At 33.0% G+C, this 109,507-nt stretch overlaps 5 protein-coding genes and 1 long non-coding RNA gene across 9 annotated transcripts; 1 reads left to right on the forward strand and 5 right to left on the reverse strand.

Annotated features, from left to right (window-relative positions):
• Positions 1–1,537: 1,537 nt before the first annotated feature.
• On the reverse strand, positions 1,538–24,226 carry LOC114191681. Of its 2 annotated transcripts, XM_028081024.1 has the most exons (18): positions 24,047–24,226; positions 23,875–23,973; positions 20,873–20,973; positions 20,050–20,373; positions 18,446–18,578; positions 18,257–18,306; positions 17,995–18,085; positions 15,487–17,246; positions 13,729–13,854; positions 9,041–9,113; positions 8,713–8,758; positions 8,519–8,591; positions 5,876–5,941; positions 4,108–4,185; positions 3,849–4,021; positions 3,550–3,596; positions 2,246–2,498; positions 1,538–2,153 (listed from the first exon to the last, which is right to left on the reverse strand). In XM_028081024.1, the coding sequence occupies exons 2-18, from the start codon at positions 23,875–23,877 to the stop codon at positions 1,783–1,785; spliced, it is 3,768 nt and encodes a 1,255-aa protein (XP_027936825.1). In that variant the 5' UTR covers positions 23,878–23,973; positions 24,047–24,226; the 3' UTR covers positions 1,538–1,782. The 2 variants fall into 2 exon arrangements, with proteins under 2 accessions (XP_027936825.1, XP_027936826.1); XM_028081025.1 differs by lacking the exons at positions 18,257–18,306; positions 18,446–18,578; positions 20,050–20,373; ... (1 more) ...; positions 23,875–23,973; positions 24,047–24,226 and having other exon boundaries at positions 18,000–18,082.
• Positions 24,227–42,789: 18,563 nt separating this feature from the next.
• LOC114190501 (cytochrome P450 94C1-like) lies at positions 42,790–45,411 on the reverse strand. Its single transcript, XM_028079413.1, has 2 exons — positions 43,396–45,411; positions 42,790–43,141 (listed from the first exon to the last, which is right to left on the reverse strand). The coding sequence occupies exon 1, from the start codon at positions 45,251–45,253 to the stop codon at positions 43,730–43,732; it is 1,524 nt and encodes a 507-aa protein (XP_027935214.1). The 5' UTR covers positions 45,254–45,411; the 3' UTR covers positions 42,790–43,141; positions 43,396–43,729.
• Positions 45,412–58,904: 13,493 nt separating this feature from the next.
• Positions 58,905–62,809, reverse strand: LOC114190412 (protein ABSCISIC ACID-INSENSITIVE 5-like). Of its 3 annotated transcripts, XR_003605802.1 has the most exons (6): positions 62,636–62,809; positions 60,120–61,338; positions 59,778–59,838; positions 59,364–59,435; positions 59,224–59,253; positions 59,057–59,100 (listed from the first exon to the last, which is right to left on the reverse strand). XR_003605802.1 is itself a non-coding variant. In XM_028079284.1 (5 exons), exons 2-5 carry the CDS (start codon positions 61,248–61,250, stop codon positions 59,008–59,010), a joined length of 1,326 nt encoding a protein of 441 aa, XP_027935085.1. In that variant the 5' UTR covers positions 61,251–61,290; positions 62,636–62,803; the 3' UTR covers positions 58,905–59,007. The 3 variants fall into 3 exon arrangements, 2 of the variants coding, with proteins under 2 accessions (XP_027935085.1, XP_027935084.1); XM_028079284.1 differs by lacking the exon at positions 59,778–59,838 and having other exon boundaries at positions 58,905–59,100; positions 60,120–61,290; positions 62,636–62,803; XM_028079283.1 differs by lacking the exon at positions 59,778–59,838 and having other exon boundaries at positions 58,905–59,100; positions 62,636–62,803.
• A 10,757-nt stretch (positions 62,810–73,566) lies between these two features.
• LOC114190402 lies at positions 73,567–77,294 on the reverse strand. The gene is made up of 4 exons (XR_003605797.1): positions 76,944–77,294; positions 75,750–75,863; positions 74,420–74,487; positions 73,567–74,222 (listed from the first exon to the last, which is right to left on the reverse strand). It is a non-coding gene; the product is annotated as an uncharacterized LOC114190402 (long non-coding RNA).
• A 1,892-nt stretch (positions 77,295–79,186) lies between these two features.
• LOC114192311 (germin-like protein subfamily 3 member 2) lies at positions 79,187–80,175 on the forward strand. The gene has a single exon (XM_028082000.1). The coding sequence runs from the start codon at positions 79,294–79,296 to the stop codon at positions 79,969–79,971; it is 678 nt and encodes a 225-aa protein (XP_027937801.1). The 5' UTR covers positions 79,187–79,293; the 3' UTR covers positions 79,972–80,175.
• A 3,933-nt stretch (positions 80,176–84,108) lies between these two features.
• On the reverse strand, positions 84,109–88,306 carry LOC114192315. Its single transcript, XM_028082003.1, has 5 exons — positions 88,058–88,306; positions 86,954–87,216; positions 86,650–86,861; positions 86,187–86,457; positions 84,109–84,621 (listed from the first exon to the last, which is right to left on the reverse strand). Exons 1-5 carry the CDS (start codon positions 88,149–88,151, stop codon positions 84,328–84,330), a joined length of 1,134 nt encoding a protein of 377 aa, XP_027937804.1. The 5' UTR covers positions 88,152–88,306; the 3' UTR covers positions 84,109–84,327.
• Between the last annotated feature and the right edge of the window lie 21,201 nt (positions 88,307–109,507).

The following is a 109,507-nucleotide window of genomic DNA, read 5'->3' on the forward strand; positions in this document are numbered from 1 at the left end:
AGGACTTGTCAAACACATTCTAGTGAATATACATGTATGCTCTAGTAACATCTTAACTTTTGTATTTTAATTCATAATCTTTATGATATCTTATATGCCTACCTATCATTTTATAGTGGTTATATTGTCATTAATGTTTCTTTTCAAATTAAGTAAAATGTTTACTAGTTTCACTAAACTCTAAGTCATGTCAACCATCACAGAATGTTAATTAAGTTTTAATTTCTCACCATACGGATGCCATATTAATATATTAGTAAGCTCATGATTATGTTTGCCACATATTACCTCAGAGTTCACCCTTTTCCATTGCATACTCGTTTACCTCATAATTTAAATGGATAGTCACATGTTCTTACTCCAACTATAATGACATTTAACTCCTTTTTGTATCTCTTATATTTACCACCATTTTCACATCCTCACAATACATATCTTTCTTTTATATTGTTCATTTGCTATATTAGACCTCAATTTCACAATTATACATTCATGTTTAAAAGTTATTTCTATAATCTCGTTCAAGTAAGTTATCATCACACATTTTAAATATCGTCTCTCGTTATAATTTTTACACATATAATAACATATTTTACTTGCTCCATTGTTGTCAAAACTTACACCAATTCATCTTATATAGACTTAAATTTTAGAATATCAGATATTTTATCTTTATGAAACAATATATAAACTTTATCTAACATTTTACTCCAAAATTTGGATTTCATCCAATAAAAAAATTAACATTAACATATTTGACTTCTGAATAAATCCAATAGTTCAAAAATATATTTTAGATTATACAATTCATTTAAAGGTCGTATTGTGATTCTAAATTTTATAATCCATAATACCATTTTGAAGTTTCATATTCCACTATATGAAACAAATCACTTTTCTCTTACATTTTGCCCAATCTAAAGAACTTATGGATTGCATAATCCGAGAAGCGTCTGAATTGCTCAATCCACGGGTATCCAAAACTAAAAACTCGAACAATTGTCCACATTCATACTTCATACCATAAAGGATATCGCTTGAGTTGTATGGTGTGCCAAATCTACCTCTGAACACCTCCATGAAAAGCGTCAACCACATACCACAAATATTGCAATAACTTTGTTTGGAACAAGCTTCATTGTCATTTAACAGGACAAATAAGAAAATTATGCGGAAAAAGCAAACTTTTTCCCTTCCGTACAGAAGCCGAATTAGTTTCTAAAAAATTGATGGCTAATAAATTTACTTTTGTAATACAGATTTTTAAAAGTATAAAAAATATAATTTATAAAACCCTTATGAAAATATAACGATATAACTTACACAACCTTCAAAGTCTGAAAATGATGTCTACAAGTTTTTTGATTCTTTTGCCTACAGAAATCAATCTAAAAATTTCAACACTACAGAGATTAAATTACGTTTAACTTACTTCTCAGATTCATACTTAGACCTATATTTGAAGATAGAAAACATTTAAAAATAAAAAAATACTATTAAATAAATAATGATAAAAACCTCAAATTAAAAATTAAAATAACAAAATCAAAATCTTAAATTAAATAGTAAATATTATATAGTTCAAATTATATCTAGTGCTTTACACAAACGGGTGGAGCTGCTACAAAAGCTGAGACCTTTTTCCCTGCCTTGTTATAACGAATAGATGTTACACGTTGACTCGTCACTTTTACTAAGAATTTTTCTGGGTTAATCTAAATCTTAAGATTATATTCACATTGAGGTAATTTACGACACAAAATTTAGGTAGATTAGATGGTTTCATTTCTTCAAGGCCCATTTCTTATCAATATCAGAGTAAACAATCTCCTGACAACGTACGACTCCACAAGCTCCTCCAAAGCACAACCATCTTTCACTACCTTTGTTCATGTTCCATCTCACTTTGTGCAATGCTGCCATTTTGGGAGGGAAGATTTCAGGTATATTCCCAAAATCCGACTTTTCATTATCAGCCTCGGGAATGATAGTGATTGGTGGCACATCATCATCTCTGCAATCCACAGATATGCTTTCTTCTGGTTTTTTCTTGCTGCCACTGTTCACTTTTGGCCTTTTGGGCTTCTTCATAGAATATAAAGCTTCCTCCGACCCGGATTCCAACAAATCCACATTCTCGTCAGCGTCAGCACCTGCAAAAATTAATTGTTAATAAGAATTCTCAGCTAAACTACGGCAGTTAATCATATTCGTATCATATTATGGTTAGCATAGCAAGACTGACCTAAAGTCTGAGAATCAAAATTTGAAGTTTCTGCCACTTGATTAAGTGAATTTTTGTATTGATTTGTCTTTGATAACAGGTCTCGGAAAGATTCAGCACACCGACCCTTCTCAGGTAGCTTCTTCCACAGGAAAGGAGCATTTGATATAGGAGTGTTGATAACTAGATTTGAATTCTCCTCGGTTACTGACCCACAAAGGAAGCGTCGGGATCGAGTGCGTGCATGATCGGTCTCCACTGATTTGGCAGTAAGCTGAGTATTATATCAAAACAAACTCAGGATTACTTTAATTTGGGGAGCAGGTTCGAGAAAATTCATTTGTACAAAGCATTAATCAAGGATTGAAGTCATAGTTTTGAAAAGTTCATTAATAAATTTGAGATGTACTGTCAACATTATACTTTTTCCACAAACGAAGTCCTCCCTAAAGTCCTTGTTCCTTAAGGAGAACATCAAGGTCTTAATTTAAGATTAGTCATCAATAATAGTCACAAGACAAGCAGGCCATTCCATTAGAAAGCTCCTAGTGCTCTGACATTGCCTCACGGGTCCACGTGTTTTGTATTCAAGTCATTTTAAACACTATCCGTTGCAATTTCACACTTCCCCATACTGTTCAATATGCCAAATGCCAACCCCTTTATTTTTGTATCACTAAACCCTCTCGAGCCATACCCACAGCCCTTTCTACTAAGTAACAGTTTAACACATAATTTAGTAGACCTCTACCCTAGAGTTTATTTAGGCTATTCAGCAGTAGCACTTCTCACCAATATCATACATTTTAGAAAAAAATCACCATGGTTTCATGTCATCCAAACTGTACAATAGGTCTTGTACTCCTAATCTTATACAACAATACGAAAGCCTCTAGCCCAATATATACGACAATGAAATTGAGTCATTAGTTACATAAATAAGGGCTCAGGATGCAAACCTTTGGAGTGATTAGTCATATAGGAAATATTATTCGCTAATAAATTTTACATGAATTATGGGCTGTGTCTGAAAAATCAACTCTATTATATCCTGCAGTTATGTGGAGGTACATACACTAAAGCCCTTTTTGCTTGTACTAAAAAATTAACAATGCATAAGCCAAAACTTCCTCGTGTTGAAAGTTGAAGTTCAACTTCAGCATAAAGAGTGGGGTCTGAAAACTCTTGACTATTGGTTATCAAAGCTATTGATTAAAAAAAGGCAATGCAGGTGATTGCAATCTCCAACAAATTATAAGAATCTATCAAGTAAAAAAAAAAGGCACTGCAGGTGATTTCAATCTCCAGCAAATTATAAGAATTACCTGAAAACGAAAGGCAGTACCGTCTGCACCACAATAAGCAAGCATGCCTAACATAATAAAAGCAAATCCATCAATTTACAAAATTGTAGTAATGATAATGAATTAACTTAGTGCCCCATTATAATAATGAGTAAACAATGACAAATTTGTCATTACAAGAAAGTCTGTTCGCCCAGAAATACAAACAGCTACTTCATATAGTAAGATCAATAGTACAAAAATATTTTAATGGCAGAAGTAAAATGTTTCTAGCAATAAGATTATATAATCAAATTGTCAATGCATACGGAAAAACACACCTGTTATGCGTGACACTTGAACACTCCAAATGGCAAAAGATGCATACGAAGAACCGTGCAACCCAGGTTGTTTTTTTCCACTGTATATTTCTCCAGTGACAGGAAGGTCATTTGCAGCCTTCGCCAAGCTAATGGTTCTCATTGTTCCATCTTCAAAGGACATAATGATGCAACTAGAAAAAGGTACCAACAGAATCATTCTGCGTTCATTACATTGACAATTTAGACAGCATTTGATTCGGTTAAAACGATGTATTACCTTGGCTTTGACAGCCAATCCAAACTATATATGATTCTTGGCGCAGGATGGAGGCTCCTCAAAGGACGAAATGGATTACTACAAACAAATTTCCATCATAAAGCAAAACATTGTAAACAAGTTTACCAGACACAAAGGCCAAATGTAATTCCTCAGTAAACAAGAAATCATACACTTTGACTTGGAAAGATACAAAAATATGACATTTATAGTATTGAAAACAGCAAAAATTGTTAAATTATGATTGTTATTATATTGCTTTTGGGTGTATGTACCTAATCTAAGGATAGCCATCATTTGTCTAGCCAGCGTCTTTTGGGCACATTTATGCCCTTATCCTCTTTGAAGAGCATAAGCATTTGTACCTAATATAGGTATTGATAAGTGAATATCTAAACTAAGGTTGTTCTAACAGCTAAATAAGATCACAATTTGTAGGTGAACCAGTATAAAAATTGTTGTATGAATCTTTTTCAATCTTTATCGCTTCTTATATATTTTAAATATTAGTATTTCTTGAAATTCTGAATATTCTTTAAACATTTGTGTTTTATATAAGTTCTATATTTGAGCCGTGTATAAGAGCATTCTATTATAGGTAAGGATTAAAAAGCCATATGTAAGAGCATTCTATCACATCATTTGAAAACATCAATTGAAGAATGATCATTTGAATGAAATATCTAAGTTTATACAATTTTACATTTAAAGATCCAATTCATCCTCGCATCTCGTATAAATTGTATAAACTTAGACACTATGTAAAATGACTCCTTCATAAAAATAAACTCATTATGATTGTCTCCATAAGATTGAAGCCAGAACCATGTGAGATTAAGCATAGAGAACATCAATATTACATAACCACACAATAAATTGATTATGAGCTTGAGCATAAGGGGATTTCAATGTTGGCTGTAGTTTACCAAAACATTGTCAGTGAGAAGCAGTAACGATCAGGAGTTTTTAGTTCAGATTGAGACACTATTAGATTTCAGTAACTGGGCTAGTTCTGATAAACCAACATAAGTTAACTCAAAACTAGCCAACTTACAATTCATACTGGTTTGGTAACAGAACCAATCTACATGCCACTAAAATCAGTCAAGAGATCAGTTCACCATTTTACAGGTCTGAGCCAAGTTTTATTTGCATTAAAAAATTGCAACATAATTCAAACAAAATTCATTAAGTTCTATCATAAAAATTTACTAGGAGTCCCACATTAAGTAGGATAAGCTATTTGATGTGGCTCTTAAACCTAGAAGTTCTACCGCCTAATGGACTAGTCTTTTGGGTTAGGCTCTCTCCTCTTTTACTCAAGTCCTAACAATTGGTGTGGTCATTGGGAGTTTGGCTACCAAAGGTACTACCTGTAGGCTAGATTAAGGTGCAAACCAAGAACTGATAGATGAGTGAAGTCATCTTAAGGAGAAATGGGATCAGGTCAGTATCAAGAAGTGAAACTGCTGTCATGCATGAAGGCACTTAAAGGGAATGACAATGTTAGGAGTCTCACATTGATTAAAGTTACTTTATGCTGTACTTAAGTCAAGAGGCTCTTTTAGCTAATGGTCTAGGCTTTTAGGTTGGGCTCTCCTCTTGAAATTAACAAAGCTTTATTGTAATTAAGATAGAAACTAGCATTTTAGTTTAAGGGAAAATGAAATATAACCATTACATATTGACGTTTAAAACGAACATAAAAAAAGAAAGAAATAAGATAACAAAGTAAACAAAAATATTGAGGGCGACATAGCAGACTCACCGTAGGTCCCAAAACTTAAGACCTTCATGTCCAGCAGTTACTACTATATTAGAACTCTCGGGATCCCTGGAATATTATAACAAAATCTCACATTGCATTCAACATGAGGGTAGAAAGATGCGCAACTAATTTATACATAGATGAATTCTGGTGTATGATGTTTGCATGTGTAATAAACTAATGCCTTTTTTACTGAAGCAAGCTTCTTGGGAAAAACAAGGGTGCGTGTGTACACCTCAAACAAAAAACAATTGACTTACAAACCATATCTAGACAAAATTGGTGGTATAATTTTACTTTTCAATAGGAAAGAGTTTGATTAAAGAAAGAAACCAGCTAAATCAGAATTAGTATCCTCTGGGAAAAATTAAATAAGAAAACAGGAATAAATCAGTGATGGGTATGCACCAGTCATGAAGGTGGAGCTAGTCAAGAAAGAGGGTAAAGAAGAATGTATAAGGGGGGTCAAAAGAAAACTTTTGCATAGGGCTTCAATAACACTAGCCAACTTCCTACTCCTTGTGTCAAGGGAGATCGTGATATGGTGCAAATTAATGAGGAGGACTACTAGGCTAAGCTTGAGATTGTAAGAACCACTTACATGGTCGCATAACTCTGCAAAAAGGGGAAAAACCCATGACACATCTTGAATTTTGCTCCAAAATCAGCAAACCCTGGTCTTCTTTAGGTAGGTGGAAGGTCGTCCCTCCGGAGAAAGGGTACTATGAATTTGGGTTTCACTCTTTGGAATATATGAGATGTGTCTAGGCAGCAAGATCTTGCAGTTTACATGGCATCAAAACTTATCCTAGGGAAGTTTGTTGGGTCTCATGTTACCCGCTATTGGACCTTACATGTCATTTTCTAAGGTTGAGTTAGACTTAAATTTTACTTTTTTAAAAAGGTACCAAAGCCATATTAAAAGTCTATCTTATTGAGATTCATTGGGGCTATTGTGCCACTGCTATCAAACTCTTATTAGACCCCTCATTCTTTGGCTTGAGAGGATGTTGGAGATCCAACATCGACTAGTGATATGCAAAATCATAATATATAAGTCGGGTGCAAACCTTATCTTACAAGCTGATTTTGTAATATTAAGTAGGCATGAAACCACTCATCAACAGTTTTGATTATTACAAATAGAGATGATGAGAATGTAGTGGGTATGACTGTTATCAATAAAACAATTCTTTATTTTCTTACATAATTTAAGTATTCACAATTGCTCGAGGAATTGGAACACCTCTTTCTTTGGATGATTGTATGCTGGCCAGATCAAAAGGTTTTCTTGCAAGAATTCTAGTTGATGTGGATCTTCAGTATAACCTACCGTTACAATTTATGATGGAGAGAAAAGGCTTTGTCTTGGTGGTTGACCTGGAATATGAAAGAGTTCCAGACTTTCGTCACTGTTGAGTTGATTGGACATTCTTCAAAATATTGTAGGAGTAAGAGTAAGGTATATAGTCAAAAGAAAAAACAGGTTTTTGTTCGGAAGACATTACTGCTTCTCAATAAATGGAAATGGGAGATGACTGGATGCTTCATAGTATTCAACCAGAGAAGGAAGTGCAGGATGCACAGCTTTCTGATGCTCAAGAAATAGATAACGCAACTGATTGCATGCATGATCACAATACTATCAATCCTGTGCAGGATTTTGGGACTAGTGAGGAACATCAGAGAAAGGAATATGACACTGAAGAAAGTCTATCTGATTTTGAGTCTGAGAGAGGACAGCAAACTAAGACTTTAGAATCTAAGGAGGAACAACTAAATATTCAGTCCACGGAGATAGCAAGGGATATCAGAATTATGTCAAAATTTTGGGGTGACAGTTGAGAAGGGGAAGGAACTTCATTTAGCTGGAAAAGGAATTTCATCTCAAACTATGGTAAAAAAAAGTAGGAAGGTCCCCAAAGAAAAATAAGAAAGGTGTCGTTTTACACTATGCTAGAAGATACAAAAACAAATTATCATGCAGTAATGTCTCCACTGGAATTTTAGCGGAATAGCCAGTGTGGAATGCTTATAAAGGTATAGTTTTTATTGTTTAGTATCAACTATTTCCCATTGCATTAGGGAAGGGTTTTTTTATTTTTTTATTTCGTACAGGTACCAGAATTTAGGTTTGCTTGATTTCATGGGTTGTGTGGTGCTCCCATGGTTTGTGTTTTTATTTCTTTTCCTTTTCTTTTTTCTTAATGGTGTTTTCTTATGAAAACTCAATGCCTTCATAAGAGAAATTCACATAAAAAACATACAAAATAGATATAATGATGAAATTAGTTCATGAGTTAGTTAATTAGATATGGTTGTTTATGGAGTATTGTTACCTAACAAAGGGATTATAGAGAATACTCAACATTTACAAATATTTCTTTATAATCAGCTTTGAATTTTTCGCTTCTTATAGGTAGTGGCTGATGATTTGCATCATTCTCGTTCTGAAGTGTCTGACTTAATTAAATATGATTGTAGCTGGAGTGTCATTTTTTAACAATGAGCAAATGCAGAGAAGCGAAAATCCTAAACATTTACAGAGTATTTCTTAATAATGTGCTGTTTCGTAAAGATAAATAGTAACAGAACCATATCCAATGCAACATGCTATTGTTGAGAAGGTTCAATGTTACTAACCCTTCAAACGGAGCCCAGGCAACTGTTCTAATAGGAACTGTATCCCCACCAAAACAAAGAACAGGCATTGTATCTGCATATTGCAAATTTTGTCAATAAACAAATAAAGTATCAATTTATTTTTCAATACAGCTACTTTCCCTAACAATCAAATAGGCAACAATGAGACAAACACCAAGTAACAAAAATATTACCGTCACATTTGGATGAAGAATTTATACAAAATTTCCACAAAGCAACCTAAACAAATATAAAGCAAATTACATTAGAAGTGATATACATTGTGAATAAACAGGTTTTCTGATGACAATAAGCTGATATTTAAACAAAACAGTGCTACTTAGAACATCATAAATTGTAAGTACAGGATTATTGGTGGAAAAACATTACGGAAAAAAATTGAATGCTTCCCTTTTCCATAATGAAACTTCATAGAAAAACCTATTTCCAAATTATTAGAGCAACGCAAACCTCAATTTAGAGAATGAAAAGTACATAAATTGAGTATTTAAGGATTTATACCGTTCCATCATGGCAGCCAGCAAGTAAATAGTCATGCGGGGATGTAACTGACCACTCCACTGTCAGTGGAATGCTGTGAGAGATCAAATGATGGACTAAATTAAACAACATATTCAGGATACCAAAAAACATAAATTAAACATGATTATGTACATTCAATAATATTCTGCAGCTGAGTTCCAGCTTTTAGCATTCTCCACAATGGATAATGAGCAAACTATAAACAGAAGGTTCTAATTCAGTAAATTTAAAATGAATATTTTTAAGTTTCTATTTAAAATAAATCCCAATAAAAGTTAACATTTCCTTTCTTCAATAGCACCTCATAACTTTTGCAATGAACAAAGTGTCCATTGGAAAACTAATGCTTTTAACCCTAAATTAACATAACAAATAAAGATGTTAATTTAATGCAAACTCGCTCCCAACGATTTAATCAGTGGCCCTTTGTATGAAACTTATTCTGGTTTCACTATGCTGAAACAGAATCTGAATAGGGATTCAGTACAGCCAAAACAAACACAGTAAATCCTTACTAGTGTGGTTCACTTTTCAAAAAGGATAATGTCCAGTAGCATTTCATTATTCATGAAATTATCACTCTAGTTACAAACAAGCTCTAAATAGGGATGTATCATGTAAATGGGTCAATTACAGTAGTGTTTACCAAACCATTACAAAATAACATCACACCAATCATTACATGAATAACATTATCGATGCAAACCTCCAAAAGCTATCACAAAAAGAAAAAGTCATGCATACCCAATCAAAAACAGAAATAAGGTCCCATTATTTACATTATCTATAAATTTGATATTACATACATAATTATGTTATGAAAACAGGAGTTTTCTCCCTAAAATAAATTTATGATTGTCACGAGCTCATGTTAGAATTTTTGTCAAGTTAGATAAAATAATGATACTCAAATTTGCTTTAATAGTAAACTGACAACAATGAAAACATTAAGAACAGGTGCAAACATGGGGACGTAGCTCATATGGTAAAGCGCTCGCTTAGCATGCGAGAGGTATGGGTATCGATACCCTGCATCTCAAAAAGTTTATTAATTTAGGAATGATAAGGTGACTTAGTGGTTAGATGGAAGAGAAGATAGGAAAATGTCGTAACAATTTGGAGAAATAAGGTAGGTTTGGTGAGTTTAGAAGGGAGGGTGGGAGAGGTTGTGGGTTCAACTCTCCCGCTGACAAATATATATATATAGGACTTCATTTCTTAGAAAATGACTTTAGACTCAACTTATCCTTACAATGATTTTGAGTTTGGATCTAACTCCCCACTTATATACTCATTTTAAGCACTATCTCTTGCCAACATGGGACTTGAGTTTTCTCCAATACATCCCCTTGTATCCAACACTCTTACGCTTGATGCATGGATAATATGTTAGGTACGCTTTTAAATGAATCTAGAATGAGCTCTAAAATCATCTTAGAATTTGTGTAAAACCTAACTCAACTCCACAAAACATTGACAAGGCAAGCGCTGCCCCAAATTTTATGATTTTTTTCGTGCTCTATCTCTAACCTATGTGGGATCTTGTAGTCACACCAGAGGATTCGAGGAATATGTTCAAGAATCCAAGCCCTTGGTTGTGCAAGCCAAACCGAATGGTGAAGACAATTGTTGGGGTATTTCTTGTTAAGATTGCACCATGATATCCAAAGTTTGGTATGCCCACACAACCCGAGATATAGCCAGTGATATTGAAGAAGCCATGATACAAGTCCATAATTTTGGGAATGTGCAGAAGTGCAAGTTTAGGTTTTAAATATAAGGGAAGTGGATAATCATACACCTCAGGCAGTGAGAGTAAGGGTGCAAACAGTTTCAGGGTGTAGAATGATGGGTGTCAAAATTTCAGGGGGCGAAATTATCAGAAGAAGGGTCACAAAGTAGGGGAACACACTATTCCCTATGATGAGTTTGTCAGAAGAAGAGTAGGAAGGGGCTTTTGTTGTGGATTGGCCTTTAGGCTAGGACACTGCTGTCCTGAAAAAAGTATGAGGGTGATGATCTTAGCTGAGGGTGAACAGATTACTGAAAAGGGGGAGATAGCAGGAATGTTTTCAGGGCTATAGAATTCCCCAGCAAATATTGTGCTACAAATGCCGCGCTTAAACCTTTTCTTTGTAGGTATGTGTTAGTCTTCTTCAAATGGCATTTTATTCTATAGCAAAATCATGGGAAGAACAATTGGGGCATTTGTGACAAGTTTTATCTAGGTTAGAACATTCCTTTTTTTTCCAATCAAAACGAAATGCAGTATAACATCTAGGACATATTATATCTAAACATGAAATTTTCAAAGCTTTGAGAGGGTTCTTGGGACTCATGGGCATTATAGGAAATTTATTTTTAGTTATAGTCATACGGCTCGTCCTTAACTGATTTGTTGAAAAAAAAGGAATTTTAAGTGGACAAAAATCAGTACATAGGCTTTCAAACAGCGACGGTAAGCTATAACCACTGCCCCTGATTTGGAATGTCTAATTTTTCAAACCCGTTTTCCGTAAAATATGATGTTTCAGGAAAAGGAGTAGTGGCTATTCTCACTAAAGAAAAAAGGCCAGTTGCTTTTTTCAGCAAGGCTTCGGCAGATTGAACACTATTTAAATCTATTTATGAAAAAATATTGATGGCCCGTGTGTTAGCCATTCAACATGGCAGACCTTAACTGCTGGTATGGAGGTTCACTGGGTTTACTGATAAAACAAGTCTAGGATACCTTTCGGAGCAAAGAATTACAATGTAAAGTCAACAAAATATTGGCTAGCAAAGTTATTGGGTTGTGTTTGATATAGTTCACAAAGTGGGGGCCTCAAATAGAGTGGCATTTCTGTCAAAAAGGGATTAAGACAAAAGAGTTACAAGGAGTTTCAAGACCTTTTGGCCAGATATCACAGAAATTGATGAAGAAGGACGAATGCATTCTTGCTAAACTTTTTAAAGGACCTACAAGCTGATCCAGATTCACGTTCCCAATATACCTTGGAACAAGGCTGCTTCTACCATAAAGGGAGGCTAGTCCTATTAGCCAAATCAGTTTGGATTCCAAAATTATTATACGACTTTCACTTTCACCTAAGAGGGACACTTAGACATTTAATGAACTTATAAGAAAATGGCTCAGTCATTTTTATGGTTAGGTATGAAAGGAAACAAAACCCAATTTGTGGCATCCTGTCATGAGTCAAAGGAGCAAATATTAGGCTTCTTCTCCAGTTGGGCTATTAGAGCCATTGCCCATTCCTAATGCCATTTGGGAGGGATATAAGCATGGAACTTTTTGTGGGACTTCCAAGATCAAAAGAATTTGATGAAGTTCTAGTTGTAGTGGATAGGATAAGCAAATATGGCATTTATCTTCGATTAAACAACCATATTCCCCTTGGTCTATTGCTGATGAAATCATACAACTACATGGGCTGCGGTTTCCATTGTTAGTGATAGAGACCCCACTTTCATGAGTCATTTTCGGAAGGAACTTTCAAGAGGGCAAGGTGCTACTTTAATTATGAGTATGGCCTGTTAGAGTGAATCTCATGGACAAGTAGAGGTTTTAAATAGAATCTTGGATATCTACCTTAGGTGCTTCAGTTCAAAACAGCCGAAGTATTGGGTAGATTTTATTCCATGGGGGAAAAAATTGGTATAATACCATATTTCACAGCGCTGCACAATGCAACCCCCTTGAGGTAGTGCATGAGAGACCTCCACTTGGGGAAACTTTGGTGGAAGCCATGTCTCAGGATTTAATTGATAAAGATGAAGTATTGAAGCAAAAGAAATTTAACCCGCAAAATCAGATGGTTCACTATGCAAATGAGTATAGGGAAACTTCTCTGATTCAGCCAGGAGATAGGTTTACTTAAAGATCGGACCTCTTAGCCAACTCCATGCCTACTAAATTTCATCCTAAACTATCAGCCAGGTATTATGGACCTTATTTGGTTTTGGAGCAGTTTGGAGCAATGGCTTTCCAATTACAAGTTTTAGAACGAGCACGATTACATCCAGTGTTCTCTCAATCTAAAACGCAGCATGGGATTATGCAATTGAAATGGATATTCCAGCCGAGTTTCAAGCAACACTAAAGAATCATCAACCTTCACGCAATTAGTACCAAAACAGTAAATCAAATTGGTTCTGAGGCTCCTCAGGTGTTGGTGCTGTGGCAAGCCAAACTTCCATAAGAGGCTACTTGGGAGGACAGATCCTCCATTAGCAATCAGTTCCTGATTTCAACTTTGAGGACATAGTCATTTCAGAGGGAGGGAGTACTTTTAGGAATAATTTCAGGGAGTATAATAAACCTGTATCAACAGATTTATTACAGGAGGAAAAGGAAAAAGGGTCCAACTGTAATTTTGGTGCAGAAAACTTAGTTAACTAAATTAGTTTGTTTTTAGTTGTTATATAGGAGGCTATAAATAACTCTTCTTTTGTTTTGGGAGGCAGTATTCTTGATAATTATTTTAATTGGATTTTTCCATTGTGAAGAGAGTGCTCCTTTTGGGGGTACACTTGTAAATCTTTGGTTTTGTGTGACTTTGATTCTTAAATCAGTAAAGAGGAAATTCAGATAGATATCATTGCTGTGAGTGTAACTTGGTTCTTGGATAGGATTTTGAGTTTTTATTGAATAGAGTCCAAAAAGATACCTTTGTAAACCTCGGCGCCTTAACATTGAGCATTTAAATACAGGCTCCAATTTTATAAATCGTGGATCAGTCCCCTCTCTGTGCATATAGATTGCTCTCAATACATGAGGAAGAGGAACCTCCCACCTGCAATGACAAGTGAAAACAAAAACATAAGTCACCCAAGTCAGTGTTCCTCAAAACAATTTACACTTGATAAAAGAAACTTGATTTTTCTGTGAACAAACAATGTAGTCATTATGAAGGAACAGGATTTATTAATTTATTAGCAGCATCTCTACTAAATATAATTTCAAAGAAACATTGAAGGACAATTTCATGTATTGCATTCAAACCTTGTAAAGCCACTGCTGAAATTTACAATAAAATTAGAAAAAACAGTGTGGTCACAAACACCAGAAATTATGAAGTTAGGTAGTGAGAAACAAAAATTATGTTGAAATGTAATGTTTAAGTTGCTTTATTATTCATGTATGGGAACCTAACTTTAGGGTTAGGGTTTAAGTTTGTCCCTTGACCTTCTGTATTCTGCTCTTTGTATTCTATAAATACAGCAGTAAAGCTGTAACAGTGTAAGAATATACACTGTTTTTCTTCATTACATTTATTCAAGTTCTATTGAATAAATTATGAAGCAACATAGATCTCTCCTCATTTTCCTCCCAACACATAAAAAAAAAAAGATTATGACATCCTTCTTTCAAACAGAATTTAGCACTACAGCCATCATGACTGACAACCAGAAATGTTTTCCTCTGGAGATTTATTGTTAAATGCTTGCATATGCATAAATATAAAAATAAAGAATAACTGAATGACACAAAGAATGAGCATTTTGACTTTTTATTGACACTATTTTAATTTAGCTTTTACACCATGCAAATAACCAGCTCCACTAATATGTAAATACAAATAAGAAATCAAATATAGTTGGTTAGTCCATCAGCTGTGAATCATAGTTGTATGCTACCTGCTAATAAATAAGGTAAGACTGTTGTATTTTCAACTAAATGATAATAGCAGGTGTGCAGTACACACTTTCTTTCAATGTCTCTGTTGCTCTCCCCTTTCCCTATATCCTCACTATTTTGTTTCCTTTTCTCTTCCCCACCTAAATTCTACATCATACATTAACAGCAATACAAACTTTTAGGCAGACTGTATGATAAATTTCTGCTTGATAAACACTTTGTTCTTGTGCACAATAGTTTTCAATACACTTCATTCAAACTATAGCTACTTTCAATCCTTATTCTCTGTTTCTGTAATCACCATTTGTGTTGTCCAATTATGTCTCCTTCAAGTTTTCATAAAGTCATTATTTTTCAGTATACCAATTTTGCAGAATTTGAGAAAATATTTTCCATTTTTTATAGATTGAGAATAAACAGTCAACTAGCTTCTGTTTGCATTCATGTATTTATAAATAAAACAGAAACTTGAAACAATGACTGATGCTAATTGTGAAGCATCTTACTACAGATAAAGTAACTGAGATACAGTAAGCAAACAGCCAGCACAATACACAAAAGAAAAAAATAAATTAAACAACTGGACTAACGGATAAATGGTATTATCTCACAAAGTATTACACTAACAGACATAATTGTATTTGTTTAAAATATACAAATTTCAAATACTTCACATCTAATGAAGGAGTAGCACTGACAACATTTAGACACAATGGACAAAAACAAGAAATCATAAACCTTCAAGAACAACACTTGCAAATGGAGAATAAGGCTCAAGATATCTTACACTTCCAAAGATCCATTGCCCAACACGACAGCAAGATAGCCCATTCGATGTTTGCAAGAATCAGAAATGTTAGTAGGCCGCCATTTCACATCCCACGCCACTTTTCCATTATGGGCTAGGCATGAAACTACTCTAGGCAATGTTACATCTTCTTGAATAGAAGAAGTAGTTGGTGCAGCTTCCAACTCAGAGGTGGAACATAATTGATAATTTGCCTCATTATCATACTGCAGTGGCTGACTTATATCTTGGTCACATCTCCCTTCTCTATGATTAATTTTCAATCCACTGTTTTTAACAACAGTTGTTGAAAAAGTATTGCTTGCAGAAACAGCCTCCTTTGTATGTCTTTGCTTTGTAACAGAACATTGTTGCAAAGCATGTTTGTTGCAATTGTCATGAGCCACATCTCGAGAAAGAAACTCAGCTGAATCTTCTGGGACTTTAACATCAAGAGTACGTTCATTCTCACAATTTGGATCATTTGTCATTTCTCCTATTAGAGAAAGAAACTCAGCTGAATCTTCTGGGACTTGAACATCATGAGACGTAGGTTCATTCTCACAATTTGGACCATTTGGCATTGCTCCTATTGAATTTGATTCATGTCCTTTTGGCCTCTGTGCTAATTTTTCATTGCAATTGTCAAGAGTCATATCTGGAGAAAGATATTCAGCCGAATCTTCTGCGTTTTGAATATGAAGAGGCATAGATTTATTGCCACAATTTGGATCATCTACTGTTGCTCCTTTTGAATTTGAATTTGGTCTTCTTCTAAGCCTCTTTGTTAGTACTGACTTTTCACCAGACTCTTCATTTTCTTTAGCTCCGTTTTTTCTTTTGTATGTAATAAGTTTTTCATTGTTTTCAAGATTCCCATCTGAAGCACGAAACTGTGTAGAATTTTGTGCAACTTGAACATCACAAGCTGCCTTGTTCTGGATCTCACAGTTCATATCCTCCACTGCAATTACTATGGAATTTTTTCTAGGTCTTCCTCTAGGCCTCTTTATTTTTGTCAATTTGTCATTTGTGCCTCCATCATTTTTAGGAAGTATTTCTTCATTTTTTTCATGATTCCAATCTAGAGTAAGAAACTCGGTAGAGTTTTCTGGAGATTGAACAGCAAGAGCTGGTATATCCTGGATCTCACAATTTGCATCACCCACTGCTGTCACTGTTGAATTCTTTCTAGGTCTTCCTCTAGGCCTCTTCATTAGCATTGATTTATCATTTGCACCTCCATCTTCTTCATCACAATTCATATCATCCACTGCTACCACCATTGGATTTTTTCTAGGTCTTCCTCTAGGCCTCTTCATTAGCATTGATTTATCATTTGCACCTCCATCTTCTTCATCACAATTCATATCATCCACTGCTACCACCATTGGATTTTTTCTAGGTCTTCCTTTAGGCTTCTTTATTTGGGTTGATTTATCATTTGCACCTCCATCTTCTTTATCACAATTCATATCATCCACTGCTACCACCATTGGATTTTTTCTAGGTCTTCCTTTAGGCTTCTTTACTTGGGTTGATTTGTCAGTTGTGTCTCCATCTGTTTTATCACAACTCATATCATCCACCACTGTTGGATTTTTTCTAGGTTTTCCTTTAGGCGTCTTTTTATTTGTTGACTTGTCATTGTGTTCCGAGATATTTAGAAGACACCATATTTGTACGACACCTCTGCCAGTAAGTGGGGCACCCATTTTGTGATAAGAAGAGCCCGGTGGATGAGCAGCAACAGCAATAAACTAAAAAAATTATCATGTAGAAGTTCATTTCATGAGCAAGGTTCGCTGAAGAAAATGTTTATTATAGTTTATATTTTCATGTCTATAGTAAATATCAAAGCTTAGTTTATCAGTTCACTACATACAAAAGGTCCAAGTGCAGATAAACAAATGACCAAACAGACACAACATTACTAAAAATATTACAATGTGCATTTTCCCTTTCATTTAATGCCTCTCACTTTATTGCAGGTAAATGAATTTACAAAAGAAAAACCAAAAGAGCTCATGTTTAGAAGAATAGTTCAATTAGATTGAACTGAAAATTAGTTATGAACAACTAGGGGTGTCACGAAGAAGATTTGGGAATATACAAGAGAATTTTTCCTTTAAAGATTTGGTAATTTCTCTCCAACCTCCACAGACAACAACCATATCATGCTGCACCCAAAACATAGTTATCTAATTAAAAGAGTCATAAAGCCATATAAAACAAACTTAAGACATCAACCATCTTATGAATGTGATAAAAATTGAACCAAATAAAAATATTCAACCATCATTATCCACTACCAATAAATAGCCCTATAACATTGGTAACAACACTACATTAAATTGGCAAAGTTATACTTATCATCCGAGTCATCAGAGTCACTCCAACAAATTAATCAATTGGATTGCATTCAAGTGTTAAAGACTTCTCACTATGGCAGCCAAAAAACTACAATCAGGCTTGATATGTGTTAAAGGAAGACAGCTAACCAAGTACCTCACATTTTATTGAAGCATCAGGTTTTTCATGCATTTGAGGACACCAATCTAATGCCCATACAGAGCCTCCAACATTCATCACAAAATCTCTGCTCCAGCGAAACTTGAGGTGTTAGCCAAATTAAATAATATAGGGCTAAAACGCTTTAATTTATCAGCAAGTTCAAACATAATTGTTATTGATTAATAGAAACATGCACTATAACGACATAGTCAAGACAATGAATAAGACAACAAAAATAGCTATGTCTTATTCATACCTGCATTCTTCAGATATGACCTCCTCAGGTTGCTCCGTTTGCATATCTTGCTACAAAAAAAGATATACAATGAGAATGAGTTGGAAGTCTAGTGAGTAGTGATGAATAAAAGGTAAATTCCATAAGAAGATATGTGTGGCCAAAATTGGCCAGGAAACAAACAAGGTATACAATATAAAGTAAATGTACCTCAGGAACAGAGGCAGAAGAAAACGGGGGCAAATTTATAGCACTGACATCTTTTCCCTCAAAACAATCAGAACTCTCGAGTCCATATGCAAATTTAATGCTTTTTGATGGATATTTAAAATCTCTCCATTCTCTGCACATTTAACATCAGCAAAAAAAAAAAAAAAAAATTGAGCGATTATTTTGGAAACTTCTAAAAGCTAGGACATCGGGCAGTTTTCAAATACAAGGCGTTTTGTAACTACTAATATTATTCTTTACAATGGTTCTCAAACTAGCAGTGCAAAAGGTTTTTTCTTTGCGTTACTATCCAACCACAAACTGTCATATATGATAAATTTGTTAAACTTCATAATAACTATCTTAAAGGTCATACTAACACTGGTTTGAGATTGGATGACCATGCATAAACTTTTACCCATTAAACTCTTCTGATACAGTTCTCAGAACAAACATTTCAAAGATGGTTTTATTATGCAGAAGATAGTGGATACAAGATAAATAAATTGCAACTACACATTCAAATAATGTAAAAATAATTTTAATGCATAATTAACAAGTAAATAATCAAATGGAACATAACTGAGGCAGAGGAGAATTAAAAAAATGAATGGTGAAAATTATCACCAGTGGTCAAGAGGCATGAGGATGACTTTAAGTTGAAAAAACAAAAGAAAAACTCATTGATGGCCATTTGCCTAAGCTTCCTCTGGAGAAACTAACCACCAGATTTGGAACACATGCAATAAACTTTTGTTGTCATGGATTTTACATTCCTTCGAACCTTCCACTGAAACTTCCAGTGAAGTATAGAAAGATATTAAAAATAGATATCACCAAGGTGACATGTTGTATTTCTGAGTTGCGGGAGAATTGCAAAATCAGGAGATACTTCCATAACCACTTATGCTAATAATTTGAAAGCAATTTGACAAGAATTAGAAAATTTCCTGTACTAGTCAAATTAATTGATCTTGCAATCTGATTCCCGCTATTAGACCCTATAGGAAGAATGCCTATGTAACAAGGATCCTTAAAGGCTGTAAATGAGCAGTATTCACTTGTCAGTATCCTCCAAATATTCAGAGGACTTCTAATGCAAAATTACACCGTTGGAAATGAAATAGAAGAGGATTTGAAGTCAGCCAAGTCATTCAGGCAGAAAGAAAACATGAAAAGTTCTTCAAAGCTGACTTTTACACGTGAAAACATAAAATCATTTTGGAAGTGTTGTAGCAATATGCTATGAATCATAACCTCAACCACATTGTGACTCAGCTAACAGATAAATCATATACAATTTGTACTATTGCAAATGCAAAATAAGATTATTTCAATAATTGGATACTCCTTTGAAGGATTTACAGCTCATGTTGTCATTCCATGTCAGAAGATGAAAAAGTATCTGTTCTTGTATCTGTTCCACTTTTCTTCACAAGAGGGAAAAATTACAATATTAATTCACATAGCAAGAAATAGAATAACACTGTGACTCCTCTTATACATACACAATCACTAGGAGGATGACTTTATATTGTACCTAATTTATAAACATAAGATTGAATGCAACAAAAGTTCTCCCAACAAATTTGTTTTGTTTGTACCTTAAGAAAATGACCGAGGAAGACATTCTTTGAATCTCCATCTGGTCAGTACCAGCAACGTCGTCTTCTTGCCCACAGAGTCTGACAATGGTGTCCATGTCTCGGAAGAAATTTTCAACCGAAAAATCGAACAGAGCAATCCTAACACCACTGACAGCAGTAACATCAGCACCATTGTTTGCAGTTGCAGAATTTGCTGCTGATGTTTTCACGGCGACTCCCTCTGTGGCTCGCTTCGCCTTCTTCTTCTTCTTGTTCTTTTCCTTCTTGTTGCAATCCATTAGCTGGGCAATGCAAGCATTCTTCTCTCTGTCTTCCATTCCTCTGTGAAGAATAATTGTGTAATTTTTTTTTAAGAAACCTGGGTTCGAACCCTAAACCACAATAAGGACCCAAGTTGTTATATATAAAATGTATTTCCTATATAAAGTTATTTGATGATAATTTATTTACACTTTTATCTTCTATAATATCTGCAGTATAAAAGATATCCACTCTTTTTACAATTTTTTTAGTGTTACTTTTCAATTAAATTGATTTATCTTTTACTAAATAAAAAAGATTTCATCTCAAATAAAAACATAAATTAATAAATGCTAAATATTTTAACAACAGATAACCATTATTATCTCCACATCATTTTTCAAAACTATTTTTACAAAATTAAAGTTTTTAAAAAATATACAAAATTTATATTATTTAGTACAATTTAAATTTATTTTATAATTTATATCTTAATCTTATATATTTATATAAATTTTACAAAATTACTATAAGTATCAAGCTGTGGCTTCAGTCGCAGGTTGAATAGGGAGAAGATAACCGGAGGAGAGACCCGGTGAAACGACGCCGATCACCCTGGCAAAGTGGCGCCCCACTGTCTAGCGCGCAAAGAGAAGTTGTAGAAGGAGAGGTGTGGGATTTCTGCCATTAACCAAGGCTACATTAATATGTCTGCCAATCATCAAATCTTTTATATATATATATATATATATATATATATATATATATATATATATATATATATATATATATATATATATATATATATATATATATATATATATATATATATATATATATATATATATATATATATATATCACGCGAACATTTAACTTTTCACTAACAATTGAAACTGCCTTGAGTAATATAATGAAAATATACTATTATTTTATTCTAATAAAATATGAATTAAATAGTTTTTTTTTCTTAACATAATTATATGAAGTGAATATGGATTAAATATGATATTTGTTTATATATGAAGTGAATATACTTTTTTAAAAAAAAAATCATATATTACAAATTCATGATTGTGCATTAATTAATGTTTCATCAAGAGATTTTTATGTTCAAAATATGATTAAACTTCCATTATAAATTTTTTTATACATAGGTATAAATATTTATATAAGAATTTTAATTTTAGATTTTGCATACCCAAGAACAGATTATAGAATTCTATTTTGTGAAAGGAGTAGAAATGAGTTTGCGAAACTTAAATGAAAAAAGTTTAAAACTTTAAAATAGGTTCCGTACATATTTTTAAAATTTAAATATAAAAGTAAAACTAAAGAGGTAACTGTTAAGAATAAATTTGAAAATAAAAATGTGTACTCTATTGTATCATCTTTATATAGAAAATTAAATATAAAAATTTGTATAATTTTATTGTAAATATTTCTTATTTATTTTTTACGTAATTTAAAAAATGATCAAATAGAAAAAAATAGTTAAATTTAAAAAAAAATCATTTAAAGGATAAATTAATAAAATAATTATTTTAGTTTAAAAAAAATAAAAGATAAACTAAAAAATAAATATGAACAAAAAGATAATCCTTATATATATATATATATATATATATATAATTTTATATACCCAAACTATTATCTTTAATAAATAACTAAACATGAAAAATAAAAGATAGAAAGATACATGTGTATCACACTATACTTTATAAAATCTATATAAAGAAAGAAAGAAAAAATCAAAATAAAATACTTTTAAATATTAAAATAATTATTACAAGTTTTGCTTTGTAAAACAGATTGGAATCAAAACTTAAAAATAAGATTGTTTAAATAAATTAAAATAAATAAGTAAATAATATTATTGTCTCCAATAGGCTTCATGACCACTTCCTTTTGTCAGCCTTGTTTATTTTATAAGGACTTTGAAGTCAAATTAAAAAAAAAAAAAAAACAAAAGAGTGAGGAAATCAATCAACACGTGTTATAGTACAGACATATCACATAACACATAAAAAATGTTGAACAGCCATAAACAGATAAAAAATATATATATAGAATATGAATGCATTCTTAACTACTCAAACTCATTCAATTTACTCGATTATACAATAATAGAGGATTTAATTGTATATTTAAAACTTTTAAAAAATTTAGCTAAACAATTGTCATTAGGTGTAACTTAATAAATGTATTATTAAAATTATTTTTCAAAATTTGTTTAAGTAAGATTTTCTTTACTTTTTTTACTTGTAGATTAATAATATGCAATTCAAATAAATAAAGGTAGCCAGATTTTTTATACTCATTCTTGAGAAAAATCATATTATGTTAAGCTATTATCAATATGATCAAGTTTTATTGTAAGAATTATTCTCGATAAGAAGGACACTTAAAATCTCTACCCTTTCATCCATTGGATAGATGGAGAGAATGGACAGAATTTTAGATTTTTTCATGTTGTCAAAGAGTTGAACAATAAAAATGAATTACTAGTGTCTGATGGGATCATGTAGGAACAAAGTTCAAGTCTAACGATCATTAATTAAAAACGGCTCATCTCGCTGTGAGGAAATTTATTGTTATCTCGGTACAAAATATCGAATATTGAATATCAAAGATTTTAACCCAGATTTTCATATGGATAGGATACGGTATTTGTATATCTGACTTATGGTTTAAATATATCATTTGGTCTTTGAAAAAGAGAAATATCGAATGAATTAATTGCAAATTTTTATAAGATTTTATGATTTCTTCCCCTTAAAGAAGAGCTAAATAATTGTAGAGAAAATAAGATCTTCACAATGATATCAAAACCTTCTAATATTATTTGGAAAAAATTTTGATAATTATAGTCCACAAAAATATCATTAATAGACTAATGTTGTAAAATAGGAGGTGATTATTCTATAAATTTCAATCACTTATAGCTAAATTATTTAGGTTGAATTTACTCTTGACTAAATTCATTTTGGCTAAAGATTGGGTTTTTTTTTTTATATATAAAGTCACTTTTAGTAAAACAACTTTGATTACACAATATAAACGATCATATGATTTCACCATCAAAAGAGAGATTACATCCAAAGACGAATAAAAATGAAAATAACTTTTCTATATTGTTTTTGAACACAAACGGTATTCTTGATCATAAACTAAGCTCGAGGATATTTTACGATTACAAGAGCATTGTTATCATTTTGGTGTGCTCGTTAACCTTTAATGCCATGCTTTACCCAATAGAGGAGACCTACCTAATAGGGACAAGCTTATTGGTGAATTTTTTACCCACTAAATCCTCAACTCACCAATTAGAAAAGTTATAACCTCGACTGCAAGTTTCTCTAAAACTTTCTTAAGTGCTCCTATTTAAACGTTTAATGTGAAATTGGAAGAAAATTTCAGTAATAGCACTAGAAACAAAGTCACAGTTTCATTCAAAGTATTAGATTGAATCTCTAAAATTATAACATTACGCACAATTGGTACGAACAAATCAACAAACAATTGGTGGGTATCTTTCAGTATAACGCTTGCATCATGTGAAGGAAAAGGAAAAGGGACTAACCATAGATTCGTTAGAACAGCGACATTGGGGGGAGGGGGAGTTGCAGGGGCGATGGGTGCAGGAGCAAGAAAGGTGGATCACGGAGAACAACAAGCTCAACTGAAAACAACAAAAAACAACGTCAACATCAATCCAAACTCTGAGTTCAAAACAAAAGCCACAAATTTCTCACCGGAATTTACTCCCCAATGTCAACGGAGATCCGATTCAACACCGATCGCAGGTTAGGGCATTCTGAGAGACAACCGTGTGCAGTGACAATGAGAAAGAACAAAAAGGAAAATGGACAAACGGTGGAGAGTAAGGGAGGGAGTTGCAGAGGTGGATCAGTGAGTAATGAGAAGAGGAACGTTGGAACACGACGATGGAAATATGTTTTAAAATATTTAATTTTTCAATAATTCATTTATTTAAAAATCTGTATGTAAATTTTTTTATATTTTAAATTCTGTATGTGAAATTGGTATGAAATATATATTTTCTTTTATATACGAATTTCACATATGAAAATATGGGTAGAAATTGATTTACTTTTCTCAAGATTTCTTAGATCATCCTAATATTCTATGTAATTTGATGCATAAAATTAAACCTTACACGTAGCACTTTTAATGTGTCTTTTCCAAGTTATTCATGGTTAAATTCATTGTTTTAATTAGAATTCACCTGCTTGGACTAATTTGAGCTATAATTTTATGTTGTTTTATTTCGAATATTAAGTCTTTTGACCAACTTGTCTATTAAATATATTTTTTGTCTCTCAATTTTCAGTCAAAATTGGAATTAGTTCTTCCTTGAAATTTGGATCCAATTCAGTCCTCTAACTTTAAAAATGTGTAAATTTAATTCTTTTAACCAAATTTTGACATTACAAACGCATTTCTTAGCTAACATTCAACTAATGTTAAGGTGAAATTTTGTCAAATGGTGTAAACAACTCAAATGATATCATGAAATTCGAACGTCAAATAAATTTAACAAAATTGGGTTAAAATAACTAAATTCATATACTTCTAAAGTTAAGGGACTAAATTTGATTAAAGTTTTGAAGAATGACTAATTTCAATTTTTACTAAAAATTAAAGGACTAAAAACATATTTAACTCTTTTATTTTTATCAGGAGTTGTACTGTAAGTCGATAATTTTGATGATTTTACTAAGAGTACTTTCCTTTTGTCTTTCATTTTCTTCTTCTTCTCTTTTCCTTTACAATATTGAATTTTATGCTTCATCTCTCGTGGAAGGTTGAAGGTTAATAAGTAATATTTAATGTAATTCATAATGACTTTTGAAGTTTGGATGCGTTAGTAATTTTTTTTTTCATATTCTATTTTTTCTAGTTTCTTGAAACCTAAGATTTAATTCAAGAGTTAATTGCTTACTTAATCCAATTTGTATTTTGTTCTTAACAAATGATTCAGAATTCGATTTGTTTAATTATAAATTAGATTTACAGATTAATTAATTCCAATAATAAGATATTAGAATCCATACAAGTTACTCCTTAACTGTAAGGCCCATTTAAAATCTGTTAATTTTTCTGCCCTAAAGTTAGTGGGCCTAAGGCCGGCCCAACGTATAAGTCCCTAAGTCTGCCCTAATTCCACACTCACTCTCAATATTGCAGAAACTCCACAGCCGTCACCTTCTCCTTCCGCTCTAGAGCTCTGCTAGGGTTCCTCCCTAGGTCTCTCGAGCTAGCCCCGAATCAGCTTCTACTCCACGTAAGTAACCCCTCTAGACCATCAGAGTCCTATTTTACTTTCCCCCTTGTATTTTCCGCAGTTAGGGTTAGGTACTAATCTGCCTTGGTTTCGTGTACCTTCTATTTTCAGCTCCTGTGCGTTCTAGAGCTGCTGTGCTCCTTGGTCCCGCGTTGAACGCCCTGTACGAACCCATTTTCCAGGTACGGGAAGTTAGGGTTTCAGTCTTTTAGGTGTTGTCTTGGCTGTTCTTGAGTGAGTACTGATTTCATGGATGAATCCTTCGTGTTGGTGTGATTAAATGCTTGTTATGCTTGGTTGATTTGATATACATGGCTGTTACAGTGAAGAACAGTGGCGAGACCTGTAAATCTCGCCCAAGCGAGTCAATCTCGCCTAGGCGAGATGAAACAGGGAGCTCGCCCAGGGCTATTGCACGAAAGGTCGCCTAGGCGACCTGCTTGAACTCTTGAGCGAGGGAACACCTCGCCCAGGCGAGAGGGATCTCGCTTAAGCGAGATCCCGTGATGTTTCCTGAGTGCTCCATCGAACCCTCGCCCAGGCGAAGGGGGGGCTCGCCTGAGCGAGCACGTCTCGCCTGAGCGAGACCCCTCAGCCTGAGCGAGGGATTGAGCGAGACAGTGCGTTGTTTGGGGTGTTTGTTTATTCTTGGATGATTGATATTGGGTTAGGTGTGAATTGTATGATGAGAAACATGTATATAATGGAGTATTATGCGTGCTTGGCATGAATCGCGAATTGTGTATGTCGGGTTGGGTATGTTATTGGCATGTGAAATGTGTGAGAGGTTTGGAACTAAAGGAACACGTTAATGATACGAGATGAGGCCCTAGATTCATGGGGTGGTGATGATCAGATGCATAGATCCAAAATGCGAGGTGTATGAGGAACAAATCCCAGGGAAGGGTATGAAATTGTAAACATGATATTTGATGTTCTCCTACTGTTGTTTATAAGTGTTGGTCCGTGTCAGCGTGTAATTCCTTGGGGTCTCTAGGTGAGACCTTCGGGGCTACGCTTCAGTGGTCGGGACGTAATCCCATGGCCCCTGTTAGTGGGTGTCCATGGTGGTGCCCCATCTGTATAACTAAGTAAGGATTCAAGGTAAGGACTGTATCCTGACACTCTAAGGGGCCAGTTAGTCTCACTTAGAGCGGACTGACTCCTGTGGTGAGAGTAGCAGGAGGCCTGAAATTCATTAAGGGCTAACCTTGTGGTGGGAGAGATTTTGATTCATCGTAACACTTGTATTACATAGCTCAGGGATCGAGCAGCTCAGGGTCGAGCAGAGGTATCCACCACAAGTGCAAGCATCCGCTGAATCCGACTAGGTTATACGTATCCGGATGAGTCGAGTCGAGTCGTAGTGTATTGAATGAAGAGTCATAATATGTTTGGTTGCTGTGAGGATGAGATGATGAAAATATATTTGATTGCATGACGTATATGTTGTTGGCTCTAGCTTACCCGTTTTGTTGCATGGTTGTGATGTATGTGGCTGTTCTTTCTTGCGATGATCATCAACTTGGTTGATGGAAGCAGATGGGCGAGGTTCTCGTGGTCAACAAGGGAATGGCGACTCCGCTACTTAGCCATCTGGGCTGGATCTCACGCTTCTTTCTTTATGTTTTCTTTAGGACTATGGCCCCTGTATTCGTGGTGGTAGGATTGTAAACTTTTAGTTAAATAACTATCCTACCTTTATCGGCATCGTGGAGTGCCTAGTTTTATAGGGGTGATGTTAAGAACCCCAGGACTGCGTTATTATGCTATCTTATGTGTGGCGTTTCCTTTAATTGCGTTTATAAATTAAATGGGACGTTACATTAACCTTTTGCATGTGATTTTTAAGAATTAATTAATATTTAATTTGTTAATTAGATTTTGTTATTTTATTAACTAATGAATCAATTTAGAAAGAGTCAGAGATCCATTTATTTCTCTGAAAGTATTTGTTTTAATTTAAATTTAAAATTCTTGTTTTTAATTCTGAAAATAACAATTAATCTCTCTTTTTGATCTTCAAATTCATAATTTGCAATTAAATTATTTAATAGACGCCTTTGAATTAATTCAAGTTTTACCACATCTTAGAGTGTATTATTTATTATTTAATTGAGTACATTCTCCATCAAATTTGAAGCTATTCGCAAATAATTTCAATTCAAACTTACTTACCATTATCAAGAAAAATATGTTAAGTTTTTATTTTAGTTTTACTTATATTATTTTATTTTGTATTGTTTTTTATTTTATGTTTTGCTAATGTGTTAGGCAGAATACTTTTCTTGTTTTTTAATTTTAAATTTCGAAGTTTTATTTCTATTTTTTTAATTTAAAATTTCTGCTTTTGTTTTTTTTTCGGTTTTCCACTTCTTTTCCTGTTTTCCATTTTATTTAATTTTGAATTTTTGTTTCATTTATTTATTCATTAATTTTGAAATTCTATTTTCATTTTTAAAATTTTGAATTTCAAAATTTTTTATTCTTTTATTCTTTTTGGTATTTTTTAATTTTTGAATTTCTGTTTCTTATTTTCTAATTTTAATTTTCAAACTTTGTTTATAGAATTAAAATTAGAAAAACTCTTCTTCAAACTCTTTCTTTTAATGTTCATACTACTTCTTGTGTAAGGCCCATTAAAATTGTTTTATTCTTTTTTGCTCTAAAGTAAAGGGCTTCCCTTGTAATTGGATCTAGGGCTGGCCCAAGTGATAAAACTAAACCCTAATCTGCCCTAACACACTCACTCTCACTCATTCACAGATTACAGTCCTCTCTCTCAACTACGTCAATAGAGCTCTGCTAGGGTTTGCTTCCTCGCCTTGAACAAGTCTGCTCAAAGATCAGTTTTGTTTTCTGCTCCATGTAAGTGATCCCCAATCTCATACCTTTACTCCATAAAAGCTCTTTTCCGTATTCCTCCATTTAGGGTTCCATAATAACTTTGTTCTGCTATTGTCCCGCTGTTCTGCCAGTTTCCAAGTCCATCTCTCGAGCTGTTATGCTCCGTGGTCCAGTGTCGAAGCCTCGTGCAACCCCTTTCTAAGTACAGGAAGTTAGGGTTTCTGCGAAATCATTGGTAACATGATTGTTTGTGTATGATTCGTGTGATTTAAGGTTATGTATATTGCTCTAAGTTTGTGAAGTGTATTGTTGCATGTGCTTAGCCTGGTTTTGTCTGTTATGCGAGTGAACAGTGGGCGGTGACTGATAATCTCACCCAAGCGAGCTGGCCTCGCCTAGGTGAAATGAGCATAGGCTCGCCCAGGTCTTCTCGCGCGAGAGGTCGCTGAGGGGTCTCGCCTAAGCGAGACAGCGCAGAAGCTACTGTTTCAGTATTTCGAGCCTTCGCCTAGGCGAGGAGGGCTCTCTTGAGCGAGAGACCCTCTCGCTTGAGCGAGACTCCTCTGCCTGAGCGAGAGGCTAGGCGAGAGCGTGCGATTCAGTTTGGCTTTTCTTTCCGTTCGTGGATGTTTGGCATATAATTAATGGGATTACTTTATGATGGCATGATGGGGATGAGTATACATGATTAGGGGGCTTACATGTAATGAATGGTGAGTTTGGCATGATCTTATGTGAATTATACATGAGGGGTTGAATACGTATGTGGTCACAAATCTGGCATGAACAACGGTGAACATTGATGATTGGTAATTTAGTGGCATGACATTGATATGAAGGGAGACACTTTTCTCATGATTGGTAACACGAGTTGGTACTGGTTCGACATATGATATATGAGGGTTGATTATGGATGTTGGTATGAAGTTTCTATGCATGATGTATGTGTTTATTTCTTGGTCGTTTATACATGTTGGTAAGTTGTCAGTACGTAATTCCTTGGAGTCTCTAGGTGAGGCTTCAAGGTCGTGCTTCAGTGGTCGAGACGTAATTCCATGGCCTTTGTTAGTAGGTGTCTATGGTGGTGCCCCATTTGTATGGTCTGGTAAGAATTCAAGGTAAGTTTGCATCCTAACACTCTAAGGGGTCAGTTAGTCTCATTTAGAGCGGACTGACTCTTGTGGTGAGAGTAGTAGGAGGTCTGTAATTCATTAAGGGCTAACCTTGTGGTGAGGGAAATTGATTCATTGTAACACTTGTAACACATAGCTCGGGGGTGAGCAGAGGTATCCACCACAAGTGCAAGCATCCGCTGAATCCGACCAGATTGTATGTATCCGGATGAGTCGAGTTGAGTCCTTAGTGTTTGAGTTTGAGAGTCATAGTATGTTGAGTGTTTTATGTATGGTTGATTGTGAAAGTGTATTAGATTACTTGATGAAATTATTTTGTGCTTTACCTTACCCTACTTTTATTATTGTGTGTTCTGTTGTGTGGTACTCTATTTTGCGATGATCATCAACTTATTGGTGTGAGCAGATGCGAGGAACACCCGTGGACAACAAGGAGGTGGTGGTTCCACTGCATAGTCCGCGTACACTGGTCTTTAATTTCTTTATAGGTTTCTTTAGGGCTATGGCCCATGTATTTGTTCGTCTTTGGATTCATATACTTTTGTTAAACCCTTATCCAGTTTTCTTTTGGACATCGTGGTGTGCCTTGGGTTGTAAGGAGTTGAGTTTCAAACTCTAGGACTACGCTAGTAGGTTATCTTTATGTGACACTTCCTTTAATTTTGCTTATTAAATTAAATGGGGTGTTACATTTATGGTATCAGAGCGGTCATTCCTTAGGTCTGTGGACTTGGATGTCTGCTTAGCTTTCTTTGTGTCTTTCAAAGTGTTCTAGTTAAATTCTTGTCTCATCAAGCTTAACCAAGTGATTTTCTATGTTCCAGTGAGCTATGGCAGCTCATCGTAGGAACACTCAATTCTCCCAAGGCGATGCCCCGGACATCGCAAGAGCTATAGAAGCCATGGTAGCTGCTATGACGCAACATAGTACAGCTATGATGCAGCAGCACGAGGCATCAATGCAGCGACAAGCAGCGTTGCTTGAGCAGCAGCAGGTGGTGATGCAGCAGATGGAGGCTTCTAGGGTAGCTGTAGAGGAAGCCCATAGGCAACACATGGAGGCTCTCCAGCAGCTAAAGAAGACCAGGACAACTGCACCTGCCTTCGGTCTTGAACCACGACCTGCAGTTAGGGAGTGGAGCTTAAAAGATTTCCTAAAGCATCACCCGGTGAAGTTTGACGGCAAGACTAGTTCTGACGCCGCAGACCAATGGCTGAAGGACCTGGAGTGCATCTATGATGCAAAGATGTGCCCCGTTGAGAACAGGTTGGCGTTCTTTGTGTATATGCTCACGGGGGAGGCAAAGCATTGGTGGATCAACACCAAATCCATCCTAGAGGAGAGAGATGAGTCGGTAACATGAGAGGTTTTCAAAGAGACATTCCTCTCTGAATATTTCCCAGACAGCATCCGGTAGGCCAAGGAGGTGGAATTCCTCCAGTTGACCCAGGGAGGGAAGATCGTGGCAGAGTATGCTGAGAATGGTCAGCCGCTTCTACACTTTATCGCTCACGAGGAATGGAGGTGCCACAAGTTTGAGAATGGTCTCCGCGGTGACATCCGATTGATGGTGGCTCCTTTATCCATCAAGGACTTTGCCGCTCTGGTGGAGAAGGCCAGAGTGATGGAGAAGATGAAACGTGAGGTGGAAGGCCAACGCCCACAACAGTCACACAGCCTCAGAGGATTGGTGGACCATTTGGGTCCAAACCTAGGCATGAGGAACGTAAGAGGCCGTATGATAGACCCCACCATCAGTCCTAGGGGTCTAGGAGTTTCTCTCCCCAACAGGGCTGAGTACAATGCTATATATGCGGAGGCCCTCACTTGAGGAATGCCTGCCCGCGCATGGAGGGTTATTGCCGGTGCAACAACTGGGAAGGCCACTTTGGGAAGGATTGCCCCAACCTTGCTAGGGCAGCGACACGTCCTCCAGTTCAGACTCCTCACCAACACCAGTAGAGAGACAAAGGCAACATGCCTCAGGCGATGGGCAGAGTCTATGCCATGACGGGAGCGGAAGCTGCTGGTTCAGGTAACCTGGTTATGGGTAGTTGCACGATAACTGATATGTTATGTTGTGTATTGTATGATTCTGGAGCGATACACTCCTTTGTGTCAGATGATTGTGTGAAACGTCTGGGTCTACCAGTGTGCGAGCTGCAATGCGAGCTTACGGTGTCTACTCTGGCATCGAATTTGGTCAGGACGTCGTCCTTATGTGCTAGATGCTCGGTGGAGGTGGAAGGACGTAGGTACAAGGTGAACCTAATCTGTCTGCCACTACAAGACTTGGAAGTGATGTTAGGGATGGATTGACTCTCTGCCAATCACATTCTTATAGACTGCCGAGAGAAGAGACTGTTGTTTCCCGACTCAGAGGAGCCTAAGTTGGTATCTTCTTAGGGTGTTATGAAGGAAATCCTTGATGGCGCGCAGTGTTACGGATCTTCACACATCTGGAGGTAGAGAGAGGAGAGGCGACGTCAGTAATACCAGTAGTGCAGGATTTTGGAGATGTATTTCCGGAGGAAGTGCCAAGGTTGCCTCCAAATAGAGAGGTGGAGTTCTCTATTGATCTAGTACCAGGGACAAGTCCGGTATCGATGGCCCCTTATCGCATGGCTCCAGCCGAGTTGGTGGAACTCAAGAAATAGATAGAGGAACTGATGGAGAAGCAATTTATCCGACCCTGCACTTCACCTTGGGGAGCACCAGTGCTGTTAGTGAAGAAAAAGGATGGGAGTTCGCGCCTGTGTGTGGACTACAGGCAGTTAAACAAGATGACAATCAAGAACAAATACTCGCTTCCAAGAATTGATGACTTGATGGATCAACTGCATGGGTCGTCGGTGTTCTCAAAGATAGATCTACGGTCGGGATACCATCAAATCTTGGTGAAGGCAGAGGATGTACAGAAGACTACCTTCTGATCGCGATATGGACATTATGAGTACGTGGTTATGTCGTTTGGTGTGACTAACACTCCAGCAGTGTTCATGGATTACATGAACAAGATTTTAAGACCGTTCTTAGATAAGTTTGTCGTGATCTTCATAGACGACATACTTATCTACTCCAGGACTCGGGAGGAACACACAGAACACTTGAGGTTGGTGCTCGACGTCTTGAGAGAGAAGCAACTTTATGCCAAGTTATCCAAGTGTGAGTTATGGATGGATGAAGTTCAGTTTTTGGGGCACGTGATATCAGCGCAGGGTATTTCAATGGATCCAGCGAAGGTTGAGGCAGTGGTTAAGTGGGAAAGTCCTAAGTCGGCCACAGAGATCAGGAGCTTTGTGGGGTTAGCGGGCTTATAGGAGATTTATAGAGGGATTCTCCAAGATAGTGGCGGCTCTGACACTACTTACTCGGAAGGACCAACCCTTCACATGGACGGACAAGTGTGAGGAGAGTTTCAGGAGCTTAAACGGAGGTTGACTAGTGCTCCCATATTGGTAATTCTGGATGTTGGGAAACCGTTTGAGGTCTATTGTGACGCATCTCATCTTGGGCTCGGCTGCGTTTTGATGCAAGAAAAGAAGGCGGTGGCCTATGCTTCGAGGCAACTTAAAGTACATGAGAGAAATTACCCCACTCACAACTTGGAGTTGGCGGCTATTGTGTTTGCCTTGAAGATTTGGAGGCACTATCTATACGGTGCCCAGTTCGGTGTGTTTAGCGACCACAAAAGTCTCAAGTACCTGTTTGATCAGAAGGAGCTGAGCATGAGGCAGAGGAGGTGAATGGAATTCCTTAAAGACTATGATTTTGAACTGTTGTATCATCCGGGGAAGGCAAATGTGGTAGCAGATGCCCTGAGTAGGAAGAGTGTACATACGTCACATCTCATGATAAAGGAGGTGGAACTGCTAGAAAAGTTCAGAGACATGAAGCTACAGGTGGAGTTGGGGTCTGAATTCATTAGGTGTAGTACCCTGACTATATCTAGTGACTTCTTGACCTCGATTAGAGAGAGGCAGTTGTTGGATGCCAGTCTAAACAGAGTCAAAGAACAACTTGGGTCAGATGAGACTAGAGATTTTGCTTTGGGTAATGATGATATCTTGAGATTCCAGGGTAGGATTTGTGTACCTAATGATGCTGAGGTAAAGAAGTTAATTCTTGAGGAAGGACATAAGAGTCGCCTTAGTCTGCACCCTGGCATGACTAAGATGTACTAGGATCTCAAGGAAACCTTCTGGTGGCAAGGGATGAAGAAAAATGTGGCTTAGTTCGTATCATCATGTTTAACGTGTCAGAAGGCGAAGGTGGAGCATCAAAGACCCGGTGGGAATCTACAGCCCTTGGAGATACCAGTATGGAAATGGGACAGCATCTCCATGGACTTTGTGACCCATCTGCCTCAGACTTTTAAGGGACATGATACAATTTGGGTTATAGTGGATCGACTGACCAAGAGTGCCCACTTCTTGGCGATGAACTTGAGAATGCCTATGGCCAAGTTGGCCCAGTTGTACATTAAGGAGATAGTAAGACTTCATGGGGTGTCTTCGAGCATAGTTTCTGATAGAGACCCGCGGTTAACGTCTCAGATTTGGCAGACGCTACAGAGTGCTATGGGTAGCAAGCTCACCATGAGTTCGGCTTATCATCCTCAGACCGATGGTCAGTCTGAGAGGACCATCCAGTCACTTGAGGACTTATTACGGACCTGTATATTGGATCACCTAGGAGCTTGGGATGAGGTGTTACCCTTGATTGAGTTTACCTACAACAACAGCTTTCATGCGAGCATTGGCATGACACCATATGAGGCTCTTTATGGTAGGAAGTGTAGGACTCCCCTATGTTGGTATCAGGATGGGGAAGCAGTGCTTGTCGGACCGGAATTGTTAGAACAAACTACTGAGAAAGTCAGGATGGTGAGAGATAGGATGCAAGCCTCTCAGAGTAGGCAGAAGACTTATGCAGACCGCAGAAGGAGACCCTTGGAGTTTGCGGCGGGCGATCATGTGTTCTTGAGGGTGACCCGAACCACTGGTGTGGGAAGGGCTCTCCGCTCAAGAAAGCTCTCTCCTAAGTTCCTTGGTCCCTATCAGATCATGAGGAGGATTGGACTAGTGGCTTGCGAGATAGCTTTGCCCCCTCAGTTGGAGAATCTTCATCCGGTGTTCCACGTCTCGCAGCTGAGGAAATATGTGTTCGATCTAGCTCACGTGTTGGAAGTTGAGGATATACAGATCAGAGAGGATCTTACTGTGGAAGTGCCACCCATCGCCTTAGAGGATAGCATAGTGGAGGAACGCCGAGGAAAAACGGTCAACCTTGTCAAAGTCATCTGGGATTAGAGGACATGCGACTCTACTTAATGAGTCTTCATTTGGTGAGTCTTCATTTTCGAGGTCGAAAATTTTCTTGTTGGGGAGAATGTAAGGCCCATTAAAATTATTTTATTCTTTTTTGCCCAAAAGTAAAGGGTTGCCCCTTGTAATTGGGCCTAGGGTTGGCCCAAGTGATAAAACCAAACCCTAATCTGCCCTAACACATTCACTCTCACTCATTCACATATTACAAATTTCTCTCAACTACGCCAATAGAGCTCTGCTAGAGTTTGCTTCCTCGCCTCGAACAAGTCTGCTCAAAGCTCAGTTTTGTTTTCTGCTCCATGTAAGTGATCCCCAATCTCATACCTTTACTCCCTAAAAGCTCTTTTCTGTATTCGTCCATTTAAGGTTCCATAATAACTCTGTTTTGCTACTGTCCCGCTGTTCCGCCAGTTTCCAAGTCCATCTATCGAGCTGCTGTGCTCCGTGGTCCAGTGTCGAAGCCTCGTGCAATCCCTTTCCAGGTACAGAAAGTTAGGGTTTCTGCGAAATCGTTGGTAACATGATTGTTTGTGTATGATTCGTGTGATTTGAGGTTCTGTATATTGCTATGAGTTTGTGAAGTGTATTGTTGCAAGTGCTTGGCCTGGTTTTGTCTATTATGCGAGTGAACAGTGGGCGGGGACTGATAATCTCGCGCAAGCGAGCTAGCCTCGCCTAGGCGAGATGAGCAGAGGCTCGCTTAGGTCTTCTTGCGCGAGAGGTCGCTTAGGCAACCAACTCATTTTGAGCGAACGAGCATCTCGCTCAGGCGAGGAGGGTCTCGCCTAAGCGAGACAGCGCAGAAGCTACTGTTCCAGTATTTCGAGCCTTCCTAGGCGAGGAGGGCTCGCCTGAGTGAGAGACCCTCTCGCTTGAGCGAGACTCCTCTGCCTGAGCTAGAGGCTAGGCGAGAGTGTGCGATTCAATTTGGCTTTTCTTTCCGTTCGTGGATGTTTGGCGTATAATTATTGTGATTACTTTATGATGGCATGATGAGGATGAGTATACTTGATTAGGGGGGCTTACATGTAATGAATGGTGAGTTTGGCATGATCTTATTTTAAAATATTTATAGAAATATTTAATAAAAACATTAATTTTAGTAAGAATATCACCATAAAATTTATAAAAAAGTAAATTTAGTGTCAATTTAAGGAAGGACAATATTGCTTCATTTTTACAAAAATTAAGACTAAATTGAAACTAAAAAGAAATATAGGGACCAAATTGAGTCACTTTGACACGTGGCACAACTGTGAAGTGACACGTGTAAAAAAAATTAAAATTAAAAAAATAAAAAAAAACAAAAATTGACACGTGGCGTTGACTTTAACACCGTTTGGTAAAAGTTAACAGTGAGGACCAAATTGAGTCATTTTTAAGAAAATGAGGACCAAATTGAGACAACGAAAAATTTAAAGACCAAACTGAAATTTCATGACAAATAGAGGGACTAAAAGACTAATTTAACCTAACATTTAATATAATACAAAAAGTGTCTCTACTTTGATAAGCAGAGACTTTGAGCCCAAAGACTTTGAGGCCCAAAACCCAGCCAACAGAAACCCTACCTTACAAATTTCATCTTTTATTACTCCCTAAATTACCAGCATGCAGTAACAATAACTTATGAGCACAATAACAATTGAGCAACAATCTTACAAGCACAACAAGAAGGCAATATAGGAAGGTTGCAGACCACGAACACCATCGCATACGTGAGCACCCATGAATGCGAGCTCCCACATGCGACGAAGACCGAATGACAACAAGCGACTTTAACAACAAGCACCATGACAAGAAAGGATTCAACAAATGCACGATGGAGAGTGCTTTAGAAAAAAGGAATGAAGAAGGGGCTGAATCAGAAAACTCTCAGACCATAATCCCAAAGAGTTTTGTCCACAAATGCGCACCAAAGGACTTTGTTTAAAAGTTTTTTCTCATTGAACTTGCCAAATCATGCCAAATTTGTGAGTTTGACCGAGTGAACTGAGTCTACATCTGATTCTACCAAGTTCACTTGAAAAACGAGTTTGTTTTCCATGACTAGGAACGTAAACTCGTCCGACTTAACGAGTTAACTTGCAAGTTTGATAAACATGGGCCATAACATCCCCACCCTTATTAGTGTATATGACCCCTCTCAATATCTCTTATTCTGTTTTCATGCCTCTTATCTTACTTAATGTTCTCATTATTATCTACTTCATTCTATACTTGTTCAATTTTTTCAAAAGATTGTTCAATGTCTTCTCTCATCATTATTTACTTTGTATACTAATAACATCAATTAATAACCTTTGAGCTCCATTAAGTTTATTATCACCATCATCACCTATTCATGCCATAATCAAAATTCAAGTTTTAAGAAAAATAATGGACATCCCCATTCTTCTCACATGTTTACATTCTATGGATAATTGCGCTTGTGTTTTTACTCAAATTGGCTTTTCTATAGTGAAGTACTATTACCATTTCATGTTAGTTCTCACCTTAATGTTTTTTATAAGAATCAAATAATCTATAATCAATAGATACTTTTAAAAGTGGCAATGACATAATTTAAAACCAAAATCACAACACCAAAACATGTAGAGTAAGGAAATTTCACTTTAAAGAAGAATCGAGATAAACATGAATTGTATAGAAGAAGAAAAAAACACAATTAGAAGACATTTTACAACAAAAGGCTCATGATAACTAGGAAAACAAACATAGAATTTATTAACTAAAAAAAAATCAAAAATCAAAACTAGAACAAGGAAACTTAGTTAAGTGGAATTGATTTTGCCAAGTTTCCAAAATATATATAAAAAAACTTGAACAACTTGATTACGACAAGCAATAAATCTTCTAAAGCAATTTCAAACATTCTTGTCACATGCTCTTCCATTTAAAAAAAAAAAGAAAAAGCTTAGCCAAACTTGATTTAATGTAGGTTTTAAATAAGTAGTTAAAGTAGGAATTTTTGTGAAATCTACTTAACAACCCATGTAATGTTTTCTTGCAAAATTCAAGCAATCAAATTTCTAAGGGTTTTAAAGAAGATTAATGATTGTTAGATGTAGTTCTTCGTTGATAGGCCTTCTATAAAAAATGTTCTCATAAATTTTGTAAAAAGAATCGTCTTCTTTAACACATTAAACAATATGTATATAATACATAACTTAAAAAGTTTAAAGGATGAGAAATATTGACTCCTTTAATTTTTATATCGGGTTGTTTGTGAAACTAGATCTTAATCAAGTTTCACTATGCAAGATATTGCTATGAGATACAAGTTATGAATCCTTTAGACGTCAAAAACTCTCGACTAACAATTGAGTATTGTTTAGAACAACAATCACTTCTAGCTAAAACATGTTTACAAAGAAAGTGATCAAAAGATCACTAAGATGTTACTTGAAAGAGATTTTTTGTCCTTAAGACATATACAATTAGCTTCACTATTTTAGTTTTCTAGAGAACACTAAAGTGTTTTATCAAATGAAATGTATAGATTAGAGTGTAAGATTGTTTTCACTTAGAGACTCTTATGTGACGTCATCATAAACTTTTCTTCTAGCAAGATGTCTTCAATACATAAAGGCCTTAAGAAAAGTAATTAGTTGTAAATCTTTCTATTGTTTCATAGTCTTGAAGGATTCTTTATTCTTTAAGTTGTTTCCATAATCATCGAGGAAGGATTTGCAATAAATGTTCTTCATACAACATTTGATGCACAATTTCTCTTGAAGAAAAATTTGATATTTAGCGTAATTTATCAAGTCTAGGTTGTTGGTGTAATGTGGCTTTAAAAGAAGTGGATGGGGAGGGGGTGAAAAGATCCTGTAAAGAAATTCTACGCACACAAATAATCAAGCGAAAAACTAATCAAGCTATTAAAAGTTAAGAGTATGGATAGAGAAAAAACACACAAAAGAGTTATATTGGTTTACCTCCACGTGAGGCTACGACTAGTCTCTTATGCAACCTTCTTAAGAAATTTCACTAATAAACACCTTTTACTAGCAACTAGTATCATCCTCTCTAGGTTACACGAGTTTCAACTTCTGCAGGTGCACGAGTACAAACCTCTCTATCGAGTATCAACCTCTCTATCGAGTATCAACTTCTTCAAGTATCCTTTATAGTCTCTTCATGAGATCAAGAACTCTTAATTACAACGAATAGTCAGAAAATATTCTCACCGTAGGACTGTACAATTAAGCTCACATGTTATAATTTCACTTAGTGAAGAATTTACAATATATAAGTTCTCAACCTAATTCACTAATCACTAACGCTGTGACAATTTTTCATCACTTTAATCTTTTTGTAATAACTTCATTCTTTTCGTTGTTTTTCTCGTATGACTTTGCATCTTTTGAATTGTTGTTGCATTCTACAACTGCTGAGACTTCAAATTGCAACACTTCATAATAATATTCTTGAAAAGGAATGACTTATGGTGTGTTTGGATTAGGCAATTCAAGAGGGTAATTCATTTATTTGGAGTATTTGAAATTCTTTGCAATAAAATGCTTTGTTTGGATAGAGAAATTAAAAAGCATTTAAAATGCATGCATTTTTTTGAAGTATTTCAATTAGCTAAATTAGAAGAAATTCAAATACTCTAACCTTGTGTTTGGATGGAACATTTCAACAATGCTCAGAAATTGAAATGCTTTGCATTTGAATTGCTTGCATTTAAATTTCCTTCATTTTCTAAATAACTTGTTTGGATAAAAAAAAATACCTTACATTTCAATTTCTTGTTTGGAAAAAAACAATTGAATTCCTTGTGAGATAAAATTTAATTTTTACAATATTTATTTTATGCTTAATTATGTTTTGAGTTCATGATAAATTTGGAAATGGGCTCGATGACCCAGATGGAACGAGCTGACCCACCCGACTACCCAACCGAATTGGTTTTACCCAACCGAATTGGTTTGACCCGACGACCCAGACAGGTCAGACCGGTCAAAAAACCCAGACAGGCTGGGTCGACCTGATGATCCAGACAAGCCTGACGACCCATACTTGCCGGTCATGCTTGTCAAGTTCATCAACCTGACCCGACACGACCCGGCCTAACTTGACCTGTTTGGGTCATTGGCCCAACTTGACCCCACTAGGTCGTCAAATCGACTCAACCCATATGGGTTGTCAAGCTCGTTTGTGTCATCGGACACACCCGACAAGTTTGTGTCGATGGGCCGACCCGACATGGCAAGGTCGTCGGACTTGTCTAGGTCGTCGAGTCGATTGGGCCTGACTAGGTCATCGAGTCGATTAGGCTTGTTGGGTCAACAGGTCGATTAAGTCGTTGGTCCTGCCCAACACGTCTAGGTCGTATGGCCCGCCAAACTCGTGTGGGTTATTGGACCCACTGACTCGTCTTGGTTGTTAGGTAAGTTTGGCTCGTCTCTGTCTTCGAGCCCACCCGACTCATCTAGGTCGTTAGTCCCATTCGGGTCATCGGACCTGCCGACCCGTTTATGTCGTCGGGCCAACCTGGTTCCTCTAGGTTGTTGGGTCAGCTCAACACATCTTAGTCATAAGGCCCACCCAGACGGTGTGGGTTGTCAAGCTTGACCAACCTGTTTGAGTTGTCAAGCCCGCCCGACCCGTATGTGTCATCAGGTCACCTGGTCCGTTTAGGTCATTGGGCCCGCTCGACCCATTTAGGTTGTTGGGCCTGCTCGACCCGTTTGTATCGTCAAGTCGATCCGATCCGTCTGAATCGTATGGCCAGCCCAGCCTATCATGGTTGTGAGGTTGAGTTAGAAGAATTTCAAATTCCACCTTTTTCTAGGGTATTTGAATTTCTTCTAATTTAGCTAATTGAAATACTTCAAAAAAATGCATGCCTTTTAAATGCTTTTTTATTTCTCTATCCAAACAAAACATTTCATTACAAAGAATTTCAAATTCTTCAAATAAATAAATCACCCTCTTGAATTGCCTCATCCAAACACACCCTGAAAAAATGTGGAATTTGAAATACTTCTCACTCAACCTCACACTCTAGACTCAATCCCAAACGGACCCGACAAATTCGACAACCATGATAGGTTGGGCTGGCCACGCGATCAGAGGGATCAGACCGACCTGACGACACAAACGAGTCGAGTGGACTCGATGACCCAAACGGTTTGGGTGGGCGGGCCCGACGACCCAGACGGACGGGGTGACTTGATGACACATATGGGTCGAGCGGGCTTAACAACTCAAACAGGTCGGTCAAGCTCGACAACCATACCACCTAGGTAGGCCTGACGACTCAGACATGTCGGGTAGGCCCAACGACCCAGACATACCTATTGACCCGACAAGTCTGACCGACCCATTTCCAAATTTATCATGAACTTAAAACATAATTATGCCTAAAATAAATATTGATAAAATGAAATTTTATCTCACAAGATATTCAATTATTTTATCCAAACAAGAAATTGAAATGTAAGATATTTAAATTTCTTTATCCAAACAAGTTATTTAGAAAATAAAGGGAATTTAATTGCAAGCAATTCAAATACAATACATTTCAATTTTTCAGCATTGTTGAAATGCTTCATCCAAACACAAGGTTAACCAATTCTTTAATTTAATTATTTAGCTTGAATTCCAACACTAATTTTCAAGACTTCAATTATTAATATGTTGATGTCTTCAAGATATCATGTTTCCTTTTATAAATGAGTTCAAACTTGATTTTGAATTTTTCTCTTTGCTTCAATGTTCACAATTGTCTTGTTAAGGAAAATTTGTTCCATGTGCTTGTGCATTTGAATTGTTAGAGCAATAATATTTTGTACTTAATTAAACAGTTCGTTCGTCAAACATTTCCTAATTTTCATTTTATTTGAATGTTTGATTCAAAAGCTTTCTTCTTCCAAAATATAATTATCACAAAATAATTTTCTTGAATGTTATAGTTCGCATAATTAATTCTCCATTTTGAAAAATTAGATCAATATACAAGTTCTTGTGATCAATAAGAGATTAAAATCAATTAGCCATATTAAGTGTGTTCTAATCATTTAGTGTTAAATTGAGTTCTACTGTTTAGGTCGTCTAATACTTTGTATTACTTAAAGATTGGGGGGTCATGTAATGATTTAGGTATAATGCTCAAATCTAGTGATTACCATTTGTGTACTTGTCTAACACCTCGATTGTCTACTACGTAAACTTGTCTAATGCTAAGACTTGACATTTACATTAAATAGACTTCCTACTTATACTAACATACATATTTAAATATTAACCATTAAACATATGAAAGTATAAGTACATAACATATATTTTGATCTTCAAACCATATTCATCAACCACTAAAACTCATTATGTTATTAGAAGTTCTCTCTTAGTTAACATTACTACTTCACAAAAAAAATTATTAAATTTTTTCCTCATTTGATAATTTTTAATAGATTTTAACAAGAAGAAGAACGTGTTAGAAAAAGTAAAAGAAAAAGATATACATGTTTTCACAACTCATTTAAAAATTCAAACAATTAAGAAACAGAAAAATTATTATTAATTAAAATTTATATTTAATTTAATTGATGAATAGTTGAATATATAGCTAAGTTATTTTTTACTTAATACTTATTTTTATTCAAATAATTAGATTTAATATTAATAATTCTAACATTTATATCACAGGTAAAATTTTAATAAAATAAAAATACCAAAAAACTACTAACAATTAAATATCCTCAATATTGCTTTCTTAAATAACTTGAACTTCTGCAAATGAATAATTTTAATACTTAACTTTTTAAAATATAACTTTTCAGCTTTAAATATTTATTATATTATTATTTAACACTGCAAAATTTAAAATGAATACTATTTTAATTATAACGTGAAGAACTTACATAACCAGCCTTCAAAACTCTAAGAAATAAACAAGAGTAAATTTTTATTCCTAAACAGCAGATCATACATAAAGGTGTTATTAATTAATGAACATTGCAGGTACTACTATAAGTTTTATCTACATAACATCAATAAAAAAAAATAGAATAAAGAAAAGAAGAAGCACACACACATACTCACAAATAGGTCACAGCTTTCGTGGCGCACTATATAAATGTCGGATCCACTGAGCAAAATCCACATGCAGTCAAAAACCACCAGCTTCAGGAATCAATTTCAACATTAACTTGTACCTCAACAAGATTCCACCGACATCAACACATTCATTCTGGTTTAGTGGTGCAAACAACACCCTTCTGCACATTAATCACATCCCAGTCATTTTCCAACTAATCACTTCCATAGCTTGTGGTGCACAAAACAATGCTGTCTCTTCATTTTCCACCAATATCATCATCACCATCGAATCAATCACCAATAATCTCTCATACATAACATTTAATCACATGCTATATGTATGGTCCATAAATAACGAATACCTAACTCCCAAAAAACATGTAAACATAAATGTTCCAGTGTAAGAAGGTTGCCAAATATCAGTTATAAATACCTTTATCGTGAGTTGCTTTTCTGCTCTCTGTGCTTTTCCTTTTTCAAGTGCTTGTTCCAACTGTCGAGTATCATGAACAAGTATACATCTTCGTCAATCCAAATCCTATGATCCTTTACAAGATTCGCTTAGTTATGGAACCATATGGAACTTAACTTGTGACAGAGGTTAATTACAAGAGTTAAGTATCCAACTTAGAGTAAAAAATCAGTTCATACAAACCAGAGTCTGTGTCCCAGATAGAATCTAAACTCAGTCCTTGATAAACCTGAAGTTGGCCTAAGAGTGCTTCATATAACTCATATAACTTAATCTTACACTCTTGCTTCAAATCTCATGCTATATGTTGTTGTTCTAATCCTCTCTCATGAACCTTCACGGGGAGGCCAAACCTAAAGGTGGCAGTGAGTCCAGGGGAGAAACGAGGGTTTCCACAAGATGCTTCCACCAACTCGATGTGGAACTTCCGAAGCAGTGAAAGTGCCACAGTTTTGAGCTCCATCAGAGCCATTTCCTTCCCCACACAAACCCTCAACCCTGCTTGAAAAACCGGGTACTTGAACGGACTTTCAGGGTGGAACACCCCATCCTTCAACCACCTTTCTGGTCTAAACTCTAAACAATCACAACCCCATATTTCCTCCAACCTTCCCATCGCGTAGGGATGGTAAGTAACCCTAGTTCCACTCTCTACTTTCGTCCCATCGGGTAACACATCCTCCTCCAAACAAAACTTTGAATCAAACTGAATCGGTGGAAACAGCCTCAGACTTTCATGCATCGCCGCTTGCAAATAGTGCAATTGCTTAAGCTCTTCGAAGCTCGTGAGATCCTCATGAGGCCCAATCACTCGATCTGCCTCCGCACGAATCTCCGATTCAACTTCTCGATGTTTCCCCAACAGATAAAAGAAGCTGGTGAGAGCCGAAGCCACTGTGTCACGACCCGCCAATAAGAAGCTCACAACAATGTCTCGTAAATACGTGTCGTCATCGTGGACCGTGCTCATGAACCGCGACAACAAGTCCTTGTTTTCAGAGAAACCCATTTCGCGCCTTTGCTTTATGACCTCTCTGGCCAACTGGTTAATCACTTCAACCGCTTCCCGAAGCCGTTTCTCGCTCCCCACATTGAAAAACCTCTTCACCTTCCACAGATAAGGCGACAACGCCATGGCTCTTTCCGCAGAGAGCTTCGACGCCAAGTCAAAGCAAACCGCGAACTCCGACATCGGCAGAGACTTCTCCAGACACTTGGGGTCCAACCCGAAGGAGAAACGGCAAATGCTGTCGAAGGAGAATCTCCGGAACACGTCCTGCAGGTCCAACACGACGCCGTTTGAGGCCGACGCGTGAAGGAGCGGGAGGAGTCTGTCGTGGATTTCGCTCTTGACGATTTCGAAGGCGAAGAAGGTTATGCCGTTGTTGTTGAGTTCGAGGGTGGCCATCTTCTTCTGGAAGCGCCAGGTGTCGCCATCGACGTTGAAGATTCCTTTGCCGAGGAAGTCGCCGAGGATGGTAGAGAAGGGTTTCCCCTTGGGAAAGTTGTGGAACCTGGTCTTGAGAATGTACTCGACGTTTTCCACGTTGGCCGTGATGGTGTTGCGGAGCACGTGGATGTGGATGGTTTTGGTCGGGGAGGTTCGGAGGAGGTGGGTGTACCAGTCGCAGAGGTTGTGGAAGTATTGGGACCAGCTTGAAGTGAGGTAGGCCTGGCACGTTTCGCAGCTGCATAGGATGTTCTTTCGGCGAGAAAAACGTGCGATTGCGATGAGAAGAAGGAGGATGGTGAGGGAGAGGAGAAGAGAAGAGAAATAGATGTTGTTGGTGAAAAACTGCAACGAGGGTTGGAGTTCCATTGATGGAAGATTGACGATGAAGGAGAGAAAGTATGAAGAGATATGCAACCGAGAGGGGACAAGTGGGATTGGCGTTTGCTACAATCCTTATTTATTCTTTGGATCACTTTTCATCACATCATCTTCATTTCTTCTTTTTCCAACCTAAACTTTATCAAGAAAAATACAATATATATGGAATTGAAATACTTCTAATTTTTGCAAATTAACTTCAGTTTAGTATTTATCCAAAATTATCCATCAAAATAATGGAAACACTTGTCAAGTTTAAGTTTGTGAATAGAGACTCTTTTACCAATTAAAAAAAAAAAACCTCTTCCACCTCCATAAATAGTGCTAATTATTTGCCACGTGTGAAATTTTCAGTTTACAGGACTTTTGACCCTCGGGAATAAGTATAATAAATAGTCAAATTGATAAAGTATTCATATATTTTGTTTAGAGATGTAATTAAATATGTGTTTTGATCTTTACTAATTAACATATATTTTTATTAAGAGAATATTTGAAACTAATATATTAACATGTGGGACTCAAGAAGGGATGTTAAACAAACTTTTGCACATAGGTATTTTATGGACCTATATTTCAATTTTGATAAAAAAATTTCATATTAATTAGATATGAATATGAGTATACTCAATATTTTATATTAGATATAATGACGAGAATAAGTTTATAAATATCCACTCCATTCTTGTCGGTTCCATGTTTATACTCTTTTTTATTTTAAATTATTAAAACATCCTTAAATTATTAGGTAGTTGAAAAGACTTATTTTATTGTTTTGTTTGGTCTTTTATTTTGTTTGGTTCTTTGATATTTTCAATTCTATCTCTATAGTTTAATTCATTTAATATCTCCCATGTTAACTCAAGTACCTAAGGTACTTTTCCTCCCTTATAAACTTAAATGCTATTTTTTTTTTCTTTTATTGGTTTCCTTCAAACCACGCATTACACTTTAGAACATGGAAACCCAATTTATTAAACTAAATTATTTATAGAAAATACATTTGAGTCTTATTTTTTTAGTGTTGTGAGGTTGTGTGGGATCGAGTTTAGATTAGGTAAAATTGTGCCAAGTTGGTTGAGTTCGAGTTAGCTAAGTTAAGTTGGGTCAATTTATCAGGCTTGACTCAAATTAGGTCACTTCAAGTTTGACTTACATTGGACCACGTCAAGTTGGATCAAGTTTAGGTTATATCGAGTCAAGCTTAGATTGGTCTAGTCAGGTTGGCCCAAGTTAGGTCAAATCAGGTAGTATCAGATCAATTTGAGTCAGACCAGGTCAAAATGGGTCAAGCTTAGCTTAAGTCAAGTTGAGTTAGACCAGGTCAAGATGGGTCAAGCTTAGCTTAAGTCAAGTTGAGTCAGACTAGCTCAAGTTCAAGTCAAGTTCAATCATATCTAGTCAAGCTAAAGTCAGGTTGGCTGAGATCAAACTAAATTGCCCTAAACTGAAATCATATACAGTGTTGTCAAACCCTTGTTAAGTTGAATCCAATTCAAGAATGATCATGAGTCAAACTTAGTTCATGTCGTATTAATCGAGCTCGATCTAAGTAAGTTGAGTTGAATTCCAACTTTGCAATTAAGTTGCAAATAATATAAAATAATTAAATACCATTTTACAAATGGTATACAATCTTCAAAAGTAAATACTTAAATTAAGATATATAATAAAAACTCATACAATTTAGAAATATTTATGAGTTGATTGAAGTATTCTTTTAATATCATAGTAGGTTAAACCCATTTTAATTCTATATTTATTAATTCGCTCTTAATTCTAAATCTCTCTCATGTTATATGTATAAATTTTCGGAGTTGAACTTCTCTTCATCCATTATTTAATAGGTGAATAAAAAAGTCCCATAACTCTTGTATAACGTGACTAGCATTGGTAGATGAAATATGGTGCAAACAAAAGCATGCTTCCCATTTCTAACTTTTCTTGATATACATTAATTATAGCATTGGCATACTATTAACATTCTCTATATCCCTTTACCGGTTGTTCATCATTAAATTTTATTAAAAAACGATTTATTATATGTAATGGAATCTCCTCTCTTAATTATAATTTTGTTAACTACACAATTTAAATTCATGAACTTTCTTAACGTGAGAGGATATTAAAATTTCGAATGAGTTAATCTTGATTAAATAATTATAATAATTGAATTATATAAATTAACATAAATTATTATTATTATTATTATTATTTATTGTTATTTTTTTCTAAATTAATTGATACCAGCTTTCACGAGATATACGCTAGATATATTAAGTCGCATTTTTTAATTTGATTTACATTAGTCATTGAATCGTGCAAAGTAAATTTATTGAATTTTATACTAATAATTAGAGTTAAAATCGAGAAAATTATACAATTTTAGATAGTATTTACAAATTAAATTTCAAATACAAATGTAATATGATAAGATTAGTAAAATAGTCAAACAAAATCGTGAAACCATGTAAATTATTATGTTTTTTTTTTCTCATTACATTATTAACACCTTCTTTGGTGAATATATTTAGTTCAAATAAACATAAATTTAATGTAATTAATAATTTATTATTATTAAAAATATAAGTGAGTTTAAGTTTTATATTAAATAAAAATAACAGAGTATCGTACAAAAATAAAAATTCATAAATAAATTTTCATAAATAAATTATAAACTCTTGTACATGAATTGAGCATTGTTTCATTAGAATAAAAAATCACTTTTTTGAGATTACATGTGCAACATCACATCATATTATTAGAAAAATTTGATGAAGTATTAGAAAAATTGATTTTTTTTTAATAATTTATTACTTTTATTATAAAAAATAAAATCTACGAGATCATGATTTCACGACTTATGATTTTATGATTTTATGAACCTTACTATCTTAATTACATTATCGATTTTAACTATTAACTACCTTTTAATCAGTTCATAGTTGAAATTTTTGTACATAAATTAAACTTAATATATTTTTGAATAATTGAAGGTAATATACATTTTAAATACGCTAACTTAAATGGATACGTTCTTACATAGTTCAGTGGTAGACAAATGCTGCAACAAAAAGTGAATGAACTCAGAAGAACATAAAAAAATAAGTTAAACCAAGCTCGATGAACTCGTGTGGTACCTTGAACAGAAAACTATGAGCATAAACTACCATCGGAAACATCCTTGCTGCATCGACCATGATGTTTTGTATCGTAGCCCGAAAATACAATACCACATCACGTGCTCAATTTTGAGGACACCAACCAACACATCTTCTCTGACAGATTTTGTTCGTTCATTACTTCGGACAATATATATATTTTTTTCTCTTTGAAACAACATTTCCTCTTTTTTCTTTTGGTGACATTCCAGGAGTACTTTTTTTATCGATAATTCTTTCATCTTCTAATAATGTGATACAATTATTAGCACTTTAATTATTACATGATAGGATTTTGTTGCTTTCGGCTCTCAATTCCAGACGTATTCTTAATTCTTAATTAATAATATAAAGAGTATAACGTGTGAGTTTCATCACGTGTAATTTGAATAGCATTTCAGGTGAGAATTAGTATGACCAAAACGAATCTGTCTTTATATTAGTTCTAAGTTTGTACTTGATACAATCAATCACTACTGCAATAAAATAGAGGGTTTTGGAATAGTTTATTTCTGCATCGATTCTACATTTTAGAAAGTGAAAACTTTCTTTATTAATATCGACTACATATTATATTATACCATCAATCAATTTAATATATTCTTTTTTTTCTAAAGAAATATAAATCTTTCTATATTTGTAGCATATGTATCGACAGATGCAAATTGCTTGTAGTTAGATGTAACTGACAAGATGGTTCAAGAGAAAGTCGGTCATTGTTGGGATTTTTGGGCTTTTGGAAATATGAGAGGTATGAGAGATATATGTGATATGTTCTACGGAGGAACATGTTTTTGTATTTTATTGATATACTCTATATATAGAGCAAAATATAACAAATATCAAGTATAAAATATTTAGAATATTTCACTCCTAATCTAAAATAATAACTAATTTCCTAAAACTGAAACATATATTTAAAACTGAAATATTTCCTAAAAACTAATTTAAATAAAAAAGATATTAAGTAATATTCTCAACAGTCATTGTTAAAATCAATTAAACATTCAATTGGTCTAAACAAGTTATTAAACAAGCTTAAAGAGAATTAGATCATAATTAGATCATCTCTAATGAAAAGTTCATAGAGAAAAAAATCATAACTACATGTTAAATTTATGATTATTAGTACATTTATTACATATTTATTACAACATTTATGATCGACCTTGAACTGGCTTTAGCCTTTGAGTACCTTTAGTAGATACCCCCAATTGGTGACAAACAAATTATCCTAACACGAAGAGGATAACACCGAAGTGTGAAAACTACAAAATTATTTAAATTCCCTTTAAGCTTGTTTACTGACTTGTTTAGGCTAATTGAGTGTTTAGTTGATTTTAGCAATGACTGATCAATTTTCTCCTCAATCGTCAAGTTGGTTACATCCAACTCCATGCGATTTGCACCGGTCAATACATATAGTACAATATCAATTGTATAAAAATTTTAAATAACATGCCCGACCAGACCTGTTGTCATCCATATCCCTAACCCCTACTAAGGATGGAGGAGAGTGGTAGCCTTCTTCTAGTTTAGAACTTAATAAATGTTAGAGTGATGTTGTTTCCTTGTTTCGTAGGTTTACTCTTGGACACTCGTGGATTTATATTGCAATCCTTCACTAGTGCAGATTTGACATTTTACTTCGCCTTATAGGCCTCGGTTACAGCTGAACCGAAGCCTATAAGGAGGCGGTGGCATTTTTGCAATTTCGTCAGGCTTTCGGCCTCGGGTCTTTAAGGACCGAGGCAATAAAGGGGGCTTTAGGCCTCGATTACAAATGAACCGAAGCATATAAGGCAGCCCAATTTTCAAATGCCACCAGCATCAGGCTTTTGGCCTCGGTTCTTTAAAGACCGAGGCAGTAAAGGGCGCTTTTGGCCTCGGTTATTAATTGAACCGAGGCCATAAAGTCAGCATCAGGCTTTTGGCCTCGGTTCTTTAAGGACCGAGGCAGTAAAGGGGGCTTTTGGCCTCGGTTATTAATTGAACCGAGGTCATAAAGTCTGTTAAAATTCCCAATTCGCGAACCCTAACTACTATTCATCGTCTCCCAAACTCTTTTTTCTCTGCGCGAATTTCTTCGCTCTACCACCACCATCACGCTCCGCCTCCGTTGCTGACCAGCATCTGCCATCAATAGTCGTGCGTCGTCGCCTCCATCGCGCTGTCCAGGTTCACCGATTGTAAATCACCTCCCGATGCGGGTCAGTTCGAAAACTCTGCGCGAACTTCGCTGCCACCACCACCACCGCAGTTGCACCATTCACGGACCTCACAATGCATTGTGTTCTCTGCAACAGAACCAGTGACAACCATGGCAACACCTCGCACCACCGTGACCTGCCATCAGCACCTGCAATGAAACCAGCACATCCTCACACAACACCACCATGGGAGCGCGAGTCATCTTCACCAGACGTGCAATTTCGCACCACACAGATCCATGCGAAACAGCAGAAACCACTACAACAGCGCGTCATCATCACCACTGCAACGGTGAGCGAGAATGAGCTAGAACAGCAGTAGAAGCCATAGCCACCACTGCGAAGACGAAACAGACGCTATGGCTTCGGTTCTTTCAGACCCGAGATAGAAAACAGACGCTATGGCCTCGGGTGATAACCGAGGCCAAAAGGAGGTGCCTTTTGGCCTCGCCCCAATATGCCTCGGTTCTAAAACCGAGGCAAAATCACGAAAGTAACCGGGGCCAAAAGCCCTCACTGCACTAGTGCTTTTTTAGGATAAGGGCTTTGGGACTCATGGCCCAACACACACTAGTGCAAAATTGTATTTTTACCTCGCCTTATAGGTCTCGGTTGGCAAAGAACTGAAGCATATAACGGCGCGGTGACATTTTTGCAATTTTAGGCAACTTTTATGCCTCGGTTCAAGAAAAACCCGAGGCCAAAAAGGGTTATAGGCTTCGGTTCAAAAAAATCAGTGCCAAAAGGTGCTTATATGCTTTGGTTGAACAGACCCAAAACCAAAAGGTTACGTCTTTGGCCTCGGGTGGCACTGAACCGGGGCCAAATAGTTTAATTAGGGCATAAAAACGCGAACTCCTCTACTTCTAAGGTTAGGGCAATAACCATCCTCCTTGTAGTCTTAGGCTCTAAAATGCATTGTATTTACCCATAGGTCTCTCTCCAATGCCTATATATGGGGACCTCTCTACCACATGTTAAGGGTTGAACATTTAAGTAATATATGCTATGTTCACTCATGAGTGTAAGTGCATTATTTGAGTGTTCACTTTCTTAGTCCCATCCAGAACCTTGGTTCAAGTGGTGATAACCACCACTTATCTTGGGTTGGTTCATTCCCTAAGTCACATGTCTCCTTCCCCTTCCTCACTCCCTTCTTTTCTCTCCATCTCTTTACTTCTTTATGTTCATTTATGTTCTTGTTTTGTTTTAGGTATCATCCCCTTTAATGTTTTCATCTTACTCTCTTTATTTTATTGATTGAATACTCTCATCTTTCGAGCTCTTGTGAAGTGAACCTTCAAACTTAGATAACCTAAGGGACTTTGTGTTTAGTGAAGATCCTTCTTGATTTTTCTTAATCACAAATACCTAAAAATAAAAAAGATGTTACAACCTCCATTAATGTTGTCATATGATCATCAAAAGACAATGTTTTCTTCTACTCTAAAGGCAAGTTTGTTTGACATTGTTGTTACACATAAACAGCCATTTACATTAGTTAGTATTAGGGATGACAATGTGGACTTGGTTCGGAGGATCGGCCTGCAGGCCTGCCAAAAAAATGCGGGGCAGGCCAAGACAATGAACCAGCTAGCCCACATTAAAAAAAAAACTCGCACTTGTGTATATTAGTTACTTTCCTTCTGGATTTTTGCATGAACATTCCAAATTCTTGTATGACTGGAAAAGACAAGTATTATGTATTTTTGAATGTGATAAAATTTGAATAATAGATGGTGTATGTCAAAGTACGAATATGAATATGATGAAAATGTTGAATTATCAATTTATCATCTAACATCCCAAAGTCTTTGCTTAATTTTATGAACTTGTTAAAGTTTCCCAATTTGTTAAACATTAAAAGTTTTATCATCATAAGAATAAAAAGAAAGGCAAGTTGGGACGCGACCCCTTACTTATGCAGGACGGGCCAAACTATTTAGCCTGCGTTGAAAATGTAGGGCGGGTCAGTCCAGTCTGCATTTTGCAGGCCAAGTGCGGGCTGAGCCAAAACGGGCCAAATTGATCCGCATTGCCATCCCTAGTTAGTATATGACATATTTCATATGTAAGTATATCAGTTTTGATATACACTGATAACTTTGATGTAAGCCTAAAATAATGTATAGACCAAACAATGAAGGTTAATGCCTATGACATATAAACAACCTTCGATGTTGGCACAAAAACTACAAAATCACCATAACAAACCTTTACCATGATGACCTTAGCAAATGACAGATAAGACACACATTGGAATGCAAAACCAACAACAATAACAACGACAATGCACAAGTAGTCACAACAATGACTGAACTAGAGGAGGATGGGGCAATGTAAAGGAGGGAGGGAGGGGGATGGGCTAGGATGGCGACACGAAGAAGGACAACCTCAACCAATTGTGAGAACCCAAGTTTTGAAATGCAAAATGAGAGGTGAAACAAAATAGTAGCGACGACGATGATTTGTCACAGAGAGGCGAGTACCAACCTATCAAGTCAAGGATGGAGCACACACTAAGTGGAGTAAGGAGAAGACAAAATTGAATTCTAAAAAGAGCATGAAGAAAGAAGGTTTCACACTTTGGGGTACAAAAATAAGACTTTCCATGACGATTTTGTAGCATAATCATCGTCACTTCCTCATTTTTAATAACCTTTTTGTACATAACGACAGTAGGAGTGAAACATTTTTTAAAAGATTAACTTAATTACAAGTTTATCATCACACTTTCTTTGATGACAACGATGCCTAATTTGTTGTGTTTTTGGACCATGGAATTTGAATTTTGCACTAGTAGTGACATTTGGTTGAAATTTTATATTCTGAGGTTTGGGTTAGCTTCAACCAATAGAAAAACCCTTTTGAACATATTTCAACCTTTTCAAACAAACTTATATAGTTAATATTAAAATTAAGTTGTATACTAAACTAAATTTTGTGATTACTTATTGTGCAAGACTCGCAAACATATGTAATGAAAGATTTATCATATAATACATCTTTAGCATAATCTATTTTAAATATAATCATAAAAAAACTTTTCTAAGACTTAAATTTATTCTTCAAATCCAACCCCTTCTTTTATATATATATATATATATATATATATATATATATATATATATATATATATATTTTATGGCTAATTTAAAACTTATTGTTCGTTCACAGTAAAAAAAACAAAAAAACTAAACGATCTAATACTCATATAGTACCACCAAAATATATTTGGGTGAAAAGTTTTGATGTTAACAACTGCAAGCAAGTAATTGAATAAATTTTGTTTTGTCTACGAACCTTAAATTGTGTGTTCTACAAAGCAGAGTTCCAATTACATGCATAAGAACCTTCTAATGATTCATATATTGAACTAGAAGATATATCAATCTAGTAAAATTAATGGTAAAAAAAGCATGTCATCAGGATGTGACCAAAATTCATACCAATATATAAAGTCAAATATATTTTGGTAAGATTTAAGTTCTTCAAAATTAACTTAAAAATCCCAATCAATGTGAAACACATTAACTTTATAAATAAAGAAATATGATTCAAACAACACTTGCACACCTTTTCAAGGAAATGATATGGAAATAAATTACAAAAATAAGAAATAGAAAGCAATACATATAAGAATAAAAACAATAAAAGTATTTTGTCAAATCTTTTTGAGTGTTTATATATATATATATATATATATATATATATATATATATATATATATATATATATTTACAAATCAAAGACTGAATAAGGAAGTCTAACCTTCTATGCAAGGACATCTACAAAGAGATTTTCTTAAAAGTTTTTTTTTCAAACAACTTTATTGTAAAAGATAACTGAACGTAGTATTAATGGGAGGTTAATTATTATTACTCTTGTACCAGTTTTTAAACGTTTTACACCAAAACCTTTGTGAAAATCCTTCTAAATAATTTTCTAGCTATTAGACAACTCTAAACATCTCATCTTCTGTTTACAAAATATTTTAAAACATTTTAACAAACTTTATTAAGCTCCTTATAGAACTAAGATGCTATTTTAAATATTAAAGTAATAAAACTATAATTGTAATTGAACAAAATAATATGAAAAGAACTTGAAAATAGCACCTATAGTTTAGCACCTTTTTAAGTAAAAATAAAACGTGTGTGGTAGCACATCAATTTCATGTCTAACAACCGGTCATGTTTGGAATTCTTTGCATCACATACCCCATTATTTCACCAAATTTGATAATTGCTACGTTATCATGCCCAAATGTTATGATGTCATGCATGACATCTTTTATGGTAGTGTTTTCTCACGTTGCATTATATATATATATATATATATATATATATATATATATATATATATATATATATATATATATATATATGTATGTATGTATATGGTTGTCAAAATGGGTTGTAATCCGTGAGTTAACCTGACTCACCACGCGGTCGGATTGGATTTAAACTTTTTTACAAATTTCAATACGGGTTGATTTTTAACTTGGCCCACTCGGGTAAAACCCGTGCTGAGCCAGGTTGGCTCACCAACCCGTAAATAAAGGGTCACAAAAGTATTTTTTGTTAAGTTGAGCTTTATATTTAGGTCATGTTAGGTTGTTTTTTTTAGTCAATACATAGATAATTTGTATTTTTGTGATTTTGGTTTGTTTTTGGATTGTATTAAAGTTCATTTAGATTTTAATTAGAATTATAATCTAGTTTTGACTCAAAAATAAAAAATTATATTTTTTTAATTAAGTGAGTCTGTGAGCCAATCCGTTTAACCTATCAACCCGTAATGGGTCGGGTCGGGTTAAATTTTTTTATAAGTGAGTCAGGTTGGGTTGGTTCACTAAGTGATCAAATTCCAAGTCTTTCAAAGGGGTAAGAGTGTCATGGTCCTCCAATTTTTTTTTTATAATTTTTGAAATTTATACATTAAAAATTTTCAAATCTTTTTGAAAATTTTAAATTATATATAGTATATATTACCAATTAAAGAAAATTAAATTAAATATTTCTTTTATTTCTTTTATAAAGAATAACATTAGATGTTAATAAATAATAAAACATAAAATCAAATATAATTAAAAATAAAAATATTTATTAAAATATGTTTTTATTGTTTTTTAGCTTTTTACATGTTGTATATTCATCTCTTATTTTTTACCTTGTTTTCTTTTTGTTTCTGAATAAAAAAGGAATTTTACCTTGTTTTCTTTTTGTTTCTGAATAAAAAAGGAAGTTGGAAACAAATTTACTATTTTTGCTCTCATTTCTCAACTGTTTTCCTTCATTCCGAAAGAAGAAAAACAAAGTAATTCTCTTTTGTCTCACTTGTGAAATATTAATTTAATAGTTAGTCTTATTGTTTTTATATCATGAGCCTTTGTCTAATCGGTTTTTATAAATATAGAAGAAAAAAATAATGCATTATGTGTTTTTTGATAATCAATTTTTAATTATAGCTTAAGTATCATTGATTTTTCTTTTAGTAATTATGTCTCAAATTTTTTATTAAATTATGATAAATTATTTTTAATACTAAGTTTTTTATCTTAAGAAAAAGATATATTGATGAATAATAAAATAATAGATTCATTTTTAAAATAACAAGAGGGAAGCTTACTCGTGAAGATGAATTTCTTGATGACAATATGATGATTATTTACATTGAAAAAGAAAACTGAAAATTTTAGTTCTAATTCAATTATTGATAAAATATGAAGGAATGAATGACAATATTTTATATATGTATGATTTCTTTTGTTAGTACAATTATACTAAATTTTGTATTAATATTTATTGTATTAGTGACAATAATTAAATGTATAAATTTTGAGTATATTATTTTTACTCTTCCAAAATTATTGACCAAGACATGTCAATATATATATATATATATATATATATATATATATATATATATATATATATATTACTATTTTTTTTCTTCCACTCTAAATAATAGGACAAATAAGTTTTATTTTTATTAGAAATAATATATTTGCATTCATTTTACTTTTAGTCAAATAAGACTTTAATTTTATACAATAAGTTTAGTTTAAAATATATGATTTATTTTAATCGGTGTTTTAAGTGCAAATACAAGTTATGATTTATTTAGTAAAATCACTTTCCTTTTCTTAAATACATTATAGACAATATTTCTTTTTCATCAACCTGGTTTCTTCTTGAATTCCCATCGGTGGGTAAAAGATAAAATCCTCCTAGTATAATATTGTTTTTTTCTTTATTGTTGTGTTCGATGATTGATTGATCCGTGAACTTCTCATATTGTGGATTTCGTAAGTTATTATAGAGATCGTAATTTATAATATTTTGGAAAATGTAATCTATTTTATATTGTGCAATATGAAATATGTTTTTAGATGTAAAACTATATTCTAAATAGTATAATTTAAAATGTATGTTTGTACGAGTGTAATATACATTCCAATTATAAAACCATGATATATTTCTCAAACCAAAAAAAAAAAACAAAAAAAGTTATTAATTGCACAATCTCATTTACATTTATGAAAAATACAACATAGATTATGCCATTTATTATAAGTTTCCAAATCGATGTAGCGATGTATTTGAAATTGCACAATTCATATATATTTGTTATCAATATTTGTTATCAGAAGTATATTCTACTTTAAATGCATTTTAATTTTAAAAATATATTTTAGATTGTACAATTCATCTTATACTAATTTTGAAAATTAATTTAACATTTTCTTTTATTATTTTATCTTAGTAAATTCTACTTCAAAGACTTTAAAGTTTGGAATTGTTGGCTAACTACGTGATGATTTAAATAAATTTCGAAACTCCAGTATTTTGGTATGATTTAAGGCCTCAAAACATGCAGAATAAGTTCAATCATTTATAATTAATTCAATCTCTTACCCTTGTATGAATAAAAACAATTAAATAAACATTTATGGTGCGCATGGTATATGACTAGGAGAAGGTGTGGCCCTCCATATTCATCATTTTATCTCTTCCAAAGAAATGTTTTTAATTGAAAAGCAAAATATTGAAGGAAACACAATTCACGTGTTATTTGGGTTGGATGGACCCATATATAGATAAGTATATACATATGCACAAAATTCTCTAATGGTGACACAGAAGTGACGAGTGAGTACAACGTATAAGTTGATGTAAAAGGTACTGGCCCATGCAAAGTGTGCCAACCATTTCTATATTCATCATTTGGGTCCATATGTTTCATTGACCTTCTTTAATAGACTCGATATTTTTATATTCGAGATTAGAAAAATTAAGATTAAATATAGTTTAAATATTTATTTAACTTTTTAATCTTTAAAATATCTTTTAAGTATAAAACTGTGATAAAATTTTATACTCTAAAATAGATAATATTTCGAAAACACAATATCTCAAGAAAACAGTGATTGATCCTAACGATCTTACTAGACTTATGATTACATCCTAAGATCTTACCAGAATTACATCTGATAGTCTAACATTGCTTAAAAGTCAAAATCAAATATAATTTATCTACTTATTTCTTTTTCAGACATATTTTCTCCTTCAGACATATTTTACACTGACTTCAAAGATCCGATAAACTTATATAACTTCACATCTCAAAATAAACAATACCATCTCAAAATAAACAATACCTCAAAAACACGATCCTACAATAAAAAATACAAAAACACGATCCTACAATAAAAATACAATAACATAGTTGATCCCACTTGTAGTTAAAACAAAACTATTCACCGTTAGGAGTCTTAAATTTGAAAGGATAAGGTATTTGAGTAAGTCCTGAAGACCTTTCATATAATAGATTAGTATTTTCCATTGAAGATTATTTTGTTGGACTTATCCTAATCATTACGTTTTCCTTAATTTTGAACCACATAAAGTGCTACTTATAAGTTGGATTATAGTGCATATTGAATAATAGGTAAGGGGAGTTTTAAAAGAAAAGGTATTACCGAATTAACGTCAATAGAGTGAAAGTTTTGTGAATGTAGATTTAACGGATAAATATTATTAAAAGTTGTAGGTTAAATCAGATCCTATTTAGTTCAATATCTATTCTAAAAAGAATAACATATCTCTAACTCTAATAACAATAAAATCATTGATACAAAACACTTGTCAACTCATCTACTCCCGTTGACAAGTTGGTCCACCATATTTCAATTTTGTTTTTAAAAATTCTTAACGTTTTGGATTTTTTTTTGTTTGGGCCTATTTATTTGTAATGGGTCAGTGATGAAACGAAGAAAACTAGTGTACATGATGTTTTTTATTTGACATTGAAAATATCATTAAAACAACACAAGCAACTACATCCGTTTGTACATTAGATCATTTTCTCATAAAGGGCAACTCATGGTCCTTCTCAATGATCTCGATTTCTTTTTGGCCTTTTGAATGGTTTGAACTCTCAAATTCCCTTCCTCTGAAAGCTGCACAAAAGGAGACTACAGTTCACATTGTGTTGTTCTTATGCTTATGGAATTTGAAAGGAAAACCATTACCTAAATCTGAGAATAATTAAAGGTTTGTGATTGCATAAGAATATTAGTTACCTGTTTCTTTCTTCTCCTTTCAAGATCAGCCTATGCATAGATGCACGATCCATGTTAGATATGGAATCTAATTACTCACTACAATGTAGAGAAAAAGAAAGAACTTCAACATTGATCAAAGTACAAAATAGTTGGCATACCAGTGAGAGTTTAAGTTGGGCGTTCTCTTCTTTCAACTGGTTCAATTCTGCTTCTAATTCAACTGTGTATGCCTGCAAAAGCAAAAGAAAGCCTTTGGATCCGATGGTTAAAGATAAAAAAAGCAACCATTTTTGTATTTGAAAAGCTTAAAACTTTTTATCCCTCTACTGCAATTTTTCTAAGGCCAAAAACTCTCAAAAGTTATCCTACTTATCTAATCAGGTACCTTTTTCTCTACCTTTTGCTCCAAAGCAGGTAATCAGTTTATGATTTAACAAGAAAAAGCCTATTCTCACATCTTTTACGATACCCCTTTACATCACCCTTTTCTCACTTAAGGAAAAGAAAGCTTATCGATAAAGAAGAATCAAACAACGTTAAAAAAAGGTGCTGTTATAATTAATTTGCTTAACTGTTTTGCCTGCCTCAATTATCAGTGATGCGGGACCTCACCAACTGAAAATCACAACGCACCTAGGCATGTGGCACAGCCAACAAATTTTACTCACAATTTCACATTTTTGCATTCTAAATTAGAATGCTTTGGAAGATAACCAAGCATATCCCAGTGGCGAGTGCAAGGACGTAGAAGAATACAACTTCAAATGTAAACTATGGAAGCTGCAGTGCACATTTCACAGTGTAATTTCTAAGAACCAGACAAACAAAAAGCACATTTCTCAGGAACAATAATTAACAAGACAAAACATCTAGCTTCGTATCAATGCAGTTCAATCATGAAATGAAGAAAGTACCAGTTTTCTTGCTCTGGATCTGGCTGCTGATTCTCTGTTCTTGATCATCCTCCTCTGTCTTCTCTCCACCACCTTCTCCACAGGCCCATCAAACATCCTCTTTCTCCCTCTTGACACACCTCTGTCCATCCCAAACCGGCAACCGAAATTTTCACCAGTACTTATCCCCTCCGGCGAAACCGGGCTCACCGGCGCCACCACTCCCATGTTACTCACTGCCGCATAACCACCGCCTCCATTCACCACCCTCGGTCCAAAGCAAACCGCCGCCGGCACTGCCGCCGGATACCCAGAACACTGTCCAACTGCACCACCACCACCACCACCACTGTTACCCCCACCCTTAGTCACCATCTGATAAGGTGGTCTAACCACATTCCCACCAGCACTACTTCCGACACCGCCGCCGCCGCCAACCCCCATCACCTGCCTTCCGACAAAAGAAGGCTCCATTGTACGGTTGTTATTAGGAAAGAAGCCATACGGCTGCTGCAAATGCTGATTTTGACTTGTAGAAGCTGGAACTGGCATTGCAATGGGACACTGTTCCCTAACTACCCCAGCTTTTATCAAGAAGTCCTCCAATGTCATCTCTCCGAAGGTAGGTTGGCGGCGGGCAGATTCGGTATTTTGAGCATTGTTATCATCATTAACACTCCCACAGTTATTGTTGTCGTTGTTCTGTTGTTGTTGTTGCCGTTGCCGTTGTTGTTGTTTGTGTATCTCAGACCAAACCTCGTCCACTGTTTTCCTACACAGAGGTGCAGGAAGCGTTAGAGACCCTTGCCGAGGAAGGCTGGGTTGCTTCCTTATCAACCCTTTTTCTGCCGAAGCTTCATTCAGAGAGAAGCTGTTGTTATTAATGTTGTTGCTGTTGCTGTTGTTTAAAATCTGAGTTTCTTCTGCACACCATATGCTGCTGATAAACTCGTCCATGTTCATGGACCCAAAGTTCTTGCCACTCTCCCATAGCGTGTGTTGGAACTCGTCCAGGGTGAGGGAGTAGATGGAAGAAGCTTCTCTTCCCAGTGAAGAGAATGGGTGATTCTTGTTCACGTTATGCTGTTGCTCCAACTCTATCGGAGATTCGACGTCGTTTTGCGAGTTCATCTCAGACTCCGCCACCACCATGTTCTTCTTCTCACTCTCTGGTTTTTTTTTTCTCTCTTCGCTGCAAAGATGCCAAGTCAAACGCCAAGTGTTGGTTTTTATTCTTACACTTGCGTTGTGAAAAGTCAAAAGATGAATAGGAGGGAAACTCAAAGATGATATAACAACTTAATAAAAGAACAAAAAACTATCTTTTCAATTCTTATTTTTGGCATTGCGTTAGTAAATAGAAATCCAAACACATATCAAAATTAAAGGCAACAATGAATGTTTCAATTCATAGCTCTAGAACTAGACAGATCTTGACATGCAGTAAGATAAAAATCAAAAACAAATTTTTCTCTACAATCTCTCTGCAATGTGTAAGAGACTACAGTAGAGTTGCAAGAAAGAAACTGAAAAAGAAAAACCTTAGGTGTGTTATTTAATATTATCCGAAAGGGTATGGAGATACAAATGTTGATTTTGATTCTTGTTCCACTGAAGAGGAAATTGTTGGTCTCCACTGAATCCCACTTAGAAAGTGAAGAAAGAATATAATGAGTGTATGAAGTTGGCAAGGTATAGCAGCAAAAGTTGAAAGCTTTGTCTAGTGCCTTGCCTACAAATATCGAAGCAACTACCTGTTTTATTGGCACACAGCACAGAAGTGCAGTAGGTATGGATGGGCCTCAGTAACCATTAATATCGTACCAGATCGAGAGGTAAAAATGTAGAACCTTGTTCTTAGGGGGATTTAACTCTTTATGTGCCTAAACAAAATTATGAGTATAATGATAGTAATAATGTAATGGATATTTAAGAGATCTGATACATACCTTAATATAAAGTTCAAGTTTTTCTTTAAAGTGAGTTAAGTTTTCGCTAAAGAAAAATATCAAATGATACCCACAACTCTTCTCTCAAATGTAATTTTTCAAGTTGTTATTTTAAAAAATAAAAATAAATAGTGTAATATATTTTCAGAGACATCAAAATAGCCAGATTTCAAAAAATAAAAAACAGTATAGCTTTTTAAACAATTATAATTAATTGAAAATATAGAAAACTTATATATAAACTCTGAATACATATATATCATTTGAAAAGTGAGTTAGTTAACACAAAAAATAGCAGTTAGACATAATGTGGGCTATTCTTAACGAAAAACTATGTTATATCAATTCTTTGTGTAAAAATCTGTGAAATTAGTCTCTTGTTCAAATATAGATTACAAGACAAAAAAAAAAATTATAAAACCCAGAAAGTCAAGTAAAAGGATCAAGCATGCACTCTCTGGTCTGTAACATCTATATATCTCATTCAAACCAAAAGACAGAATGAATAGTGCAATGAAAACACAGCAAGATCCACAATTACATTGCATAATGTATACAAAATAAGTAAAAGAAAAAAAGAAAAGATACCTGAAAAATATACGTTCAACTGAAATACCAGTTCTTTGTGTGTGGCTTACAACATTTGGGTAATTGGGAAGAAGAGTTTGTGGGAGTGGCAACACTTGCACAGTGTGTGTTGAAACTCAGAGAGACGCCACACAAAGCACAGTTACTAAATTAAAGAATAAAAAGCTGTTAAATGCAGAAACATATTATATATAAGAATTGAGGAACTTAGGTTGTCCCACGTAGATAACAAAATATCAGAGACCAATTTCCTAAGCCTGATCGAACCTTTTGCCACGTTAAGGACAGGTGTCGCTTCTTCAACCTCCTTCTGTGCACTCACTCCTTTCAGTTCAACACGTGTACCCTTCAATTTCTTTGCCACCTACTACTTAATTTCTTCTAAAAAAAATAAAATTCACTGAAAATGTGCTAGTGTCTACTCTCTTGACTGTGAGGTACAAACCAAGAAAAGGATATCTCTATTTCTGGTGAAACATGCCTTGGTAATGGTGATTCACATGCATCTTTTTTCAATTACTTTTCTGTCTTTTCAAGTTGAAAAAAAAACATATATATATATATATAATATAACAATATTCACGTATAATTCGTTCATAGCTTAACAAAATTGGAAAAATGGCTACTTGCAAAGTTCACAACTACGGTGAAAAGAAATAAACTTTACTGAAATACTCTACAGACAGTCACATATATGCCTAAACATATAAAATATTACTCATAAAAATTGTGTAAATTAATGACTGAAGAGGTAGTATGATATAATATGAAGAGTTGATAGCATCTACTCTTGCAGGTTGGTTGTGTCCTAATGCTGCAAGGACATTCATTGCTGCTTGGATTGTTTTGTGGATCTCTGAATAAACCTATGTCACTACGAAGTATGGCTGATATTTACTGATACTTGCACACTTGCACCTTCTTATTAGTAATTAAGATAGAAATTTTATATTAGTTTGACCTTAAATGGATGTAGAGTATTTTTTTGAAATATATAATATTCTTAAAATTTCCATGGCAAATCACACAAGGAAATTTTAATATTCAAATGTGTAAGATAACATTAATTAAACTGGACTTTGGACTTCGATGTATATGGAAAATATATATATATATATATATATATATATATATAAAATTTATTTTTATTTTTAATTGTTATAATATTATTATATTTTTAGATATTTTAGATTTTATTTAATAATATTAGAAAAAAATTTGAATATTAAAGACTATTTTTTAAATTATTATTTAAGTTAAAGATTATCGACAATTATCATTAAATTAGTTACTCTAATTACTAGTAAGAATATTTAAAAAATATATCAAAGATAATGAATTTCTGATTATATATATATATATATATATATATATATATATATATATATATATATATATATATATATATATATATCCAATAAATCAAAAAGTTTGGAAGAGGCAAAGAAGAACATCCTTTTGGGAACCTCTCATTTGGGGTTGAGAGGGAAAAATAAACACTTTTTGAGAGAAAAACACTTTATATAAAAAAATTTGACGACACATTCAGAAGGCTGAAGATATTCAATGTCATCATTATTCTAGCATTTAGAATTTTTAGGAGTAACTAACTCCATCATTTCACGAGCTTCTAGATATGGTGCATATGTGACAGTACCCGTTGATCCATTGATCCAAAAGATAGTTTGAAAAACTTGATTAGGATAGAACAACTAATGAATTTCACATGTTAGACATAAATGTGGATATTATAACATCAGAATATTGCTCATTATTGCAAACTTAATAACAAAAATTGCTAAATATAGAGTTTTATCAATCAAGTTTAGGCTTGTCTACAACAAAAATCAAGACTTGTTACAAAATGGTATGAATGTGAGAGAAGGAAGTAGAAATATATTGTTTGGTATTTTTTGTTTTGAATGGAACCATATCCCAATCGGTGAAGCCTTTACCATATAAATTTTTATAAAAAATTAATTGTTTCCATTGTGTGAATTTTGTTTATCTTGAATTTATTTTTATATATCAAAATATTTTGTTACTTTTATCTTTATTAGTAAACAAACAATTATCTTAAATTACATTAGTATTTGTGGAAAATAATATCTAGACTTGAAATATATATATATATATATATATATATATATATATATATATATAATATTAAATGTCTTAAAATCTTACATAGTTGAATGTTTTAATAATTATTTTATAACAATTTTTATTGGACATCTCATATCGTCTAGAGATAAGGCAAGTTTACAATTTGTAACTGAGTGCAAAACTTATCTTATAAGTTAATTGAGGTTGAATTGGGCTTGAAATTTGTTAAAAATGTGATTCAAACAATTCATGGGTTATATGTAGTTATTGTAGTAAGTTTTTTACACTTATTTAAGTAACTACTATTTTATTTAAAATATTGTAATTTTTGTGATGTGTGTATCAGTGTGCATCAGTGTAAACAATTTTTTTTGCATTCCACTTTTTTCTTTTGTTCTCATTTTTAGTTATAACAAATTGGTATAAGAGTCAGGTTCTATGAGGCCAACTAGAGCACATTTTTTCATCGGTAATCTTCCCGTCCTTAATGAAAAGAACTGGGATCAGTAGTATGTATAGATTTTAAGGATAGATGGTGGAGGTAATAGTTTACTTTTAGTGAATTTGAAAATTTCTGCAAGGAACATGGAATAATACATGTGATAACAACACCTTACACTCCTGAACGTAATAGAATAGCGAAATGGAAAACTTGATAAAGACGTCTTCATTACACAATCCCTTGGTTTCTTACGTAAAGGGAATGAATAAAATGTTTGAACATGGATTGTATTTTTAGGCTGCAAATGTTATTGAATTTACTGTTATTTGTTTATATCTAGATGATTTACTTATTATTGGTAGCAATCCAATCATCATTGAATCACTCAAAAAAAGTTTAAAAAAGGAATTTGAAATGACATATTTGAAAATCCTATCACATTTTTAGGATTGGAGTTTGCCTATACAGAAAAGGGAATTGTTATTCGCTAGAAGTACATTTCATAAGTACTAAAGAAATTTATACGTTGGAGTGTAATCCTGCAAAAACTCCAACTAAGGTAAATGTGAAGCTTGGCAAGAGTGAGCATGAGGGTTCAATTTATTGAACCTTATTCAGAAAAATTGTTAGGAGTTTGAGATTTATTTGTCACAACAAATCAAAAATTGCTTTCAATGTCAGACTTGTGAGTAGATTCATGAATCATCCAAGATAATCACATCTTAGAGTTGCCAAGAGAATCATGATATATCTAAAAGGGACATTGCCATATGGAATTAGTTTTTCTCATTAGGCCAAAGAAGATAAGCTTGTACATCGTTCAACCTATTCTGGTTCCAATTAGTATGGTGACTTGATTGATAGGAAAAAAGACTATAGGACAAGTTTTTCTCCTGTCTGGGTCCTGTATCTTGGAGCTCAAAAAATCAAACAATGGTAACATTATCAATATGTGAAACAATATATATTGCAGCTTGTTCAACAATTTGTCAAGCACTATGGTTGTCCTCACTACTTCATGAACTAAAATATATGTTGATAATATTGTAGAATTATTGGTGGATAGTAAATCAACCATAGATTTTGCCAAGAATCCGGTATCTCATGGTAGAAGTAAACATATAGATACCAAATTTCATTTTCTAAGGGATCAAGTAAGCAAGGGCAGGGTCAAACTAAAACACTACAAGACAAGTGTAACTAGCTGATAATATGACTAAGGCCTTGAAGATTGAAAGATTTAAGGAGTTAAGAAAGTCATTAAATGGGGGTGTTAAACGAGTTGATTCTTGTTTGTAAACTTTTGAATCAAAGAAGGTGTCAAAAATGTGATTCAACAGTTTGTGGGTATGTGTAGTTATTCTAGTTAGTTTTACAGTTTTATAAATAACTACTGTTTTATTTAAAATATTGCAAGAGTTGTGATGTGTGCATCAATGCGCATCAATGTGAACAAGTTTTTTTACCTACATTCCACTCTTTTCTTGCTTTCTCATTTTTAGTTCTAACAAAATGAACTTCTTAACATGTATCAGAGTCATGGATTAGAGTCTATCCTAGTGAAAGTTGTGATTTGTTATGTTTGTCATGTCACCATTATTGGATTACCCATTAATATTTATTCTCACGCTTGATGTACTGAAAATCTCATGTCAACTAGAGATAAGAAAATTTTACAATATATAAGTAGATGCAAACCTCACCTTATAAACAATTTTATGACATTGAGTTAAGTTTAAGATCCACTTTTTTATAACATATAATCTAACTCTTTAATTACCTTTTTTTTCCTATATAAGAAGAATCATATATTATTTTTTTACATTTACTTAATCGAGTGCTTAAATAGCAATGTAGATAATGTCCATTTATTCCCAAATTTATCAAAACGTATTTTACAATTAATTTTATAAAAGCTGTAAAACATATATAAAAACAAGTATATTAATTGCAAATCCGTATTTGGACTTGCACATAAGAAAATAACGGGCCTTCAAGTCCATTATTGCCCTAGAAAATGTTGGTCCAATTAGTACCATATAATTTTTTCACAAGAATCGCTCTTCTGCTCAGGTTTCCTTAAAATGATAATAATTTATTGGCTTTTCTAACAGCCTTTTTTTTTTTTGTTGTGAACGAATTTTACTATTAATTTTATTTTTATCAACCTTTACTTTATTGATTTCACTATTTATTAAACAAAAATTGTTTGTGATAAATAATAATTATTTTCAAGTGTTTTGCTTATATAACATTATAAAAATATTTATTTCTATAATTAAATTTAATACAATTTAATAATAAAAAATAAATAAATGATATAATAAATTAAAGAAAAGTTCTTTTTTGGGGTATATCTATAAGTCTATTCGTACTCAAATAAATTAGTATGAAGGTGTGAATATGACACATGTAGTCAAGCAGTGTTTTCTTTCTCAAATTTTTTTATGATATATCAAGATATTAAGGGTGCATTAAGACGATTATACACACTATCTAAATATTATTGATCAATAATATTTTTTAACTATAATATTAATAATATACGTTAATTGTTTTTTTATTAAATAACAACTAAATTTAGATATCAATTGTCATTATATTGACTAAGATACTATTTTATAAATTAAAAATTAATATTTAAAATAGTCTATATTATTAATAAAAATTTAAAATTAATTTGAAAATGTGATACTTGTAACATCTCAATTTCAGCAGCTTAAAACTAATAAAAACATGGAATTTCATCATAGTTCCAAAACAAATAATTCAATATACATAATATATTAATACAGTCTTACAAAAGATATGACTATAAAAATATATCACTTATACACTTAAACTAAACTAATAAACTCTATACTTAAATTGACCACTGCTAAAGCTCCCACTGGAAACCTCCTCCTCAACACTAAAACGATGACTCTTCATCCTCCAGAAATGCCTTTGACACTGCTCCCACCTCTGCTCCCACCATTTAGGTGATCATCGCAAAAGAAAAACATACAACACGAAACAGACACACAGAAAGCAAGGGTAAGCTAATCTGATAAGAAAAATCATGCAATTCAATTATAAACAAACCATGCAGTCTTTCTCATTTTTACCAGAATCACATAGGCCACCGCAAACATAGTACAAATATATTACTCTAGACTCAATATCCGGATTATGTAAGCGACATCGGATCTCTTGGTGGCGTGCACCTATGACGGTTCCCAAACTCTGCAGAGTTTGGACACAAGGGGTTATCACCCAACCACTCCCAAGGTAAGTCTCCTTCGCGTCTGTGACTGAATCGGGTCCACAGACTAGGACCTCCTGCTACTCCTCCCGACATAATCCATTATGCTCTACATGAGCCTTAATGGTTATTGGAGTGTCAGGATACCAACCAAAACTGAGTCCTTATGTCCTTACATACACTAAAACATTCCTCTTAGAATTTCCCTTGAAATCCTAATTCAACCACATCTTCTCATATTCCAACTTCATGCAATTTCACCACACATATTACCAGTCATAACAATTCATGCATATCATAACTAAGTTCACATTTTAACATTTAAACATAGCTTCATCCATTAGAAACAAGGGAATAACACTCAACTGCAGGGGTTCTCGCCCAAGCTGGAAGGTCTCGCCCAGGCATAAGGGCTCTCTCGCTTAGGCGAGTCATTCTTACTTGAGTGAGGCTCGAAACAGAGAACAACCCAAACTTTGGGCGAATTCTCGCTCAGGCTAAGTTGTCTCGCTTAGACGAGAGTGACTCTCGCTTAAGCGAGACTAGCTCACCTAGGCGAGATCTCGCGCAGAGACATGGGATGAGTTTCTGGTATTTTCGCTCAAGCGAGAGCTACTCGCTTAGGCGAAAATACCAGATTCCCAATCTGTTCTCACATGCAACAGTCCATAAATCTAGCACAATCCAATCATACACTCAATTACACAGTTCAAGCACTCATACAACACTCAATCATGCAATTCAAAGTCATCATAATGATTTCTATACGAAATTCAAGCAAAACAGTTAGCTTCCCTTACATGTTATCTTGTTTAGACAGCTTTATAAACGTCAACGTCTTTAACTCCACAGGATGCTCTATCTACACATAGAAACATCACAAGAACGATCAGGACATACCGTTATGATCACTGATCAGTTGAGACTCATACTGATTATTAAAACGTCGCACGCAAGAGGAAGAGGGCTTGCATGCAACAGAAAACAAAAAAGACTAAAAAAGAGAGCGAAAACTCAACTTACGCGAATGGAGAAACTGATCGGTCCAATTTGAAGAGCTCGCCGAGGGGATCAATCCTACGGTCTCGGTTCTTCAATCAGACAACTAGAGAGACATAATCTCTAGAGAGAAGTCAGAGAACTCTAAAAAAATGGTTTCTAGAGAGATTGTGTGTTTTAAAATAATGAAACTCGTTTATAGCAATTCTATTTATACTAAAACCTTTTTATATTAAAATAATCGAGTCTCACTATTTTTAAATCACTATCACTTTTAAAATGTCATTTACTAGGGTCTTACAATACTATTGTGATATTATAGATCAATTTAACTCTATTTTACGAATCAATATAATATTTTATTAATAATAAATATTATTTTAGATATAATAACATTTAGTTTATAAAATAGTTTAATTTAATTAATATAACGATTAATTATTTGTTTTCTGTAAATTTGGTATGATAGTGGTAGGATATATATCAGCACAGATGATAATAAAAAGTGCAATAAAGTGATTTTAATTTCTTGAAGTAAATAAAGTTGGAAATGCAATATTTTACTCACTTAGATTAAAATTCGGAAACGGTAATTTGTTTTAATCGGAAAAAAGCGGTAACTTAAGTGATAATGTTAACATAGTCAGAAATATTAAATTTAGAATATTTCTCATGATTTTAGTCTACATTTGAAGATTTTGATGGTTGAAAAAATTTGAGTTTTTCGGAAATTAAGATTGGAAATCTACATCCCGTGTTTGATTCACGTTATATATATATATATATATATATATATATATATATATATATATATATATATATATATATATATATATATATGAATAAAATAAAATAAAATAATAAGTTTTTTTTATAACATATCTTTTATATCTATCATATGTCTTATATCTCTCATGTAACAAATTTTTTTATAGCATATCTTTTATATCTATCATATGTCTTATATCTTTCATATTTTTACAATCCCTACCCACTTTTAACATTCGTAATATTCCATATTGTAATTAAATGACATCTAATATTCTATATTGTAATATGACTCTTAAAATATTATAAATCTACATCTCAATTAAGTCTTCATTAAACTCTCAAGATCAAAATGCGGATGTAAGCGAATGTTTACTATTATTTAATACTAATTGACTCTTTTATTTATACATTTGAATAAATAAATGGAATCTTAATTTAGTATAACAATTAAATTTAAAGAAAAACTATATTTTAGTCTATTTAAATAAATGTTATATGTGAAATTGGTTGTCACATCTTATTTTTATTTATAAGAAGATTTAATTATTCAGATGATATCCACTTTTGTTCGAATGTGTCAGTTTGGTACCCAATTTTTAAAAGGTGTCAATTGAGTCTCAATTTTTGAAAAGATGTCTCAATTAGGTCCTTTCCAAACAAAAATTATTAACGATGTTAACGGTATTAATATTTAAAATAACTTACAAAATTAAGTATTGATATTTATACAAAAATTTAGTGGTAAAAGTCGTGAATAAAGTTAACGACATGAATTGAGACACTTCTTTAAAAGTTAGGATTTGATTGACACCTTTTTAAAATCAGATACTAAATTAACACATCTGAATAAAATTAGATATCATCCGACTAATTAAACCTTATAAAAATTATGATATATGTCATTTTTGTTTTGTTCATTTTAAATAGGTAAATTTTCGATAGAGTCTTATTTTCTTAAAGGCTTAGGGTTGTGTAGTGAAATGTGCGATCATAACTTATTCGATATAGTTTTGTTTTCTTAAAAGTTGATTAGATATTGTAAGGCCCTATTGTTTCTACCCTTTTATTTTAAGGGCTGCCCCAAACATGTGGGCCTAGGGGTTGGCCCAATACGAATTCAGACCTAATGTGCCCTAACCCTACCCGTTATGCTCACTTTCATAAAAACAGAACCCTCACACTCTTGAGTTGTTGCCGTCATCCTCTGTTAGGGTTTGGAATCACCATAACCAAGCAAGCCCAATCTCGTTCTTCCACTCCGCGTAAGTCTCTCCCAACTCAAGTTCTTGGTCCATTTCGTTCTTACTTGTGTTCCCAGCTAGAGCTATTTCTAGTGAACTCGTTTTGAACCTATCCCACTGCGTTTCAGCTCTCGAAGCTGCTCTTTGAGCTACTGTTCTTTGCAGTTGATTGTCGGAGCCTTAGCTAACACTCAAGGTAAGGGAAGCTAGCGTTTTCTGTTCTTTTAGTACTTTGTTGCTTGTTTTACTTCTTTTTCATGAGTTGTATGCTTGTATACTGTTTGGGTTTGCATGGAAATGGATTGAATAATGTATTGGTTGGGTGTGCTACCATGTATGCGTGAACATGGGGCAAGAGCTAATATTTTCGCCCAAGCGAGCTTGTCTCGCCTAGGCGAGAATAGCAAAAGCTCGCCTAGACTTTTATGCTCGAACCCTCGCCCAGGCAAGGGGCTGCATTTTGAGCGACGGACTGTCTCGCTCTAGCGAGACAACCTCGCCTAAGTGAGAATCCGCAAAATTTTCCAGAGTCACTGTCGCAGTCTCGCCTAAGCGAGAGTTTGCAACTTAAGCGAGAGTACTTCTCTTGCCTGAGCGAGGACTCCTAGCTTGAGCGAGACCTAGCTTGGGCTTTTGCTATGCTTCGTTTCATGAATGTTGTTGGTTGTTTGATTGGTTGGCTCATTGATTTACTATATAAAGGGGGTGGATATGCATGTACTATGTATGCTATGGGTTGGAACTAATGAATTGGTGATGAGCTTGGCATGATATATGATTGATGGTTGGTCATGTATACTAAATGACATGTTAATGGTATGCATAGGAAATTCATGATTGGTTGATAATGTATAAGTAAGGTTTGTGTAGGACGTAATCCCATGACCCTTGTAGCGAGGCTCGTGGTGGTGCCTCATCATATGGACATAATTTCGTGGGCCCTTCTAGGGGGAGTTCACGGTGGTGCCTTAGTTGTTGGACCTAATTCCATGAACCTCGTGGTGAGAATTCACAGTGGTGCCTCAAGATCAGGACGTAATTCCACTAGGGTAACGTGGTGGTGCCTCAAGGCCAGGACGTAATTCCACGAAGGCCTCGTGGTGGTGCCTCTTGTAAGGGTGTAATTTTGCGAAGGCCTCGTGGTGACGCCTCACCGCTAGGACATAATTCCATTGTCTCGTGATGGTGCCTCATTAAGCGTATCCGGATAGTCTAGTATTGGGGTTTTAAATGGTTTGGTATATCATGTGTAGCTTCCTAGTATTTATGCTTGAATATGTAATTGTATGTTGAGTGCATGATATGAAGACTTTTTCACTAGCTTACCCTTTGCTTGTTTGTATGATTGTGTGTGGTTTCCTCCTTTGCGATGATCATCAACATTATTGATGTGAGCATATGTGAGAACTTCTGGTAGTGGTAATAATAATAGAGATGCTGCAATTTGATGAATCTTGGACGACTCTCAGGCTCACTTTGGGGGCCACAACTTTTGGAGTTTAGTAGTAGTAATTTTCCTCGCTCTTGGCGAGATTCTGTACTTCGTTTAGGCCATGTGGGGCCTCTTCCTTTTGTTATGGATATGTTGGGGTACTGTGTACGTCATATTCCAAATTTCCGTACTCTCTGGATATTTTTATATATGTGGCATTTTATTTAAATTGATTTTATTTATTTAATTGGGACGTTCACTACAAAAATAATTATTTTTAGCGAGGGTTATTTTTGGCGTTTCTGGGGGTTTTAACCCCCACTAATGGTTTTACCAGGGGTTTTCTTTTCCCCTGGAAGAGCCAGCGTAGCTAAGAGATTAGCGGAGGTTTTTAGCAACCCATGGTATTAGCACAACTTACCAGAGGTTTACAAAACCCCTGGTAATGGCGGGAGTTTGTAAAACCCCTAGTAATGGTGGGGGTTTGTAAAACCCCTGGTAATGGCAGGGGTTTCTAAAACCCCTGGTAATGACGGGGTTTGTAAAACTCCTGATAATGGTTGGGGTTTACAAAACCCCCGGTAATGACTTTACAAAATGCTTGGTAATTTCATCAATTTTGTTTTTTATTACACGTACATTGATTTTTTTATAAAGCACATAAATACATGAGATAATGAAAAAGGCAAAGACAAATATTCTAAAATTCTAAAATGATGGTATTATCCTCAATATAGCATTCATTAAAGGATAAAAGTACATTGTTTACAACTTAAGGTAAAATAATGTAAAACAACACACTTTCAAATACTAATTTGTAGCATAATCAGTTTCTTCTTAGTTATTTCACTGGTCCTTCTTGGTATACACCACCAAAGGGCTAATACCAGCAACAAAAGTTACACCAAGGGACTATAGCAAAATTGATTTAGATTTTCCACTTTTCTTTTGGTTTGACACTTCTTCTGTTGCCCTGAATTTGTTAGGGAATAGTAATATGGTTTATAGTTTCCATTCTCAATTATCTCACTCGATTGAGGTCGGGAAGGTGATCTAGATTTGGTGCTTGTGCCAACTTGTGCTGAACTTGCAAAGTTATAACAAGTAACCAATTCATTTTGATTTAGCAATTCCACTGGATTAGGTGTAAACCTCCATGACATAAAAAGACTAGATGCTACTGGAGACACATATTGGACGTTTCTTCTAGCACCAGTTCTGATAAAAGTGGCTTTCAATTGCCTATTCTCTGCATTGTCCTTAGAATGAACTAGGATGTCAAATGTTGTGATCCCTCCAAAGTTCTGAGCATTAATATCCATATTTGTCTCGTTGATCAAGAAAACTGTCGTCTATAATAATCATAAAAGAAACCATGAGCACAACTACTGACACATGAAAGCTAGATTGGCTAGGATTTACCATAATTGTTAGAACTCATTTCTTTATATTTGATTAAAGCTCATTTTTCTGGAGTAAGTCCAAGCAATTTTTCATCACAAAATCAATAATTAAATGATATTGCAAAAGAGAGAGAAGTAGAGAATACCTTGAAGGATAGAAACTTTCTCGTTCATCACTGGTGCAAAAATTTAATACTCTAAGATTCACAAAACTCTGCAAAAAAAAAAAAAGGAAAGAAGAGGAAGAAGGAAATCAATAGTCATAAAGTGAATGTATTAAAGTAGATGACAAGGAAAAGATACTATATAAACTTGCATATGAAAAGTTTTTTGGGATGAAAATCAGATGGTAAACATTGTGAAAATATTTTGGTCAACCTGTCAAATGATGTCCCATAGGTCATTTTTGTCTAAAAAATACTAACAGTGAATGATGTTGTGTAACTCTAGTTTAATATATAAAGCAAAACAATCTCACTTTCTAAAATCAAACCAAGTGATTTGTTGACCCTATTCTCTAGTATCCACTGAAATCTTCCACAAAGATTTATAAAATAAGTAACCTTTCTCTTCTAGCATGCACCATAAAATTATATATCTAATTTTTTTCTCTAAAGTAGAACTTTCAACCTAAATAACACTCTTCACTCTCTGAAATAGACATTCTCTGTAACACCCCCGGATCCTCTTGGGCTTACCAGGCATCCCACCTGCCACCCTCAAACCGGTTGTGTTAGGTCTGCAGCCCAATACACCCCAACCCATCACCCTTCTCCGTCCATTCATACTGGGTGGGTTGTTGTCAGTGGGAATCGAACCCCCAATCTGACCTTTAACACCTCTGGCTCACCAGCAGATGCTACCAGTTGTGCTGCAGCGCAACTGGTAGCATCTGCTGGTGAGCCAGAGGTGTTAAAGGTCAGGTTGGGGGTTCGATTCCCACTGACAACAACCCACCCAGTATGAATGGACGGAGAAGGGTGATGGGTTGGGGTGTATTGGGCTGTAGACCTAACACAATCGGTTTGAGGGTGGCAGGTGGGATGCCTGGTAAGCCTAAGAGGATCCGGGGGTGTTACATTCTCAACACTAAAAAATATCTCTCCATATCATCTTAAATTACTCTCTTTTAAACCAATTATATTACATTTTAAATTGTTTCATTTTACATTAAAATATATTTCATATATTTAAAAACATTTTACAATATTAATGATATAAAAACAAACGTTTATTATGTGTTATGCAAGACTTTCAAACAACGTCACATTCTTTATCATATATAAATTTTTATGGTTGAGTGAAGAAAAAAAGTAGCATAGCATATGATTAGCATGATCAATATTGGTAATATAAGATTTAACTCTTATCAATGTTCAATGATAACTATGCAAAGAAGTTTCTACATTTTATGGGGTACTGATTTCTGCAATAACTTTCACTATTTTAGAAAAAAAAAAAAACTAAAGGTATTACGTTGGCATGTGGATAACACAATGCAGACACTTTCCTTCCTTCATGAGATTGAAAGCTTTATTAATGTCATCAAATGGCAAGTTGTGTGTTATGTAGTCATCAATTTGGATTTTCCTGCACATTAATCATAATATTAGTAGTTTAGTATATATACTTTTTGCTTAAAAAATATTGTTTTTAAGCATGCATCTCCAGTATCAAACTAAAAAACAACAAAATAATCCAAACTTTTGACAGACCTTAAAATAAAAAGTTGGATTAGGGTGCAAATACCAAATATATATCACATCCCATGCTAAACATTGTAAACTAAGACTTCTTTTTTATAACAGTGATAACAAGAAATTGTCCTCAACTTTATCGTGAATAAACAATACCAGTGAATCAAATCGAAGTAAGAAAGTTCCGCACAAAAGCTAGATTAACACTTTTAAAATAATAAAATAAGAAAGAACGATGAAATTAGCTTATGCAGATAACTTTCTTCATAAAAGTTTTCTCACATTAGCTTTGCAAAGAGCTTATTTTAACTGGTAGGCAAGCTCATTATAACTTATATAGAAAAGTTTATTTCATTTTACTTCCTAAATATTTCTCCTATGAGTTCTTATATAAGATTTTATGACTCTTCAATCATTTATAGACAAAAACATGTACAAGCAGAGCAAGAGTTAGAGAGAGAACTTCTTGAAAACATCATTCACTTTAGACCAATCATATTGGTGTAACACCCTAACCTCAACAATTGTTGAATTAATAGAGTTGATGGCAAACCAGGTGTGCATCAGAGTATAAGTTTTCTTATTAGTGACAACATGGAAGACTAGGTTGGCTGAGTTTTGCAAATCCTAGAAATCTAAAAATTAAACTCAATTTATATCAAATAATAACAAATGAAACCATGAAACCATAAGAAAAACTCTGCAAACTGAAAATTATGTTATATGGCATAGACACATGTTGGCATGGCAAGGGAGTCACGTTTTCAAACTCTCCATCACTCACACAACCAAATCATCACATTCACATTCATTCACCATTATCCTCGTGTCACAAGCATCGACACACAAACCAGGGGAAAGGATTCATCACTCTCGTTCAACATAAGCACCATTCATCACTCACATCTTGATTTACATTCACATTTTCACAAAAAAACCATCACTCAAGCCGAGACAAGCGTTAATTGTTTACCTCTTTCACCATCGCTGTCGGAGCTATGGCAGCCTCCGTCGAGCTCCAACGTGTGTTGCGCCACCACCTTTGCGTGACCGACACTGTCACTGGAATCTGCTCTGTGTCTCCTATGTATCTCTCTTCGTCTTTGTGCTCACCTTCTTCGTCTGACTCGAACTACATGTTCTCCGTCGACTCATCGTTGCAGTGAACCCTAGCGCTAAGCCATTTCGACAATTAGTTGCTTGCGATGTCGAATTAGCAAACCCTTGCCATGGAATATCGTGGATGGGGGGATTGGAAAGGTTTATTACATAGTGGAAGAAGGGTTGTCTTAGAGGCTATGTGAGGTAGATGAAGGTTTAGAGTGGAGGTCTTCAATTAAAAGAAAAGAAAATGACATTTACTCTACAATATTAAAAAATCACAAAATTTACGGAGTTTCACATAAATCCCTTGTATTTACCAGAGGTTTAAAAAAACCTCCATTACTTTATTCGTTAGTAGATGTTACTATAACCTCTGGTACTAAACCTCTGGTAAAATTAATATTTTTTGTAGTGGTTACATATATCATACAAATATTAATAAAGAAATTGAAATGTATCTTACCTATATAAATATGAAAATATTTTATCAAAATTATACTGGAATAAATACATAATACATAATATGAACAAATTAAACTAAAATAAATATGTACATATTTTTTAAATAATATAGAAAATTTTATTTATTTATCTTATATGTATAGCCGTTTTCCCGAGTTGTGTGAGTACGAAGTGAATCACATCTTAATTATTTTAACTAATCATGTGATTTAATTGAGAGTTACAGTTATATTTTCAAAGTTTTTGTATATTTTGAATATAAATAATTATTTTTAAAATAACAGTATCGTCGTATATCTATCGTATCCTATACAGTGCATCATAAGTGATAATATATTGCTGACAAATAATGACGTCAGCAATGCGTGGATTAAAGTTCATCATTCTTCTTTGCCAACTTTCTTCAAACACAAGCAAAGCAATGAGAACAACACTACACAATCGATGGATACATGGCACGAGCACATGAATTCAATGTTTTATTAATGCAGCAACACCTTAGTCCCCTGGTGCTGCACGCAGGGTAACCCCTTTAAACAAAACACACATTCCTAATTAATCATTCTAATCATGCTTATTGTCAGCGCCGCTTTATGCAACGCGTGGAATCGCATATCATTTAACCACTTTTCATTAAATTAAATTTTGAAGGACTCTATACTATGGTACAACAAATAATGTTTTTGTGTTAACATTTTAAATGAATATTATTTGTAGGGTCAAAGTAAAGTCAATGTGATGAGTTGAGTTAAAATAAATATTTTTATTTTATTTTATTTTTTTGTGTTAAAAAAATTGTAATCCATTCAACTTATCACAAAGGCTCAATTACATAAATTTTGACTCATTTATAAAGTTTTGTTCTCTTAACTTATATATTTATATACTAGTATAATCAAACATTGGTTTTATCTCACCAAATATATAAAAATACTAGTTAATAATTAGGTCGCCAACCTATATATTTGAACAAACAAATAAAAATATCTTAAATATTTAAATATATTGTTGAACAACATTTTAATATTTAAAAAATTAAAATATAAAAATATTAATAAAAAATAATAAGTTATTATTCATGAATTACAAATTAATGCACTCTCAATCCGATTATATTTTTAACTTAGAAATATCACTTTGACTGAATTAAGTGAATATCACTTTTTATAAGAAAAATTCATTGATTATATTACTAAGTTTGCCTAAGTTAAATTTGGTTATTAATGAGTTTAAAAAATTGATTAATTTGTTCTTAAACTTTTAATAGTATATAATTTTATTATTTTATTAACTTTGTAACACCAAAAAATCGTTTTTAAACTTTAAATTTAAATGTAAAAACTAATATATATATATATATATATATATATATATATATATATATTTGAATTTAGTCGATCTATTAATTTTAACAGTAAAAAAATGATATCAAGGTAAACTTTCAGTATACAAATATCAAAATCATATATTTTAAAAAATTGAATAACTCATTCGTGAATTTGAAAATATAAAGATAAAATACAAGTTTGAAACAAATTATTCCAAAGAAGAAGCATTAATTGCACAATATGTGCCTAAGATCCTGCAATAAAGCTCTTGCATCTTATATATGCTACCATGTAATCATTCCAAGGGCGTAGTGTAGTTTAGTTTAAGAGCTTCTTAATATCCATTTCTTTCTATATAACCACCTCAACTCACTCTCTCTTCAACACCTAGGAAACCAAAAAGGAAAGAGGAAAAAGAACAAGAGAAAAATGTCTTCAGAAAACGCCCTTTGGTTTTTGCTTGCCATTTTCTCCCTCAGTGTAGCCATAACCTTGGCCTCTGACCCTGATCCAGTTCAGGATTTCTGCATACCAAACCCAAGATTTGGTGCCATGAAAACAGCACATGCCATGCACTACATTCTCCCATGCAAGAACTCCTCCGAGGCCACCACCGAAGACTTCGTTTTCTCTGGTTTAAGAGCCTCAGGGACATTCTCAGACACAGGCCTTGCGGTGGTTTCAGCAAGCGCTACAAATTTTCCAGGGCTCAACACTTTGGGCTTGTCTTTTGCACGTGCAGACATAGAAGTCGGGGGCATTAACCCACCACATTTTCACCCTAGAGCCACCGAGCTGGTTCATGTGGTGCAAGGAAAAGTGTACGCAGGTTTTGTTGATTCAAGCAATAGGGTGTTTACTAGAGTGCTTGAAAAAGGAGAGGTCATGGTGCTCCCTAAAGGTCTGGTGCACTTCATGATGAATGTTGGTGATGAAGCTGCTACTTTGTTCGGAAGCTTCAATAGCCAAAACCCTGGTATTCAGAAGGTACCTTCTGCTTTGTTTGGTTCAGGAATTGATGAGGAGCTTCTGCAGAAGGCTTTTGGACTCAGTTCTAAGCAGATTGGGAGCTTGAGGAAAAAGTTTGATCCCAAGACTGCAAGGTAGATCATAACTGCTAAAATGCTTTAGTTTGTCCATTTTAAGGTTTTGAGTTTTCTTGTTTATTCCTTTGTTTCAAACAGTTTTCAACCCCTTCTCCCACTTTTTGTGTTGTTTTGTTATAATACTATATAAGGTAAAGAATATGAAGTGCATCTTGGTCGCACTACCTTGTACTGAAATCTGAAGCAGCAAATATTTCCATCCTCTCTCCCCCACAGAATTAATGACCTAAAAATTAGTAAATATAGTATTTAATAGAGTTGTAAAAATGGGTTAGAATCCGCAAGTCAATCCAGTTTATCACAGAGTCGGGTTGAGTTAATTTTTTTTTACAAATTTCAATATGGGTTGATTCTTGACTTGGCTCACTCGGATTAAATTCGTGATGAACTAGGTTGGGTTCAAATATTTTTGTCTCACGAATAAATGAGTTAGGTTGAGTTGACTCCTGTGGTGGGTCGAGCCGAATCGGACCGATTTACCCACCCATTTTTATAACTCTGGTATTTAATAACAAATTATAATTCATTTGTTGAAGTTATAATAACTATTATCATCTTATACTTAATATAACTACTGGAAAATACTACTTTTGATAGTCTCTAAAAAGTATACTCACTTTACACCCTAATTTAATACTATAACAAATTGAAATTTTAGGTTAAAATTAAAACAATATTTAATTAAATATTATTAATTTGATTTGTAAAGTGGATACTTTTTATTTGATGAGTGTTAACCTGTCATCATGACCTTTATGAATAATAAATTATGTTATCATCTTTAAGACCTGACTCCAATTTAATATATGAACAATTAACACTACATTCAATTCAATAAAATTATAATTGTTTGTATAAGGTGTTCAACTTTTTTTTATCTATCTAATATTCCACTTAGACTAGCACTTAAATAGCCAACAAATGTCTATGCTTCAATTATAGAAAGTGATCACTTAAGTAAATAGAACATGTGTAGTTAAAAAGGTTCTTGTAAAAGAATAAGTTTTGTTGACTTTAATAAGAGCTATATATTATAATTAAAAGTTTAACGTTATACTTAACATAATTTCTAATCCATTAATGTTCTACACAAAAAAAAAGAGAACATTTTTATGTAGTTAGAAAAATGCTTTGAATTTATTCCATTCAAATTATAATTTTCCGTCGATTGATGACAAGGAATAGAGCTCAAGCTAATGTCCAGCAAACTCTTTTTTTTACACCCAACAACTTCAAAAAGCTGTCATAGGCGTTTCTGAAAGAGATGATAGTAATCATAAGACTTTGCAAATTAAAAAAAAAAAAGGTTCAGAAAGCTAGCGAAAGACATTGACAACTGCCAAAACAAGCACACCACATCATTAAGCTTCAAAATCTATAAATTAATGCGAAAGCCACCGTTCTTGTGTTCTTTTATTGGGAAGTGGAGGACGTGGTTTTGATTACAAAAGAGAAAAGTAAAAGGTGTATGCAACGTGAGACAACCAGCAACACGCACGAATTATCAACTCCATTTACTTCTTTCGTAGACTACAATTTTGCTTCTGAATCCTTATGACATTATATATGTTTGGCCTTACACGTGACAAGGAAAAGGGTGCAAGGGATTGGAAACATTGGTGACAATAATTTATGTACATGTTTGCTTTGGATGATAGCTGTTCACTTCAGAGTTTTAGATGTTATATATCGTTATGGACAAAATTTACTAATATGTTGTGTTTGGATGAATTTAACTTAGAAAGGTAATATATTTATTGGACAAATTTAAAATTTTTTATTTTAAAATGATTTGTTTGGATAAAGTAATTAGAAAGAAATTACAAAATTTAAGAAATTTTGAAAGATATTTCAAATGAATAAAAGAGAAGAATTTTGAATAACCTAAAAATATAAGAAATTTAAAATTTCAATCATTTTCACTTCACTCACAAAGGTCCAGTCGAGTTGGTTCAGGCTAAAGACTCAATCGAGTCCGCTTGGGTTGAAGGCTGAATTGAGTTAACTCGAATTGAAGACTCAATAAAGTCGGCCTGTGTTGAAAGTCGAATCGATTCGGCATGAGCCGAAGTTCGAGACGAATTGACCCTAGTTGAAAGTTAAGTCAAATCGAGATGAGTCAAAGGTCAAAATAGGTCAATCAGACTGAAGGTCGATATGAGTCAGCCCAAGTCAAGTGACATGATGAGTTGGCCCAAACCAAAAGTTGAGAGGAGTGGCCTAGACCAAAGGTCAAGACTAGTTGTTGCAGATCGAAGGTCGAGTTGAGTCAGCCTGGATCAAAAGTTGAGAGGACTCGGTCTAGGTCGAAGGTTGGGAGAAGTAGGTCTAGGTCGATGGCCAAGATGACTTAGCTTGGGCTGAAGGTCGAGATAACTAGGTCAGGATCAAAGGTTAGGACAACTTAGTCTAGGTTGAAAGTTGAGATGAGTCGATCTAGACTGAAGGTTAAGACGACTTGTCCTACACTGATGGTCATGACGAGTTGCACCAGGCTGAAGGGTTGACAGGTTGGTGTAGGTTGAAGATTGAGCCAAGTCGACCAAGGTCGAAGGTTAAGACTAGTCGACCCAAGACGAAAGTTGAGTCAATTTGGTCTTGGTCAATGGTCGAGACGAGTTGGCCTGAAGTGAAGGTTCAGTCAAGTTGACCTGGCACAAGGACGAAGGTCGAACGAAATCAATTGGGTCAAAGGTTAATCCGAGTTGGTCCAGACTAAAGGTTAAAACATTTTGGCCTAGACCAAAGGTCAAGACAAGTTGGCTCGAACCATAGGTCAACATGAATTGGTCAGGCCCCAGGTTGAGATGAGTGTGTGAAGGTTGAAGTTGAAGTCAATTCGACAAAGGTTAAAGCTTAAGATGAGTTTGCCCAGATCAAAGGTCAACCTAATTCTGTGCAAGCTAAAGGTTAAGCCAATTTAGACTGAAGATTAGAAGGAGTCAGACTGAAGATTAAAACGAGTCGTCTCGAATCAAAGAACGAACTAAGTTAATTCAAATCGAAAGATAGAGTTAAGTTATCTTAATAGTTTAAAAATATAATTTTTTCTTAAAAGAGAAATTAAATTTTTTTATCTAAAATTAAAATTAAAATATTTCAATTATTTCATTTAAACAAAAATATTTGAGAAATAAAGAAAATTCAAGTAATTCAAATACCAATATTTCAATTATTTGGAATTATTAAAATCCACCATCCAAACACAAGTTACGGTTTAAAAAAATTTAATGTGTTATTCAATAATAAAATTATCGTTTTTCATAATAATTATCTCATAATTTATATCATCAATCATATTTTTTTAGAAAGATATACTTTAACAATTAAATTTTAACAACTATTTTTACGATCTGAACTCATATTCTCTGAATGACTTTTCATTTTCCTATTTTCTTATATTCTTATATTCCAAAACCAGTCGAGTTGTAAAAAAAAATTTCAAGATTTAGTTGTTACAGTATCATTTTTTTTTAACTAGTTAAAAGAGTAAAATTATTTGATTCGATAAAGGCAGAAACATTAAAATATTGTTTTAGTCTCTACCTTAATTTCTCTTTCTTTTGATCGTCATTAGTTGTGTTAATCTGGGCCACAATTTCCTGTATGTACATTTTGAAAGTTGAACACGATTACGAAGTAAATCATAAGAGTTTTGCGTCCTGCACCCATGATTACAATCTGCATTTCCATGTTCAAAACAAAAACATTAAAATGCCTTTTCTCTCCCTGTACCATGTCGTTGTCGTTGTCGCTGCTTTCAATCAAGTAAAAGCATTGTAAGTATCACTTTCGAGATAGTTATTCTAAAAATCAATCAACTTAGTGAATAATTCACATTATAAAACAGAGTTTTGCAATCTATACATTCTATTTTCACATATTATACACCAATTACTAAAATGGCAGAAGCTAACATGGTCCAACTTTTAAGACAAACGCGTCCAACCATAAAGACAATTACTTTGCAGAGAAAGATTATGTAAGTAGCAATATTTAGAATATAGCAGTTTGGACCTAATTATCAATCATGAACATCGTCATAGTATTCATCTCATCAAAAAAAGAATTTTGCCAAAGGAAAAACTGCTCAATGTTCATGTTTCCATTGTGTCAACTTGAGAATAACTTAGTGAGGTTTTAGAGAAATAAACCAGCTTCTGTAAAACAACTTCCCACATAAAAGAACAAGGTTCATACAATTATTAAGTAACCGGATCTCTCCTTACCATTAAGTGCACTCAATGTTTGTCAAAGTTTATCATACATCATTCTTTTCAACAGTTTGAATTCTCCAAAACTGAGATGTCAAATGCAAAACTGATCTGAGATAGACAGTGATCAATATAGAAGAAGCCTACTTCGCACGTAAAAGTTTCTTAATGATGGTGTCACTCATACCATCAGCAAGAGGAAACAAATGACCAGAACCTGGAACTTCGTGATAGATAATCCATGGAAGCTTTTGCACTATGTATCGTTGCAGAGTAACTGAAACCATTGCATCATCATCTCCTTGCCAAATATGAACAGAAACTTCACTATTTGGAAATGGATTTTCAAGATCAAGGGGACTGTATTCCCAGTTACTGAATCCGATATTTAAGTCACGGTGGACGCTTTCATAATCACCTTGCTGTCTTATCTGTGCCTATGGAAGCAACACAAAAACAACTTTATAAATTTCTATCACGAATTGAAGTAAGAAACTAAGAGATTACACAGTAGAACATGCTCAGTTAAAATGAGGCTAATCAAATTCAATGGCTCGGTAATCAACCACTTTTCAAATGAACCAAATTCCAGAATAAGTTCTTATGAGTGGATGAAATTTGAAAGCTTTCCACAAGGGTTGCTTATAGAAGTGAAAACTTGGTTTACCATAGATGTATGACTGTGAAATTAAATATCAAAACAAAAGGACATGCTAACGAAGCATTATCAAGTGAAACAGTGTAAACAAGGAATAACTTGTCTTGGTTCAACACTATCATACAAAATAAACGTCTTTTCACAGTGTTCTGGATAAACTACATTGATCCAATGATGTCACTGTGCGGTGCTTCAACAAGGAAATAACGTTGTAGAATTTCCACATCCCATAATTACAATGGAGCCTTCAAAATTAACTTAGTTACTGTGATCAATCACAAATATCAAGACAACTCTTTTAAGACATTATACATGAAAACAATGGGGGAAGTTATTCATGGATGCAGGGAGAAGAGTAACAAACGAAAATTAATAACATGAAGATTGATTTAACTGCTATGCCAAGTTAAACAGGTCACAGTGGAAACGTGCTCTAACAATTGCCTGTTGCTTAGGTAATTTTGAAGATAACAGAACAAGGATCGTAGTTATCCAAAAGGAGCAATGCCCCAAAGCCTGAAGCAACAAAGTTCTTTTTGCTTCTCTGATAACAAATTGTTTCAGAATATTTCTTTTGCAAACCATGTACTATACTTTAAATTGGAAGATTTATCATGTAAACAGATATCAAGTTTTAACCAGTGATTTTATTCTGTGCTATTCGTGGATAAAGGCTAAGTTTTTCCATCATAAATCAATGTTATTTGATTGATTATTACAAAATGCGTCAAACTATAGTTAACAATTATACAAGGTTAACACTTGAATAGCTATATATTCTATATATGTAAAGCAGCACAAAAGAAACAAAAAAAGTTTGTAAAACTTTAGCAGTGAATTTTCAGGCATTTTTCCAACGACTGTCCATTCATGAATAGCATGAATTAAACCAAATATTTCTATTATAAAAAATGGTATTGTTTAGAATCCTAATGCTTGCCTATAAATGTTGTCTATTCCAAATTGATACCAACATAATGTATCAATAATGATCAGAGTTTAAATACTCCTGTCCTGTCTATATTTTTGTCTAAAATATATCTTAATATCTGTAACCAAAGACAAACTGTTGTCGCTATTAATTCCAAGAGCCATGAAACTACTTTTATCAGTATAACATCAAAAACAAAAACACGGAGTACGAGTACAGAGAATTCAGAAAAATCAGGCGGTGAGAATTGTATACGACCAGCTTAAAATAATGCAAAAGTTCACATGAAAAATTAAACAATTAGAAAAACTTAAAAAACACTTTCTGTTGGAACTTGGAAGTCAACATCCCAAAGTGAACTGCATTCAGCAAAAAACCACAATTTTGTAATCACATAGATGTTGGATACTTACTGCATAACTTTTTCTATGGGTATGGGACATCTTAGCCAGAATTTCCTTGTCTTCACGAGAAAAGATATGTGGACTCCCAGAAATTACACCAGATCCAGGGAACCACTGTTGAGTGTTCCACCAGTAAGTTAGCCACGGCGCGTAGTGGGCAACACGAAGGGCCCATTGGTCTTGTATGTTTTGTTGGCGATAGGCTTCCGTAGTTAAGTTTGCAGGAAAACCAGGCCACCAGTAGTTGATAACTGGGGCAATGAGTACCACGCCTTCCAACCTGTCAGCATTGAAAAAATAGTTTTGAACAGAGGTTGACAGCTGTATGTATCTCACACCAGTAACATGTATATGAAAGCAAGCATACGTGAACACAACAAAACAGCTAATAATGCAAAAAGAAATATTATTAGTGAAATGTTTTGAAACAACTTGTGCTTACAAAACTAAAAACATCCTGAATAAGTCATACCTGTGAGGTATGTATTTAACACAGTTCCAAACAATTTGTCCACCCATAGAGAATCCCGCTACATAGAATTTGGACCCCAACATTAGCTGATCTGCAAGCTCTTCTATATCTAAAGCAATGCTTTTTAATGTACGATTTGGATCAGGATCACTTTCCCCATAACCAGGTCTGTCAAAAGAGAGAATGTAGATCCCCATCTCCTCAGCAATACCCTGGAAAAATCCATCTTAAATATAATAGTACAAACAACAAAAGATATTAGAGAATGCTATGAAAGGAAGAGAAATGTAATATCGGTAATTACAGGTGATAGTTTTTCAGCAAGCACGGCATCATGCCTGCAATTGTCAAAACCATGAACATAGATGATTTTGTAAACGGCTTCATCTTTTGGAACACCATTCTCTTTGTATGCCAAATGCCTTCCATCTCTTAATTTGATTCTTGGTGCTGTTATAGGCGGTCCATCAGGGGTGCCACATATCTTGGGAGGGGGAGGTTGAATAACCTTATAAGCCCATGCTAGAAACCCGATAAACAACACTGCTAGTGCTGTTCCAAGAATTCCTGATAGATTGAGATGCCAAATTGAAAAAGCAGATAAATACAAGTTAAAGCAAAAAGATTAAGAAACAATTTGCAGTCAACAAGTCAAGCATAAGAATGCCAAAATAAACTTATTAATTACCCTATGCTCCAATACAGGCAAGACTAGCTATAAATCTCTTATGCCAACAAGGGTTGATTCAGTTGGCAATAATCAAAGCAAGTTACTTACAAATGCTTAGGTTAGACTCCTCCTACCATTAATCCCATCAACTTCAGCTTACTAATAAATTAGTGTCTTACTAAAGAATAGAAATGAGAAAAATAAAAAATGACCAACTCCATTGATAACTAACAAGAATCTAACCACAATACATAGTCGTTGTAAATATTTATTTACACGAACAATTACCAATTTAGCATGTACGTACGGTACAATTTATCTTTTATAATAGATATTTTCGAGGTTATATCTAGAAATACCTCAGATTGGTTAATCCTGCAACAGGTTTTATACTGCCAGTACATAAAAATTAAACTTAACTATAAAATTATATGCATACACGAGGAAAGGAATATAAAAATTATAAGCAACTAATAACTGTCCAGGTTCAATGCAAGCAATAACTATTAAGTTGAAACATAATGAAGGGTTCAATTTAGGTGTCCAAACAAAGCAATCTACATCATCTATACCATAAAAAACCAGAATTCTTCACCCCAATTAAAACAAAATGCTAGGAAAGGCTTATCATTCTCAGGTCTAACAAAAGATGCAGCACGACCCAGATAGTTTTTATAACTTGAAATTCGATAGAAATGAAAGTGTGATGAAAAGTTGAAAGGAATTGCGAAAAGGGACCTGATGGGAGTTGTGAGGAATTGGATTTCTTTGCCCTCCTGGTGTGAGCTCGAGCTGATGCAGCAGAAATTTTTCTGTTCACTCCGGTGGCCATGGTGAGAGATGAAAGACCCACAAACGGAAACACCAGGGAAAGTTTCAACTTGAATGATTAAATTACAGTGCGGAGATCTAACATGACCTACAAGAGAAGAAGGTTAGAAAGCTAGATGGACTTTTAAGACAGGCGATATTATTAATGTAAGCTGTGACTATTTTTTTCATGAAATAAACTGTTTTCTTTTTCCTTCTAAAAAATAAAAATAATGTTATAATTTTCTTTCCACATATACAGACCAGATCAAAGATTAAACGAAAATACTTATTTTGATAAATTAAAGGTTTAATATTATAATTCGTCTCATGTTGTTAAATTAATCTCAAATCTGTTTTATTATTTGTAAAAACTTGGATTTTTTTTTTTAACGGATAAATGTAGTTAACTTGACAATTATTTGATAAACACACTAAATTATCAAGTTGTTAATATATTAAAGTACAACTAGTCACGTAAACTTGTTATACAATTATTTAATTAGAAAGAGAATAATTTATAAAAAAAATTGAATTTGAAATTACAAGAAAAGATAATAATTGGAAAGATTTTAATAAAAATAACAATATAATATATATATATATATATATATATATATATATATATATATATATATATATATATATATATATATATATATATATATATATATATATATATATATATATATATATATATATATATATATATATATATATACACTAGTGTACACATACATTATTGTATTTATGTATACGTATTTTATAGAATTGGTGATAATAGTATAATATTATTAAGTTAATATATAAAATAAAGTGAAATGAATAAAAAAATTAATTGTTGATGAATAAAGAAAAGAAAAAAAGATAAACAGTTTTGTAAAAAATAAATAAAAATAACCATTAATTTTAAAAAATTTAATAAATAATTATATTATAGAAAATAAAATTAGTATTATAAAATATAAATACAAAAAGAAAAAATCCTTATATATTATTATAGATGATTAAAACTTAAAAGATATCAAAGTTCGACTCGACTTGAATGAAATTTGTCATATAATTCACTTTTATCCTCAATTAATAGTTTCAATTGCTCTTTTAATTTAACTATCCACTGATACAATTTGACATTAGTGCCTTAGTGGTGAAATCTTAGATTATTTAAGGGCGATTTTAATTGTTTGATGAAATTTATTAAACAATGAGCATTAAGCCCTTCAAAATATTGTCAGAGGATCATCCTAATCTAAAATAAGGTTTTTCAAGTGCAATTATGAAATTATTATCGAGAATGCTGATAAATGTTTAAGATTACCGTTTAAGAGGTCTAATTAATGAATATTAAATTTTGTAAAAATTTATAGATAAATATATTATATGAATTATAATTTTAGTAATTATTTATGTATTTTTATTTCATTTAAAAATAATAATAAAATAATAATATTTTAATGTCGGTAAAAATTAAAATATAATTAAATATAAAAAGAATTAACATAAAATAAAATATTATTTATTTTTTTAATATAGACAATATTATGTTAATTATTTTTTAATTTAAAAATAAATAATATTTTATTTTCTATTAATTTTAAAAAAATTACGTTTAATTATATTTTAATTTTTAACAATATTAAAATACATTTATTATTTAATTATTTTTTAACATTTTTGTGTGTAATAAAAAAATTATCAATTATAAATATATAACTATTATGGATATTTTTGTTCTTTGAATTAAATTAAAATATATTAATAATTGTTAAGTTCAAAATTCATTTAATATTTTAGTGTTATAAAATAAAGCGGAAAGAACAATAGATAATATAGAAGAGAAGAAACAATAGAGAATAGATAATAAGAGAATAGGGAGCAAATCATCTGTATATTATTATTCATAGAAAGAGTCCTATTTATAGATACAACATGTACTCCATAAAGAAAACAAACCAACGTAGTTAATAGTTAATATAAATATTTATATAAAGAGTAATGAATCATATGAGTATCAATCATATGAGTAAATGTATCAAATTAATGGATAATCATTAATTCATAACACTCCCCTTGAGTGTCCATTGATAAAAGAATGTGCCTCGTTAAAACCTTACTAGAAAAAACCCTTTGGGATAAAAAAAAAACTGAAGGAAAAAGAGTACAACATTTTGTATTCTTTAATACAATATTGTTCATCACATATTTTATTTCTACCCCTCGTGTAAACTTACATCATTAAAGTAACGGAGTCCGAACTTGTGAATCATTTGCTCAAAAGTTCTTCTTGGCAAAAAATTCATAAATAAACTTGTCATATTTTCACATGAATGAATTTTTGGATATCTATATCATCCTTTCAATTGAACAATACACTATTATCTTCATATATGGTTGTTGATTCCATCTTTGTCAGGGATAGTCCCAAGTTTTTTGCACATGTTGAATTATAAACCTTAACCAAACATATTCACAACTTTCCTCATAATTCTGTATGATTAGACGATGTTGCTACTATGGTTTGTTTCATATACCTTCATGAAACCATTATGCTACCACATGTGAACAAACATCTTGTTTGTGATCAACCATTGTGACATTGTGAGAATATGTAAAATAACATGCATATACATAACCCATTGGTCTGAATCTGAATCATTTGGATGGAAGAAGCTCATATTTGTAGTACTCTTAAAGTAACGAAGTATATGTTTTACTTCAAACCATTTTCTTCTTGTAGTTGAAGAACTATATCTTGCTTAACAAATTTACAGCAAATGCAATATTAGATCGAGTATAATTAGGAAGATACATCAGTGTTTCTATGACACTAAGATATGGTGCTTCTGGACCAATAAGATCTTCATCATTTTCTTGAGGTCTAAGAAGAGTCTTTATCAACATCTAACGACCTCACAACTATTGAAGTGTATAATAGACATGAGTTGTCCCTTTAGAACATTTTAAGCACCTTAATTATATAAGCCTCTTGACGTATAAAAACACCTTTATTTAAATACTCAATTTCTAATTTCAAATAAGACTTTGCCCTTCAAAGATCATTCATCTCAAATTATTTCTTTGAGTAATCAATTGCCTTTGTGAACTCATTAGGAGTTCTAACGATGTTTATGTCATCTACATAAACAATAATTATGGCAAATTCATTTTTCAGATTTTTTTCATATAAATACAAGGAGAAATAGGGTCATTTTTATACCCTTCCTTTAACAAGTACTCACTAAGACGATTATACCACACACGTCTTGATTGTTTCAATTCATAAAGGGACTTATTCAATTTTACTGAATAATCCTCTTTAAAATTTGCATTGTTAGGCAAATAAAATCCTTCAGGGATTTTCATATAAATATGATTCTCAAAAGAACCGTACGAATAGGTTGTAACATAATCCATTAGATGTAAATGCAAACCTTGTTGTGCACTTAGGATAATCGAATATTGCAATGTTGTTGTATCCAATAATAGTGAATATGTTTTTTCACAAATCAATACAAGGTTTTGTGAACAGCCTTGAGTAACCAATTGTGCTTTGTATCTCATCATTCTTTATTTTATTTTTGCGCAAAAATCCATATGTACCCAACAGGTTTCACACCTTCAAGTGTGTGAACTATAGGTCCAAAAATCTTTCATTTGGTAAGCAATTATGCTTCTTTGCATATTTTCATTTTGGCCAATCATGTCTTTGTCGACAATCTTCAATGATCATTGGTTATTGATGCTCGTTGTCATTCATAGCATTCATCGCTATATTATATGTAAAAGTTTCATCAATGTTGACTTTATTTTGGTTCCATATTATATGATTCATGACATAATTTATTGAGATCTCATCATTTTCAACCATTTCAGGTACTTGAGGTTCTTCTGAAACTGAACCATTAATTATGTCAAATGACTCTTTTGGGATTTCCACCTTTTCGATTAGGTCATCTTGCATTTTAGCTCCCTTTTCTCATTCAAGAGTTTTTATCTTTGGAACCAATAGGCCTACCACGCTTCAAACGTGTCTTTGGAACTAACAAGCCTACCATGCTTCAGGCGTGTTATGAAATAATATCCTTGAAAGTTAATAAGTTTCTATTCAACTTCTTGATAGAAGTATAATAGCTCTTCTAGAGCCTTCAAATATATTTGTAGTATTATAAATAATACTAACATTTATGTCTCGCATTATCAAACAAGAGAAGAATTTATTACTCTTGATAATTGTATAAATTGTTGTATTATCAATAAGACACATAATCTTTGGTACTAGTGTCAACATTCGTTCTTCATATAAACGTAAATATCAATATGATTTTTTTAACACTCTTATAATCAATGAGGTGATCAATGCTTCCATTTGTTTTAGCAAAGAAAATAATAATATCAAGATGAGTAGTATCCATATGGTCATAATCAGAATCACCATCTTCATAAGCAAAGTGTGTTTATATGTTCTTCTCATTATTTGTAAGATGCTTTGGTGTACAATGAGTACAACTCAAATGACCTTTACCACCGTAATGATAATATATACTTTCATCTTTTTGTCAATATTTTCACATTTTTTCCTTTTCCCTTTTTCACATTATTGTGTCACTTCTGGTGATAAAATGTGGCTTTAAAATTTTCTTTATAACTATGTCCATAATCAATATCACTATCATGATCATGAAAATATAAATCAAATGTTGCTGCATTCACTTCTGGAAATGAAGCATAACCAATTTGGACATGTTTCATGATTTTCTATCAAAAGTTCATTGCTTTGTTCAGCCATACAAAGGCATGAAATAAATTCATAATATTTATTGTTGCATTCACTTCTGTGAATGGAGCAGATTAGGCGGATCTCATGATTTTTCATCAAAAGCTTTATTGCTTTGTTCAGCCAGCCATACATAACATTAAAAGAGAAAAGTTCAAGACAAAGAATACAAAGGAGTGCTTCTACGCGCGCGTGTGTATATATATATATATATATATATATATATATATTTTTTTTTATGTGTGTTTATATGGTTATGTTTTTATATACGGTGTCTAGTCCTAAATCTATAATATTGAGTTGTGTTTTTCCTTCGTGACTTGCTTAGAGACTCTTTTAATCAAGCAATAGCAACAATGTTGTTCATGTAACCCTAATATTTATGATTTATTGTATCACTAGTTTGGTACAATGCATACACATGGACCGGTTTTTTTCTTTATAATTAATATTTTTTATTATAAAAAATATAGGATTAAATATGTTTTTATCCTTAACTTTCAGTGAAAATTGAAATTAGTTTCTCTTTAAAATTTTGACCTAATTTGGTCCTGAATTTAATCATTTTAATTAAATTTTGTTAAGTTTATATGATATTTAAAATATGTTTTATGATAATATTTGAGTTGATATTGAAATGAAAATGTGTCAAACGATGTAAAATTTTCAAATACTATCATAAAATGCGCTTGAAATGTCAGATAAATTTACCAAAATTTGGTTAAAAGGACTAAATCCACGCATTTCTACAGATAAAGGACTAAATTGGTCAAAAATTTCGAAAAGGGACTAAGTTCAAATTTCACTAAAATTTCAGGGATAAAAAACATACACTACCGAAAAAATGGTTTTTAGTGCCATTAATTTAGCGGCAGTTTATTAAAATGCCACCATATTAAAAGAATTTTAAAAATTTATATAGTATTTACAGTTGGTTAAAAACCGACGAGATATTTTAACATGTATTTTTAAATAATTGTTATTTTTATGGCAAAAGTATTTGGGATTTGGTAGGTAAATCAGTTAATTGGCGCATCTCCATCATAGAAAATTTTACAAAGTTGATTTTATTCTTTTCGTACGTCATTTTCTCTTATGCTGGAAAGTATCTTTTCTTCTACGAATCCATCCTCTATCGTGGTAGCCATTCTTGTAAGCCATCTCTTCTCTTCACGCATTTTTCTTTTTCTAAGTGTTTTTCTTGTTTTTTATGATGATTTTTCCTTCTTGTAAGATATTAGATATTTTTCTTTTCGAATCATTTTTTTTTAAGTTTCAACTTCTCTTAATCCCTAATTTCAATCACTGACATTTTGTATTGGTTTCGGGGAAAGCTCAAGAACGTTGTTGAGGTTTTCCATTTCTCCTTCTATTCGCTTTCAATTTCCTATCTATATCCATTTCATTTCTCTTTTCCTCTTTCATTCTCTGTATTTTGCTACTTTTTCCAAATTCATTTCCCTCTAATTTCAATCTAAAGTCCTTCTCTTGCTTATACTTTTTTTGTTGCATGTATATCAATACCCTCAAAATTTCTCTTACAAATAATAGTAATCGTATGTAAACCAAACCGTGAAATTCACGTCTACATTGTTTATTATTTTTCGTCGAGGCTTTTTTTTAATTAAAAATTAGTCACTGGAGAATAGTGTTTTAGTGTTTTTCATTTGAGAAGCTGAATGACGTTGGTGAGGAACTGGAGCATGTGGTGACGAAAAATTTTAGAAGTTGAGATCTTTAGTTGTGGATCAACAATTGCTTCTTCCTCTATTGGCAATATGAGGTTTATTGAATTCATTAATTTATTGTCGTGTTAGTTTCCAGCTTATCTTTTTAGTGTTTGAATTTTAGATTCTTTATTTCATTCTTTTTGAATTTTTTTTTTCTTAATGTTGTTGAATGAAATTTAGTGGTTGCTTGGTGTTTAGGTACCTACATCCCATAACTAAGGGTGTTTATGATTTGTTGCTCTTTTTTTGCTCTTTGTAGATACTGAATTGGTGAAGGGAAAGTAAATTGGGAAAACAAATGGAAGAACTTCCACCAAGGAAGTTTGTCGATTAAAAACACGTGAGTTGTAGATCTAAAATTCGTTTGCTATATTTGATTATTATTTGTTCTGGACAACTAATTTTTACATTAATCATATTCTTTGGATTTGGGGTGAGTGCTTATTATTAAGTGCTAGAAATTGTTGGTTCTTTCAAAAAAATTGTATTGCAGTGTTAAGTAGAACAAACAGTTTTTCTTTTTATTTTTGGAGAATAGTTGAGGATTTGTGTTTTAGTGTTTAAGTTAATGTTTAGTTTTTAATTTGTAGGTTGGTGCCTCGCTAGAGTCACTTATCAAAGGTGCAATGCAATTTTCTCAAAAATATAATATCAAAGGTACATGATAGGTGGTATTCTCTTCTCCATGATCTTGTAGTTTCTGCAGAAATTTATGAAAGTATGACAAACTTTGAGCCATTGAAATATGGTATGTCATTTCTGTAGAAAATATATATCTTCTGGTTAAAGTTTAGTATCATATCAACATGTGGAAAGTAAGCAAGCTGCCATGAGGCCGCAACGGGGTTCCAATTCTTGTATTTTAGTGAGTTATTGATGCACATGGAGCATTTGCCATTTTATATGGTCACCACTCAAAGCATTATATTAAGAAACCAGAGGTATTTGTGCTTGTAAACCATTGAAATATCATTCAAACCCTAGTGTTTAGTACACAAGGTAGGCTCATTATTTCTCTCCTTAAAACATTTCTTTATAAAATAGATGCCAATATTGTTATACCGTTCTTGGAGCTTATTTCAATTCACAAACCACCTAGGTTAAAACTTTGCAATGTTTGCTCTCTATTGAACGATAGCACATGCATGCACCAACCTTATTAAAGCCAGATGCTATAATTAAATTTGGAATATCAACTCTGTATACATATAATTGTTACAAACTAGGCACTAGGAAGTATGGAAAAATCAATGTTCTAATTGCTGCAGTCTAAAATTATGAGGTTAAATATGATGGATGTTGAAACTTATCATAATATAATTTGCTTTAATCTGATGGAAGTTGTATGTGCAATGTTCATAATGTTGCAGTTCGTTTGGTCTGGATGATCAAAATTTCAAAATGAGCTTTTTTCATCTAATGTCTCAGATCCTGGACAAGTCCATTTCTTCACACGCCCACATGTTTGATTTCCTTTCATTTTATATTTGAAGATATTGATGTTTATGGTATTCATGACTTAGAAAGATTGCCAAAGTTATCTATGATGTAGAAGAGGTGTTATGACTTTGGCAAGTGTACCAAGTCGCCCAAGTAGTAACCGGTAAGACCGGGATATCGTTTCCCAAGAGACTCGTGTATACTAATTAATTGCGTAATTAGTGACTAATTTAAACTAATGAATAAATCCATATTTTGAGTTTCAGCGTATGAAGTTAAACTTTGCATAAATAATTAAAATTAAACTTTGGAAGTTAAAGGCACTTAGTGAATGGAAAAGATTAGAAATGATATGACTTGATATTGCCGGGGTTAGAATTCACCAACTATGCTCTCATGCAACTACAATTTAACATCCTCTTCATTAATATGCTAATGCCAACCCACAATATTACTCAAACCCTAATTCCTTAATGAATTGAGCCTAAATTTCCTTATTAAAAGTCAATTCCTTGAACTCTTAATAAGCAAATTTGCTTTATGCACAAAGGTTTTAATGCAACCAATGGGTCAAGCCCCATTCCTAGGTACAAGCTCCATTGAGTTTTCTTATTTCAAATCTAGGTTTCAAAAGATATTTCCACACCCAATGAACCAAAAATCATGCAAGAGATGGCTAAATCAATGCAAGCTTTAAGTAAAGAAATAAGAAGACTAGCAATTAATGAAAGAGTCATATATAAAATCAAAACATTTGCATTTACACAAGAGTTTCGTGGCTACATCTAACCCCAACAAAAATGGGTTTAGCTCTCCATTGCCATGGAGAGCTCAAGCTTAAAAATGGAAGAAAAGGGAGAGAAAGAGATACAAGGAGGAAGATGGAGCTGTTCCCACGAGCCCTAGCACTCCTCCAAGCTCTCCAAATGTGTTCTTCGTGCCTCCAAAATACCAAAGATCCGTTTCCCTCGCGAAAACAAAAGAAAAAGGGCAAACTTGACACATAAGCGAAAATCGCCGCCTGGCGGAAGCCTCTCACCGCCAGGCGCAAGCCACCAAACAGTGCTGAAACCTTGCGTGTACCGCCCGGCGATCTCCAGATGCCGCCAAGCGGTGAGCTGCTGGAAAGGCCATTTTTCGCCTAGCTGGCGCCAGGCGCCTGGTACTGGAAGAAGGTGTCGCCTGGCGGTGTCTTTGTGGCGCCAGGCGATTACTGTTTCTTCCCCATTTAGTGTCTTTTTTCCTTCTTCTTGCTACTCATGATCACCCACTTGTTTGGATTTTTGGAACAAAGCTTCCCTTCTACAAAAAGGACACAAAAATGGGGATTAGTGGTATATTTAGATCAATGTAACCCAAAGTGTATTTATTTACAAAAGTAAGGTAAAATTGAGGATTAAGTAGGTTAAAAGCCTTGGAAGAGATGATTTTGCTAATGGAATATAGCTTGGATAATGGTAAAAATTAACATATCAAGAGGCAACTTCTACAACTTTTGACATCATCTTAGAGCACAAGGTAGATTATCTATTTTTCTTATTGGTCTTTTTGTGCTTATTGATGTGGGTAGTACTTCAAATGCTTTATGTTTAGCAGATGAAGAAACTAGAAACTCGCGCTTCAATCATCAAGTTCCTCTAGCCTTTGGTAGCTCATCATCCTTCTATTCTAGGAGGTAAGACAAAGCTTTTACTAATATGCATGATCCTTTCTTTGCTCAGTATTTAATGTCAAAATTTTCATGTTCTAGATTTCTTTTCAGATGTCGGAAGCGTATTGCTGAATTTCATGTGAGCTTCGATGATTTGTACCCAATAGTTTTTTGGTTAACTAAGCAGGAAGATGATAATAGTTCAATTAGGAACCTCAAGATTTGTGGGAAATATGTGCTTCACAGATACTGGTTAGGATCTCAATATTTGTATTACACCTTTTACACATTTCTGTAATTGATGAATATTTTAATTCCTTTTTAAAAGTTGCCATATTACGTTAATTGTAGTTGAATTATTACTGGTTGTTGGATCTCATTATTTATTGCTAAGAAGTATCTGCAGGCAGGCTTCGTAATTTTCAGAAAAGAATGTTTTTTAATGTCAATGAGCGATTCTGTTTGGTATACTTCTCTGTCACATGCTTTGTCCTCATGGCTTTCCTATACAAAGATTTGGCTTGCTTTCCTATACAAAGATTTGGCTTGATAATTATTGTTTTCACCATTTGTTAACCCCTCCTACATGGATAAAGGGTCAAAGTGGAATTTTCGTTAGGAAGATTGGGGTGGGGGAGGATGAGAGCTAGGCAATATCTGGTTGGTTGTGAGTGGCTATTGCAGTGTTGCCACATTCAGTGAAGTTTTCCTTATCTGATTACCTATATATTTTGCATATTACCCTGGCTTTGTAGATTATAGCTACATCTAAATATTAAATGTTTTTTTTAAATATAATTTTAATGGCGGTGGTTATAACTGGCCCTAAATATTAGATTACTTTTTTAAAAAATAATTATAATTTTGCTGGCGGTTATAACCGCTGCTGAATATTATATAATTTTTTTAATTTTGATTTTGCTGGCAATTACAACTGCCGTTAAATATTAGATTTTTTTTTAAATAGTTAGGATTTTACTGGCGGTTATAACTGCCGCTAAATATTAGATGACTTCTTTCTTAAAATTTAGTGACAGTTAAAACTGACTTTAATAATCTTAAGGACGATTATTCTGGCAGTTGTATTAAACCGACGTTAAGAGACTTTTGTGACGCTAAATTCTATGTCGGTTGATTAACCGACGGAAATAAAAATATTGGCGGTTAAAACCGCCACTAAACCACACCGTTAATTGACGTTAAAAATCAAAATTTTAGTAGTGATATTTAACCAAAAACATATGCTAAATTTTGTTTATTTTGTTATTATTTGCTAAATTTTTACTTTGTAAATTTTACTATAATAATTAATTTGGTACATTTATTGCTACTCTAAGTGTAATATCATATCTTTAGGTTACTGATCCTTAAAACTTGTAATAGAAAACAAATCCTTACTACTCAAAGGTAGCTAGATAACACAAATTTAAATGAAAAACAAACAAAATCCAAAAACACATATACTTCTACTATATCTAATTCTACTACATATCTGCTATCTACTATATAAATCAGAAATTTATATAAGTTAAGTACTATGGAAACACTCAAACTACCTCTACTTAAAATTTTGACACATATGCATACTTTTGGCTATTTGGTCATTTTATATCCACTTTATACCCAATTTGCCAAAGTGTCCTTACTACTTTTCTTAATATACAAAAATAGACTCATAAATACCCCTACTACCATTATCTACGAAAATACATTCCCAATATTTACAAAAATGTTACTCATATTATACTATTTTTTATATAAAAAGTTAAGTGTTATGGAAATTTCCAAACTACCTCTAAATTTTTTTACACCTATGCATACTTTTTGGCTATTTGATCATTTTGCATCCAATTACTATCCAATTTACCAAAACGTTCTTAATATTTTTCTAAATATACAAAAATGTCACTTATAAATATTCCTATTACCATTCATTATCTACGAAAATTCATTCCTAATATTTACGAGAATATCAGTCATATTATATTATTATTGTTATTACTATAATTACTAATATTATTAAATAATAATAATTACTTTACAGTTATTAATAATATTATTAAAATTATTATTATAATTTTTATTACTTTTACTGCATAGTAATTATTATTATTATTATAATTATAATAGTAATTATCATTGTTTTATTTTATTTATTATAATAATATATTATTGTTATGAATATAATAATAATTATAATTATAATAAATATCATAATTATTATAATTAATATTTTTATTATTATTAATGTTATTCTTTTTATTATAACTAGAGTAAACATCGTTGTTATCGCGTCTGTGTGTACGCATTTTTTTAAATATGCATGATATTATATTAGTAGGTAATAATATTGTAATGTATAGATGTCAAAATGGGTTTCAACCTATGAGTCAACCCTGCTCATCACAGGTTTGAGTCGAGTTTGGTTAAGAAAAATTCAGTTTTTTCAAAAGTGGGTTGAACTCAACCCAACTCACTTAACCCACAAAATAAACGGGTTCGAGTCAGGTTGAGGGTGAGTTGACCCACTTAACCCACCAACATTTTTTTACAATTTTTTTTAATAATTGTTTACTACTCCTAATTATATAGGTTCACGATTTCATATTTTTAAATGCTAGAATGTTGCTCAATAATATTTAAATAGTTTGAATGTTTCATTAATTTGATTGTCAAGTTATATACATTGATACTTTAATATTTAAATATAATTTTTATAATGAATTACTCAAGCAACCGTCTTATAAACAAAATTTTTTAAATTAGCATGACAAAAATGTGTAGATTTTTATTTATATTTTGTTGAATAATGTGACAGAAAATGTGTAATATTAGCCATGTTTTCTTGGACAATATGGACATTTTCTTGGAAACAATTCATCATATATTGGTGGTGAGCATGATGAAAACATTGGTTCTGGATTTTACTTTGATTAACATCTCATGGGTTCTTTCAAAAATCATTTAAATAGAGATGTCAAAATGGGTTTCAACCCGTGAGCCAACCCGACTCACTGCGAGTTTGAGCCGGGTTGGGTTGAGAAAAATTCAAATTTTTCAAAGGTGGGTTGAATTCAACCCTTCTCACTTAACCCAGGGTTAAACATGTTCGAGTCGGGTTGAAGGTGGGTTGACCCACTTAACCCACCAACATTTTTTTACAATTTTTTTTAATAATTATTTACTATTCCTAATTATATAGGTTCACAATTTCATATTTTTTTTAATGCTAGAATGTTGCTCAATAATATTTAAATAGTTTGAATGTTTAATTAATTTGATTGTCGAGTTATATACGTTGATACTTTAATCTTTAACTATAATTTATAATCTTTATAGTAAATTATTCAAGCAATCGTCTTAGATTCCTAATGAAGCTTTTTATCGAATCACATCTTTACTATTGTAATTTTGCATGCTTTTATTTTAGATTGAATTAAAAATGCTTTTCACAATTACTAAAATCAGTAAACAATCACAAGTAGATTAACAAACACAAATCCCTTGGAAAAACGACACTTAGACTATCATTTTACTACTTGAAATGAATTGGTACACTAAATTGTTTACTACTTAAACTCATCTAATGCTAAGACTTGGCCTTTACATTTGCTAAACTACCATCTTACACTAACATGCACAATATTTGAATATTAACAATTAGGCATATGAAAGCATAAGTATATATCACATATTTTAATCTTCAAACCTCATTGATAAATTATTCAATCTTATCATACCTGTTAGACATTTCCTCTTATTCGTCTAACACAACTTCACTTCTAACCAAAGACTTACTCGCCTAGTAGAATGACTTTTTTTGTTATCATCAAAACCTCATTAGTTATCAAGACTTGTTTATTTTAACAATATGGAATTATAACAACATGAAGTTCAGATTTAGATCAAAATAAAGTTTACCATAAGTTCTTGTAGATATAAAGCAAAATAAATCTCCACTTAAAACATAAATGCAGAAAAGCATGTAAGAAAGACAACATTGAAACAATTTTTGTTCAACCACAAAACACAATAATGAACGAACTAAGTAAACTCTAAAGTTTGACCTTTCAACCAACATCAAAATTTCATTTGCCATGAAGTTTCATAAAACACATCAACCAAACAAAAACCTAAACCAAATATTTTTTCACCTTTTAATGAAGAGGTCCCCGCAAACACAAATAGGCATTTGTCTTTGTCTTTGTCAAAGAAAAACCTAAGACTCAAATGTCAACACTAACTTGCATGACCCCATACAAAATTAGAGAACATAATTTGTAAATAGAAAACATGCATATATAGGCATCTTAAAATGCAGAGATATATTGAAAAGTATTGACTATATGGAATCATAGCAACCATAAGTTCAAAATTAGAGAAAAATAAAGTTATGCAGCACAAATACTAACATAGACACTAAACATGTAGTCTTCAAAATGTAAGACGTAAGGAACATAGATTTGTATATAAGATCAATATGAATTATTTAAATTAACAACAACAAAATTATGTATTCAAAATCATTTGTAAATAAGGTTAGTCAAATATGATCATGTAAACATATTGTCACCTAATACAAAAATGTATTTAATTCATCTAACTAAAATTCAGAAAGTGAAAAGAAAATATATAATTTCTTTAAAACATTTCATCTCTTTTATTATCATCATTGGAAAAGGCATTTCAGTCGATATTCATTTAAAGACAAATCAACTTTGAAAGTTTTCACATTATACATTCTCAATAATACATATATAATATAAATATTTGTGATCATATAAGACTTGTTCACAATTTCTATAATCATAAAAAAAGCTTATGCAATAAGTTTATAAGTTTATGATCTTTTGAGAAAACCATTATATTTATCCCTATTAACATTATGTTGTAGTCATGTAAAAATTGTGTCAGAGATAAAAAATGTCTTTTGAATTTGACACTTAACTTAATTGATACATATCTTACGAGTGGCGTACATGTGTCATGTTCGATACATGTCAGACATATGACACACCATTTGAGAGACGTGTTCAAGCTTCATAGAAATATTATTTAACATAAGTACACGTAGATGAGCAAAATGAAGATCCATTTAAAACATAAATGTAGAACATTGAAACAATTTATCTTCAACCACAAAAAATAATAACGAAATAACAAAATCCCTAAAGACTGACATTTTGGCGAACATCAAACCAATTTCTTCGACCATGAATGTTCATAAAACACATCAACCAAACAAAAACCAAAACCAAATATTCTCATTTTTAATGAAGAGGTCCCTACAAACACATATTTACATTGTGTTTGATTGTGCAGAAGGAAAACCTAAGACTTAAATGTCAATACAAAACTTGCATATTAGAAAACAAAATCCAAACCTTGTAAAACCCTCACACATAACAGGTATTTTTTTTTTCAAGATGCTTCAAAGTTTTTCATCAACGTCAATCATGTTGACATGTGAAGCCTGGGTAGTGTGTCTCATGAAGATTTGATATGAAGCCTTGTTGAACTACTTGGAACCATTGCTTTGGAATCATGCCTTCATTGATGAAGTTATGGAGATTTGATGGTATTCATGTTTGACAAGCCTTGAATTCGTGCCCTCCACATGGATCAATCATTAGAAAAGTGTGCTTGATGTTTGTAATTCACATTGTAGACCTTGTAGCATTAATTTGATGTATTTGGTCTTTACTGTGTTTTTTAATCTGTTGAAATATTTTTCAACAGGTTAAAATGTGTCTTTTAATTTGTTGAATGGATTTTCACTAGGTTAAAAGGTTAGCTGCAGTAGTCTTCAATTGTGACTTATTCAATCAATTGATTTATTTTTTAATCGACTGATTTCACTTAAATAAAGTGAAATCAACCAATTGATTTGGAAATCAACATGTTAAATTTCGTAACAGTTTGACTATATGTGCTGTGATTTTTGAAAGAGAGGTAAGTTGACCATTTTTTAGCGCGAAACTGTTCTAGAAACGTTGGAAATCTCTCTCTTTCGTGATCATTCAGATTGCAGCTGTTGAATATTGATCTTGGATCAATTCTTGGAGCTTTTGGCTTGTGTTTGAAGCTTGGAGAAGGTGTTTGTGGTAGGCAGGGTTGTGTTACCACTGATGTTTGATCTTTCTCAAGCTTTGTGTGTGTGCTTGGTGGTTTTCCAGGTCTACAAGAGGTGTCTTGTTGTGTTGTTGTGATTCATGTGTGATTCAAGAGTCTTTGGTGTGTGTTTTGCTTATTTTGAATGTGTAAGAGTGTAAACTTTGTAAATCTTTTGAAATAATGCAAAGTCGGGCTTGGTTGCCTTAACAAACTGGATGTAGCTTAGGTTTGAGTGAACCAGTATAAAAATCTTATGCTCCAATCTTTTCTCTAACTCTTCTCTCTTGTATAATCATTTAAAGTTTAAAGAACTTGAATTTAAAAAATATTTTTCATACTCTTGAGTGTTTTGGTGACATCTGCAGCATTGAACATGTTTTCATAATCAATTTAAACCTGTCTTGACTGTTCTTTTTCATTGTTCTTGCTCCAAATCGTAAATCTGTATATTTGTATTTTTCCCAATATTTCCGTCGACTATTTTTCTATTTCAATCGATTGATTATACCATAACATAATTTGTTTAGTAAAATCAATCGACTAACTCTATTTTTTACTGATTGAAAGTATATTGTCCAGTGATTTTTTGCATCCAAACTTGATGATCAATTTGATTCAATTAAAGATAATTTTTAGACTTTAAAGATTGTCTAAAATTTTAATTGTCCAATTCAATCACCCTCTTTTTGCATTTCAACCATTTCAAAACTTACAAATCATACATAGTATATTGACGCCAAAGAAGGAAAATAAAGAATGGGATGAAAAGACATTATAACCGATAAAGAATATGTCCATGAAAAAAAAAAATGGACAACTACATCATTTCCCTTCTTCACGGAACACAAAATCAACAATACAAAAAATAGATAATGGAAAATTGACAAAATAACCTTGAAATGGAACAGGTGTCTACAATGAACATTAAGGGAGGAAAATAACTAAAAATGACAAAAAAAAAACCAAATAAATGAACAATTATCGAGAAAATAAACATGGGTATTTTGAGGATTTTTCTAGTATTTTCTTCTTTTAAATATCGTTGATATGAAGATTTAAAACAAATTTATAACAAATTATTTTTGAAAGATGCAAATTTATTTGATATAATGATTAATTTTTTTATAAACTAGTCAATATTTAACTATTATTTTAGTGGAACAATAATTTTATAACTATAATTTCAAAACCCAACACAATATCCATGTCTTTCAAAATTAACATATAGTTCTATTATACTTACTCAATACTAATTAATCCCCAAAATTTAACAAAAACACCAGGTTTAAATATGGGGGTGGAGTTCTTATAAAAAGATGTGTATGGGAGATTTTTGAGAAAAGAAAATTTTGATTGATGATTCTTCTTTGCGAACTTCGCGGACACTAGGGTTAGGTTCCTTTTTTCTTTCATTTCTATAATGTTCCTATAATTTTATTCATAAATTAAACATAAACATGTTAATTATTAAAGTAAACATCTAGAAAATAATAATTCCTCTTTATTTATCACAAACTTATATTTTATTTCTCTTTTGTGAGATTTTTTGAATTATTTTTCAATAATATGTTAAACATCGGATATCTGAGATACGTCAACTTTTTTAAAATTTATCAATAATTTATTATTAACTGAAAATTTATTAAAAAAATAAAATAAAATAATACAAAATATATAGGACTACATCAAATTTATAATAAAATTTATATTTAACGAAACATAGACACTTAATATGAAAATTTTAAATAAATACAAACTTAATATGAAAAATCTAAATAAATACAGAATTAATATGAAAAATCTAAATAAATACATATAAATAAAATATTAAATCATTTATATTATTTATATTGTTATGTTAATGAAAGTTAAATTATTTCACAACCTTGCAAACTTTCTCTCATGCCTAAATGGTTCATATATATTTTTTTAACTAAGTCTTATTTCTTTCAAAGTTCTTCTTCTTCTTCTTATGATTCATGAACAGAGACAAGCTTTAAGAAATTAAAGTATAAAGCTCAAGTTAATTAAAAAGAAAAGAAAAAAGAAGAAGAAGAGTGGGACAAAGAAGAGAAGAATATTGAGGTAAGAAAACAGTAAAATGTAATTTGTGGTGTAAGCCTGTAAGGTTCCTTCTCCCATGCTGTGCCACTGTTGCTTTGCATGCGGTCATCGTGTTGTCGAAGCTGGATTGGATTATAAGCTCGTTTTTGTCTCCCTCTAAACTCTAACTATGCACCTATAATATTCATCCATCACTTAATTTTACATTTTTATCACAACAACTATTCATTTTATAGATAAACAAATTATAAAAAATTAAACCCACATTAATCACATGTTTCGATCAATTTTTATACAAAAAAAAAAAAACACTACCAAAGACATAAGATAAAATGAGCTTTACACATTAAAAATAAACATTTTCTTTGGTAATTTCTGAACATGAATTTGATCTGATCTATTTTTGTATTTGTTTTTTTCTTTTAATGTAGTAATTGATGTGATAACAGATTATAGAGTTTCAGTTTAGTTAAGATATCAAAAAGTAAAAAAAAAAAAAGGTTTTTATAAATTAACCTTGGAAATAAATTCATTTTAATTTTTTTCCTGTTTTTTCTCTTAACATTTTTACAAAAAAAAAAAAATTTGCTATTTAGTAAACAGTTTTGTATTCCACGTTAAAATAAGTTTATAAAATTTTATGTTGTTAAACTGTACAAATGAATTTGCTAATCATATGCTGTTTTCGTAAATTGAAATTAATTTCCTGTAAAGAATTTCAAATGGATTTATTGTTTAAGAACTTTTTCCTTTTAGTCAGCACCCTAAGAAAAGAATCATTTTAAAAAAGGTTTTGAAAATACAAATATTCGTTTATGATTATATTTAGAATATAAAAATTAAGCATTATTTTTACTCACATATAAAAGGAATTTTTTTACATATATTATATTAAAAATATAGAATTTATTATCTTTTTTATAAACTATACAATTAATTATTTCAAAAAGTATTTGTCTATCCTTATCATTATTTCACAATTACCTGGTTAATTAATTATTTAAAGTTGCGCATAAGTTGATATTAAAATATTCTTAGCAACTTTTTAAAATCTTATTAGAAAGTAATTGATTGATACAATTTTTTTAAGCACGTGTAAGAGAAGGTAGGGGACCAGAAAAAGATCTTTATGTATGAAGAATATGAAACAACGTATATGTATACATATCATAACTACACTAAAATAAATTCATATAGTAATACCGAGACATCGTACCTTAGTGAATTTTGAAAAATTAATATGACATATTTTCACGTTAAATTATATATTAAATTAATATTTTAATCATTCTTTACTTTTTTAATTTAATATATATATATATATATATATATTAAAATGATATGTAAAATGTCTTAAATTTTTTAAGAGTGTAAAAGTATTTTGATATGATTAGTGATAAAATATGGGTGAAATTAATAGTACTTTATTAGAAAAACATACTTTTGACAAAAACATCTTATAATAAAAAAGAAGACATGTATAATGTTTGAAAACATTGAAAGTATTAAAATGATAAAGTAGAATTTTGAATACATAATATTGTATCTAAGAATGTAAGCATATAATTGATAGAGGAAATAAAAGATTCATTCTCTGAGAAAACAGAAGTGATTTGACAATTTGCTAAAGGTAGGATGTACGAGCATGCATTATTACGCATAGTGCTGTTTCTGACTCCAACCACTACCCAATCAACAACCGATTCAATGGACCCCTACGATACCAACCAACAAATAACCATGCTCAAATATAAACAAAAATTAATTATATTTCTAAAACTATAAATATATATATATATATATATATTTATTCATCTTAATTATAAGTTTATAAAACCATAAAACTCAAAGAAAAATAACAATTTCCCATGCTTTTAAGAATACTACGTAATGTAATAATTATTATTTTTGGATTGCGAAGTTCACTTTTTTTTTTTAAATAGTTGAAGAACCAGATTAGTTTATTATAATTTACTAGACATGTATTTTTATAATTCTTCATGTTTGGTATTATAAATTGTGAAATTACTCCTGCTAGATTAATGTAATCATCAAACTAAACTTTTAGATAGTTTTAGGTGAACATAATATATTTCTTAATCAAGAAAGACCAATTTTTAGATGTATTTATTTGAAAAAAATATGATATTTTCATAATAAAAAGTATTTTCCTATACACACAAATATGGAGAGAGAAAAAATTAAAAGATATTATAGACAACTAGAGTGTATGTTTTTATCTTTAGTTGTGTGTTTTGTTCTAATGATAATAATAATTGTAGATTTTCATATATATTATCATTGTAACTAGGACTTTTAGTTCCACAATTCTCAAAATATCTTCATGAGAATGTGTTCTACGATTATCCAACAAATATTACTTTTGACAAATTCGATGTGTTTCTAATTCAACCAAGGTAGTGATAATACCTATTAGACAACAAACTCTTGGTTATGATATATCTTCAAATTATTTTATTTTTCTCCTTTATCTCTTTTTTGAGATAAACATTTATAATATATATGGGAGAGAATGAAATCTAGGTTTCTTTTATTTTGAGTGGAAATAGAAGGAAGGGTAGAAGGGAATGACCTATTTGGGTTTTAAGTTAAATATTATCTCAATGTTAGAGTTAAATATGTTTATAGTTATTTAATTTTGACATAAAATTTGAATTTGTTTATATTCGAAACTTTCATACATCTTTTGAAATATGTATAATGATTTTAATCTAATTACGTTAAAAAAAATTAACATGTAACATTTAAATTGTTTACACCACTTGAAATGTTTTCACTTCAATGTTAGATGAAAATACACTTTGATATATGTAAAGAGTTTAATGTAATTGAGTTAAAAGAATTATATTCATTAACTCTTAAAGTTTAAAGACCAAAATTTATTAAATTTTCGACAAACATGAATTCTAATTTTGTGTTGAGGTTCAAGGACAAAAAAATATTTAATCTTTTAATGTTATGTAATAATTTTTTATAATATAAAATAAATTAAAATAGCTTTTTTATTTAGCATATTGCAATAAAATAAAGTTTATTTCTTTTATTAAATTAATTTTCTTATGTTTATAAGTTTTTTACAAACTGGACTTCATTGTCTTATCTTCATGTAGATATTTTTCTCCACATTTTCCTCTCCAAGTCATCTCAATTTTTATTTATTTATTTAGTTAGCATTTTATTCATCGTCCAAACAAAATTTTAATTTTATAAAAACCCCAATTCAAGAAGATAATATTTTTAATAAAATTTGATGTGGGTATTAGATTCCTCTTAAAATTTTGTTGTGAAGAGTAATGGGTGTCCCAAATTTTTTCTGCAACTCCTGTACTTACACGTGTAGTGAAAAGAAATAACTGAAAATGATTTGGTCATAGCCGTATAAATTCCTTTTGACACTTGTCGAACACTCGATACTCTTGACATCGGCATTCACCACCCAAAGAATTTTCTGTGCTTTGTAACCCTAAATTATCTGTAACATCTACATTACGAGTGTCCTACTCATATTTGGAGTATATTTCGATTATAGATAATTATTTTATTCCTTAGTTTAATAATCTAATACTTATTAATTTAATAGAATA

This window comes from Vigna unguiculata, chromosome 7 (assembly GCF_004118075.2).
Source record: "Vigna unguiculata cultivar IT97K-499-35 chromosome 7, ASM411807v1, whole genome shotgun sequence".
Classification (NCBI taxonomy): Eukaryota; Viridiplantae; Streptophyta; class Magnoliopsida; order Fabales; family Fabaceae; genus Vigna; species Vigna unguiculata.

Coding starts and splice junctions, on each gene's coding strand:
- LOC114191681 (XM_028081024.1), bottom strand. Junction 8,759..9,040: donor CTGGCTGCCATGATGGAACG/GTATAAATCCTT, acceptor ATATTTGTTTAG/GTTGCTTTGTGGAAATTTTG. Junction 4,186..5,875: donor CTTAAGTTTTGGGACCTACG/GTGAGTCTGCTA, acceptor ATTTGTTTGTAG/TAATCCATTTCGTCCTTTGA.
- LOC114190501 (XM_028079413.1), bottom strand. CDS start 45,253: ATGGAACTCCAACCCTCGTTGCAGTTTTTCACCAACAACATCTATTTC.
- LOC114192315 (XM_028082003.1), bottom strand. CDS start 88,151: ATGGCCACCGGAGTGAACAGAAAAATTTCTGCTGCATCAGCTCGAGCT. Junction 86,862..86,953: donor TTGCTGAAAAACTATCACCT/GTAATTACCGAT, acceptor GGATTTTTCCAG/GGTATTGCTGAGGAGATGGG. Junction 86,458..86,649: donor GTTAAATACATACCTCACAG/GTATGACTTATT, acceptor CAATGCTGACAG/GTTGGAAGGCGTGGTACTCA.
- LOC114190412 (XM_028079284.1), bottom strand. CDS start 61,250: ATGGTGGTGGCGGAGTCTGAGATGAACTCGCAAAACGACGTCGAATCT. Junction 59,254..59,363: donor CCCAACTTAAACTCTCACTG/GTATGCCAACTA, acceptor ATCTATGCATAG/GCTGATCTTGAAAGGAGAAG. Junction 59,101..59,223: donor AAAGGAGAAGAAAGAAACAG/GTAACTAATATT, acceptor CCTTTTGTGCAG/CTTTCAGAGGAAGGGAATTT.
- LOC114192311 (XM_028082000.1), top strand. CDS start 79,294: ATGTCTTCAGAAAACGCCCTTTGGTTTTTGCTTGCCATTTTCTCCCTC.